Below are 144,179 nucleotides of genomic sequence, written 5' to 3'. Positions count from 1 at the left end.
ACAATATACTTATTATAGTCTGAGGTCTGGCTGCAACCCCCTTCCCTCAGTTTTTACCGTCTCAGTAAAACTTGTGTCAAAGATTGTGGGCATTTCTTCGGAACGCGTCGGTAGTATAATTCATAATGGCTTGGGTATCCGCAAGTTCTTGACACAATGGGTTCCCAAAAATCTGTCAGGAGAATAAAATAGTGACAGCATTAAGAGAAGTCTTCTTCCAGTTTGAATGTAATGCTGATCACTTCGCTCACGAATAGTAACCATGAACGAAATATGGTTGTACCACTATGATCCTGAAACGAAACAACAGTCAATGGAGTAGTAGCACTCATTTCTCCCTCGCCCCACGAAGTTCAAGACACAGAAGTTGGTTGAAAAACTGTTTGCAACATTCTTCTGGGATAAGTATGGAGTCGTACTCATAGACTACCTCCGCAACGGTCAGATATTTAATTCAGAATCTCTACATTACTCACAAAACTAAAAGAAAAATTCAAAGTTCAACACCGCAGGAAATGAAAAGAAAGGAAATGTGTTCCTTTAAGAGAATACACCTGTCCATCGAACCCCTGCGAACACAATTAGCATTGCATAATCTAGGATTTCAGTGTCTAGATCATCATCCTTATTCCCCAGATTTAGCACCGTTTAACTATTGCTTGTATTTATTTCCCAAACTTAGATCTGATTGAACTTTAGATCTGATAAGGGTAGTATTACGAACAGTGGTGCGAGGAAGTCTCCAGATTTTTTTAACTTCTGCAAAACTGGAGCACTGTACAAGGTAGTATATTGACTCTCGAGGGAAGTGTAGAAGAAGTAAAACTTCATCATTCCACGTACACTCCTGGGTTGGGCTACGAATTTTTCAGCAGCTCGACGTACATTTCTAGTCAATATGGTAGACGTCATGTCAGTACTTTGAAACAAAATAAGTAAGGGAGCACTAGTGCATACCAACTACTAATTAAAGATCAACACTCTGACAATACGTTTTATTGGGAGCTAAATAAATAATCGATTTAATTAAATATATTTATTATTATTATCATTTGCAGGAAGGGAAAAAAACATTTTTTTCCTTCAAAAAATTAAGCCCTGGTAGTCTCAAATTAAGCTGTTATAAGCCCATCCTCCGAATATTGAAAGCCGAGAATAATGTTTCAGGAAATAGAAGTATAGAACCTTTAAATAAAACAAAATATGAAACTGAAAACTTCAAAACTGGATAAATTCAAACAAGTTATGTAATTGGTTTTACCTTTCTTTTGTTTCTAATCGAAGTTGACCCAATGAGAAGAAAACAAGTCTACCAAATCTACTATTGTTCCCTAGGCACAGTAATTAAGATTCATAAGAAAGAACTGTAACTAAAATTAACCGGAAAAGGCGCTAAATTAGAAAACAGAAATATGTGTGCATACCCAGACGCTCAAAAAAAAAAAAAAAAAAAAAAGCTTGAGGACTAATCTGCCACATAGTAAATGTATAGATAGTACGATCTGACAATGAGATTGGTTATGATACTGATATAAAATACTATATATAGAATATTTAATGATTGTAGGAGTCTGGGGGGGCAGTCTGGATGGCAGTCAGGGGGGCAGGAGTAGCCACCAGGGGGGCGCTCGCCCCCCTTGCCCCCCCCTCTGGCGTCGTCACTGATTGAGCAACATTGTCAGTACTTCGCGACGATAAGCAAGCAACAGAAAAGTTTATTTTGAAAGTAATCTGCTTCTAACAACGCGGCTTCCTCTCTTCGCAAGAAGCAACCCTATCACTTCTCTCTCTCACAACCCCACAAGCTGGCAATTTGTGATTCTCAATTCATTTCGATCACGGCAAGCAATTCAGTGGAAGTACAAATGATTCATTAAAAGAATCGATTCATTTCTGGTAAGAATCATAATTCATCATGTAAGAATCATGTTAAGATCTTCACAGATACGGGTGACTATTCATATCTCTGATTACATACATGGAAATATTTGAAAACATTAGAATTTTATTGAGGTTAAAATGTAAAGTAGTGCATTTTTGAGGCTAAAAGTGATTTCGAGGTCAACAGATTTATTTGGTTAAACCTAAAAAAATATTATTGAGATTATAATCTCATATACTTGAAGTATGATACGGTAACTAAAGCCTAGAGTATTGTTATAGTTTAACACCAGTTTAACCTCAAATATAAGATTATTTAGTTAAAACATCAATAGTTGTTGGAAATGTTAAAACTTCACATACTTTGGGTGAGAGATGGCACATAAAGGCTAGAATAATGTTGTTTGGCATCAGTTTAATCTCAAATAACTTTTAAAATTTGTGGCTAATAGCAAAATAAATAAATAAAATAAAAATAAAAAATAAAAGATTGGTGAGATTAAAACTTCATATACTTGGAGTATGAGACGGTATACAATACTGAATGCTTCAATATAAGCGTAAATTCGTATGTAAATGCAAGTTTCCTGAGATCATCTTTAAAGTCTTTACTGGAGTATTAATTCATATAATACCATATGTTCAGTTATTACATACAGTACGTACAGTATCTTGATAAAATAGATAAGTGATAATCAAGAGTAGTATGTTGAAAGTAACTATGAAATCGTATTACATCTAATTGAGCAACAATGTCAGTACTTCGCGACGATAAGCAAGCAACAGAAAAGTTTATTTTGAAAGTAATCTGCTTCTAACAACGCGGCTTCCTCTCTTCGCAAGAAGCAACCCTACCAATTCTCTCTCTCACAACCCCACAAGCTGGCAATTTGTGATTCTCAATTCATTTCGATCACGGCAAGCAATTCAGTGGAAAGTACAAATGATTCATTAAAAGAATCGATTCATTTCTGGTAAGAATCATAATTCATTTGATTCATGCCATGATTCGTTCATAACGATCGAATCGTTCATGATCGACACAACGCTAGTATTTGAGAACAAGATCCTGAGACGAATATTCGGAACCAAGAGGAACGGGAGTGGGGAATGGAGGAAACTTCATAACGAGAAACTACATAATTTATTCGGTTTAATAAACATTGTTAGGGTCATCAAATCTCGGAGGCTCAGGTGGGCAGGCCATGTAGCGAGAATAGAAGAAAATAGAAATGCTTTCAAAGTTCTAATTTAAATTCCAATCGAAAAACGACCATTAGGTAGACCTAGGCGCAGATGAGAGGACAATATTACGATGGATCTCGATGGAATAGGAATATAAAGTAGAAACTGGATCCAGTTGGCTAAGGATAGAAGTCAATGGAGAGCTTTCGTGAACGCGGCATTGAATCTCCGTGTTCCATATAGAGGTCTGCACTGGCCGGAATTTTTGAGCCCGGGCCCTGCCCGTAAACTTACAGTGTCAGGCCCGACCCGAGTCCGAAATATGTTTTAGCATTTAGGCCCGAGCCGGCCCCGAGCTCGTGTGATAATGAAATGAGCCCCTAAATAAGCCCGAATTAAAGAAACTTAATGATTAACACAAAATTCTAATTTAATTACAGCAATTAGAGGTTTAATTTTGCAGTTGTGCTTTAAAAGTTCTCCAGAAAGAACGGTGCAGTATACATCGTTGTACAGTATATTTATAAAGTTAGGCCCGAGAAATATGGTACTATATTTAAAAATTTACGGCCCGAGCTCGACTTGGCCCGAAGTGATATATGGTTCGTAAGCCGATCCCGGTCCATGGTCCGGTCGGGCTTAGGCCCACGGGCTCGGCCTGAACCCGTACACACCTCTATTTCCATAGGCCATGGAGTTAGTAAGAGTATTAAAAACTTTTGCTAAGCTCATTCCTAAATGCTATTATATGTAATCATGTAATGTATTATATGTTTTGTGTTAATCATTAAGTTACTTTAATTTGGGCTTATTTAAGGGCTCATTTCATTATCACACGAGCTCGGGCCGGGCTCGGGCCTAAATGCTAAAACATATTTCGAACTCGGGTCGGGCCTGACACTGTAAGTTTACGGGCCAAGCCCGAGCTAAAAATTCCGGCCAGTGCAGAACTCTATATGGATCACGGAGATTCAATGCCGCGTTCACGAAAGCTCTCCACTGACTTCTATCCTTAGCCAACTGGATCCAGTTTCTATTTTATATTCCTATTCCAGCGAGATCCATAGTAACATTGTCCTCCTATCTGCGCCTAGCTCTTCCTAATGGTCGTTTTTCGATTGGAATTTAAGTTAGAACTTTGAAAGCATTTCTATTTTCTTCTATTCTCGCTACATGGCCTGCCCACCTGTGCCTCCGAGATTTGATGACCCTAACAATGTTTATTAAACCGAATAAATTATGCAGTTCCTCGTTATGAAGTTTCCGCCATTCCCCATTCCCGTTCCTCTTGGGTCCGAATATTCGTCTCAGGATCTTGTTCTGAAATACTAGTGTTGTGTCGATCATGAACGATTCGACCATTATGAACGCATCGTGGCATGAATCAAATGAATTATGATTCTTACCAGAAATGAATCGATTCTTTTAATGAATCATTTGTACTTTCCACTGAATTGCTTGCCGTGATCGAAATGAATTGAGAATCACAAATTGCCAGCTTGTGGGGTTGTGAGAGAGAGAATTGGTAGGGTTGCTTCTTGCGAAGAGAGGAAGCCGCGTTGTTAGAAGCAGATTACTTTCAAAATAAACTTTTCTGTTGCTTGCTTATCGTCGCGAAGTACTGACATTGTTGCTCAATTAGATGTAATACGATTTCATAGTTACTTTCAACATACTACTCTTGATTATCACTTATCTATTTTATCAAGATACTGTACGTACTGTATGTAATAACTGAACATATGGTATTATATGAATTAATACTCCAGTAAAGACTTTAAAGATGATCTCAGGAAACTTGCATTTACATACGGATTTACGCTTATATTGAAGCATTCAGTATTGTATACCGCCTCATACTCCAAGTATATGAAGTTTGAATCCCACCAATTTTTTATTTTTATTTTATTTATTTATTTATTTATTTATTTTTTGCTATTAGCCACAAATTTTAAAAGTTATTTGAGATTAAATTGATGCCAAACAACATTATTCTAGCCTTTATGTGCCATCTCTCACCCAAAGTATGTGAAGTTTTAACATTTCCAACAACTATTGATGTTTTAACTAAATAATCTTATATTTGAGGTTAAACTGGTGTTAAACTATAACAATACTCTAGGCTTTAATTACCGTATCATACTTCAAGTATATGAGATTATAATCTCAATAATATTTTTTTAGGTTTAACCAAATAAATCTGTTGACCTCGAAATCACTTTTAGCCTCAAAAATGCACTACTTTACATTTTAACCTCAATAAAATTCTAATGTTTTCAAATATTTCCATGTAATCAGAGGTATGAATAGTCACCCGTATCTGTGAGGATCTTAACATGACACCATCAACAAGCTATGCTGAGATAATTGTTGTAGCTGTGTTGTTGTATATATATATATATATATATATATATATATATATATATATATATATATATATATATATACGAGACACGTAGCAAGGATTTAGTGAAGGGAGGGGTCCGTGACATGAAGTATGTGATCATCACACGAGGGGCTCGATCATTCTATACAATTTTACTTTAACATATATTGGTTGTTTAGCCAGGATTTCGGGGGTGGTAAGAAGGGGAGAGACGTGAAATTCTGAAGGCCCAGGAGCTCGATCAATCTAAACTACTTTACTATCAACATATATTGGTTTGTTAAGACAATAAAATGGGGATATGTTGGTAAGTATTTTAATAACAAAGTATGAAGAAATCTCCAGTAAAATAATTTTAAAAAAGTATTGAAAATGATTTTCCAGTATTTACGTCCTTCCTCTGTTCATTCAAATATAAGAATTTTAATTTCATTATGGCCTCAACTATTATAAAAAATACATATATGAAACTTTTCATTCACTATTATGAAAGGTACAAAAACAATAATGTCTTGTAAAATATTTTGCAATATCTGCGTTCCTTTTTCTGTTGAATCAAACGTTAACAGAACTTTCTTTCCACATAAATTTTTGTTTTTATTATTCCGTCAACTACTGTCTGTTCCAAATGTCATGTTAAAGAAACAGCAGAAAATTGTTTTTTGAAATAACATGTTTGATACTGCAAGGATGTGATGACGAAAAATTATGATAAAAAATGTCCATACTGTTACACAATGGCACTATGCTTTCGGAAGCTTGAAATCTCCCTGACTAGTAGCAGAAATTCTGAGAATCCCGTAAATTTTCTAGAAAATTCCAATTCCCTGACTTTTCCAGGATATCTTGCTCACCTAGCCACCATGTATTGCGAGTAATACAAATCAGGAGCGTCATTTCAGACTTCGCTGGGGGGGGGGGGAATATATATATATAATATATACCACTTATTACTGCATTTACACTTCGTAAGAATTTCAGTACTTAATTTCTTGCTATTACTGAAGCTTCCGTTTCATCTCTTAAAAACTTTTCCAGCTTGTCCAGGTGGTTCACGACCAGGGCTGGCGCGAGGGAAGGGGTCGAGCCTTGCCATCGCCCTGGGCGGCAAAATTTGAAAAAGAAAAAATATAATGTTTCGTAATACGTCCATATGGAGAAATACAATTGTGTTCACCTGAGAATGTAATTGAACTTACTTCACTCACATTCAGGAAAATAATCAGGAAATTCGGAGCATTCTCCTTCACTTTCAATTCAAACTACTGGCCACAGGTATCTCGTTCAATTTTTCCCTTACAGTGTCATAGATATGATTTTCAGCTAGGGTGGATAAGACTATCAAGGTTTCTTTTATATTTTTTCTATTAAGCAATGTTCTAACGCTCCACTCCAAGTATACAAAAGGTATATTCCCACTTGAGACAGGCCGTTCTAGCCTACAGTATCTTGACACAGCTGCGAGTTGTTAACAATTTTACTGAGCAAATGACAATAATCGTTCGTTTTGTACAAATTACATAAAGTAATGGGGAATGGCTTGTAAACACCTTCTTGGTTTCGTACCGGTAACAGACATCACTATAGTCTAGGACTCACAGAAGTAATAATTAAACAGCTAAAGGCAATGAACATTCCTATCGAAGATATGAGGGGCCAAGGATACGACAATGGTTCTAACATGAAAGGCAAACATTCAGGTGCTCAAAAGAGAATTTAAGAAATAAATTTCCTTGCCTTCTACTCCTTGCGATTGACTTTCACTAAGTCTTATCTCAACGATGCAGCCACAGCATCTCAGTACGTTGTTTCATTTTTTGTTAGTTAAAAAGTTTGACTTCTTTTCTGCGTCAGTTCAACGTTGGACCTTACTAAAGGAGCATATTAGCAGTCTCACTTTAAAACCATTAAGCACCACAAGGTGGGAGAGGCGAAATAATGCTCTGACTCCACTTACATGTTAGATATCAAATACGGGAGGTTTATGATGCCCTGCTTCAAATAAGTAACAATAGAACAGATAGAATGGTCGCCCACGATGCTCTGTGTATAGCAAACCAGCCGCGTGGCTACTTTCCTTTCCTCACTCGTTATCTGCTATGACTTTTTACTCCACAGAAACATAATAAGCAAGAATCTCCAAAGCATTGATTCTCATGTGTTGGATGCAGTCGGGTTTCTTGAAAATATATCTGAGTACTTTGAGAGGAGAATAAATGATGCAAAGTTTCAATTTTATTTGGTTGATGCGATGGAGTTGGCATCAGCATTAGATATGGATGATCCACGGATTGGTAATACAGCGCAAGCTCGAAGTCGAAAGAAGAGACAATTTCAATACGAGGCAGACGTTGAAGCTGTTGAAGATCCACAAACAAGATTCAAGATCGATTTTTATTACAAAGTTCTAGATGTGATTGTGTTAGCTTTAAGAGAAAGGTTTGAGCAACTTAAACATCACAGCAGCGAGTATTTCGATTTTCTCTACGATATAAGTAATCTTAAAATATGCTACCTGAACTTTTGTTTAAAAAGTGGATTAAACTTGCCAGCATTTTAACACACGAAGAATCTAAAGATATTAGCCCGTTATTTGAAAGACGAACTGAAAGAAGTGTTATCCGCTATAATTAAGCCTAAATGTTCACCAAAAGAGACTTTAAAATTAATTAAGGAACATGACTTTGCTCCCAATGTTAGTGTTGCACTTAGGATTTTGTTAACAATGGCAAGTAGAGAAAGAAGTTTTTCGAAACTTAAGCTTAAAACTATCTATGTTCTTCCATTTCTGAAACACGCTTGAGTAGTCTAGCAATGATATCAATAGAAGATGAATTTGCTGAAACACTGGAGTACGTGGTATGATAAAGGAATTTGCTCATAACAAAGCAAGAAAAGTTTCTTTCAATTAAGGTGAGTTAAATTTGTGTCTGTCTATTGTGTTCTAGTACATTATAAGGCTTAGGCTAATCACTTTGTTTTGCTATAATATCTGATTCACTATATTATCTTGATACTCCATACTCTATTCGAAACACCTTTTGATATGAAATAAGCTTAAAAATTAAAATTCTTAGTCGTGACTAAAGGATTTTTCTTGTGTTTTATTTTTTGTATGCGCTGCTGTACATCACAAGCAGTGGCGTATTTAGGAAGGGGGGTTTCCGGGCTTAAGGCTCCCCGAAATCTTACTTACTATAGTAAGTATATGAAATATCATGCAGAATTTTCACATTTTCAGGCAACCCCCCTAAAGTTAGCAAAGCAGTAGGGTGGTGGCACTTGGTGCAGTTTTTACCTACTGCGCATGCGCAAACTGCTCCGGTTCATGTTCCGACACCTGCTCCGGTTCCTGATCCGACCTCTGTTCCGAATCATGTTCCAGTTCCTGTTCCTGTTTCCCTGGAGCAGTTTACGTGCAACGAGTAGCCTTTTAGGACTATGAACACCACTAGACCACGCATGCGCAAAACATTACACACTACAGCAAGACCATGACACCGCTGGTAGTATTTTCTCAACCATTATATAACATCAGGGGTGTAGTCGTTATGTTTTATGAGGACTTTTTTTTCGGTTCCCCCGAAGCAGTTTACGTGCAACGAGTAGCCCTTTACGACTATGAACACCACTAGACCACGCATGCTCAAAATATTACACACTACAGCAAGACTATGAACGACCATGACACCCCGGTAGTATTTTTTAAACCATTACATAACATCAGGGATGTGGTCGTTCTCTTTTACGAGCACTTTTTTATGTAAAAAAAGACTATGGCAGTATAGTAGAACAGAAATTTAAAAAATAACAACAGCCTTTAACAATATAGCATAAGTCTGACTAGTCACCCCCCCCCCCCCCACACACACACACTTGATTGCTCATGCGCAGTAAAATTAAATCTCCAATTTAATCGACATTACACGCATGCGCAGAAAAATTACAGTTCCAACTACCACTTCTGGTTCCGATTAAACACACCACCACCAGCAGCAGACCACAGACTACAAAGGTTACAACATAGGACTATGAACACATATTCCAACTCCTATTGAACATTGTAGAGCAATAGTTCGCACCCCGTTTGGGTGGGTTTGCACGCACATAGTATTCACACTCTTCCAGTTGCAGTGCCAGTTCCGATTCCGGAGCAGACTACGAAACAAGTACCCTTTTACGACTGTGACCTATTATAGCAATTGTGCAAGCTGTACCGCTTCCTGTTCCAGTACCAATACCGGTTTCTGTAGGCTGTTACGATCCCTTTTTGAACCGTTATAAAAGAGTGTGACCTATTTTTCATCCCCTAAATAACATAGTCCACACACTTGTTTACGCATGCGCAGAGAAATTACAGATCCATATCTCCACTTCCGGTTCCGATTGAACACAGCAACAGCAGCACCAGACCACAGACTACATAGGACTATGAGCACAGATTCCAACTGCTATTGAACATAGTAGAGCAGTGGTTCGCTCCCGCTTGCGTGTGGTTTCCTTTCAAGCTCTCTCTCTCACACACAAACACCTGATTTACGGAGCATTTTGTGGCGCATGAGCAAACTGTTCCGGTTCCTGTTCCGGCTCAAGCTCCAATACCAGAACTGGTTCCCCCGGAGCAGACTACGCAACGAGTAAATTGTTAGGACCCCTTTTCTTGAAAGACGCCTATTTTTCATTCACACACACAGACATGGTTTACGGAGCATTTTGTGGCGCATGAGCAAACTGTTCCAACTCAAGTTGGAGTACAAGTTCCGGTTCCGAATACACAACACAGGAGAAGCTGCACCCGACTACGAACATAGCAGACTTTTTTTAAGATAAAGCAAGAAAGGCTCTGACACAACAGCAACAGCCTACGCAACACATATTCTAGAAAGGTTATGACCACATGCACAAATGAAGAAGCGACGCCTGAACAACATATAAAGTAGCCTAAATTCGTTTTACTCTTTCACTCTTCTACGACAAAAACAGTGAAGCCGAGATTAAAACAACACAACACAACACAACACACACACACAAACACACACACACACAAACACACACACACACACACAAACTCATGGTTCACGGACCACTTGGTAGCGCATGCCCAATAAAATTACAGTTTCAATATAGGCCTAGTAGAAACAACAGGCATGCGCAAAAGTATTACAGTTCCAATTCGATAACACACAGGAGAAGCACGATTGGCAACGGTGTTCTTGCAGCCTGTTCTGACTATGGCGTATAGTGTAGTTTATGGGGGATACGGCCTTTTATAACAATTATAACCGATATGGATAAAACTTTGTATATAGAGCTTTCCGAAGTAAACCAATTTGCATAAAATTCAGTAAAGAGAGGTTTTCGAACATGCTGATTACTTATAGCATATTTACTTTTACGTAGGTCTTGTAGTTTATGTGGGGGTATGCCCTTTCTATGACCATTTTAACCGATTTGGATGTTCTCGGTATACAGGGATTTTCGTACATGCTGATTACAAATATCATATTTGCTTTTACTTAATGCTTACAGTTTATGGGTGATACATACTTTTATGACAAATTGATTTTTTTAGCCTTTTACGACAACTTTTATTATTCTCTAAATAACATAGGCCTGCAATGGCTACACATATTGGTATGAATAGAAGTCTATGGCAACATAGTAGAGCAGAGATTAAAAATAACAGATGCGGTGGCTCAGTGGTTCGCTCTCACCTCGCATGTCGCCTTATTTAGCTAATTCGACATATTCGTGGGGAGTAAAACTTAAAAATTGCATTTCGGCTCATAAACACACACACACACACACACACACACACACATATATTTAATATATATATATATATATATATATATATATATATATATATATATATATATATATATATATATATATATATATATATATATATATATATATATATATAGGGTTCACGGGCGCTTGGTAGCGTATGCTCAATTAAATTTCAATTCCAATTTAGTATAAGCAAAGAAAGAGTCCAGTTCCGATACCAATTACCCCCAACAGGAGAACGAGTATGAGATTGGCGGCGGGGGTTTTGTGACTTTTATAAAAGACTATGACCTAAATTTTCCACACCAATACCAACACTTACCTGTACTGATGTGGAAAAAAGACTATGGCAACATAGTAGAGCCGAGATTTAAAAATAACAGATGCGGTGGCTCGGTGGTTCGCTCTCACCTCGGGTGTAGTGGATAAACCGTCTATTTAGCTTATTCGACATAATCGTGGGGCTTAAAATTTTTCTCTTTAGCCACAAACAAACACACACACACACACACACATTGTTTACCTAGCACTTGGAGACGTATGTGCAGCTCCAATTTTGATTACAACTATGGTGAGTCTTGTCAAATAAAGGTTTTAGGACTGTGTATTGTGTTTTTTCTTCCTTTGCACACTTTTTTCACGCAGGTGTCCATGTTTTAGATGCCTAGGATCATTCAGGTGTGTTTGGTCCATGTGGACTAGGATGATTCTATCTTCTTTTTTTTTTTGGACACTAGTATATATATATCAGGGTTGCAAATAACCACCGGGCGAGTGGTTCATCGGTGCGGGAGGGAGAGTTTTCAAGCACTAAAGACTATAAAAATCACGATTGGAATGTGAGATGTGGGCTAGTGGCTTTTCTCTTGGGCTAGTAAAATTTTGTTGCTTATTTGCACCTCTGAATATATATATGAAAATCGTATTTCTACTACTTGGACCTTCAGTGTTTTTTTCCTTACTTAATATGCAAAGACTACATTCTATAGTTATTTGGAACTAAATGAAGTGTTTTAATACTTAGCACTTATGGTAATACTTAGCATGGACAGCTGCGACCTAGCCAGACTGTCGCCTTGCAATATTGTTTAGTCAGTGTTTATCTAGAAGTTCTCATGACCAAGTTATCTTATTTTTCTACATTGTGGCCAGTGAACTGTGAATTACCACAGATTCTTTCGACATTTAATATGCTAAGTGGCTTAACCTGATTAGCCTACATTTTAAAATGAATTGACCAGTCGGTCAACCCAGCTCGCACCTGGAGCACCTCAACTCTTGGAATTTTCTCCGCTTATTGATATAGCTAACACGTTCGTTTAATTCGCTATAGAATTAAGTAAAGGGGCATACGTCTTATAGTTGACCAAGAAATGAACAACAGCTACCCCCCCCCATTTAATGAAGTCCCGGGTCTGCTGACCCAGTGCGTATAATTAGTAAACGGGTCCTACCAATTTCCTAATTATACAGTGCGACTGCCTGCATTTATTCTGCTGGATACTACTGTCAACTTTATGCGCATTCTTCTCGCAGCAGCCAGGAGCTTACGTCGCGGGATTACTCTTAGTGTTACCCCACAGTGCTAATACCCCATGTGCACTAGTTAGTAGTGTGAAAAAAGTATTTGTGGTGAACCCCAAATATAATATATATATATATATATATATATATATATACGTGATACAGTTTCCAATGGCTGTAACGTCGTAAAATTTGAAGTTAATTTTATGTTTGTGGAAATAGTTAAGTGTCTACTCACCCATATCAATGTTCAGTGTTGTGATTGTTTTTCGTCTATATATTTCCTTTTTCATAGTGGATTTAATAAATAAGCATAGCATTATTCTATTTAAGGTTTTTGTTGTGTGTATGAATGATATTTTTGTGTGTCGTGGTCTGAGCAATCATCTGGATGTCCGTGATGATTTCGAGACGAGACATCCGAACCTCTCGGTGCTTGATGCTCATCTCATTGTTGAGACCTGAGGGCGATCTGGGGAAAGTCCTGTAATGCCCTTTTGGAAATGTTCTTTGATGTCTTAACCAGGTAAGTTCAGGTCTCCTGAAAGTACTCGTTGATGGTACAGCAGGGGTAAAATCCGGAAAGCGGTTACACATTTAAGGAGCCAACCTAAGGTGACAATCTGGAATACATTGTGTATGTACAATGCGAGCTGTTTTTTCTTAAATATTTAATTGATTTTTAGATTTTGACTATTATTTGCATTTTAGCATTGTGCCTTGACCGGTGATACCTCAATTCAAGCTACGTATTGTAGCTGTAAAGGTAGTAGCCGCACCACAGATATGTGCGTGGAATCGCTTTCTATTGTCTGGTTTCTTGGCTAACCTCTGCTATGCTATGCTTGGCTATGCTATTGTCTGGTTTCATTTTCCAGAAATTCGCGAACTGCCGCATTTTTGTATCGTTTTCTCCCCACTGGTGTTATTGCTTCTCCTGACCCTGATACAGGAAAGCAGATTGATTAACATTATTCCCGGAATAGTTATAATATCATTCGTTTCAGTCTTAATGTTGTCCATTCAGTTTTGAGTACAGTCTCATAAAGGAAAACATATTTTTATACATCATAATGAAGTCATTTAAAACTTTTAGTCAACAGTTTTCACATGATGAAACATTCTCTTTCACTAGTCTCACACTGTTCCTGAAGTTTCGTTGAAACAAATCGCGTGTCACAAGCAAGCTCTTGAAAGATTCTATACTAGACACATTTTTTGTTTTGTTTCGTGTAGCTTTGTTTCTATCGCGATACCCAGTTTTTTTTTTTTTTTTAATCTTTCACCCATCACCTATGCCGACATGTTACCGCTATCCTCTATGGATGCTTCTTACATATGCTAAATGTGACTACATACTAATCTTATTCCTATATTGATTTCATTCCTAAAACCTCTCACTTTCTTTAAATCACCAATTACCCCCTTATATTTGCTGCCCTTTTTGACCAACCTCCTAAGACTTTAGGGCCAAAATAACTGTACCTCCAGACAGGGCTTGTCGAGTACTTTCGATTACACCTATTGGTCAATGTTTACCTTCTGGGACCCTTGGCAATGGTACTGAGAATAAACGACTGTTGGAGTTCATAAATTGTGACGTCATAAAATGCGCACCCAGATTTCTGGTCTATAGCAAAAGATTTTGAGATAGATATTAGTTTATTTAAGATCATTATATTGAAATTAGTTGATTTTTGTTATATTCTTATTCTTAAAAATCTAAAAGCTCTAAAAATCTAAAGGATCCTTCGACCCTGTATTCTCTTTGAATATAGTTATGGTTCTCATGGCAGAATCTGAAACAAAAATAGATAATATTAGAAAAGGAGCAACGTCGCCTGCGTTACGAATTTGGTCTCACTTCCCGGATGTATGCGGATAGATACAGAAGTCGAAGCTGAATAAACGTGCAATATAAATGTCGGGTGTTCTAAAAGTGCGCTCACGGACAACAGAGCATAATGCTTAAAGTCAAAATAAAGCGAAAATACTGTATAATGTTATATCCTCCAGATCGTCCCTGAACCACTAAAGGAAATCAAAAATTTCACTATGTGGCAACGTCGTATTTTATCTTCGAACCACTAGTATGGTTCTGTGAATCCATTAAGAGGTTACATTAATTCTTCCGCGAATAGGTGGTGTCGCGAATTAGCGTCAACGCCTAGCGACTTTAACTGCCATCAGGAAAGAATCGTTGGAACTATTCGATGAATTGATGGTTCTTTTATCTGCGACGTTGCCACATTGGCACATATTGCAATTCATGTCTGCAAATGAGGAGCGGAAAGGTGTATATATATATATATATATATATATATATATATATATATATATATATATATATATATATATTGCTTTATTTTAACTTGCACGTAAAGATGTTCCACGTCTAAGATTTATAAATATCTTTTTTTTCTCTTTAACAACACTCTCACGACGTACTCCAACATGTGGTACATATAAATCATGAAATTATTCCTTCAAAGCAACTGAATCTCATCTTTCTAATATTAAGGGGCACGTGAGCTGCTCTATTTTGGCATAAATTTTGTACTGCTTTACCCCTTAGAACTTCCCTGATTTCCCGCTGGAACATTCATGAAAAATCCAAATAGTCAATAGTCTTTGATGTAATTAAGAAACCAATGGCGTAGATTTGTATAAAGGACAAAGGAACAAACATTTATGAACAGGGTGTTTCAACAGACTTGGCATACATTTTCAGGACCTTAATGAAAAAAAAAGTTTATGTGTGATTTTGGTCGGAAACGCCTAATACGGAGCTGGAATAATTTTAAAGTAGCTTGTTAACTGATACTTGACGTATGATGTTTACCGTAAATTTGTTCATACCCGTAATTTGAGGTTTACGACGAAAGTTGAAGATAAACTTTCTTCTTGTATAGAGGTCCTCAATATATATGTGAAGTTTGTCGGTTTATCCATAGAACACTTCTCTATATAAGAATATACTCAAGTGATACAAGTAACATCTTTATATTAAACCTTCTTTGATTAATGAAGTTTCTATCATTCTTATTGTTACTGTCAAATTTATGATCTTAGTTCGAAATAAATTATCCTTTAAAGTAACATTTCTTCTCTTTTCAGATTTCTATGGATTTTGATATCATTGGGAGCGATCATTGCCAGTGTAACTTTTGTGATGATTTTCTGGTATAAATATCAAGATGATCCTACAGTTACGGTAGTTGAGACAGTAGACTACTATAGTTGGAAAATTACGTATCCGGCTATGTATTATTGTCCCAAATCTATATCTGATACCATATTTAATAATTTCGTAGCTAGGTAAGTAATTAAGACGCTTCCGATCGTTAAGTAACTTCATATGAAAGGTTAATAAAATATCGTATTTTTTTTTTTAACTTGTCTCTTACGCAGACGAAAATATTAATGTAGCAATAAAAATAAATTTCAAACTTGCTGGAGTTCAATTGAGACACACAAAATATGGACAAAACGTAAATAAAACATCAATAAACACGTTTAATTACTGAATAGTAAATATCATGAGGAGTTAATCTCATATGCACTTACTAGTTACTAATTTGTTATGCACAAGTCGCCCATATTTAATGAATTTTAATGAGGTCACCCAAAAGGTAAGCAAAATCATTTTTTTTTAAGAGAATCTTTAAATTTTGGGGCATCTCTATAATTGCCTAGACAGGTGGTCCTTTGAAGTATGATGACTAACAGTGGTGTATTTAGAATTTTGTTTCGGGGGCCTATGCACAGCACGGGGAAGCAGAGAACAGTTGTTCACCTGAGTTTGAGAATTAAATGTATTTAATCGATTGTTTATTAATGTACTAAGAAAATATGTGAATCTCTTATGTCGGTTAAAAATCTTACCCACATCCCCCCCCCCCAGGCAAATCTGAAGTGACGCTCCTGCAAACACACGTTCAATATTTGTAATCTTATTTCAACTTAACTGATTTCATTTTAGAAAAAAAAATGAAAAAAAAAAATATTCAGTTTTATCTGTGTACACTTTTACCTGAAAGAAGATGTTGAGATAAATTGAAGCTGAAATATACTGATTGCAATTTTTATTGCAAGTATTGCAGTCTGGTGAATCTTATGTGATATGAAACACAAAAATTTAGCAGTGAATCTAACTTTTGATTCCATTCATAGAATAAAAAAGGAAGCATCTTCTTGGTCTACCTAATTTCTAGGGTTACTTCTCCCTTCCCCTTCTTGATTTTCTTTAATTCAAACATTTAATTTTCTTTATAACTAAACGAGGTAAGTATTTCTTTGCTATAATAACTAAAGTCCCGTTATGTTGATATACGTGTAAGTTGGTGTGGAACACCACTTTCGCTTATCAGCTCCTCTTAGTTTTGGTGTTAATGACAATGGTCAACTTGAATCACAACTAACAACGGTTGAAAGTATGATGGGAGAAACGAAAGAAAGTAACAACTAAGAAAATGAAACAGAAGAGTAGAATCGCCGAAATAAAGAAAAAGAGATTAGAAATTGTAAGAAGATTATAATTGTTATACGTAAAAGGCGAAAAATCTAACAAATTTATTTCGGGAGGGCTTGAGCCCGATGGCCCTCCCTAACTACGCAACTGACAATGACAATCGTGATAGAATGAATAGAAAATTGTAACATTTAAAATAATGAATATGTATTGTGAAGTTTGTGAAGTTATGATCCCACCGTAAAATGGACGGCACGGTGGGATCATAACATATTTTGAAGTAAGAATGATATCCGGTTAACGTGATGACAAAACTCTAAGTGGTAATCAAATGTTGACAGGGAAATTAAAGTTTTATAGAGCTGTGTCTGCTGACATACAGGGTGGCCCAAAAGTAGGTATACACCCCAGGTAGGTTGATCAAGTACAACATTCTAGCTTATAGGTTTATTTTATCCTGCAGTTCCGAGCTTAATGTATCAAACGTATCAGTAAAAAGGCATTAAGAACAAATAATAAAGAAACTAAGTCTACCTGATCAATAACAATAAGAAATTAAATAATAAGCAATAAGTTGATCAGAACGGGAATGCATCCTACTTCTGGGCCACCCGGTATGGAAAAGGAATGTTAAACATTAAATTTAATATCTACACATATAATATGAAAGACAATGACCGATAATGTAATGAATACACGGAGGTGTTACGAAGAAACAGTTATGGCTTGATTAGTTGATCAAAACGGGAATGTATCCTACTTCTGGGCCACCCTGTATGGAAAAGGAATGTTAGACATTAAATTTAGCATGACTACACATGTAGCATGAAAGACAGCGACCAATAATGTAATGAATACACGGACGTGTTTTGAAGAAACAGTTATGACTTGTTATTAATGATATAAAATCACATCTGCTTAGGCAAAAGACGCATGCAAATTCGTACTTAAAATAAATAAATTAGTGAAACGCAACCCTTTAACAGAACAACATAACACATCCCATGGCACGCAAAAGTGGATAATAATAACAATAATAGTATTTGTTTTATGGATACCTTTGTTCCAATATTTTTGTATAAGTTTTAACGTATTTTTTACAGTGAAAGGGTATTTAGCGGCGCACATACTCTGGTATGCTTCGTGGGGACGCACATGCACCAATGCCCTTATCACATTCTTTTCTGTAAACTAAACGATAAAAATCCACTCAATTTCAACCACCACTTGAATTATGTTTATTATTATTATTATTATTATTATTATTATTATTATTATTATTATTATTATTATTATTATTATTATTATTACTTACTTACTTACTTACTTACTTACTTACTTACTTACTTACTTACTTACTTACTTACTTACTTACTTATTATTTGCAATTTCCTGTCGCTTATAAGTTTTCGTCCAAGAACGTTGCGAACTTAAGGTTCAGCCTAGTGGTAAATCCGGCCCCGAATGCTCACCTTATTTTCTGAGTTAGACCTATGTTACAACTAAAAACACTTTTAAATATTTTTCATAAGAGCTTGGAATATTCTTTTTAACTATGCAAATAATTTAGGTTAATTGAAGAAGTAGGAAACAGATAGCTGAAATACATCATTTTAAATTTGGGTAACGATAAACTAGTTATCTTTTCAGCCATTACGGCGAAGTAGACACTGCAACCAGGGAATTGTTGAGGAATTTCACTAACGATCTTATTGATTCTAATATTACAACCGTTGGAAAGTTGGTGAAGTATTCTTCAAAAGTAGATCTGAAATCTATGCCTCTTAGGAAGATATATGAGAAGGTATGTATATCTATTTTACACAATATATAAATTCTTAATACAGCAACACAGTCACATAAGTTGCAGTGGCGTAAGCATAAGATAGTCGATTGAGGTGGTTTAAAACTCTCACATTCATGGTGATTTCAGGTTTTTGTATATGTATCTCACAAGGGATGTATGCAAACCGTGACAGCTAGATATTTATGAAAATTGGTACACTGACTAACTGTGGGTTGCTAATCAGTATGGTGATAGTCACTCGGTGCGGAAATGCCTTGGTTACCTGTTACGTATAATATATATAGACCTACCAAGTACTGACTGCGTGAGGCTGTGCCGACTAATATCCCAAAAATGCCGAAAAAAGGCAGAAAATAAAAAATGTGTGCAGATAACCTGATAAATACGGGAGGGGGACACGTGACCAAGAACATGGCAGTACCGTCAGACTAGTGGTGTTGCCATTCCAACACAAACTTATAGTTTTTCAAATAGAACGTGAACCATTTTATGACATTAAAACAATTGGCATAAAACATAAAAGAAAATAAGCAAAAGGAGAGTTATCAGTGTTGCCAAATAAGGGAGATATGAGGCTTTAAAGTTGAGAAATTATGGGGTCCGTACAATGAAACGAACAAATGCTCAACAACAACAAGACTGCAGAGGAACGGAATGTAAAACAGGGAGTAAACCACAGCATGTGCAGCACCCAGTAACTAACGTTCTTGATATGTCATATCGAGTGTGCGGCTTATTGAGTGTGCACACTATCTATGCCTTTTCTGTTATACGGTTTGGTTTATTATGGTAAAATGTTGTGGGTCTGTATATTGCTGGTAACGTGAATCCAGTATGTTTTATCTTCATCATTGTATCACATGCTAATATCCTAACAGCACAGGACGTGCTAGACATGTACCATTTTGGTGTCCCAACTACTTTTTAGGTACCCGACACTTGACACATATGATATTTATGTACTAAGCATGTACTTCAGCTACCTACAGTTTTTGGTACTTGTTATACCTAATTGATATTTGCAACTATGTACCATAAATGTAGCATTAATATACCTGGCTCAGTTTCGCACTCCAACAGTTATTTGTTTTTATGCCGTCACTTGGGACATATATCTGTCATGTTCTAGGTACGTCCTTTAGGAACATACTGTTTCAGATGCTCTAACAGCACAGCATGTGCTAGGCATGCTACATTTAGGTGGTCTAAATTCATTTCCCACATTTGATGCTTTTGTTGTTTCTACTTTCTAAGCAATTGTGTACTAGAAGCAACAAACGCATCAACTTTATTAGATGGAAACTGTCGCCGATCATTTGAAGGTAAATATGGAAGAACCATGAAATAAAGTAAATAGACACTTGTCATTTTGTTATAAAATTACATCGCGAGTAGATTTTTATCTGATCCGAAACGGTTATCGTCGAATATACGCGGTTAAAGGAGTACTCTGATTAGTCAAATTCAAAAGCCCTCAACCATTTATCGGTCTACAAGCGACCTGTCCCATTGCCAAAACAGGCTGTCCTACAGACCAAATAAAAAATTATCGACCGGTAATCCTACTATCTGCCCCATCTAAGATATTTGAAATTATTATATACGAAAAAATTTATTCACATGTACGGTCAATAATATCTCCCTTTCAAGATGGTTTCATGCCAAAGAGATAAACTATAACCAACCTTACAGAACTCTCACATTTTATAGCTAATCAAATTGATAAAAAGGAACAAGTAGATGTAATTTATACAGATTTTTCCAAGGCGTTCGACGTAATTAATCATGATATACCTCTCAGCAAACTTGTGACATTCAATTTTTCACAAAATCTTCAACAACTTATAGCGTCCTATCTTTGACAACGGAAACATCGCGTTCGATACAAGAATATTTTAACTAAGGAATATGTCGTAGACTCTGGGATCGCACTTGCAACTTCTGTTATTTATACTATTTATTAGTGATTTACCATCTGTAATAACATCTTCCCACAAACTTTTGTTTTCTGACGATCTAAAAATCTATCGCAATGTCTCCACGGAATTAGACGCAATTTGTTTGCAAAATGACATTAATGCTCTTTCCCAATGGTGTGAATCAAACAAATTGCTACTAAATATTAGAAAATGTAAAGTAATATTACCATACCGTATGTAAAGTGTATTACCATACAATAAGGGAAAACTGTAATTAGGCATTGCTTGTTGCTCTTCCGAAATAAATTAATAAATAAATCGCGATGTCTGCCTGTCTGTATGTGATGTCCAATGTTAACTTTTGAATAGATTATATGATTTTGATGGAACTTACTTTAAAATGTTCCTTTTTGTTTCGTCATATACGTATTGTTTTTGGTCGCTTTACGAGAAGGGGAACTCCCTTGTATTCGAGTATTTGCTGCTTCTTTGAGCATATTCGTGATATTACGACTATTATTAATATTACTGTATTCTCACTATTAATATTACTACTACATCTATTACTTCTACCCAGGGTTTGAAAAAACAGGTGTTTCTAAAAAAAAACAACCCACCTGTACCCATATGTTTTTTCGGGTTTAAAGTTTTTTTTTTAGTATTTCAACGTCTTTGGGGTAAAAGTGTCATATTTGTAACAATTTTCTATTCACTGCTGTTTTGAAAAAATAGGCGCCATTTTGAAATTTTACATTGAATCACCAAGAAAATCTACATAGCATTTAGAATGTCTCGTGCTTCTACCTTCAGAATTTCAACTTAAAAGACCTAAAATTGCACCCTGTGGGGAACAGGCAAACAAACGAACAAGTGTAGATCGAATCATCGCAGGAAGCTCACCTCAGTGACATCTGCCAAATATATTAATTTAAAACAAAGATATATTTCATGTTTTAAAAAATAAATATTTTAAAATGTCTCATATGAAATAAATCTCTTCCAGCATATAACAGATGGTTTTATTCTTGAATTTCACTTCGGATACATTGTGCGTTCAATTACGACAATTTCCAGAGCACTTTTGGATTGATGTGGAATAAGATTTAAAATAGGCTTAAGGTGGGAAAAGCTGACTGTCGATTACAAAATCATTTCAAACTAAATTAGAAAATATGTTTCACCTTTCAGTTTTTCAATGTTTTATAAATTTTTCATCTTCAATGACAGTAGTGTGGACTGGAAGCCTAGCAATATTTCATACTAATTTCTACTATCTAGGTCACTATGTTCTCAAATTTTATTATCGCATTTTGTTTTACAGTATCTTCTAATTTTTTTAAAATGCATATTTCTGTTCAAATAGGCTATAAGCATAATCATACATTAATTTGCTCACACAAACTAAATACAACTTTCTTACAAGGCTGTCTATAATCTTTATAATAAATTAACTGAAAATGTTACAGTTTCGGAAGTATATCACTTCCTCCTTCAGACTACTACTCCAACTGAAACCATAAATAATATTACATCATTTGTTATCTCTACGAAGCAGGAATCACTTTTCATTAAAATTCAATATATATGTCCATTGTTGTGTCATTTTAAATTCTTAACAGACATAATACATTAACAAATCTTTATATTTCTTTTAACATATATTACCTAAAATATATACTAATTAACTACCTGAATATCGAAAAAGCACATAAATAAATTTAACCCTATATTATAATACAATATAACCCTATGTTGTCCTTATATTCTATCTTTCTTCTTTCTTCTCTTTTCAAAGTGTCCTCCTACTCTTTATTAATATTCAAACCACTATTCCAGTTCATAGCTTTATCGTAAACTTCTTTTATCCTCTTCGCTTTTTTCCACTTTCTAACCAGTTGTGTCCCTTCATATTCCAATATATTCGCTCCTTCCCACTTTACTTCGTGGCCTGTTTCATCGACGTGCTTGTAAATGGCATTAGTGTCTCTCTTCAATCTTACGTCATCTTTATGTTGTTTTAAACGTTCTTGCATTCTCTTCTTCGTTTCCCCTACATACACCTTATCACAAATCCCACACGGGTACTTTATATATCGCTCCTTTTTTACATAATTCCGCTGACGTTCTCATCTTCTTTTTCTTTATATCTATTATCTTCATTCCTCCTTTCCTGTACGTCTTAATACCTTCTCTCTTAAGAATTCTTATCTTCTCTTATATCAACCCTGCTCTTTCAATACCAAGCCAACTTTTCTTCTTGTCCTCTTTTTTCTCTTCTTCTTCTTTCTCACTTTTCTTCCTTCTCTTCCTGCTCTTTTTCTTGTCCTTTTCACTGTAACCATTCTCTTTCAGCTGCTCCCATAGTCTTTCTATATCTTTCTCCTTTTGATCTTCCTTCATATGTATTTATCATTCTGATCCTCTCTTCCATATTCCTAATTAAATTCAGTTTTGTTCCTTCATCAACATCACTTCTTTTATGGCAGTAAACTCCTGCTGCATATTCTTTTTGGAACCACGATGTTATAAAATTTCCTTCCTTTGTTCTCATTACTTTGATATCTAAGAAATTTATTACTCCTTCTTTTTCTATTTCCTCCTCTAATATGATACCTTTTCTTTCATCATTAATTCTCCAATAAATTCTCTAATAAAGGTAGGAAGGAAAGTGAGAAAGAAGAAGGGAAAGAAGAGGACAAGAAGAAAGGTTGGCATGGTATTGAAAGTACAGGGTTAATATCAGAGAAGATAAGAAGAATTCTTAAGAGAGAAGGTATTAAGACGTACAGGAAAGGAGGAATGAAGATAATAGATATCATAAAGAAAAAGAAGATAAGAACGTCAGCGGAATTATGTAAAAAGGGAGCGATATATGATGTACCCGTGTGGGGTGTGTGATAAGGTGTATGTAGGGGAAAACCAAGAAGAGAATGCAAGAATGTTTAAAACAACATAAAGATGATGTAAGATTGAAGAGAGACACTAATGCCATTTACAAGCACGTTGATGAAACAGGCCACGAAGTAAAGTGGGAAGGAGCGAATATATTGGAATATGAAGGGACACAACTGGTTAGAAAGTGGAAAGAAGCGAAGAGGATAAAAGAAGTTTACGATAAAGCTATGAACTGGAATAGTGGTTTGAATATTAATAAAGAGTAGGAGGACACTTTGAAAAGAGAAGAAAGAAGAAAGGTAGAATATAAGGACAATATAGGGTTATATTGTATTATAATATAGGGTTAAATTTATTTATGTGTTTTTTCAATATTCAGGTAGTTAATTAGTATTCAATATTCAGGTAAAACAATCAATATTTAGGTAGTTAATTAGTATTTATTTTAGTTAATATATGTTAAAAGAACATTTTCAAACACATTTTTCTGACCAGAAGAAAATGAATTATTTAATAATTATACGATTTTTGTTACAGTTTCAAGGACCTAACGTCCTCTTCATCAGACATTGAGAAAAGACAGATGACAGCAAATCTTATATCTTCCTCAGCCGTTAGTTAGCATTTTCATTTTCATTTTAGCATAAATGAAAATGCTAACTAACGGCTGAGGAAGATATAAGATTTGCTGTCATCTGTCTTTTCTCAATGTCTGATGAAGAGGACGTTAGGTCCTTGAAACTGTAACAAAAATCGTATAATTATTAAATAATTCATTTTGTTCTGGTCAGAAAAATGTGTTTGAAAATGTTATTGTGATTATCCAGAACCATGGAGTATATTTATTATGTTAAAAGAAATATAAAGATTTGTTAACAATGTATTATGTCTGTTAAGAATTTAAAATGTCACAACAATGGACATATATATCGAATTTTAATGAAAAGTGATTCCTGCTTCGTACAGATAACAAATGATGTAATATTATTTATGATTTCAGTTGGAATAGTAGTCTGAAGAAGGAAGTAATATACCTCCGAAACTGTAACATTTCTAGTTAATTTGTAATAAAGATTATAGACAGCCTTGTAAGAAAGTTGTATTTAGTTTGTGTTTAAGATGGACACAAGGCCTTTTCATCATAATATTAATTTGTTCTATAATTATCTGAAGTTAAGGTAAGTTTTTGTATTCATTCAGTGCATTCAGAACTTTATAAGGTCTTTAAAAAGACTTATGTTGAATGTTGTTGTACACAACGTGAAAGCATCTAATTCGCCCATGCCAAGTCCAAAAGCTGGTAAAAATAACTTTCAATGTCATCATCTTAGTTGTACTAATAATATACTAATAACAAGCTCCAAAATTTACTTGGATTTTAAGGTGGATTTTTCAGGTGTATCTACTAGAAAAACCCCAGTCGTTTTTTCGGGCTGGGCACACTTGGGCAAATCTTGCTACTATCACTATAATCTTTTACTGTCATATTTGCATATGACATATAATACGTTTCAGTAGCATTTCATCCTTTCTTTTTCTTCTTTGTAGGCTCATGGTATTATGTAGATTATCTGAAGTAGAAATATTTCACACAAAATTATTGATATGTTTTAGAATAGTTAAAACATATTCAACGCAATTAAATTTTAACTGCTATCAAAAAAGATAAATACTTCGATATCAGGAAACTAAATTTCATTACATTACTTAAGATCTCTTTTCATCAAATATTTGTTGCATGAGTGAAAACAAGCTAGACCTGCTTTTCCGCCAACGTTCGCATTTTCTTTCTTTCTTTCTTTCTTTTTTTTACCATCATCTTGTCCTCCATTTGCTGCTCTGCTGCCATTTTGAAATGTCTATGATCACGTACTGCAGTAATACGTAATGATTAGACATCGGGACTTGACACCGCCTTTCTATGGCCACAATTTTGGTTTTGACGCCATCTTGAAATGCCTATGACCACGTACAGCAATAATTGGACCTATTCTCCCCTCCGGTAAGAAGATTCTCAGAAGAACACCCATTTTTGCCATTTCCGAACATTTCTTTTGGCACCCGCTGGAATCAACCCCTCCCCCCCTCTTCAAAGAATCACTCGATTCGGTCCACCAGTTTTTGAATATTAGCGTGAATATACTTCGTTACTTTTCCATTGCCTCCATTTTCTTTTGGTCACCATATTGAAATGAGATGGTGCGACTGACAACTTTTAAACTGTATTTCTTACAGAAAAAAATGTTCCGAGGGGCACCTTATTATTCGGAGGGGCACATACTATTTTCACACGTTACTAATCTATTATTCTATTATAGACGTATTGATTTTGTCTCCTCCGGGCGGACACTCTCAGCGTTCTGGGGAGCAATGCCTCGTAAAAAAACATGTCTGGGAGGAACACTGCTTTTACCGTGCCGGTTCTGTTTTCTGTGGCACTAACAATGTTAGAGTGTGTACAAAAGAGCATCGCTCTATCTGATGCCCTTTGCATGGCACTGACACACTCATAAACCGTGCGAGCCGTTACATTAGCCCGTCCCTTCTTATAGGGCGGGCTGAAAAGAACAGAAAAAATGGGTCAGAATAGATGGCTCGACGGCTATTAGGTTTGAATCTAAACCACTCAATTTTTTGGAAAGTCATGTTAACATGTAGCATCTAATCCCTCTCCTGTGGGATGACATTGATAAATTCTAAACCTTTCAAATTACTGGTAAAATATCAAGCATTAATAAACACTTTTTTCCTTCATACCTGACATATTATTAATTTCCCAATTGTCACGAGCACTTAAGATTTTATGCCGACCTTCCTAGCAAAGGGAGTTAACTTGCTTCGATAATACCCGACATTTCGATAATACTCGAAAGTTCGATAATAACTTACCCGAAACTTCAATAATACCCGAAACTTCGATAAGACTCGAAATTTCGATAATACCCGAAATTTCGGTAATTTCAAATACTCGAACGGTTTCGAGTAACCGATTACAATTTGATAAATTTTCACTCCCGAAATTCGCTAGGTCCTCAGCTTTATCGATCACCCCTAGCTCGGCCACGAGGACGGACAGCAGCTGGCGTTCGATTTGTGTTACATATATGCTACGTAGCGAGAAACGGATAACTTCAACCAATCAGAGCCATGTAATTAGCTCGTACGGCTAAGGTCGAGCGAGATTAAAATGTATGCGTGATCAGTAGTATGCCAGTTTGTGGTTTCCGTAAAAGGGTACTGTATCCCAGGAGTGTTCGATCAAACTGTAGTTTACTTAACTTGTTTGAAACCGTGGTATAACTGTATAAAGAAAAATGAATATAGCATATTCGAATAAGGTTATTATGGACTGGGGCGTGTAGGAACACAAGTTTGTAATTTAATAATTATTTCCTGAATACAAACCTCCAAGAATCACGTACTCTCTCCATCGATCTATGGAGATACATTGTTTTTATTTATTTATTGTTATTTATAGAACTCAGCAAGTTCGAACTAGAAGGAATTCCAGTCTGAGATACAAGTGATGTTGCCCAAAAATGAGAAGTAGCTTTTTTAAATCCAAGATAAGATAAGGAACATGACAATTTGCGTCTCCTTCTCAAAATGTAAAATTTCACGAGCCTCGTGGGTAACAGAAATTCACTCAAATCTTTGATCTCAAACATTGTTTTAGTGGATAAGCTGTTGTACCGACACAAGCGTCACATCATCTGGAAACCGTATACACCTAATCATCCTACCTTCTACTGAAATGCCATTTCCATTATCTAGGTTCTTTTTGACTAACTCTTATCATTATCATAGGTATTCTGCCTTTATTAGCAGGTCACTTGCCGCAGCTGACAAGCTTCCATACTCTACGGTCCTCCGCTAATCTCTTCGTCTTCACTTATGATCTTTCTGTTTTTATATCATCCATTAATTATAGTCTCCTTCGCACACTACCTCTCTTTCCCTCCAGTATACCCTTTAGGATGTCCCTCATGATACAATTTTTTCTTAGGCAATGTCCCAACCAGTTTCTCTTCCTCTTCTTATGTAGCGTCGTCGAGCCCATGCGAACCACCGGTAGGACTTTTTGATTACCGTTTTGGTCTTAAAAATATTACCTCTATCCTTGCGTAAAATGTAAAACCTCGTCGAATACTCGCTTCCTCAATCTCACAAAATATTACGGAGTTTCTAAGACAATGCCAATGCAATAAACATAATAAATAAGATTTAAATAATTTCTCTCTGAATCACATCGATAGCAGTGATCTGAACAAGGAGCGGTGTGATTTATGATTATAAGGTTAGAGGCTATGGCCTCAGTAAGAGAGCGGTCGTTCAAATTGAGAGTAGCGCAATGATTCATTAACCCAACAGAGGTCATATTACAAGATTACAAAAGGATACATAGAAATTAATTGCCCGCCGTGTTGTCAAATTATACACAAGTATAGCTGGTTAAATACCTAATACAGATTTATAAATAAAGTGGGCCACACTGGTGGCGATAGGAAACACATCCAGGATTCGTACATCAAGGAGAGGAGTTCAACCACATACCAATATCAGTAATTACATTAAGAGAGGCGGACGAAACAATAAGGTATGAGTGCGCCTCGTTAGAAATGAGAGGGTTCAAGTAAATGGGCAATTACAGCTGGAGAGTAGTTGAACGACCAAACAGTTAGAACCAACGATCATTGTAAATTAATTAGTTAATTTACTAGAGCTTAAAGAATATTCATTTACGTATTAAGTATTAAGCCAGTTGAGGAAGCGACTCCTCTTGATCAAATGAAATATTACATTACAAACACCATATTGAAAATTGCAAGGATAGGAATATGGCAATGTTGAGCTAAACACGAGAATGACGAACACATGATTTACACTAATAGGCACTTTCCTACCCAAGCCCTCTTGCACTATTCACTGGCGACACACAACACAACTGCGAATCGAATTATATAAATTTATCACGGGGGACGAAATTAACTCACTCACTACAGTAATTTTTTGAAGTCAGAAAACTGGGAGTGGTTGTTAATAGCCCGAGCGGATTGGCTGAAAGCTGTTAGTTCTTACTTGTAGGTGGATGCAGAGGAAAGGACAGCAACATGCGTCTTATTCGAGACAGAGTCTTGACGTATCTTGTCTAGGTGATGTCCCTCGAAGGGGGAACAGAAGTCCCCGGGAGCAAGCAGGACTGCGATATTAGACTACTTGTAGAATCACCCTCGCAACGATCCACCGTAAGGTGGCTTACTTCTTAGTGTATGGTCCGCATGGAGGCGTACCTACTGAATTTATTGAAAGGTTTGAGATTTTCTACCGGTCTATTGTAGTAACAAGAATATTAACAGTATTACAGATGCGTTGCAAGTTTTGTTTATTGTTAAAGAGTTCAGTTTCTTTACAGACCGTAATGACAACAGTTCTAAGGATCACAATTAAATCACAAATTAAGATCAAAGTCACAGGTTCCCACAGATCAATGATTTTAAACGTAGGTGTGGCATTCAGAAAAGTAAAGTCGACATCAGAGAAATAATTCCTCGTTCAATGAAACTAGGTGCGGAAGCAAGTAGTTTAGTCTACGAAATAGTTCAGATTATTTAGGGCGATAGTGAATAAGTGTACAACAGCCCTCTGGGTGTCCCAAAACAAAATGTTCACTTACTGTCCAAACGCAATTAGAAGTCCAGTTTCCAGATAAGGGCAATGTAGTGGTCATCACGCCTTATTGAATTAACACAGCACTTTCTAGTCTTTTTCGTACTTCACTATACAGAACACTAAGTCCAGGAATAGCGATCACAATTAAGTGGACTTGCCAAGAAATAGGCATAGTCTAATGTATCGCTTAAGTAACTAAGCAACTTAACTCTGCAAGTAGTGCAGAGGACTGCCTTCCGCGAAGGAGAGGTACTGGAGCACGGGTTATGTGCTCATCGTGTAGTTCGGAGGTAATGAACATCGAGAGATCTAATTCCTGAGGTTTTATGTGTATCAAGTTTGGGTGTGTCATTATTGCATCAGATTGTGCCATAGTTGGAAACATTTCTTTAGACGTTGATTGGCTGCTAATGGTAATGGTTTGGACCACTTGGTGAGCTCTGATTGGCTAGAGGTGATTTCATACTACTTATGATAGGCGCGCGACGATTCTGATGATTATGATAGTTCCAAAATGCACACACCTTCACAAGAGTAACACTGAGTAAAAAGAAAAAGAATACAGACATGGGTTCCAACTAAAACCCGTAAAGATTACACAACATTATACAAAAAGGGGGTGGCACATAGTCACCACCAATGTTCGGTTCAAAGGTCAGTTTAGCAGCTGCGAAAGTATGAAGTCAGTGCTAAATATAGAATCTGAGTTAATATCAGGAGTAATACTCTAAGAGGGTTTGTTAATATTAATGTCAGACAGATGATTCACCTTAAAACAGAGAAGTTCTTTCAAAAAGGGGAAAGAGAGAGAAAAATCTCATCATATCATAGTTGGTCGTAAGGGTTGAGAAGGATGTATGCAACGGAAGTGAGGCAGACATCTCTAAATATCTATCGTCTTTACAAGTGGTTTAAGAAATAAAGTTATTCCACCGAATTCGTAAATGAAGAAGTTTAAGAATAGGTCTTGGCGATACTCGTATAAGAACTGATTTAAACAAATTCGCGTGATGTATGTAGGGGAGAACTTGTCGTGGATGTACAAGGTGTTTTCAAAAACACCGTAAAAAGTTTGGTCAAAATTTTAGCCACGACACTTAACAATATCTAAAAGTGTTCTTTTCTTCCCCACTATTTCTAACACCCACTCATTCGTTTTCCGCTCGACCCGACTAATTTTTTTCCATCCTTCTCCACACCCCCATTTCGAATGCTTCCAGTCAATTTTCATCGCTTTTACGTAATGTTCACGTTTCCGCCCCCTACAGTACAACACTCCACACGAAGCATTTTATAAATCTTTTTCTCAACTCTCTTTTTAAGGTCCCACAAAACAGACTTTTCTTCCTCTTAAAGGCTTCTTTCACCACTCCTATCCTTGCTTTTATTTCACGTTCGCACTTCATGTCATTACTAAGAATACTACCCAGATATCGAAAACTATTTACTTGTTCTATTTGCTCCCCTCCCACTTTTATATTTGACACAGACCTCTTCATTTCAATCACCATGGTTTTTGTCTTTCTAACATTTATTTTCATCCCATATTCTTCAAAGCCCATCCTCATTTTTTCTAACATTTTATTGATTTCCTTTTCAGATTCTGCAACAAGCGCCATTTCGTCTGCAAATCTTTTGCAGCTAATCATTCTAACTCCTACCGAAATACCTTCATCATCATGTAAACTCTTTTTCACAATCTCTTCTAGGTAGACATTAAATAGTGTTGTGAGAGGCAGCATCCTTGTCAAACTCCCCTTCCAGTGCACTCTCTTCCGTCAGTTCTTCCCCTATCCTAACACTTGCTTGTTGGTTCATGTATAAGTTCCTTATAAGTCTTCGAACTTTCCATTCCAACTCTATATTCTTTAGAACTCCCAACAACAATTCCCAATTCACGCGTTCAAAAGCGTTTTCTAGATCGAAAAATACAACATACATCTCTTTCCCTTTTTCTATAAATCTTTCACCGATCGCCCTTAATAATACAATAGCATCTCTTGTGCACTTACCTCTTCTGAACCCGAACTGCTCCTCCTCAACTTCTTCATTTGTTCTTCCATATAACCTTCTGTTCAGTATTCGGAGCAAAATTTTAGCTGTATGAGATATGAGACTAATAGTTTTATAATCCTCACATCTCTTTGGGTTCGATTTCTTAGCCATCCGTATCATGAACGTCTTCAGGAAGTCTTTTGGCCACTCCCTTGTCTCATGTTTTTTATTGCATAATCAGAACAATTCTTTCTTTCCCTTGTCTCCTATATTTTTAATGAATTCGATTGGTATATTATCTATCCCGGTTGCCTTTCCATTCCTAATCTCGGATACAGCCTTTACAAACTCATCCCGAAGAATACTAAATCCTTTATCATCTTCGCCTACTTCATTTTCTACTTCAACATTTAGGCTACACAGTCTCTTCTTACTCTCATAGAAGTCTTCCACGTATTCTTTCCATCTTTCTATGACCTCTTTTCTGTCGCTGACTACCTTCCCATTTTTATTTCCTACTGTCATCGTAATACACCCTTGTTTCCTCCGAAATTCCACTGATTTCACCTTCTTATAATTTTTCCTCATATTTCCCAACTCTTTCTAATCTTCTATGTTCTCGCATTTTCTTTTGTAAAACTCTTGTCTCGCTCTGTCTGTTTCTCTCCGTAACTCATTATTCAACTTTCTGTACATCTTTCTGCCCTCTTCCGTATCAACCTGTTTCCACGTCTTCCTTTTCCTCATTTTCTGCAACACCTGCTCTGTAACCCATGGTTTCTTAGCCGTTTTGTGTTCGCGGTAACCTACTGCTTCTTCTGCAGCCTGCTGTAAGCAAAGTTTAGTGTATAACTCTTGTAGATACATGTTAAATAATGTTGGCAATAGACAACATCTCTATCGAACTCCCCTTCCACTTGCACTCTCCAGTATCATTTCCTTCCTATTCTAACATTTTTTTGTTGGTTCAGATATAACTTCCGTATAAGTCTTCGATCTTTCTATTCCAATCCCCAATTCACGCGATCAAAAGCCTCCAGCAGCCGACCAAAACGAAGGCGGTACTCTTCGGACAGTCGGGAATATCGCAGCAGTGACACGAGCTGCCACCAGATCTCCACAACATTCCACCTCTAAACAGGCCGGTAGCCAGCCCAAAAATTTAGGGGGAGCCTGTAGATGTTAAGGGGGGGCCGATCCAATTATATTATACTTGATCACCATATTATAGTTAATTTGGAAGCCTACCGTGAAAATTTTAGGGGCTGGTAAAAATTTAATAGGGGCGCGGCCCCCTACATCCCGTTGGATACGGGCCTACCTCTAAACATGTTCTACCCAGGTCCGTAGTTAGGAGGAGCTAAGGGCTGAGACACCGAGAGACCAACTTCAGTCCGTGAAAATTTCAACTCTTTATTTGTATGTATATACATATATAGTATACTGAAGTTAGCCCCTGAAAACATGGACTTAGTGATCTTAGCCATTTGCCTACTGCTCTGCTACTACTTGGTGGTGTCCGTTTTAATATTGAGTCAGTGTGATAGAAATTGCGTACTCCTAACATTTTTAGGTTCTCGAGCTAACCAAAACGAAGATGAAACTCCAGCTTGGCAACAATTACGGAATTTCTTGAAATATCTGCAACACCAGGGTTCTACATTCACTATTCCACTACTTGTTCATAACTAAGATCACAACGTTTGTGTTACTCAAGGACAGACGACTCGTAAATATACAGCGCAAGTTAAATAGGGTACAGAATTTTTGCGGAAATTCATAAATCTTTGTTCTTCTAGTGCGATGAACGGTAATTCTGTTAGTAGAAGATAATTGTAACAACTATATAGTTACATGAACTATAGTTAAATAGCTAAATATAGTTTAACATAGCTGAACATAGAAATATAGCTGAACACAGTTAAATAGCTATAACTACTTCATGTATATTATTTACAGATTATTATTCCAGTCCAGAATCTTACATTCATTTTACATCAAAATTTCAACCCTGTGCGTAAAATAGTATATTTAGATAACGATCATGTTACTCGCATCACCACTGAACATGGGATTTGTTATGGAGTCCATGCTCACATCAGCGATAATGTTGGAAATGATAGGTAGGTACTTCAAATAGTTTGAAATAGTTTCAAATTAAGAAGATTAAAATCGTAGAGCTTAAACACTCTCATTACTATTAATGTAAAGAAATTAAACGTGGCTTTGTGGTAATAATAATAATAATAATAATAATAATAATAATAATAATAATAATAATAATAATAATAATAATAATGATAATAATAATGATAATAATAATAATAATAATAATAATAATAATAATAATAATAATAATCTAAAATGTGCTTTTATTCTTATAACCTGAATTTAATGGGATTTATGATGATCAGGGACGTTGGAATAGGATGTGAACTTAATGGTTACATTAGATGTAATATTTAAAACAAGGCACAACACAGTTCCTTCTAGAGATGTTTTTTTTTATCTGCTTAAATTAGTAACACTCTAGAATCTTAAACAAATTTATTTTAGTTTTTGAGACTGACACAGCAAAGAACAATCATAATTTAACTAAAATTATAGGTTCAGGATTTTTGCTAGTTTGATGTGTCTTTTCATCGCCGAAGTTATAAGAGACGTGAAGATGAATAATGTGTAATATTAAAAAAAAAAAAAAGATTATACAGAAGGTTGTTCGCTGTATATCCGACCGTTTTCGATTCGGTGCTGCCACCTGGTGTATAATGCCGGAACTGTGGGTTTGCTAGCAGGAGCAGTGTTATGTCTGACCTTGTAGGTGCGTGAGTGATATCAAATGTTGAAGAAAATCAACCAGTATTGGGAGAGATATGTAATGGCTTTTTTCCATGCTAAGATTTCGTACGTACACCTTATAAAACACTGTCGGGAGAATGGGATAACTCTCGGGGTGACGATTGCAAAAGCCATTGTGGCCTGTTACACACAATAGGCAACCTTGCAAAACATTCCCCCACGAAAACCGTCAGGAGAAGGGCTGTAAGCAAAGTGACAGCGTAGTGATAAGGGTGATCCGTTGATTGGGGTGCAAAGAAAATCTTCCGACTTAATGTGATATGGCCGATATATTCCACCTTGCACCGTCAACTGTTAACAAAACAATTCACAAGTGCCTCAGGTTGAAATGTGTGCAAAAGGCCCGTGTACACCACCTACTGCCGCATCACATTGTCGAACGTAAGAGAAACTGCAGGAAACTGAATGATTAGTACCTGGAGGGTTCCAAATGGAAGAACGTTTTGACAATGGATGAGTCTTATGTCCATCTCACTGCTGGTAGTCGCATTCTGCCGATGTGAGAATCACGGCAAGGGGCGCAGCAACTATGTCCGTCAGCACAGGGAAAGTATGTTTCGTGGTTTTATGGTTGTTACCGGATTCGGATATGAAACTAAGTTGATGATACACAAGGTAGACAAAAACGTGAAGATGAATTCAAGATACTTCCTAGAATCCATTCTAACACTTATCTATCGGAGAGACATCCTACAATTTTATGGAAGGGACGCGAACAATGTGATGATCCATGTGGACAATTTTTCGAATCATTCCACCTGAACATCACTACGTTATTATCAGGAAATGGCAGATAAATTAGGAATTCGTGTCATTCCGTTTGAAGACATTACTGTGAAAAACTCAGATGCCAGTCCAATGGATTTTGGTGCAATTAGGTCCAATTAGGAATTCGTGCCATTCCGTTTGAAGACATTACCGTGAAAATTACAGATGCCAGTCGAATGGATTTTGACGCATTTGGACGTCTTCAATATCGCTCCCCGATCACCCTGGATAGTCTATGGAAAGCTTCCAGGGAGGAGTGGGACTGAATTCACATGCCTGTCCTGTTCTGCGCCGGAGCTTGCTGGAATGGAAACTGCGATACTCCACAATGCTAGGAGTCCAATAGAACACGGTCGGTGGTGGGAGCACGATATTTCTTAAGGTGAGTATACGTCAAAATTCGATATACAGCGAACAACCGGGATATACAGCGATATATATGCTAAGGAACGTAGATGAAATCAAGTAAATGATATCAGTGAATCAAGTGAGAAGGTGTAAAGAAGGGCCCGAGAAAACTCACGAGAGCACGTTGTTGTTCACCACAAACTTACTTGGCCGGGCATCGAACTAGGGAGCCCATGCACTAGACGTAAATGCTCCAGCACTGAGCCACCGTGCCCCTTCTCTTTGAATGACTGGAACACTAGTAGTTATTATGATACGGAAAAGTTTCAAAATTCAAATGTGATGTGAACAAATGTAGAAACTAGTCATCTATCGAAAGTGTTCAAATTATTGGCAGTTGTGATTCAGACACAGCTAATAACGCTGACAGATGGAATTCAAAACGTTCGTAATCGTTGGAACTTCGGCACATTTGTTTTTAATGGCTACTTGCAACTCGTTGATTGGAGGTGGTCTTTCTGCTGCTATAAACATTGTGCTTGACATGTGCCCACAGAAAAGAATCCATACGGGTCAAATCTTGAGAGCGTGAAGGGTACTCGATACTGTTTTTTGGTCCAATCTATCTGTTTGGTAGGTTTTCGTCAAGGTAGGCTGTTATATCGCTACGGTAAACAATTTGTACCTTACTAATTGGTGGAAAATGTTGAAATTTTCCACGATGAAAAATATTTTGAAACCAGGGGAAATTCTTAGTTATACTCTGGAATACCACATTGGAATACCAACATAAGGTTATTTTTCACATATTATTATGTCAGGTTATACATTAAAGAAACTAAAACAGTATTTAAATAATTTTAAAACAGATTTTGTGTGAAAAATGAATGAAGCATTTTGTGAAAAATGTGTTTTCAGGTTACCCAAGAAAGCGGGTAATTCTTCAAACTGTGTTCCAGTGATACATTTAAAACCCTTCTTGAAAAAAAAAATTACGTATGTTCTATTTCTGTAGATATGACATGAGATGTTATATAAAGTTGCTAGGTATAAGAACTTAAAAACTAGGTATAACAACTTACAGAAATAACGTTCTCTTTGTAATTTCAATTAATTATTTCAGAATCGAAGCGAAGAGAAAGATGAAAGAACGAGAACTGATGATATACAATCCGAAATTTATGCTTATCAACATTATTAGTCTCATTATCACCCCAAATGATCTACAATACTTGGTAAGGATATACCTTCATCTACTCCTTGTTATCATGTAAAACTCGAATAAAGTACGAGCGCTGTTGGAAAAAATTCTGCGAATTACTACTAACCCTAGCACTAGTGTTCCCCTTTGGAAGAATAAACCTTTCCACATTTAAATTACATTTGATTTTTTTTTTTTTTGTTTAAGCATATTCGTTTATTTTTCACTACAGTTTAAGAAGTAGTTTTTTGTAAGAATTGAAATTTCTCGTGAACTCTATCGGGTAATGATTTCTGTTTACGATTTCAAATGTGAATTAACACCGAAAAAATGTTTCCAGCGTCTTTGTTTGGCTTTGGGGGTAGATTGCCATCCAATAGGACCGTGCACAATTAATTTCACGAATTCCAGAGTGGTCGCACGTTTCTTTATTATGAATTTTGTGAAGCTCATCCGTCCAAATCTGTTGCTGCCAGCGTAATGTTACTAAGAGAGATCACCAAGTAACATACCGTGAGATTTAGAAATCCTTGAACACTGACGTGAAATCAATACATACGATTTTGAATGGTTACCTCAATGTACTGATACGTTCAAACCGTTGAATCTCGCACAACCTGACCGAAACTCAAAAACAGGCTTGTGCCAATTTGTGTAAACAAATGCTCAAAAAAATCAACAGAGGCAAGTGAAATCTGGTGTACTGCATTGTTACAGGGGACGAAGCTTGGATTTATTCATATGAAATCAAAACTAAAGATCAACCCATTATTTAAGTGTCTCACAGTGAGCAGGTAAAAACAAAACAACAATTTGTTTGCCAGAGATTATCAATAAATTGCGTGAAACAAATCCAAATCGTTACATCATTGTTTTCCATAACAACGTCAGTCTCCATTAACAACACTGGGTTGTTGATTTTCTGTCCAGCTAAAACGTGAATTAATGACTCATTGTCTGTGCTTATCTGTTTTGAAACCTGATGACTTACTTTTGTTCTCACACATGAAATATAAGATGCATGGTGAGCGATTTGTGTCGTCTGAAGCAGCTGTTGAGGCATTCGGAACAGCGGCTTTTAAAGTGCTTCTTCAAGCTACTGTAAAAAACAAGTAATAAACGAATACGTTTAAACAAACAATCAAACATAATTTAAACGTAAGAAGATCATTGATATGCAGACCTTTTCCAGCAGCCCTCGTATTGTACATAACTTCCTGTGTAAAGGAGAATATTTTGTATCTGCTTGACCGAATTGTTAATATAGAAAAAAATATGAACTAAAAATGGTCTTGTAAAGCAGAGGTTCTCAACCTCGGGGCGTGAAGACCGAGCAAGAGGGCACAAGGTGATCGCAAAAAATAAACTATGAAATCTAATAAATTAAAAGAGAAAGCATGTGATCGAATCAGTTAAACGGCTCAACTGTTTAAATATTTTTGTTAGAATCGTTACAAACTATCTCGAGCTGAGGATTAATCACGTTACCTTGATTAAATTACATATCCTAAAGGGGAAACAGGGGATCAGTATTTCTGTCAAATATAGAGTATCTCAGGAGCTCCTCAAGTTAAGAGGATGAGATTCAATAAATAAATTTATCATTAAAACTAGGAAGACACGAACCCTAGCAATTTCAAAACTTCATGTTTTAAGGATAGTAGGAAACAATTTCTGTATTTGTTCTCGCCACTATGGAACCGCAAACAGCAGTCAAGGTCGATACCAATTTGTCGAGAACAAATATAGAAATTGCCAAGGGATTGTTTTCTCGAGAATAAATATAGAAATTGTCTCCTTATTTCCGTGAAACGTAAACTTTTTAAATTGCGTTTTAAGAATAGAAAAAAACAATTTCTATCAAAATTGATATCGACCTTGAGAGTTGTTTGTGATGGCATCGTGGCGAGAACAAATACAGAAATTGTCTCCTCTTCTATCCTTGAAACGTGAACTTTTGAAATTACGTTTTAAGGATAGAAGAAGATGATTTCTATATTTGTTCTCGCCAAGATACCATCACAAAGAACAGTCAAGGTCCTTGAAAAGCGATTTCAAAAGTTCCCGTTTTAAGGAAAGAAGGAGACAATTTTTATACTTGTTCTCGACACATTGAAATCAACCTTGACTGTTGTTTGTGATCGCATCGTATGAAAACGACCAACCGTTTGAAACAAATTTTGGAACATTTTGAAATGAATTCGGAAATATGGCGTTATCTCAGCCTTATTTTATCAGAATAATAAACGTTATACTATATGAAAGACTAATGTTTATATATATTAGTGGTTGAAATTTGGTTGGACGTTTAACCTCCACAGCCAGGATGGACATTCAGTTATTTGTGAATTAATTTTGATTATTCTATACAGTTAACATTTAACCACTTACTTCAAAGTCGTTTCAGATGTTTAGCCATCTTGTGGTATAAAGTGTAACTACGAATCATTCACTTCGTTATTTTGTCGTGAAGTAGTGTGTTGTGGTTGACATTTGATAGATAGTGAAAAATAAATAAAACACAAACGAAAGTAAGCAAGCGTTAAAATAAGTAATAACATCAGCATCATGGTTGATTTTCTTATTTCACTTTAAATAATTTCTCAATATTAATTATTCAATTTTTCAATTATCCCACATTTCTCCGAAATACAAGCATGTGCATCTAAATGAAAGTAGGCACTATAAAGATTTAATAAATATCTTGGAAATAATCAAATGCTATTGTGTTAATATATCTTGCTAAGTTAAAATACACGTGCTAGCTGGGGAATCGAGTACTCATAAATTACGTGTGATGATACATTATTGTCACTACAGAATGCTGGTACACCCAGCATCAAAAAATTGCGACAGCTAATGCTGTGCAGCTAGGTCACCCAATATACACCTTCTTATCCCATAATTGTCTCTGGTAAAGAGACCCCTTCTCACTCCTTTCCTCTCTCCTACACGAAAATCAGCAAACAACATAAGCGCAATTCTAATATCAAAATATACATGTGTTAGTATCGATAAAATGAAAAAAAGAAGCGAGACAAAACGAGATTCACAAGTTGATGTAGGGAGAAACTTAAACACACACTCAATGAAAAATTGAAAGCAATGGATGTCTGTTAGGCAGAGATACAGAAGTAAGACAGAGAGAGAAAGAGAGAGAGTAAGAAAGCGAAAAGAAAGGGAAGAAAAATAAAAGGAAGCACAGATAAAAAAAAAAAGCAATTTAAACGTAGTAAGAAAAGAACATAAAATTATTAAGTTCCGTTCTAGAAATCCAACAGTAACATAGAAATAACATCTGGTATTTATATTTTTCAAGACTATTCAAATATGTAAAGGATATTGGAAAAATTCATTAAGTCACTTTCAAAATCAATTAAATACTGATTTAGATCAAATTAAATACTGAATTTCCAGTGAAACCGTAGAATTCCGAGACCATCTAAATAATGTCTAGAGCAGCGTTTCCCAACCGGTGTGCCGCGGCACACTGGTGTGCCGCGAATGGGCCGCTGGTGTGCCGCGAGGAGATCGAAACAAAATTATTAATTCTATAGCAATCAAATTGCAAGACATTGGAAACAATGTATATTTGTATTTCACATTACTATGAACCTCGACTATAAATTTACAATTTTAAGTTACATGCTGTGTTACTTTTCTGTACATTTTTAATGTTGAAAAAAGTATTTATCATTGTTATGACCATTATCGCTTTTTTATTGTTGCAGACTATTTGGTAACTTGAAATTTTAAAATATCATTCAATCCTTTTGCAAAGCAAACATGCATACAAATTACCTACATTTGTGTTTTAAAAGTAAAAGAGATTTGTTTGTTCGTTCCTTATTTAGTGATCTTCGTTGTTAGTGAAGGGTTGGATACAGTTTTCGAAAAAGAAAGTGTATTTATAAAAACATGAGTTCTTTTTATTTCATTGCAATTGTTTTCTATTTTTAAATTAGAATAAAAAATAAGCACAATTATTTAGCACGGGGGGACACCAATGATCGAGCTTTCTTCTCTGTGAAAAGGATATCAGGAATCACAGAAAAAAATTACCATTGTATTTTATCATTACAAATAATAATAATAATAATAATAATAATAATAATAATAATAATAATAATAATATCTATATGAGTGTGCCGCGAGAATTCAAGTTACACCTGCAGTGTGCCGCAAGTTGAGAAAGGTTGGGAAACGCTGGTCTAGAGTTTAATATGCACGCTTTGTTTCTGCATGGTTCGGTTGCAAATCCGATAGTGTTCATTAAACGCACTGATTCAAAAATACATTATAATAAACTTAGTAAGTAGCATATGTTATACCTTCCCTTCCAGACTAATAATGGAAGCTAAACAATAAACAAATAAGAACGAAAAGAAAGAAAGAAAAATGAATGAGTATTTTACTTCTAAATTTCTATAAGAAAGAGCCTATATTAAAAGTGCAAATTGTATCATAATGAAAAGTTACAAATATTCAAAAGGAAAATTGGATGTTCTTTATAGATGTAGCAAATATTGCATATTTTGCATTTCATACGTAGATAAAACAAATTGAATTATAGGACGAAAACAACTTTTGTGAGAAACTAATATAAATAAAATCTTGTCTTGAAATAACCAAAAATGTGTCATTTTCTAGTCATTTCTGAATATTTATCTGTTCCGAACATTCACTCTCGATTTCACCTGTTGCGGATGTAACGTTGAAATTCGCAAGATAGTTGATGTAGGTTAGCTTGTGGACTACTACTGGGTAGAGGATTCGAACACGTAGATACCCGCTGATTGGATTGAGACTCGATAACTCACAGGAGAAAAGATATTTTACTTATTTCCTTTATATTAAGTGTATGTATGTGTGTGTGCGTGTGAGAGAGAGGAGGGGACGACAGAGCGAGAGAGAGAGAGGAATATAAATATGAAAACTGCTTATCATTACACTGCATGATGAAGAACGTACACACCGTTTAGTCGGATTCTCACCAGTGATGCCTTGTAACTTCCCCAACCGCAGATGCAGCCAAAATTTTATGGGAAAATGATACTAACTGATGGGGATTCGAATCGCGATTTTTCGTTCGGAAGTCTGGCCCGATACAATATTCCATCGGTTACTCTACCCGAAACTTGTTTAACAAATGTTATAGTGCTTCTTTCTAAGAACAATAACATGAAAAGTGGATACTACAGATCAATTAAGTGTTTCGAATTGTCCTAGTAGCCCTCATAGTTATTATTCTCTTTCCCAATCAACATTCGTATATCGTATCTATCGGGATACAGGTGTTTGCTTCCACATTCTTTTAGATTGCTCGTTTAGTATGAGAAGTCACTCTGCAATTCTTTACGATCACTTTGTGATAGGGATGGGCACGAGCGAGTTTGAGCGAGTTTGAGCGAGTTTTCATTGAAACTCGACTCGACTCGAAACAGACATCTTTGGGCTCGACTCGAGAACTCGGCTCGAAAAATTTCCTCCAGCTCGACTCGAAAAGACTTGAATTTGACTCGAGCTTTGAGTCGAGTCGAGCCAAAACGAGCTAAATCGAGCCAAATGCTGTTGTGGTTTCAAGTACTTTCTTCAAGTATCCTACATAGATAAAATAATAAATATTAATGATAGTACTACTACTATAACATTATTATTATTATTATTATTATTATTATTATTATTATTATTATTATTATTATTATTATTATTATTATTATTATTATAACAATACCATGTATATACATGAAAGATAGGTGGTTTGCATCAGAATACTAAAAACTAGTTGACTGCTGACCTCGGTAGTTGTGAAGTCTAGGAGGCAAGGACATCGTTCACGGGCTTCTGGGTTTGAGTTCCGGAGGAGCAAGTATCCGGGCTCGAACCAAAAATCGTTAAAAGTTATTGGGCGCCGGCCGGTCAAAAACTGCTTGGTCCGGGTTTAGGGTTCTCAACGGCTCTAGCGGCTCGGCTCACAGCTCATTCCCTATCGAGCAGAGCCAACAGCTCACCCACTCAAACCGACACGAGTCGAAGCAAACCGTGCTGATGGGTCACCCCAAGCGAGCCACCTCGAGACGATGGCTCAGCTGAGCCTAGTCGGTGCCTCATCTCAACCAAGCCGGCTCGAGCTCTTCGCTCAGTTGAACTGAGCTGAGCCGGTTAACATCCCTACCCAGGTTGGGCTTCTGCTTCGGCTCAAAACTTTAATTGTGCAGGTCTCAGCCTTCGTGGTGAGAATTACAGTATATAATTATGTTAGTGCTCTCGACACTTTAGACTATCTCGTTATAAAAAATCCATTGTCGCCTTGTTAATCGAGACGAGGCGAGATGCGAGCAGTGTCTCACCTCGTAAGTAACACTAAAAATATTCCATATTACTGCTTACATTTCTTGTAGCTTTCGCTTTGCAGTCTAATCAGGCGATGAATTCAAAACGAGCTAAAGAGCGAGAAATTTTTTAAACTCGACTCGACTCGAAACTCGCCTCAAAACAGTGACTCGGCTCGGAACTCGACTTGAGAAAATTATCTTTTGACTAGACTCGAAACTCGACTCGAATTCGCTTTGAGTTTCGATTCGAGTCGAGTTTTAGCTCGACTCGTGCCCATCCCTACATTGCGAAACAACTAACCTTTGTCTTGCACAGGATTTGAACCTATGTTTTGTAACTATACTACTCGTAAGTCCAGTGCGTTACCCCAACACTACATTGCAACCTAAACCTATAAGCCAAATGTTACTAAATTCAGTTCTGATCTTTGGAACGATCATGCTTCTTCCTCTAAGGTTATTTGCACCTCTAAGATAAAGTGCACACCGAAATTCATTTATACGACGACCTGGAGCCAAATTAGTGACCATTAATAAAAGAAATTACATACAACCCAGGAAATATACAGAAATAATAACATACTATGCAGTAATTTTGCCGTGCAAGTTCAAAAGTACGCTTATAATAATAATAATAATAATAATAATAATAATAATAATAATAATAATAATAATAATAATAATAAATATTCATCTTCACTGTATAGTTGTCACTTCAACGAATATAATATCAATATGTTTTCTATACTTGCATATCACGCACAGATACATTACTCGAACACAATTTAGTCAACATTCTTTGAGGATTATACAGTTGTCTCATTTACTCCTCCATTTCCAGCAAAGCCACGCAGGTGGTGTTAATCCACTATAAAGTTCATATTACATGAAAAGGGATCGTTCTTACATATACATAAAAGTCAGGAGCAGTATTTCACATGTTATTGTCGAATAAGCTTGTGTGCAGCGTTCCATAAAATATTTATTTGCATCTTGGTGCGCGTGAGCATGGGTTCAAGTCCGTTGGGTACTATAGGACACAATGGTTCTTAGCACACTTTAGGCAAAATCACTCCAATGGTAATGTTAAACAGTAGCGTTGTGTTAACTGGAATTGCTGTGGTATTTACTTTTGTACACCTAATTGCTGTAGCAAGTGGAACTCTGACTAATCTTTCAACTTGACCTCATGACATTTTTCCAATCAAATTCGAAACCGTAAACTTGACAATTTCATTAACTGTATCACAATTGACAACATTGTCACGTAGCACTTCGGCAACAACACTTGTAAAATGATTATGCTGTGGAAAGGGTTGTATGTATCCATCCAATCTAGCAGTTGCGTAGCACACTTTTGCGTCCCCCTCCCCACAAAGTATAGAGAAGGGGCCCTAGTTGTAAAGCCGACAGAAGTAAAGTTGAAGTTCTACTTCTTTAAATCTTTATTCATCGCAAGACTTTGAGGACCCCTATACGTCGGGGCCCCCCGCACTGCGGGGGTTGCGGGGGCAGCTGCTACGCCACTGCAATCTAGTATATATCTTTAGTATTCCCTTGCTTACGTGACTCGTCTAACTCAAATATATCCTTCACTATAAGTGAAAGAAACACGACAGGATTTTACTAGACTATTCACAACCTTAGCTGTTGATGGAGCTGCCAGTATCCACTTTGGAACTATAATTTTACTAACACCAGTTCGTTGTGTGAAGCCTCCAACACATTTAATTGCTAGCATGCTCGATCATCGTGCCTTCCCCCACCCCAAAAAACCTTAATTGTGCGTATCTGAGGGATCTTTGGTTCCATGTATGGATCTGTGTCTTGTACGTTTCGTCACTCTTATAGTTACCCATTATTACTTGCAGTTGAATCAATTTATTTATCTCAGAATTTTTAACAAATATTGCTGAATAACTGTTCAAAACATTAATTCACGCCGGAACGATAAATTATGTTCTTTGCCAATTGTATATGGCGTTTACATTCGAAATAAGTGTAATTATTGTGGCATTTATTTGGATATATTTTTAAAATACAGAAAAGAACAAAAACAATACTCAAAGACAAAATGTGTTATTACCTGACCAGGATATTAGTGCGGTTTTTCGTGGAGGGCGCTAGTGTTGTGTTTACATCAGTTTCTAGGTAAGCGCGGTGGGACAGGGGAACGGAGAGCGTCACTCTGCAGTGTATCCAACGATTTTCAAAAGTTGCAGTTTACATGTTATAAGTAGCCTAATCCGTTTCTCTTAATAAAGAACTCCATAAATTGTATAGTTGTTATTGAATGCAGTAATTGTTATTCCTGCAGTAATGCAGATGTATTGTGGACAGTGGCGTATTTACGATTTTGTTTTGGGAGGGGCTTTGCTAACTTTCCGGGGGGGGGTTGCCTGGAAATGTGAAAATTCTGCAAGATATTTCATTTACTTTACTATACTAAGTAAGATTTCGGGGGGCTTAAGCCCGGAAGCCACCCCCCTAAATATGCCACTGATTGTGGATAATGGCATATGCATGGAAATTAACAATTTAAGAACAAGAGAGCACACAAGTGAATTTCTACCGTGTATTAAGCAGATTATATATATAAATAAATGATTACGTTTTATTTGATTTCATTATAAAACAGTAGAAACCTGTAAAACTCAGTAATAAGATGTTAATGACTAAAGATTAATTATGGGTTGGTAGCTTAGATACTTGCGCAATATCTTGTAACTGTAAGTTTAAATCAAGTTAAAGCTCGCGATGCTTGTACAGTAAACCCTCGTTAACACGAATTCCAAGGGACTGAAAAATCAGGAGTTCGTGTTAAAAGAATTCGTGTTAACCGGGGACCCAAATTTTATTATTCGAATACATTTTCTCCATACATACGCATTACAGTATACAGACTATACATACCACTACAGTATATTATGTATGTCATAGAAAACACTAGAGATGGTATCGAGACGAGACTGAGTAGTCTCGGTCTTGATACAATCCACAGAATTGTATCGAGACGAGGCTGAGAGTTTCGGTCTCGTCTTGATTTAGAAAAGCACGACTCGGTCTCAAATTCGAGTTAAGATCGAGATCAGTTTCGGTCTCGGTACCATCCTCTGAGAAGTGAAAACACTACAGTAAGCTTATTATCCTATCTTCGAAGAATGAAAAAAAAAAAAGCTTCCACGCAGAAAATCCAGGTTAAGTTATAAAATTGGTAACTCCGCTAGCAGATTGGGTACCGCTAGTAACGGAAAGATATTTATGACTGCTGTCACCAGTTTGAAGTTACAGGGGAGAGAAGATGTTTTGTCTCGAGCTGTCGCCAGCAGCTCGTCTGCCAAGCTCCTGGATGTTCAGCGCTTCACGGAGGACAGAATCAACACCTCATAAGAGAGGAAAAATATTTGTTTCTGTTTTTTCTCATATTTACAAGACAATTTTCGTCTGTATAAATACTGTATGACAAACTGATCTGGAGTGAAATCTGAAAAGAGAAAAATGATCTTAAAAAAAAAAACAAAGGATTGAAAGTTCGTGTTAAATGAAAACCTTTACTGACTCAAGGGACTAAAAATTAGTTCGTAATTCGTGCTAACCGAAATTCGTGTTAACCGATAAAACTTCCTATAAGATAACGTACAACGTTGCCGGGACCGAAATTTTGTTCGTCCTAACCGAGTGTTCGCCTTAAGCGAGTTCGTGTTAACGAGGTTATACTGTATTTGTTTTAATGTTGGTCTATCGATTGACAACTAAATTATTTTCTTAAGTTGTAGCCAAGAAAGAATTCCTATACGTTTCCACTCGAGAACTGTGAAGTTATCTTCGTTGATCTATTGGCTAGCGCATGTGTCTTTGTTGTACGTGGTTCTGTGAGAGCCCAACAATTAATTTTACAATTTTTCACTTTCATTAATCATCTGTCTCCTCTAGCATAAAGAGCATAATCATGGGACGTTAAACTAAAGAAATTTCATTTCATTTTTTCGATGAATGTGAACCCTTTGGGGGAAAAGGAAGTGAAGAAGAAATTTTCCTTAATTTTTTAAAGGGCTACGGGATTGGATAGCTTGTCTTTCGGGATTGCCTTGTAAAACCTGATTACAATGCATCTTTCTTTTAGGATTATTATCGTAATCCAGCCTTTTGGTATATGTGAAATAAAAGTATCGATAAAACATCAGCGTATGGGTAATGTAAGCATAAATATCATTGGTTCAACACACAATAAATTCACAACTTTTATTTATGAGTATAGAAATTTCCTTTGAACTTCCTCTGAATTTCTTTCAGACCCTAGGTCTCTTGAGACAACGAATTAATTCTACTATCTGTTTTCATACACAATATAATTTTGAAACTTTGGAGCCTAGTGTCTTTGTGTCTGTAATACATAATCTTTTGTCGATTGACTTCAGAAGACTGAGCTTAGCCCGTGAGCCTAAGTTGCATATAGTTCAAACGTATCAGATGTACGGTCTTGTTTAACAAATCCTGTGTGCACATATGAAATTCAAAGACAAAGGCAATCAATCATCTTTAAACAGCTGTGTTTTTATTTCAAGTGTAAGTACGAAAATGTGCTACGTATAGTTCCAAAAGGGGATCCTTAAAAAAATTAAAAAAAAAAAAAAAAACTGAACTTACGTACCTAACATTGGCACTCATCATCTTCATGATTTGATGTAAGAAGCGGCCGCATGATTTCCGGCCAATTGTTTCATCGCCGGTATCTTTGAGCAATGATATAGCAGTGGAAGACAAACTTCGTTCTTTTAACTTGATATCTTGAAAAACTTACGCAAGTGGTTTTGTTACTTAAATACATATCTATTCACTCTAATCAATTTCAAAAGTACCATTAACTTTATAATAACATAGTGAATGTAAGAGTTACCATGAAAATGTATTTTGTATTTCTTTTTTAATATGAAATTCATTTTTTTCTGAATTTCACTGGAGCTATAAGAAATCAATTGTCAGGCTCCCCACTTTAAATTTTAATCGCTCCCCTACCGCCCCCAAATGTAACATTGGGTTTATCTCTTTTAAATAAATTTTTCAAAATATGGTAGAAATACTGGATTTTTAAATTACCAAACCATGCTAAATAATGACAGGTTAGATATCAGAGAAAGTTATCTTTATCTACCATCTTAATTAGGGGCGTAATTAGGGGCGGATTCAAATCTCCTTCGGAGGCGGTTAGATTATCAGTTTCTCGTCGCCAGTCTTTTGCAGCACATCCGAAAATGATCTCAATGTAAATTTCTTACTGAAGGTACTGTCAATCAATCGATCACATGGTCCAAATTGATAGCAATTTCGAAAACGCCTTATCTCAAAACTACACAATAAAACTTGCTTTATACAATGAAAGCGCAGTTGCCAAAGATAACTTTGATTCACAAAGATGAACTTCGAGGTTTTGTTAACAGATGAAGTAGGAATTCCTTACACTCTAATGCTACGAAGTTCTCAGTGTTCCTTTGTACAGCGGTGGACACTTCTAAATGGTACACCTTAGCCGTAAATCTCCATATGGCTGTACCATTTAGAAGTGTCCACCGCTGTACAAACCGAGGTTAGTTTATTCGCAAGTTATTGCCAAATTAATATGGAGAGTGTATGTACTTTTTTTTGCAGTCCTTAAAATGTTCTGAAAATAACTTTTGAAATTGTGTTTGTCTTAACTTGAACATATGCGTGAAGTGGTGTATTATGAACAGGGCAAAAACAACTGTGATAGATTAATTACAAGTAATCCGGCTAGAAACACTGTTGTTTGTATTTTAGTTCCAAAACTGGCCGCCCGCACTCGTTCGCTGGTCAGGATATACCGGTACTAAACATTATCAATAATAATTACTACGAAAGACTAACACGAAGAGCTGAGATCCTACCCACGGGACTTCCCGGTTATTTCTTATATTCAGAGAACTGCACACGTCCTGGTGGTGATTCTTGTTGACCGTGTATTCATGTGCATTCATGAGTCCGATTTTTCACTTTATTGATTCTACAAAGCTATCGAACGAAGTGGTATGATGTATGTTTAATTAGTCTGTAATACAAGAACAGTTTCTCGAGAACTTGTTTCCATTATCGTCCTGAGTGCCTTTTCCAAGTTTCATGTTGGTTGGTGCCAGCAGGACTCTCACCGGAACGACGTTTGACAAACAAACGGCCAATAGGGCGTTTTAATTCGCCAATTCTGGCCCAAATACACTCTTAATGTTCTTTTGCGGCTCACTGTGCATAATTTTTCAGCTTGAATTCGTGAAGAAAAGTCACTCGCAATTATTTCTTCTCCGTGATGGAATTTAATACAATCCTGTTCAACAACGGATTGCCTCCGAATGTCTGAGTATCTCACAATGTTTCCTGGACGTGTATAGTTTCTAACGTTACATACAGGACCTTACTCGATCCCCATATAATGTTTTTAGGTTTGTTCCCACCAGACGTAATAGTGGGCATTTGATTCGCACCATCCTAATTCATACCACTGCCAAAATTTCAATAGACGTACTTTTTACATTATAATAGAGCAAATAAAACCAAAGACAAGAACATTTCTCACTTTAACGTCCCACTTATCAATTTAGGTTAAGGGAGACAAATGTTTACGACAAGTGAATTATAGTGGAATAATTGGTGGAATGAGAATTTGGGAGGAAATGGGCGCACCCGAGAAACCCCACGGACACGATATTGTCCACCACAAACTTATTTGTCCGGGGATCGAACCAATGACCTCAAGTACCAAAGGCAAATGCTCTATCATGCCAACGGCAAGAGATAAACATTAAAGTGATAGCTTAATGTGATAGCTGAAAGCAGTAGAGCACAACAGCGATTTGTAAATGAATATCCCTGTGCTAGTGAATAACAATAACTAGGTATTTTATTAGGGAACACTGACTCTTAGATCTGTTACCGGAGGACCTGATGTAAACACTTCTTCATGCTATTAAGGTCAGGTACCAAGTTGATTGATGAGCTTCATAATGTAAGATATGTGCAATTGTGTGTTTCTGCAGATGGAATAATGACAGACTTCATTGATCCTATGGTGCACTCTACCTCAGAAAGTAACAACCATGTGCGCATGTTTCTTGTTTCCAATTCTACAGAATAAAGTTTTCTACAGAAATGGTACGGTTAGTCAATTCAAAATATGCCAATATCTCTTTTGATATAATGTTCTCCTAGCTGGTGTTTCTTTCTTAACCTCAATTAGGTTTTATACGATCTTCTAATGCACAAGTATATCCCACTCACCTATTCATGGAGTTTTGTTATAAGTAATTGTTTCGTACAATATTTTTAATGAAAAAATTAATGAAATTGATGGACTATTATGAAAGATGGCGGATGAATCTACAACGATAATGTATATCTTATGTACTTTTAAGTATCATTTTTATTTACGGGCAAAATGAGCTATTTAAAAAGGCACAAGCTATCAAGAAGAAGAAGAAGAAGAAATCATATAAAGAAATAATTGAAATATATTGTATTATATTGAGATGTTGTTTGTTATCGTTGCTATGACGATTTGTTTATCTGTTTTAATGCCGTTGCTATAGTAACTAGAAAGATATAGATGTAATGAGGAATCATCTTGTGTAATATGAATGTACAATATTTTAAGATGTCGAACAAATTATACGTTGAAGGATAATAATATATATATGAAGTGCATTAATGTGTTGAATTATTCCAGATAATCTTGTGTATTGCATAAACATTTAGAATCAGGGCATATGTAACAGTTCACGACAGAATTAGAGTTACAAATCTTGGTTCCTTTAAGATTCTGGGTAGTCTGCTCCAGTGTTTGTTCCATGTAATTTCATCTTAATCCTGCTTGGCGTGGAATGATACCTTAAAGCATTTCAGGTCCGATTTGAATAAGATATACTTCCTAGACATTAAGATGACAATATATTGTGGTATTTTTTCTCTGTGCATGGTTGTTATGCGAGGCCGTGGAAAGCTTATCAGGTTTCTGTATAACAGTTGGATAGTCTATATTATAATACAGCAGCAATGGGTGAATTCTAGATTACATCCCAACACGATGGCCAAGCAGTCATATGGGGGTTGTGGTTCTTTTTGATTATATAAAGTTGTATAATTTTATAATCTTTTTGATTTAATAGTTGTACAATTCAACTCTATTTGTTATAGTAAAGGTTACTACTATCTTCTACATTATACTATACATGAATTAGTACTACAAATTACTATATCTGTAGTAGTAAAAGCAGCAATTAGATATTTCTCAGTTTGTTATTTTGGTAAAATCCTTGCAGAAAGAAAATAGGTATTTTTATTTGTATATTTTTCCATGAGATACCTGTATTTTCTTGTAACATAAAGGCATTTATGTGCCTGGTAACGCAAATTTCGAACTACAAACTACAAATATTCAAACCTAGTATTTAAATATCTCAATGCCGTGAATCTTTCTCCGTGCATCAAGTTACGTAAGTTAGGTAGTGTTCGAAAGTAAGAATGAGTTAAGGATGGTTCATATTAGTGATTTCCAACTACGTGCTATATGACGTCACAGTTTTGTGCTTTTGTTCTCAGTAAACTGCACAGAGAGAAGATGAAATGGGTAGGAAACCTGACGTTTATAAAGACAATGATAATGTGGAAACAAAAACAAAGATGTAGTAATCAATGAATTTCAAAGCAGATTACTCTTGGATCTATGATCAAAGTGTTTTTCAATGTGAATTCTCTCATTGCAAAAGCATTTAACTACGCCATAATCGAATAGTTGAAAATGACTGTTCTATATTTTTAAAGGATAACTTAAAGGATAAAATTACTCTAAAAGGAAAAATCTTTGAGTATGAGTGTAAGATCCATTAGTCAAACCCCTCTCATCATTTTAACCACAAGACTTCCTCTACTAAAAGCATTGAACGAAGCATGTATTCGAGCTGTCAGTTTCTAGTTAAACATAACCTGACTTCCAATTCTTCACTCTATATTTTATAAACAATTAAGTTTATTTTCTTTTCCACAGTGTCTTTTCGTGGATACGTATACCATTCCTACATTGAATAATTGGGGACTCATTACCTTCAACTGGACCGCAATGTTTGTGTACTATGTATCAAGCGTTTCAGCAGATGAGAGTCTTAGGGCTTTACGGAGGAATCAACGCAACTGTTTATTTCGAGATGAATCCCACAAGCATCAAATAACGGATGAATACAGCTATGAATCCTGTGCATCTCATTGCCGCATGACTATTGTGATAGAATTATGTGGTTGTAATCCATATTTTTATCCTTATCAAGGTTAGTAATTCTACAATAAACATAATTTTTATTGTAGAAGTATTTCATGTTGGTTTGTGGTTGTGATTGTGTGTATTAAAAAATCCCTATTCGAAACCGAAAAAAAAAAAACGAAAATTGAACGACTATGCTACTATACATAAACTTACCTAACTGGTTGTGCAATATTAAATTTACAGATTTTTAGTGAATGTGCTTCTTTCAATGAAGAATAACGATAGAAACTTGATAAGAATGTTAACGGTGCATTCCTATCAACCGCATATATTTTAATCACACTCGACCCTAGGCATACTAGATAAACACACGGTTCTGATTGGTTGAAATTATACGTATAGTATACATACAGCACAAATCGAACACAAAGTGCTGTCGGTTCTCGTGGCCGAGCATGCTAGCGTACGGGCTAGCAATGAAAATCAATTTTGGCGTGGGTTCAAACCCGGCCCAAGGAAAGTTTTTTTTTAAAATGTAATAACACATTATGATTAAAATAAGATAAAATAATACTCATTTACCCTTCTAGTAATATATAATGCATAAAAAGTGATTTACGTACGTTACGAAACACACCCGAGCGAGCATAAGCGAGTGAAGGGAGTTAGAGGCCCCGTAGGGCTCGTCTTGCTCCACCTTGACCCCCATAATAATGCTATGTGACATTACGTGACACTCGAGTGGTGCAAGGTCGATGTAAATCTACATGCAGCAAAGTTGTATCAAAGTTTTGTAGGTGAAATAATCGTAAGTAAAATTTACCTTCCAGAGACTTCTCTTCAGAATTTATTTTCATGACAGTTACAGTTTATGTACTCCTAACTTTTTAAAATACAAACAAAGGACCCTGTGTAAGTTCTCGTCGAAAATAAAAGTTCTATTTGCCTCGCTTTTTTGCTGTATTCGTATAGATATAAAGGCAACTCTTTAGGAAAAAAATATTTCGACGACACTGATAACGATTTCAAGAAGGTAGGGCCAAAATACGGCAAATGTTTATAATGGAGTATATGGGAAACTACATGTTATATTCGGATTTTTGTAGGTACCGTCCAGAACTCTGAGATCAATGATTTGCACATATGATGTGCATCAGAGTACGGGACAAATAATAGGTAGAAACGAAAGTGGTGTTATGTTTCCTTTGGCTGATACAGGGTGTTGAAATTGGGCACCATCCGGTAGTTTAATAGACTGTATGGGAGAGTATTTGGTGGCTGGAAATTGTATTACGTACCATCAGCGCCTCCGAAATGCACATCAAGATGATGTGGTGTTCCTCCCGAAGGCAGGGCTGTGACCCGAAGGTCCCTGGGCAAGGTGAACCCACGATGGTTTGCCATTGCCTGCCATGAGATGATGACGTCCGAAGGATGGAGCCGCAGTTGAAGAAGGGATCTGGACTACCTCTGTCCCCACCGGGAATCGAACCTGAGATCCCTTGATTACAAGGGGAAGAGCTTATCCATTCATCCACCGGGGACACATTCTTACAAATAAGATCATTGTCATATTATGATATTTAATATTAGGAAATACTCAGAAAACAAAAAGTTTGGGTCTGTTTCACACACGCACACACACACCGACACACACATACACAGACACACAAATAAGGCATCGGAAACATAAAGGTCACAAAGTGTGAAATTCTATGGGAATGGACAATATTGTCCTTAGTTGTGAATGACAACATCACGATTAGTGGTCAAAATGTGCCGCAGATCACCTTATAACCAAAGTTAAGTCATGCCTGAATCTTCATTACCGTGTATGTCCTTAGTGTCGAGAAAAATACCACTTAGATGCGAAGCTGGAAAATGAACAGTTTCATAACGAGCAACACCAAGATACCAAAGAACGGAAGCCACATGCGAGCAACATCCAAAAACACGAGCTCCACTGGGGCATTTGCAGTACCATCCAAGAATAGCGTCGGCTCCTGGTTTTTCTGGATCGTATTCACTGAAAAGTGTGTACTGCAAACTCTGTACATGTCGAGATTGAATTTTAAACCTCAGGATGTGTGGAGTGATATGCAAATGGAAAAGTGAAAAACTACCATCAGATTTCATGTGCTCTGCTGCATATGCGTGAGCATTTTGGATTTGATAAATTCCAAGCGTGATTTTGAATAAGTCTTCTTCTGTCAATCGAGGAAAGTCAGTAATTGACGATCCGTCACACGGTTTCCAAATCTGTGCTGAGCATTTGTCAATATCACCGGATGTCTGTAGTTTCTTTTGTAGTTCATTTGTTAAACGAGAACGTGATAAGATTTCAATACTTTCTTCAGACTTTTCTGGTGCATCGTTGGTCAATGGAAGCGCAAACTGATTCTCTAAGGCACCTGCAATGCGTAAATACTCGCGTAAGTTTGGAAGAGCTGCAATTGGAACCCTATCCCTGAACATCTTGTACTTCATTTTGAGATGGCTATTTTTCGCTTCTACACACCACCTGCCCTTTTATGACAATACGGGATTGGTTTGCAGCCAGGCAGTCATGCTGCTTCTTTCCCTTTTCTAAAAGACATGGCATTTTCGCAATGATCCCTGCTCCTCCAACACCGTCATGGAATCTCGGAATCCCCTGTCAACCAAAACGCAGTCCCCTGGTTGTAAGAGCTGGTTTAAACCATTTGCTGTGTCGGCGAACATAGAGTTATAATACTAGCATCATTATTTACACCAACATATGGACCAACAATGCCAACAATGTACCCGCTGGGTGTAACGATCATCATGGGTTTCACTAAAGGACGTCCTTTTTGCACATTATACAGACGCCTTTGCAGAGTGTAGTTCGTCGATTTTTCGGTGTAAATGTATGTTCCGTCAAAGACTAAAACCAGCTTGTCATCCTCTACCCCATAAAGTTTGCGGGCCCAAGCTGGAACATTGCTCAGAAGAAACGAACGAGAACAATGCTTTGAACCCAATACGGACGGTACAAACTGCCTTATCAAAGCCTGTCTAACTGATTTCAATGCATTTGACACACTTCCGTGGCATGGATATCCAAATATTGCTCCCAGAAAGTCATTAGAAAGGTCATGCCTGAGTTTCATTAACAACATGCCCAGTCTGGTTTCAACGCTTGTAACACTGCTGTTATGTAAGGTGTCACAGAAGCTGCACAGCACAGTCAACTGTCCATTGTTCAATCCCGTGAACACTACTAATTGTTCTTCAGGAATTTCTGCGAGGTTTACCTTCATGTGCACAGGCACAGTTGACGTATCTTCAACGTTGAGATCCGATCCCTGACTACCCATTTCTGGTTGTTTCTGCACGCTTCTCACATAAGAACTTGCCTTTATGTAGCATGTTGTACATAGTACTGTTGACGGACCGAAGCACTGGAACGACTTACCTTTGCTCCCACGCATGTAACTAATCGCTTGTAAGAACTCACTTCCACACACCGGCCGCTTTCTTTGCCCTCTAAACCATAGTTCGCACACGGAACATTGCCGATGTTTATCAGTGTTTCCACCGGAAGCCATTTGTCACACACGTCACCAAATTGTTTTAAAATGAATAATATGGCTTTTGCATTACGTTTCCACACTGGCGAAACCTACCAGAAAATAACACCAAATAGTACACAACAACAAAGTTCGCATAAATGTCGCGAGAAACAGAACAACAAAAGTCACTGGACGAAAGCATGCAGGAATTGCAACTTCTTGCAGGCACAATGAAGTAGGCACAACAAACGAATCGATCACCACCTACTTGCAGTCACTAAAGACGAGTAAGCTACCACAGAAATCAACACCTCCACACTGACGAGTCTACTGTACTTCCCTCGATAGAGGCAGCCTCGCAACAGACAGATAGCGAATATGAAGCAAATGTTTGCATATACACAACCTCAAACGTCCGGATCGGTCAAACAGAACATAATGCCAATGACGTTTTCAACTATTATTTGCCCTTTACTCTCCTGTACATCATAATATGACAATGGTCTTATTTGTCAGAATATGTCCCCGGTGGATGAATGGATAAGCTGTTCCCCTTGTAATCAAGGGATCTCAGGTTCGATTCCCGGTGGGAACAGAGGAAGTTCGGATCCCTTGTTCAACTGTCGGTTCCATCCTTCGGACGTCATCATCTCATGGCAGGCAATGGCAAACCATCGTGGGTTCACCTTGCCCAGGGACCTTCGGGTCACAGCCCTGCCTTCGGGAGGAACACCACATCATCTTGATGTGCATTTCGGAGGCGCTGATGGTACGTAATACAATTTCCAGCCACCAAATACTCTCCCATACAGTCTATTAAACTACCAGATGGTGCCCAATTTCAACACTCTGTATCAGCCAAAGGAAATATAACACCACTTTCGTTTCTACCTATTATTTGTCCCGTACTCTGATGCACATTATATGTGCAAATCATTGATCTCAGAGTTGTGGACGGTACCTACAAAAATCCGAATATAACATGTAGTTTCCCATATACTCCATTATAAACATTTGCCGTATTTTGGCCCTACCTTCTTGAAATCGTTATCAGTGTCGTCGAAATATTTTTTTCCTAAAGAGTTGCCTTTATATCTATACGAATACAGCAAAAAAGCGAGGCAAATAGAACTTTTATTTTCGACGAGAACTTACACAGGGTCCTTTGAGATTAAAATAAACACATCTCGCTGGATATGAGATCACAATCTCTAATTTTTCTGTACATTTTTGTTTTTGAGTGGATTTACTTTACACGAAATAATACGAGGCTCACTTTTCTACAAGTTTTCACTGTACAAAAAAAAAAAAAAAAAAGATTTACTCTTTTCCGTAATTAGCCTTACAGTAATATCACAAGATGCTTCTCTACATTTTTTTTGTCATTTGTAGCCAGAAAATAATCTGTTAACAATCAATAGGTATTACTGGACAATATTTGTAGGGGGGAGAAAACTTAGTATTTATACGTTCTGGTAAGCTGAAATTCAGCCCTTGAATTATTTTCCTTTAGCTTCAATTGCTTTGTAGTGGGAGTTTATGACAATAGCATCTGTCAATTTCTTTTCCACAGAGCACCTGAATTTACCAATAACTGAGTGGAGCTCATGTTGAAATTCATCACCTAGAACTATGCATTCTTTTTTCTTATTTCTGAATTGATGTTGACACGATATTACAATGTCTTTATCACTACCAGATTTCTCTTAACGTCTTGGAAACTTGTAAGCGTCTTTGCTTTGCTGATCGGTTTCTAACATTGTTAGTTCTTCATAAGCTAAGCAGTCTTCCATCGTCCCATGCAAAACCCCATTCTGTTGCATAGACATATAAATGCATTTAAAATACAAACTAAAACTGGATTTACTCCATGCTATAAGCATACATCTGAAATAAAAATTAACTGAATATGCTAAATATGCTCTTAAGCACTAATATATGATGTAACCTTTGAAATATGCATTTATATGCACTATAAAACTTCAAATTTGAGTTCTAGTATTGTTGTTAGAATCCCATATCAAATTTAAGAGAGATTCATATAAGCAAACAAAATATGCATTTGCATAAAAACCGATGTCTATTGATCACATTGCCCAACCCGGCAACACGTTTCTATTATTGACAGCGACAATGAATATTATAGCTTCTTGCAGAGAAAACGAAATAAATCTTACGTGCTTTATATACAAGAGTACGTGTATCATTATGAGCTAACAAAATTTAATATAACTCATTTATCTTTCATTACATGAAAAAAATACTAAATGGGTTTGAAGACATCAAAAATTCAGGAACATTCTGAATACTGATGAGTAGTATCTATTAAACACTGTTATCATCTCTCTGACATTCGGCAATCATCATTAGATTCGATCTCTTACATTGACATAATACTCTTTCCTAACCAATTAATATATGAACGAAGAAAAATGTTACGTAACATTATAATCTTGTAAAAGAAACACTAAGTAGAAAATTAGATTGCACCGAACTGCGTTCACAGTTTTTAAATAAACGCACTGTGTGCAAAAATACACCTAAAAAACTTCTGTATAATGACTATTATTATACATACAAAAGCACGAACAAATAGACACGTAAATTCGCAACAGACAACACAAGACGTGGGCTTCGTCAGATTTAACATTTTTCTCGTCGTGGGTCATTAAAAAGCGTCCCCCAGCAATAGCAATAACTATATGTGTATAAAATCTGAGACAGTGAAAAGAATGTTAATAATACACACCGAAGCTTTCTTGCACCCACTGGAAAACGTGAAGTATATTAATATTTATTTGCATATATTGTTATTGTAGACTGTTCCCATAATGCCCACCGACTTCGATTTTACAAAATTTGAGAAATAAATTTCACTTTTTATTTAGTGGTCAACTTGAAGGCATTTTGTTATACTACCATTAAGAAACCCATATACATCATATTACGAATCAATCATTATGGAACAATCTCATGTGTGACACGCAGCAGTGGTACCAATCTTTGAAAGTTTCATTTACAACTTTTTTCTTTTTTCTTTTCTAACTGATTTTGTGAGTAATGGTGCATTCAGTATAAAGGTACAACAAGATATTCTCTTTCTCTCTCTCTCTCCCTGTGTGTGTGTGTGTGTGTGTGTGTGTGTTTGTGTGTGTGTGTGTGTGTGTTTGTTTCTAGTTTCCGGCGTAAGCGTGTGGATACTACCAGGTATACTTTCGTGTGTACAAATGCTAGTGTGTGTGTGTGTGGCGCGGGTATATGAACTATTAATTGGGATCGCGTAGTGGAACTTATCAATATTAGTACGTACATACAAACGGCTGTTACTTCACACGATAACTTTGGACGAATGCGAATTTTTAAATTCTGCTTTTTTGCAATAAATAAGTAGAGTGATTCCTCTCGAGGGAGTTCCCCTAAATGGTAGCCCCTACCATGTCCAATTAAATCACAAATTGCCGCAATCGTTTGCACATTGTTTGTACAGAAATGTACAGGCCAAATTTTCGTTTGTACACTATTAGGGGCGCCGCCAGAACGAAAATAATTGGGGCTGTTTAACTGGTAGCCCCCCCCCACCAACATGTTCTATTCAATCACTAATTATCGCAATCGTTTGTACTTCGTTTGTACAGAAATGTGCAGGCGAAATTTTCGTTTGTACACAATTAGGGGCGCCGCCAGAACAGAAAAAAATGGGGGCTGTCTAAGTGGTAGCCCCCCACCATGTCCAATTGAATCACAAATTGCCGCAATTGTTTGTACTTCGTTTGTACAGAAATGTGCAGGCGAAATGTATGTTCGCACGCAATTAGGGGCGCCGCCAGAACGAAAAAAATTGGGGGATGTCTAAGTGGTAGCCCCCGACCATATCCTATTCAATCACAAATTGTCGCAATCGTTTGTACTTCGTTTGTACAGAAATGTGCACCCGAAATTTTCGTTTGTACATAATTAAGGGCGCCGCCAGAACAGAAAAAAATGGGGGCTGTCTAAGTTGTATCCCCCCCACCATGTCCAATTCAATCACAAGTTGTCGTATTCGTTTGTGCATCGTTTGTAGAGAAATGTGCAGGCGAAATGTTTGTTTGAACAAACTTAGGGGCGCCGCCAGAACGAAAACAAAGTGGGGAGCTGTCTGAGTGGTAGCTCCCCCAACGACGTCCAATTGAATCACAAATTGTCGCAATTGTTTGTACTTCATTTGTACAGAAATGTGCAGGCGAAATGTATGTTCGCACGCAATTAGGGGCGCCGCCAGAACGAAAAAAATTGGGGGCTGTCTAAGTGGTAGCCCCCGACCATGTCCTATTCAATCACAAATTGTCGCAATCGTTTGTACTTCGTTTGTACAGAAATGTGCACGCGAAATTTTCGTTTGTACATAATTAAGGGCGCCGCCAGAACAGAAAAAAATGGGGGCTGTCTAAGTGGTAGCCCCCCCACCATGTCCAATTCAATCACAAGTTGTCGCATTCGTTTGTGCATCGTTTGTACAGAAATGTGCAGGCGAAATGTTTGTTTGAACAAACTTAGGGGCGTCGCCAGAACGAAAACAAATTGGGGGGCTGTCTAAGTGGTAGCCCCCCCATCATGTCCAATTGAATCACAAATTGTCACAATCGTTTGTACTTCGTTTGTACAGAAATGTGCAGGCAAAATGTATGTTCGTACACAATTAGGGGCGCCGCTAGAACGAAAACAAAGTGGGGGACTGTCTAACTGGTAGCCCCACACCAACATGTTCTATTCTATCACAAATTATCGCAATCGTTTCTACTTCGTGTGTACAGAAATGTGCAGGCAAAAGTTTCGTTTGTACACAATTAGGGGCGCCGCCAGAACAGAAAAAAGGGTGCTGTCTAAGTGGTAGCCCCCCACCATGTCCAATTCAATCACAAATTATCGCAATCGTTTGTACTTCGTTTGTACAGAAACGGGCAGGCGAAATGTTTGTTTGTTCACAATTAGGGGCGCCGCCAGAACGAAAACAAAGTGGTGGCTGTCTAAGTGGTAGCCCCCGACCATGTCCAATTCAATCAGAAATAGTCGCATTCGTCGGTACGTCGTTTGTACATGAATGTGCAGGCGAAATGTTTGTTTGTACACAATTAGGGACGCCGCCAGAACGAAAACAAAGTAGGGTGCTTTCTAAGTAATACCTCCCCACCATGTCCAATTGAATCACAAATTGTCGGAATCGTTTGTACTTCGTTTGTACAGAAACGAGCAGGCGAAATGTTTGTTTGTACACAATTAGGGGCGCCGCACAGTGGGAGATTTCATCAATCTAAGGGAACTTTATTCAATTTTGCGACCATGCAATATAGCAAAGAATACCTGCAATGTAGATAGCTAAATATGCCGTTTATATGAAATTGACATGAATTCGGGCGATGGTCGCGTGCAACGGTTGCAAATATAGCTTGAAAAGAGGCAACGAAGTGTACGCGCGTAGAGCCTACGACAGGTACGTTTTATACTAGCAGTTCATTTGACTTGTGTCCTGCTGTGCTTACACAAAGTGATCAGTGCTGTGCTGTAATAGATTGAGGGTGTCCGAAGGGAAGATCGAGCACATGAACTTTGCCTTGCATTATAGGGTTCCTGGGGGATAGCGTGGAAGAAAAGTGTATGTGAACGTGTGGAAAAAATGTTATGTGGGAATTAGAAACGAAGTTTTAAGTAGGTGTTCTGTGGTGTTCAGCCTACGGATTAAGTTCACCTGAAAGCTTGTTGAGGTTAGAAGTAAAAACAACCGAGAAACCTTGCGCAAATTTGCGCAAAAACGTGAAGACGTGGTGTAAAATGTCTCCCGTGTTTACATGGCGACCTATATTAGATATATGGGAACAACATGCGTCAACAAAGCGGTTGGAAAGTTTAACAAATTGCATAATCGAAGAAACCTTGGTAGTGGAACTTACCACTAGTTCGCCAGGAAGAATAAGAAAATGTATTAATGATATACGTACTGGTTAAACGGGACAAAGCCAATAGGCACCAGGAGAGGTTGATATAGGACAATGCAACGTCGTTGGAAAATGAAGTGGACTTCAACATAGTGCCTGTTCTGCCAACGGATACTTCTGTCGAAAATAAACGCGGTAGACCGAAAATGTACCTCAAAAGTGCAGAGTAGGAAAGTTAAACATAGAATCAATTTGTTGTTCTTGCCCACACGGGGTAAGAAAATCAAGAAATCTCCAAGCGCTGCACTTCCAGTTCCGGCGAAATTACCAGAAGATGAAGCTTTGGCGTTATTAATTGATGCGAATCTTTCGAAAAACCAGTAAAATTTCGTGCGTGATGAGGCAAAATAAGCAGACTGTAAAATGTATCCATCCTATGATAAGGTTATAGATAATAAGCAACATTGTTATCCAGATGAAATAAAAATCATAGAAACATCCGCTGACATCCGGTACAATCCCTTCTTGATAATACCATAGGAAGACTCAGTTAAACACAAGAAGATGTGTTTCGAAATTTATCCGATGTTCGCAACATTAACATTGTTATTAAGGGGAACTGTGATGGTGTGCAATAAAGTATGTATCGCCAAACTTTTTAGATGAGCATTCAACTGACGAGAGTTTGTTTGGTATATCTATTGTCCCTGTTTAACTGTATAGTGTCACTAACAATCGTAACTGTATCATTTGGCAAAATCCCGCTCCATTCTCTACTAGATACTGTCATCCCACAAGTTTTGCGTTTGCAAAAGAAACATTTGAGGTTTTACAAAACGAAGTCCAGAAAGTAGAAGACCAAATCGAGAAACTCACTGTAGGAGACAAGGAGTTTATCCTTCGCCCTAAGATTATTTTTTGTGTGATTGATGGAAAACTGTGTAATTCTGTATCCTCATGTGCGTCTACCCAAACGTGTTATTTATGTGAAGCGAAACTGAAAGAAATGAATAATCTTAGTATTCCTTCTCATAAAACTGCAGATCTGAATTTTTTTACTTTTAGACTCTCTCCGGCTTATTCTTGGATACATCTTATGGAATGCATTCTCCATATTACCTACCCCCTAGACATTAAAGGATGGCATGTACGAAACAAAGAAAATCGGATAAAAATGGAATAAAAAAAAAAGAAATGTGTCCAAGCAAAATTTCGTAGTGAGCTCGGACTATTGGTAGATATCCCGAAACAACAAGCAGGAAATACCAATGATGGCAATACAGCCCGATAGTTTTTTCGGAATGCTGAAAAATCGTCCGAAATAACTGGGGTAAATGTCGACTTAATTAAGCGATTTCCCATTATTTTCGAATGCTGAAATTGTGGTTTTCCGACTGATACATACATATTTAGTGAGTGCGCCCTTTGCATTTTGGAACTGTATTTATAAAACTATTCTTGTTATCATATGTCCGTAAGCGCACTCAAAGTCCAATTTCACGGGAGAGTATTCTACCTATAGGCTAGCTTCCCGAAGAAGCACAGGAGGCTCGAAACAAGGACAATAAGAAATATAGGGAACTCTTTATAAGAAAATTATCTAGAGTGAATACCAACACGGATTTAATTCATAGATTGCTCATCACCTGATCCATATATTGCTAGTAAACGTGCTCCTGCCAAAACCAAACGTTCAGACATAATGTCCCAGGTTCTACGATTGTTAAAAGAGCCTTATGTGAATGATTCCTCTGATCAGTGACTAATACTAATGAACTTATTTTTGCCGTCAGGTTTGGGTACACACTGACTCTTGTTTATTGTCCTGACTACCTAGTGTAATGCAATGTCGTGTTTACCTTTCTCAAGCATGTGTTACTTCTTTGGTAAATAATACACAAACAACATTCTTTATCAAAGAAATCGCATATTTCAATCGAATAAAACGTCAAAACCTGCACCATTCAAATGTGCATCATACATTGAATAAAGTTCCCCTAGATCGATGAAATCTCCCACTGTGCGCCGCCAGAACGAAAACTAAGTGGTAGCCCCCGACCATCTCCAATTCAATCACAAATTGTCGCAATCGTTTGTACGTCGTTTTTACAGAAATGTTCAGGCAAAATTTTCGTTTGTACACAATTAGGGGCGCCGCCAGAACGAAAACAAACTGGGGGCTCTCTAAGTGGTAGCTTCCCACCAACATGTCCAATTGAATCACAAATTTTCGTAATCGTTTGTACATCGTTTGTACAGAAATATGCATGCGTAATTTTCGTTTGTACACAATTAATGGCGCCGCCAGAACGAAAACAAAGTGGGGCTGTCTAAATGGTAGCCCCCACCATATCCAATTCAATCACAAATTATATCAATCGCTTGTACATCATTTGCACAGAAATGTGCAGGCGAAATTTTCGTTTGTACTCTATTAGGGGCGCCGCCAGAACGAAAACAATGTGAGGGATTGTATAAATGGTAGAAGCATTAAAAAAATGTGTCACATTTATGGAGTATTTTTCTAACAGGACTTTGTTCACACTATTGTGTGGTTTGGTTTGTTCACACTATCGTGTGATTCACTATATTGATCTTATCCTAACGATGATGGAATTAAATGTTTTTTTTGTTTTTTATATTTATATTTATACTTACAATCATTATTGCTGAGTTAGTTTTTCACTCCTCAGCTCTTATTATTAAACTTATTCATTATTTCTTACGTGAACTGAATCCTTATGAGAAAAATGTATTTTTTTCTTTCTATCTTGCGCAGAAACCGTTATTCTCATCTCGTACAGGAAATTGATAAGTGGAAGATATAACAAATTCACAAAGTAGACTGTTAAAGGGAAAATTATAACACAGTATTTTGTTTTATTTGATCATCTTCATTAAACTCATTTTGCAGAAACTATAGAATGCATGGTGAAGTATTTTGGTGCATTCAGCATTCTGATTTACGAGTAGAGTTGCTAACTGGCCGGTATTTGCTGTAATTTTGATTAAGGCCGGTGACCGGTACAAACTTCTTATTAGACCCCTTCTGACCGGTATTTTGGAATCTGCAATCCAGAATATAACATTGAACATCGAAATTTTTCAACAGTGCCTTTACAAACACAAATTTCCGTTGTATTATACAATATCGATATTTTTTTAACGTATGGCAGTTTTTTTTATTTATTTAACATAACAAATTTCATAACACTTATATTTTATTGTAAAAGAATTTTATTCATTTATTGAGAGTAGAAAATGACTTTTTAAAGCCATTTCCTTTGTTTGAAGTGAAGTTTATAGAATAAATTTCATTTTATGAATCAACTATTGTTACATAAAGATTAATATCCAGTATTATTCATCTGTTTCGATAATTTTAAACAAGTGGCAATTGCTGGTAAATACAATAACGATCAATACAGTCTTCAGTTTCTCATTTGTACAGAGAATTTTGAGGGTGTGCCGGTAATTTTGTTTCCTGAGTTGGCAACCTATTTACGAGGTTTTGTTTCAACTCTAGGGATGCACGCGAGACGCGAGAAGTCTCGTCTCGTCTCGCGTCTCGTCTCGTATTTGCGAGACGAGACACGAGACGAGACTCAAAATTTTATGCGAGACGCGAGACGAGACTAAACCGTGCGAGACGAGACGCGAGACGAGACACGCTTAAGTCTCGCACGAGAAGTCTCGCGAGACTTCTCGCAGTCTCGCAACATTTATGAATTACATTTAATTGTATATTTAGTGATTTTACATTTATTGAGTTTTCTAAGTTGAGCGTTAATGTCTCCAGTAACAAAAAAGTGATTGGGGCAATAGACATTTTATGAGATTTATTATTATTCAAGGTTGATTTTCAGAATTAAAGCCTTCTTTAGTTTCTAAACATCATTAAAAAAAGAAAAGCTTTGTAAATTGGAAATTTATTACAGCATCGATTTAGGACTTTATTTTGCGACACAAACACATACACGCGGGCGCGCACGAATACATGGACTTCTGTTTTTGGTCTGAAAAGCGAATAAGACTTCCTATTGTTGCGAAATGTGATATTTCTGTTGTTTCTGTCTTTTTCACATTACTGCTTGCGATTAATGTTGGGGAATGGCGGGGAAATCCCCTCTCGTTAAAGTTTATCCCCGGTCCGGTTCGCAGAAATAACATAATATTTTTACATGGAGTAAGTATTTTTTCTATATATTTATCAAAAACATCCCCCTCTAGTTCGGAAGTTTAATTCAAACACTGGTTTGGTAGGATGGTCCTATAGTTTTGGAGGGAGATGGTAGGAATGGCCCTATATCTGTCAGTAATTTTATTTTCTAGATATGGCAACAATATATAAGTTGAAAGCGAAAGTTTATAAAATGCGATAATGCAACATTGCTATAAGCGCGAACGAACCAAAAGAATTGGGTCGCATTGTGTTGTGAGGAGTTCTTTTGTTATCTACAAGCGCTTTTGGTGGTCTAAAAACATCTTTATAATGGAAAATCACCCTTCAAGGAAACGACCAAAACGTGTAAATGTTGATAGTGGCGACGATATTTTAGAAGAGCCAAATGGGGACCCAGTTGAAAGTGAAACGGATTCAGGTACTGTTTCTGCAAGTTCGAGTCTTGATCCATCCGAAACAGCAGGGGTAAAAGTAAGTTCCAGGTTTACTTTGAAATTGCGACGAATGCTGATTTGGCTATTTGTAAATTATGTAAGCCTAAGAAGATAGAATTGAAAAAGAAGCGGTGAAGAAACACTTGCAAAATATTCACAAGAAAGAGTACGCGATTTTCTACTCCGACAGCGACAAAGATCAGAAGAGTAGCTGCAGGAAGGAGGATATAACAATATATTTCCCTCAGAAGAAGGAAACTAACATGTAAGGTAAGTGCATAGCATACTTGACAGTGTCTAAAGTGTTGAAAATTAATTATCACTATTCCCCGCGGCGAGCCATTGATATAATTGTTATTAGTATATAATATAATTATGTTGTATATCAGTTATTTAGGTTAATATATTAGTATATGTTATCCACAAGTCCGTTCGAACAAGTAATGTTATTCCTTGGTGGCTGGTGTAAAGGGAGATAGGCGACAATAGATGGCAGCACTGTTCTCCTACACAGTAACGTATTTGTATATTTTCTCTGCTGTTTCCACAAATTTAATGCTAGAGAGTTTAAACGTTCTGAAAAGAAAGTTAAACCTATTCTAAGGGAACAATCCATGTCAATTTTGGATATTGTGACGTTAGAGCATTCCTCGGACTAGAAGCAGGCAAAGACAAGGTTGAAATCCGGTTTAAAAAGACGAAGAAATTTACATATAGATTCACACAATACTTTCCCAGAGCTTGCTCTGAAGCGCCACTGAGAGAACAGTGACGAGTTTTGCAAATAACCTTCCTTTTCCTGATCCTGAGCTTTTTCTCTGTCTCTTTTGCGCGAACCGTCTGTCAGACTGATCAAGCCAAGGGCAGCCGGTTCTACAGATCGAGGCAGGGGACCTGCTCTCCCTGGACAACTATCCGAACGGGTTGTCCCACCTACTCATCAACACATATCATCATCCATCTTCTCGAGTGAAGTTCAGACCTCGTGGCAATAGCTCGTTATTTGCGATGGCAGACCCAGGCTCAGGCAGTGGATCATCTTCAGAAAGTCGACATGGAGGCTTACCACCAGTCTTCGTTAGCCTACCTGCTATCTCCACGAAGGTGGAGAAGCGAAAGGACTATGCCGAGAGACAAAGACGAGCTTCTGAACGCTCAACCGCCTCCACTACATCAGCCTGTTCTAGATCTCGATCTCGATCTCCACGGAGCCAACCCAGCTACTCTGATAGGGTCAAAAACTCGCCTCCTGCTAAGAAGCACCATATCGATGTTTCAGAATCATCTGACATGGAAGCCGACGTTTCACCGACCGCACGCCGATCCTCAACATCTGTTCATCCTGTTTCTTCTTCACCTCACTGCTTTTTGCTTCAAAACTTTGACGCTAAATTCACCAATGAAAAATTCATCATCCTTCAACTCCGAAAATACCTGCCAAGCATTCCACTCACTGAAGTTGTAAAAACCCGCAATGGATTTATCTTCAAATCATCCGATGCTAACTTCTTATCTACAGTCCGTAATAAAGCCTCGTTCGAGATTTTCGGAAAAAATGCTACGCTTGTCTCCTTGAACGCTACTCGTCGTAAGATACCACCTCCTCCAAAACGTTCTCCGATGTTATCTGTAGTCACCAGGGGAGTCGATCCATCATATTCTGATGATGAAATACACGAGGAATTGCGCAACGAGGGGCACACCATTGATAAAATTATTCGCATTCGTAATAACACTGGGCCTACTTACATGGTGCGAATCCTAACCATATCTCAAGAGACGATCGACCATCTGCTTACTCATGGTGCCTTCATTTACAAGCGCAAACATCGCGTTGAACCCTCTCGCTCGTCTGCGCCATTGCCATTGCGATGCGAAAAATGTCAAACATACAACAATCATGCAACAGCGCACTGCACAAACCCCACTGTATGTGGGTATTGCTCTGGCCCCCATTTAACTCGTGTTTGCCCCAATATGAACCTTCCACCTCAATGTTCTGCGTGCGCGGAGCGCCACCCTACATATAGTTATAAATGTAAACGCAAACCATCACCAGACCAAACACACCCAGAGTTAGTAGTCCCATTACGTACTCAGTCTACCTCCACCTCCACCAACACAGAAACTTCAGTAAATGATCCAGTCACCGTTGGTAAACTGTTAGAATTTCTCACATTAACCCTGCAGAATATTCATCCTTTCCATCGTCCACACATCCTTCAGCAACTCACTCTTGCCGCTAAAGCCACTTTTCATGTAGCTCTGTATGCCACTTACTCAAACAATTATGTTCACTTCCATACTACACCACTCGAAACATCTGTTTAATATCTTGGTCGTCATGGATATCAGCTTTCTGTTTCTCAATATTCGTTCAATCACCAAGAATAAAACTCTTTTTCAAGCACTCCTACAAGAAGAACACATCACTGCTTTTCTTCTGAATGAAACTTTTTTGACTCAGACCATGCAATGCAGATTTCCTAACTACACGTTGCTTCGCCATGATAACATGACACCAGCGTTAAGAGCGAACGGTGGAGTTGCTATGGGCTTTCGCCATAATCTACCATTCAGACAGCATAGCTGCCCTGCACTAGCCTTACCAGAGCATATCGTAGCTACTTTGTATTTTAAATCCATCGCTCTTACTTTCGCTACCATCTACGTCAGACCCGGCACTCCAATTCCGCTAGATTTTTTCACTCACATCTCTAATAACTTCAAACATTTTATCATCCTCGCAGACGTAAATTTTCATAGTCGCTCTGCTCATGAACGCACCCAATTTCAAGATCATATAGCATCTCAGACTTCAGGAATTCTTCTCAACCTTCCTTCGCCCACACGTCCAGTTTCCAATACCACACCCGATATTGCAATTACATCCAATACAATAGTTACACGTTGTACCGTGGCAGTCTTAGACTTACTAGGTAGTGATCACGCTCCCATTAAAATCACATATCATACTGGTCTCGTCCCTTCACAAGCAGCATCATCACCTCATCTCACACCACGCTATGATAAAGCAGATTGGGCCAATTATCGCACTTACATCTCTTCTACCATCGACCATTATCGTTCACCAACCACTCCTGACGAGCTTTCGACGCAGGTCATCACTATAACCTATGCTATTCAGCAAGCTTCAGCTCTATACATTCCACAAACCGAATCAGTACCTTATCGACCTAAACTACCACCTCACTATCTCGCTATGATCCGTCGTTCTCGTCAGTGTTATCGGGAGTACCTGCACACTCGAAACCCTGATACTTTACGTCTTCACCATCAACTCCAGAGAACTGTTCGCAACTATATTACCGCTTATAAGCAACGCCAATGGATCAAAACATGTAATCATCTTTCTGATACATCGCATCCCACGCTCTACTGGAAACGCTTTAATGCACTCTGTGGAAAAATCACTAAGACTCCTTACCCCCTTCTACTGGATAATACAGCCATTCATTCCGACCAGGATAAAGCGAACGCTTTCGCCAATTATCTTCAAGATATATTTACACCGTCTCCACCTGATCATATGTTCCACCCTCACCCTGCTGAGGCAGTAAATACTCAATCTAAATCTCTTCAACCTGCTGTGACTCATAGACTTCCTGAACATGTTCTCACTGCTCCGATTACAGTCGAAGAAATTACTTCTGTTGTCCGACGAAAACGCAACACAGCTCCAGGATTCGATCGTATCACCTATCGCCATATTAAAGAAAGCCCCATCACACTACTCCTACTTCTATCACTGATATACACCTTCATACTTCGCACTGGCTTTTTTCCGATAGATTGGAAGGTATCAAAAACTCTTATGTTTCCAAAACCGAATAAACCACCATCCGACACTTCATCCTACAGACCGATTCAGTTAACCTCCACTTTCAGCAAGATTTTCGAACGCATTCTTGTCAAACGCTTACATCCATACCTAACAGATCGAAACATTATTCCCTCTCATCAGGCTGGTTTTCGACCTTCCTATTCAATAAATGACCAATTACTCCGCCTTTCTACACTTATTACCAATCATTATAACTCCGTTCAACCGTCATGTATGGTTCTCTTTGATCTTGAAAAAGCCTTTGATAAAGTTTGGCATTTGGCACTTATCTATAAACTCATTAAACTCAAACTTCCTATCACAATCATCCGCCTCATCTATCATTTTCTCGTCTGCCGATTGTCATATGTCGCTATCAATGATGCACTCTCTCATCCTATTTTTCTACTGTGCGGTGTGCCACAAGGATCTGCCTTATCACCTTTATTGTATGTTCTCTTTGTCGCAGATTTTCCCGAATTACCTCCTAATGTTCACCTGTTACAATATGCGGACGACACAGCTTTTCTGGCCCTCTGCCGAACTATCCAACAAATCAATGTCTGTCTTCAGGAAGCTATTAATCGCTTTATAGCCTGGTGTCGCAAATGGAATTTAACAATAAATGCTGCCAAAACCCAAACTATAGTTTTTATTCCGCCACGCAAACGCACCAAAGTTCATCGAAATCCTTCTTTACTTTCCCTTACAGTTAACCAGGTTCCCCTCCGGCCTTCAAAAACAGTAACCTATCTTGGGATAGTTTTTGACCACCGTCTGACTTGGACCCCACATCTCAAATCAGTGACCACCAAAGTACGAAACAGACTAAATTTATTGAAACGTCTCACCGGCACTACCTGGGGCCTATCTCCAAGTCTAGTTCTTAATACTTACAAAGTTTTTCTCCGACCAGTCATCACATATGGTTTTCCCGCTTGGATCTCCGCTCCACTATCCTATTATAAGCAACTTGATATTTTCGAACGGCATGCGTTCCGTCTTGCCTATCGCATATTTCTACCTAGTCCTACTCGTGACCTGTATTCACTCATCACATTTCCTATTCTCAAATTTCACCTAGAGACACTCCGTCACAGATTTATCACCACACGTTACACTGGACATCATCCTCTTCTTTTTGCCACTATGCACCATCTCGCACTCCATCCCTCCCGACCCCGATATTATTACACACCGTTACATTTACTGTATACTCTTTATTGCTACTCGCTTCCCCCTGATCACCTGGACCTCACACTTCTGGAGGATTATCGTCTGCATGCTCATCTACCTCATGTTTTTCCTTCATATAGTGCACAGTAAACCCTCTTGTAACTAACAGGGCTCCTCCTGTCTTCATTAGCCTAGCGTCGCCCCTAGGCAGAAGATAACTGCATTCGTCTTCCTAACATTTCCCTTGTGTTGTCCTGTGCTTGCACCTCATCTCATCTTTCACGCTCATCCTTTTATCACGATTTAACATAATAACATAATATCATTGAAGCTTATGTACGTCCTTTTCTCTGCCACCATATTCATTTGTCACCCAGGATCTATGCCTGCATTTCCATACAGATATCTTGATATTTTTCCATTTTCTATTATTATCTATATGTATCTGTGTTCCTATCATTCATTTTATATATATATATATTTTGTTTTATCATTTTGTATTATGTAATTTCTATGTGTTTATTAAGTTATATATTTGTGTAGTTTTCCTCTTCACATCCTAATGATTATGATCGCAAAGATCATAATGGCTTATACAATGCTTTAAGAAAGTTAATAAAGTAAATAAATAAATAATTTACCTTCACTTAGACCAGCCACCCTTAAGCCAATCCTACTTTTCCGTCACATCTTCTCCTGAAAGAGGGTGTAGCCCTCTCAGAGGTAGCTAGCCTCGTGCTAGCATTAAAAAAAAAACATATAGATTACAACATTGCGCTTCGACAAAGCCGACTGGCCAGGATATCGAAATTACCTTAGTAGCATTTTTGCAAACTGAACTCTATCAAAACGGAGGAAGATCTTCATAATTCTTTGGGTAGAATAACTACAGCACTCCATGACGCTACCAGCCGTTTTATACCGACTAGTACATCCCATAGTTATCACCCAACGCTCCCCCCCATTATTTACCACTTATCAGACGTTCACGAGCACTCTACAGAGATTACAAACGTACAGGAAATCTAGAATCATTGCATTTACATCGTCAATTTCAACGCACAGTTCACAATTATGTCAAAGCATATAAACTCCGTCAATGGATAAAAGCTTGTAATAATTTGGGAGACGATGCACACCCATCCAGATACTGGAACCGTTTCAACATGCTTACTGGTCGCAAAACCCACACTACCTATCCTCTCCTAGAAAATGAAAATCCTCTTCGCACAGATAAAGAAAAATAAAGACGCCTTCGCAACCTATCTACAATCTATTTTCACGCCGTCTGAAGCAGGAATTCCTCGCAGGCATCCCACACATACCTTTAACATAAATTCACCAGAACTTCAATCCAGCACGTCTCATGTTTTACCCGACCATCCTCTTGCTACGCCTATCACTGTAACAGATATCAACTCCGTCACGGCTCGCGAACGCAATACTGCCACTTGTCTGGACTCAATCACTTACCGTCATGTCAAAGAAGCGCCTCTCGCCTTTCTACACCTTTTAGCAACTATATTTACGTTTATTCTCCGCACAGGTTATCTTCCCCCTCAGTGGAAGACTTCCAAAACACTCATGTTTGCTAAGCAACACAAACCACTAAATTGCGTATCATCTTACAGGCCCATACGATTAACTCCGACTTTCAGTAAAATATTGGAACGCATCCTTGTCAAAAGACTTCACACTCACTTAACAGCGAAAAATTTGCTACCTTTACATCAACCTGGTTTCCGACCAGGATATAGTATTAACGATCAGTTACTTCGCCTCACCAACATGATCACTAATCATTACAATTCTTCCAAGCCTGCCTGTTTAGTTTTATTCGATCTCGAAAAGGCATTTGATAAAGTATGGCACCTGGGACTTTTATTCAAGCTTCTGTCTTTCCGTCTTCCTATCACGTACATCCGCTTCATCTTCACCGCCTGGCTTACATCTACATCAATGACAGTGTCTCTTATCCTGTTTTTCTTCATAACGGCGTTCCGCAAGGCTCTGCCTTGTCCCCACTGCTGTATCTGCTTTATGTCGCTGACATGCCGTCCTTACCGCAAAACATTCATACTTTTCAGTACGCCGATGACACGGCTTTCCCGGCCTTAACGAAAACTATCTCTCAAATAAACAATGCGATGAATGAAGCTATCAGTCGCTTTAGCGATTAGTGTCGGACGTCGCGCTTAACAATAAACGCTACCAAAACTCAGGCCATAGTCTTTATTCCACCAAAACGTCGATCACGAGTTCATCGAAACCCAGCTTGTCTTGCCCTTACCGTCAATGATACTGCCATACAGCATTCAAAGACAGTGAAATACTTGGGTATAACATTTGATCATCATCTTACATGGCGTCCACACCTCGCTACCGTTGTAAGCAAAGCCAAAAATAGATTAAATTTACTTAAATCTCATAGGTACAACGTGGGGTCTCCATTCATCTACGCTCATCAGCACCTACAAGGTCTTCCTCCGTCCCGTTCTTACATATGGTTTTACCTAATCGGTATCAGCAAGCGCAAAATATTACGAAAAGCTGTTAATAATGGAACGACATGCTCTCCGCCTAGCCTACCGCATTAAATTACCAAGTCCAGCCCGTAAACTGTACGACCGCATCACATTTCCTCACCTTTATCATATTGAAGCTCTTCGTATTAAATATATAACTCAACGGTATGACAGCGGACATGCTTTATTTTTTGAAACCGTTTACAGCGACGCTCCCTACACTCACAGCCATCACCACACGTCTATAACTCTCTCACTGCTTTTCGCATTATATAAATATACCGTACCTCCAAATCATCCGGACTATAACATCATCAGTATCCTCTGCACATCACACGTACCGGCCCATATCTCACCTTCATATCATGCACAGTAAACCCGCTTGTTACTCACAGGATCTCACGTACAACAAAAATAAATAAATAAAAAAATAAAACTTATGGATGTTTAATAAAATTAATAAATGTCTCTTTGCCCAACAGAAATTCATTTTTTTCGCCATAATAATGTTAAATCTCTTTCCCAAATAGAGGGTGTAGCCCTCCCAATGGGTGCTAGCTACACCATAACTAGCTAACTTTAAAAAATACATATTGATATAGTAAAAGGATCCGGGTTTGGTTCAATGAGTTCAGAAAAACATATACGGAAACGTTATATTCTTTATATCCTAATTACATTGGCGACTTCTTTTTTCGGGGCAAAAATGTGCCTGCATGGCATACTGGAAAATATTGCTGGAGAACTCTAAGCTGGAAAACAATCTTGGATCCAGCAAACAACTTATGCTGGTTTTGTTGTAAATTATGCTATGCGAAAATTAATGGTCCAGCAATCAAATTGCAGCACAACTTTTCTTTTAATTTGGACCGGAGTGGACATAAGTTCGGATACCATGTTGAACTCTAGGTTCCGTCTCCTTAGGATGTTATGAACATTCATCCCATGGAAAGCAATGGCAAACCACCAAGGATTCAGCTTGCCAAGGGACTTTTAGGTCAAATACCTGCCTTCGGACAGAATATCACATCATCATTCATTAACAGCCATAGAATAACACATTGCAAAATTTTGACCAGAATATATGCGAGACTGCGAGACCATGCGAGAAAGTCTCGCGCGAGACGCGAGACGAGACTCAAAATTTTATGCGAGACGCGAGACGAGACTTCACATTTGCGAGACGAGACGAGACGCGAGACGAGACCAACATTTGAGGCTGCGAGACGAGACGAGACTTTTCCATTTCTCGTCTCGTCTCGTCTCGCGTGCATCCCTATTCAACTCTGCTACGTAGTGGCTCCGTACTGACACTCCGCATGCAAATAAGTATGTAAGGCTACCATACGCCCCGGTTTCTTAAAATGTGTCCCGGTGTGCAGAATTTTCCTTCTTGTCCTGTTTTTTTCTTTATTATTATTATTAATTACATATCAAAATTTCTGAAAAGATAATAAAATTGACTTATTCCTTTTGCTTTCAATTCCGACAATACTATGGGAACAATTTCATTCTAATCTTTATTATTATTGCAATCGCTGCTTCCCCGGATATAACATGCAATGTTTAAATCCTCCTAAGCAGTGACGACGCCAGAGGGGGGCAAGGGGGGCGAGCGCCCTCCTAGTAGCTACTTCTGCCCCCCTGACTGCCATCTGGACTGCCCCCCCAGACTCCTACAATCTTTAAAAATTCTACATGTAGTATTTTATATCAGTATCATAACCAATCTCATTGTTAAATTGTAGTCTACTTTCCATGCATTTACTATGTGGCAGATTAGTTCTCAAGCTTTCTTTTTTGAGCTTCTGGGTATGCACGCATATTTCTGTTTTCTAATTTAGCGCCTTTTGAGGTAAATTTTAGTTATACTTCTTTGTTATGATTTTTAATTATTGTGCCTAGCGAACAATACTAGATTTGGTTGATTTGTTTTCTTCTTATTGGATCAACTTCGATTGGAAACAAAAGAAAGGTGAAACCAGTTACGTAACTTGTTTGTATTTATCCAGGTTTGAAGTTTTCAGTTTCATATTTTGTTTTATTTAAAAGTACTATACTTCTTTTTCTGTAACATTATTCTCGGCTTTCAATATTCAGAGGATGTGCTTATAATAGCTTAGTTTGCAACTACCACGACTTAATTTTTTGAATGGGATAAAAAGAGTTGTGTTTTCCCTTCCCGCAAATGATAATAATAAATTTATGGAATTAAATTGATTCCCAATAAAACGTATTGTCAGAGTGCTGATCTTTAGTTAGTATTAGTCCACCAGCGAACGAGTGCGGGCGGCCGATTTTGGAACTAAAATACAAACAACAGTGTTTCTAACGGGATCACTTGTAATTAATCTATCACAGTTGTTTTTGCCCTGTTCATAATAAACCACTTCACGCATATGTTCAAGTTAAGACAAACACATTTCAAAAGTTATGGAAGTTATTTTCAGAACATTTTAAAGGACTGCAAAAATAGAAAAGAAAAAAAGAAAAAAAAAGTACATACACCCTCCATATTAATATGACAATAACTTGCGAATAAACTAACCTCAGTGTTGTACAAAGGAACACTGAGAACTTCGTAGCATTAGAGTGTAAGGAATTCCTAATTCATCTGTTAACGAAACTCGAAGTTCATCTTTGTGAATCAAAGTTATACTTTGGCAACTGCGCTTTCATTGTTTAAAGCAAGTTCTATTGTGTAGTTTTGAGATAACGCGTCTTCGAAATTGCTACCAATTTGGACCATGTGATCGATCGATTGACAGTGCCTTCAGTAACCAATTTGCATTGAGACCATTTTCGGATGTGGTGCAAAAGACTGGTGAGAGAGAAACTGATAATCTAACCGCCTCCGAAGGAGATTTGGATCCGCCCCTAATTAAGAAGGTAGATAAGGATAACTTTCTCTGATATCTAACCTGTCATTATTTAGCATGGTTTGGTAATTTAAAAATCCAGTATTTCTACCATATTTTGAAAAAAATATTTAAAAGAAATAAACCCAATGTTACATTGAGGCGGTAGGGGAGCGATTAAAATTTAAAGTGGGGAGCCTGACAATTGATTTCTTATAGCTCGTGAAATTCAGAAAAAATGAATTTCATATTAAAAAAGAAATACAAAATACATTTTCAGGGTAACTCTTACATTCATTATGTTATTATAAAGTTAATGGTAGTTTTGAAATTGATTAGAGTGAATAGATATGTATTTAAGTAACAAAACCACTTGCGTAAGTTTTTCAAGATATCAAGTTAAAAGAACGAAGTTTGTCTTCCACTGCTATATCATTGCTCAAAGATACCGGCGATGAAACAATTGGCCGGAAATCTACGTAGCACATTTTAGTACTTACACTTGAAATAAAAATACAGCTGTTTAAAGACGACTGATTACCTTTGTCTTTGAATTTCAAATGTGCACACAGGATTTGTTAAACAAGACAGTACATCTGATATGTTTGAACTATATGCAACTTATGCTCACGGGCTAAACTCAGTCTTCTGAAGTCAATCGACAAGTGATTACGTATTACAGACACAAAGACAACACTAGGCTCCCAAGTTTCAAAATTATATTGTGTATGAAAACAGATAATAGAATTAATTCTTTGTCACAAGAGACCTAGGGTCTGAAAGAAATTCAGAGGGAGTTCAAAGGGAATTTCTATACTCATAAATAAAAGTTGTGAATTTATTGTATATTGAACCAATGATATTTATGCTTACATTACCCATACGCTGATGTTTTATCGATACTTTTATTTGACATTTACCAAAAGGCTGGATTACGATTATAATCCTAAAAGAAAGATACATTGTAATCAGGTTTTACAAGGCAATCCCGAAAGACAAGCTATACAATCCCGTAGCCCTTTAAAAAATTAAGGAAATTTTCTTCTTCACTTCCTTTTCCCCCAAAGGGTTCACATTAATCGAAACAATGAAATGAAATTTCTTTAGTTTAACGTCCCATGATTATGATTATGCTCTTTATGCTAGAGGAGACAGATGATTAATGAAAGTGAAACATTGTAAAATTAATTGTTGGGCTTTCACAGAACCACGTACAACAAAGACACATGCGCTAGCCAATAGACCAACGGAGAGAACTTCCACAGTTCTCGAGTGGAAACGTATCGGAATTCTTTCTTGGCTACAACTCAAGAAAATAATTTAGTTGTCAATCGATAGACCTACATTAAAACAAATACAAGCATCGCAAGCCTTAACTTGATTTAAACTTACAGTTACAAGATATTGCGCAAGTATCTAAGCTACCAACCCATAATTAATATTTTAGTCATTACATCTTATTACTGAGTTTTACAGGTTTTTACTGTTTTATAATGAAATCAAATAAAACGTAATCATTTTTTTATATAATCTGCTTAATACACGGTAGAAACTCACTTGTATGCTATCTTGTTCTTAAATTGTTAATTTCCATGCATATGCCATTATCCACAATACATCTGCATTACTGCAGGAATAACCATTACTGCATTCAATAACAACTATATAATTTACGGAGTTCTTTATTAAGCGAAACAGATTAGGCTACTTATAACATGTAAACTGGAACTTTTGAAAATCGTTGGATACACTGCAGAGTGACGCTCTCCGTTCCCCTGTCCCACCGCGCTTACCTAGAAACTGATGTAAACACTACACTAGCGCCCTCCACGAAAAACCGCACTAATATCCTGGTCAGGTTATAATAGGTATATACTAGTGCTCCCTTACTTATTTTGTTTCAAAGTACTGACATGACGTCTACCATATTGGCTAGGAACTGCTGAAAAATTCGTAGCCCAAACCAGAAGGAGTCACGTGGAATGGCGAAGTTTTACTTCTTCTACACTTCATCCAAGAGTCAATATACTACCTTGTGCAGTGCTCCAGTTTTTGCAGAAAAGTTAAAAAATCTGAAAATTTCCTCGCACCACTGTTCGTAGCACTACTCTTATCAGATCTAAAATGGCGTCCTTTCAAGTGTTATTTAAGTTTGGGAAATAAGTACACGTAATAGTTAGACGAAGCTAAATCTGCGGAATAAGAATGATTATCTAGACATTGAAATCCTAGATTATGCAATGTCAGTTGTGTTCGCAGGGGCTTGATGGACAGGTGTATTCTTCTGAAGGACCAGAATTCCTTTCTCTTCATTTTCCGCGACGTTGAACTTCGAATTTTTCTTTCAGATTTGTATGTAATGTAGAGATTCTGGATTTAATATCTGACCGTTATGAAGGTAGTCTATGAGTACGACTCCATGCTTATCCCAGAAGAATGTTGCAAACAGTTTCTCAACCTACTTCTGTGTCTTGAACTTCTTGGGGCTATGGAGAAATGAGTGCTACTACTCCATTGACTGTTGTTTCGTTTCAGGATCATAGTGGTACAACCATACTATTAGTGAACGAAATTGATCAGCATTACTGTCAAATTGGGGGAAGACTTCTCTTAATGCCGTCACTCTTTTATTCTCCTGACAGATTTTTTGGGAACCCATTATGCCAAGAAATTGCGCATACCCAAGCCATTCTGAATTATGCTACCGACGAGTTCCAAAGAAATGCCCAGAATCTCTGACCCAAGTTTTGCTGAAAAGGTAAAAACTGAGAAAGCGGGGTGCAGCCAGACCTCAGACTATAACAAGTATATCGTGAGTTTACTATACACTTTAAAAACTATATAAATAATAGCTTAAATTATTTTTGTCACTCAAAAACTGGGGTGGCTTAGGCCCTCCGGCCCTGGGCTATATCCACCACTAGCTGAATGCTACAATTTTCAAGAATAATGTCACAAATTGCTTCCGTGATTTCGGGAAAAGTCATTGCTCTTAATCATCCTGGATGTAAAGCATAATTTGTTGAGAAATCGCCACGTTTGTACTAAGCCACTCACTTCTTCACCACTGTATATAACGGAGGAGAGTCCCGTGGTGTTTCACTGATTTCCTAATTAATTTACTTCGGTGACTTCCCTTGGTGGAACAAAAATCTTATAACAGTTAGGATCTGGATGTTCGTGAAATTGTCTGTTTGAGCACTTACAATCACTTCAGAGGCTTGAGAAACAATAAGAATTTCATTATTAATATTAAAATTTGTATTGTACATACAGAGATATGTTTTTCTAAACTACAGTTTCATTTTTCCACCTAGTACCTACACTTCTTCTGGATTGGACTACGACATTTTCAGCAGATATATATGTAGAGACAGAGAGAGAAAGAGATAAGATATATATGTAGCATATAGTACTAGACGAATGTGTTACTTGTAGTATACGCGAAAGTAATTCAATTTCTGTTTAGGCTTCAAAAGTTACATTGAAAAATATTTAATGTGCAGACGTTACTTATTTGTTAGTTACAAATTTTACTTGAAATGTTTAATTTATAATCATATAGGTCTAATACGAAAACAGCAACGAAATACACAAAGTAATGTAAAATAAGTCAAACATAATAAATATGTCATTTTTGATATGGCAAATAGCCGCCCCCCACGAAAATATATCTGCCCCTCCTTTGCCCCCCTAAGAACTTAAAGCTGGCGTCGTCACTGCTCCTAAGTAGCACTCTTATCACTAAAAGTAAGAATGTATACCCCGAGGTGGCAACAAATTCTTGTGACGTTGCAGACCAGCCCCGAAAACACATTTTTTTTCTGCTTCAGAAAAACAATTATGCAAATTGCTTTCTTTTAGTTCGCATTTTAGGTTAACAAAAATAAATGAGCCTATTGAAATTTTGAAACAACTTCATAAATCTGGATATTTTTCTTTACAGACATGTAGAGCATGTAAAGGTGGTATGCGTAATAATATTGAAAATATAATTTTTGCCTAAATATTGTATGTTCACTGATTGCGTTTATATTGTATAACAGCTTTTAGCTTCTATAATAATTTTTAGCACTGTTGATTAAGTATGGACAGTGGCGTATTTACGATTTTGCTTCGGGAGGGGCTTTGCTAACTTCCGGGGGTGCTTTGCCTGAAAATATGAAAATTCTGCAAGATATTTCATATACTTTACTATAGTAAGTAAGATTTCGGTGGGGGGCTTGAGCCCGGAAGCCTTCCCCCTAAATACGCCACTGAGTATGGACTATATTAATACATTATTTTAAGTTGTATAACTAGTGCGATACTGTAGTAAAATTCGAAAGATAAAATTAATACAAAATGCAATATTTACTACTAATTTGTAAGATGTCCCGTTTTTTCTGTTTTCAAAAAGTATGGTAGCCTTAAAGTATGCTAAACCATACAAAATAAATTGTACTGTAAATAGTACCCCTCTGATAGTGCTCTCAAACGGGTCGGGTTGTCGGGTCGGGTCAGTCGGGTTAGCTCGTGTCGGGTCACTCGGATCGGGTCGTCACATTCTTCACTTATTTTCTATACGGAATACTATAAAGAGCTTTGTTGTGGAATTCAATTCGAAGTTGGTGAATGAATGATAAATGTGACTAATTGAAGGTGAAATAGTAATAAAATTTTAATTTTACCCTATATTAACTAATTGGTATTGTAATTGTAATTAATATTACTACTGCCTTTTTTCCTTTCTGCGTTTCTATGTCAAGTTAAATGTCACATTAAGTGAAATTGAAAGGAAATATCTAGTTAACGTCCCACGTTATGCACCAACGCTAAGAGAGACAGTGATGATGAGAAATAATTGAAGTGGTTGAATGAAGAAAGTGGGAGGAAATGGGAGAACACCGAGAAAACCCATGCACATGGGGTTTGTCCACCAGAAAACTTACTTGGTACGAGCTGGAATCAATACCCATGGACCTTCGGGTCAAACATCTGCCTTTGGGCAGGACACATTATTATTATTATTATTATTATTATTATTATTATTATTATTATTATTATTATTATTATTATTATTATTATTATTATTATTATTATTATTATTATTAATATTATTATTATTATAACTTTAAGAGTGCCCAAGAAAGTTCCGCCGCCTTTTCACCAACACCTTCGAACATTGGTATGTAACCTAAGACGTACCTGGAATATCAAAAATCGTCTCCATCAGCCTCGACGACCTTCTGAAAACGTTCTGGAAGGCCATGGATTCCATCGCAGTCGAACTTGGTGGGACGTGAAGTGAAGAAGGTATCAAGTGCATATTGAACCTCTACTAGCTGTTTGAATTGGCGTTCTCTAAGGTGATTGTCCAAGGAATGGAACAGGTGATAATCGGACGGTACAATGTCCGTGGAGTATGGCGGATCCAATAGTGTTTTCCATCCAAGGCGTAGAATGATGTACTGGGTCATTTTAGCCACGTGGGGATTAGCGTTGCCTTGTAACAAGAGGACCCCTTTGCGATTCAGAACTGCTGGATCCAGACAGTACACAGTGACAGTACACAGTTGCATTGATGATCTGACCAGCTGGTAGCAGTTCCCGATGGACGATGCCTCGAACAGTCCACAAAATGCACAGGAGAACCTTATTCTGGCGTAGTGCTGGCTTGGGCTGTTTTTGAACCGGTTCATGGGATGCTAACCAACAATGACGGCGCCGTGGAGCTTCGTACAGGACCCACTTCCCATCACATGTCAACACCCTGTCCAGAAATTGCTTCTTCCTCAGACAAGACACCAAAGAAACACAGGTGTCTGCTCGCGTTGCTTTCTGGCTCCAAGTCAAATCATGTAGGACCTATCAACCCAACTTGCAGTGCTTCCCAAGTTGATGGTGGTGGTGCCGAATGGTTTCTCCACTTACACTGAAAGGTAGTACCAGTTCCTCACATGTCTGTCTTCGCCTCAATTGCTGCCTGAAGATCTTTATTTTGAACATCTGTTTGTCTTCCGGCACGTGGTGCGTCTTCGAGTGTTTCGTCACCGTCCTTAAACCGTCATACCACTGCACTCTCCGCGTAGTCACGACACCCTCACCAAAGGCCTGTCATATCTTCCGCCCCGCGGAGCAGCAATTTGAACTCGTACAGCAAACAAGCCCTTATGACGCTCTGTGAAGGCCCCATGTTCACTCAGTCCTTACGCACGTTCACGGTGTATCTGAACAGCCACAACCAAGTAGTATGTTGGATATACTTACTAGTGTTGCTCACGAGACCTGGTTTGGGGCATTCTCGTTTCGAAAATGTGTCGTGAAGGTAGTTTCGCCTGGAAAAGTGCATATGTTTCTATTGAAAGAGCTCTGTCTCATCTCGTACCCTTTCATGAAAATTCTGTCTCGTCTCGTCTCGTCCAACAACTGACCTTCACCTTATATCCATTCGCATTCAACTCACGGTGTGAGGGCCAATTGAACACAGACCTCCACAAAGAGACAGAACTTTCTTGGTCACCTTCAGATTATTATTATTATTATTATTATTATTATTATTATTATTATTATTATTATTATTATTATTATTATTATTATTATTATTATTATTATTATTATTATTGCTGGAGTAGTGATTTGACTTTCTCCGCAATAAAATACTTGCTAATTTTATATAACGTTGCAAATATCTTCTAGATAAATTAATCAAGAAAAAATAAAAGGTAATTCCCTACAGAATGATATTTCAGTGCAATTAGTTCCTTATGATTCTATCAGACAGCAACGCTGTTTTTAAATAGAAAAATCGGAATGTTAACGTGATGAAATTGTTGTTTGTTACACAGCAAAAAATATTAAAAGAAGTTCTATATACATTCCTTACTAGAAAATAATGTTATCTTCAGAACTTTTATTCTTTTAGCCTTCAGAACTTGTCTTCAGAACTCAGTCAAATTTTATTTTGACTTTCGAACTTGATTGCCTAAATTTTAACCTTGGAAATTTGGATGTGGAGTAAAATAAAGAAGGTTAGCAGGGTAGAGAGGAAAACGAATTAGGAAATGCTGAAAAAATGCAAGAGACGAGAGCAATATTAGACGATATAAGGAAGCGAAAAATGGACGGATCACAAGTTTTGATCTTGCTAAGGGATTGCATTCTGAGGGATGTAGTAAAGGGGGTGATATCAGGAGAGCGAGAGTGTGTAAGAAGGTTGGAATTGATAGATTGTAATAAGGAGGGTGGTACTTTATGTTGGGTTGCGAGGCAGATATTAGCGGGAAATCGCAAAAATGGAAGCTTCTTACCTAGTTCACGGAAACTGGCCTGTTTATTAATGGGAGAACACTGAGGAGGAGGAGGAGGATAATTATACTACAAGTAAAAAAAGCCGAAACAATGGTTTATGCATAAGAATTGGTCAGCATTTTTTTTTTCTGGTGGCAGTTTTGTAAAGTTCTAGCTCTCTCAAACTGGTTAGATTGTAAGGTCAAGTCACTCGGGTCGGTTGTCGGGTTAAGTCACCTCGGGTTGGTTCACTCGGGTCACTTTGGGTCGGGCCAATCGGGTCAGCTCGGGTCGGGTTGTCGGGTCGGGTCAGTCAATTTGGGTCATGGGTGGGGTCGGGTCGGTCTTCAACACATATAATTTCCACGAAAATTACAATATACCACGGTTTATACCTCATTGGACTTCCAATAAAACGTTTTCAATGATGTGTACACCATGTCACCATTTTTGTATGAGGGAATGTCTAGAGGGATTTTGTGGGAATTTGATGGAGTGTAGATTCCTGTGTGTGTGTGTGTGTGTGTGTGTGTGTGTGTGTGTGTGTGTGTGTGTGTGTGTGTGTGTGTATGTATGTATGTATGTGTGTGATACCTTACAGGATACAAGATGTCGAGGAAGTGTGTAAATAAACCGGACAATTTCTGTTATGTATGTGGGGAGCTGATATTTAAATCACAACGTCGATGTTTTACTCCACTTGTGAGGAAGTGTTATCAGTTATATTTTGGTTGCTGTGTAGGAGACCAGGATAAGAACTGGGTTCCTCACTACATTTGTTGTACTTGCGTGAAACGTCTGACTGGGTGGGCAAATGGTGGACGAAACATGAACTTCGCAGTACCGATGATCTGGAGGGAAACAAAAGATCATTCTTCAGACTGCTACTTTTGTATGACACAGATAAAAGAAATAAGCAGTAAATCTAACCACACAGTACAGTACCCTAATTTGCATCAGCAATTAGGCCAGTTCCACACAGTGCAGAATTACCTGTACCGGTACCTCCTCCTCATCTTACGGTAAATGAGGATTACGTACTTGAGACAACTATTGAAGTTCCAAATGAAGATGATGATCCTACTTATGTAGGAAGCACATCTACATTGGATTCCCATCTGATAACTCCGGGTGAACTAAATGACCTCATACGGGATTTAAAACTCTCCAATACACAGACAAAACTTCTTGATTCTAAACTTAAGGCTGGAATCTGCTCCATCGTGACACTAAAGTGTGTATTTTTCGAAACCTTCATACAGAGTTTCAAAACTACTATTCTCAAGAAAATGATTTAGTGTATTGTAATAATGTCTGTGCTGTGATGGATACACTTGGACATGCACATAAGTACAGAGTGGAGATTGCTTATTGACTCTTTGAAAACTAGTTTTAAGGCTGTCCTTTTGCACAATAGCAACAAATTTCCTTCAGTGCCTTTGGCTTATGCAACTAATATGAAGGAAACCTATGAAAACATCGAAATAGTGTTAGAAAAAATTCAGTATGAGAAATACAAGTGGACCGTTTGCTGTGATTTACAAGTCATTTCTTTGTTAATGGGTTTGCAGCTTGGTTATACGAAATATTGTTGTTTCCTCTGCGAATAGGACAGCAGGAACAAAGCGGAACATTACATCAAGAAGGAATGGCCAACGCATGTATTAACTCCTGGACAGAAGAATGCTGTTTATTCCTCACTGGTGAGCCCTGATTAGATAATTCTACCTCCTCTTCACATAAAGTTGGGGCTCTTCAAAAACTTTGTTAGGACAATGGACAAAAGTAATGCAGGATCTTGTTACCTCAAGGAAAAAATTCCTCGGGTTAGTGACGCTAGGGATTTTTGTAGACCCCCAAATAAGATGTTTGATTCGTGACCAAAAATTTGAGGATCTCTTAACTCTGGTTGAGAAAGCAGCTTGGTGTCCATTTAAATGTTTAACAGAGAATTTTTTAGGAAACAAGAAAGCCCCAAATTACCGTGAAATTGTGAGTGATTTCCGGCAATTATTCAATGAAATGGGTGCAACATGTCCCTTAAAGTTCACTTTCTAGACTCCCACCTGCATTTCTTTCCTGAAAAGCTTGGTGCTGTTAGTGATGAGTATGGGGAACATTTTCATCAGGACATTTCCTCCATGAAGAAGAGGTACCAGTGACAGTGTAGTTCAAAAATGCTAGCTGATTACTGTTGGACACTTAAAAGAGATGTTCCAGAAACCAAACACAGAAGAAAGTCGACAACTAAAACATATTAGTTGAGGTAAGTAAGTGTCCATTTATTAAGAAGATACCACTCACTTCTTTTGTATTATTTATTAAGTAAATATAAAATGGTGACACAGTGTATACATCATTGAAAATATGTTTTATTTCAAATCCAATAAGATATAAACCGTGCTTATATTGTAATTTTCGTGGAAGTTATATGTGATTTTATCTGCACTAATGAATATTGTAAAATGAACAGTACACATAGCATATTTTTTATATAAATATGTTTATTTCTCTAGATAGAATAATGCTATTCTTATGAAACTTAGAGAGCTTACTAAGTATAAATCAGGCTAAGATACAATATAATTTGTGCGTTTATATACCTAAGGTACCCAAGCTACAAGTATGAAAATGGTTTAAAAAAAGGAAAAAGAACAGAAATTTGAGGGGAAATTTTCCGAAAACACCTCTGTCACGGGAAAACTGGCGGTGATGGAGAAAAACTGATTGCAGATTCGAATTCTACGTGAAAAGTTCTATTAGAATCAGGCATTTTCTTCCGTGTGCCAGAGAAAAATAATTTTTTTTCAACTAGTGCAATAGGAACCATTTTCAAACTCATCAACCGTTATTCAAACCGGTTAATGTTGATCGCAGATATTAAAAATACTCACATCCGTATATTATTTAATACAAACGAAAATTTTACCTGCACATTTCTGCACAAACGATGTATAAACGATCGCGACAATTTGTGGTTCAATCGAACATGGTGGGGCTAGCACTGAGACAACTCCCATTTTTTTTCGCTCTGTCCACGCATCTGATAGCTTAGGAAAAAAATTTCGCCTGCGCATTACTGCTCAAACGATGTGCAAACAATTGAGATGATTTTCTTTTGAATCGGACGTAGGGGGTGCTACCAATTAGGTAGCCTATACTTTGTTATCGTTTTGGCGCGCCCGCAATTGTGTACAAACGAAAATTTCGCCTGCAAATTTCTGTACAAAACCGTAACAAACAAGTGCGACAGTTTGTGGTTGAATTCGACATGGTGGGAGGCCTATCAATTAGAGAGCCCATAGTTTGTTATCGTTTTGGCGGGGCCACATTTATGTGCAAACGAAAATTTCAGCTGCACATTTATGTACAAAGGCGTACAAACAAGTGCGACAGTTTGTGGTTGAATTGAACATGGTGGGAGGGCTAACATTTAGACAGCCCCCCACTTTGTTTTCGTTCTGGCGGCGCCCCTAATTGTGTACAAACGAAAATCTCGCCTGCACATTTCTTTATAACTATATTCAAACGATTGCGACAATTTGTGATTCAATTGCACATGGTGGGAGGGCTACCATTTAGACAGCCCCCCCCCCTTTGTTTTCGTTCTGAGGTCGCCCCTAATTGTGTACAAACGAAAATTTTGCCTGCATATTTCTGTACAAACGATGTACAAACGATTGCGACAATTTGTGATTGAATTGAACATGGTGATTGGGCTATCACTTAGAAAGCCCCCCACTTTGTTTTCGCCCTGGCAGCGCCCCTAATTATGTACAAACGAAAATTTTGCATGCACATTTCTGTACAAACGATGTAGAAACGATTGCGACAATTTGTGATTGAATTGGACATGGTGGGGGGCTATCACTTAAACAGCCCCCCACTTTGTTTTCGTTCTGGCGGCGCCCTTAATTATGTACAAACAATAATTTAGCCTGCACATTTCTGTACAAACGATATAGAAACGATTGTGACAATTTGTGATTGAATTGGAAATGGGGGGGGGGGCTACCATTGAAAGAGCCCTCACATTGTTTTCGTTCTGGCGGCGCCCCTAATAGTGTACAAACGAAAATTTGGCCTGCACATTTCTGTACAAACAATGTACAAACGATTGCGATACTTTGTGATTCAATTGGACATCTTGGGGGGAGCTACCACTCAGACAGCTCCCCACTTTGTTTTCGTTCTGGCGGCGCCCCTAAGTTTGTTCAAACTAACATTTCGCCTGCACATTTCTGTACAAACGATGCACAAACAATTGCGACAATTTGTGATTCAATTGGACATGGTGGGGGGCTACCACTTAGACAGCCCCCATTTTTTCTGTTCTGGCGGCGCCCCTAATTGTGTACAAACGAAAATTTCGCCTGCACATTTCTGTACAAACGAAGTACACACGATTGCGACAATTTGTGATTCAACTGGACATGGTGGGAGGGGCTACCACTTAGGCATCCCCGACTTTGTTTTCGTTCTGGCGGCGCCTCTAATTATGTACAAACGAAAATTTAGCCTTCACATTTCTGTAGAAACGATGTAGGAACGATTGCGACAATTTGTCATTGAATTGGACATGGTGGGGGGTATCACTTAGACAGCCCCACTTTGTTTTCGTTCTGGCGGCGCCCCTAATTGTGTAAAACAAAAATTTCGCCTGCACATTTCTGTACAAACGATGTACAAAACGATTGCGACAATTTGTGCTTGAATAGGACTTGTTGGTGGGGGGCTACCATTTAGACAGCCCCCACTTTGTTTTCGTTCTGACGGCGCCCCTAATTGTGTACAAACGAAAATTTCGCCTTCACATTTCTGTAGAAACGATGTACAAATGATTGCGACAATTTGTGCTTGAATAGGACATGTTGTTGGGGGGCTATCATTTAGACAGCCCCCACTTTGTTTTCGTTCTGACGGCGCCCCTAATTGTGTACAAACGAAAATTTCGCCTGCACATTTGTGTATAAACGATTGAGACCATTTCCGATTGAGTCTGATAAGGGGGGGGGGCTGTCTAAATGGACGTCTCGTTTTCACCTCTACTGTAATTAAATTCTTCCTCGAGAAAATCTGTAATCAACACTGTCAGTAGCTACGTCCTCGACTAATATACCTTAACAAGTACAGCTTTATTTTCGTATATTTTTCAACAGTTAACCAATTTAAAACTATTGCAAACAAGAATATGTAGTCAACTTCTTAAATACTTCGCTCGCCGAAACACGTTAAGCGCGTGCAACAAGCAAAAACAACATGTTTGGCGTCACACAAATGGGATAGGGGGAAAAAAGAGAAGGAAAAGCAGCACGGCAGTGCCTTATCGCAGTCAGAGCTGACAACATAGTTTCGGTCGTCACTAACGCGAATAGACCTACTAGCGGTGTACAAGAGTTATACAGTTACAATATACGTCGTGCCACAGTAGCGCTACAGGCGGAATGTGCACGAACTACAAATGAATATGTTCCCTTACAAGCATCAGTCACTGTTGCACCCTCTTTACATTCGACACATCCTTTTTTCTCCCACTTTTTGACCTTGACAAGCAGAAGTACCAGGCTTTCCGAGTTCACAACCATAAACTGTTTGTGTACAGAGTACGTTTTCAGTTCTTCGAATGACTGTGCGCGCGAAGAACAAGGGTGATGATCGGGCTACCGTATACGGAAGTCAGTAACACCCGGTTGCAATAATAAATGTAAAATACAAATATAGAGCCTTGACAATGCCGTGAGGATGAATATATATATATATATATATATATATATATATATATATATATATATATATATATATATATATATATATATATATATATATATATATTCCCAAAATTTGGAGTTTCTTCCTTTTTAAAATCATAATTAAAATGTTAATTACTGCTATCTAGCCCAACAAATTATTGTTACTTGGATATTTATGAGTGTAAAAGTTCTGTATGATGTCTATATGTGTGTGCTAATAAACGTCTGAGATTTCCAGAACTGGAGTATTGAAAAAGTTGCTCCCAGAAAATTTACCGCCCTGGTCCATGGCCCATATTCTTCAGTGCTGAGGGGTTTACAAGGTTTAAAAGTGAAATTGTAATTATACCATGAAGGATGGGTATTGTAATTACGTTTAACAAATGTTGCGTTCTGTTTTAATAAATAAATTTGTTAAAAATGTGCTTTGCTGTTGGACTGACGTAAGCTTGAAAGCACAGGATATAAAATAATGATAAGTAAAAGATAAATAAATCTAAAATAATAAACAAGTTATGGGATAATATGCAAATATTGGACTCTTGTTAAAATACTTTTTCAGGACTGATTTTTCTTTTCTAAAAGAAAAAGCTGTTTTTTTCATTACAGATGGCGTAAAAGATTGTGACCTGGAGCAATATGAGTGCGTTCAACAATTATTTTGTAAGTATTTATGTTAAAATAATGATTAACAAATAATAGTATTTATAAAAGACCAATATAATTATCGTACTAGTCCAGTTATAGTTGTACACTCATGTCCAAAATGATTCTCACATATCTACAACTATGTTCTTGTAAGAATATAATTTTATAATGATTTTACAGGGTACTTTTAATACAGATAATATGTGTATAATTGGAAAATGTATATTTGTGGTAAATTTCATAGGAAAAGAATTATAAATACGAAAATTAGAATGAGTAAAACAAAGTGTTGCTAAATGGAAAAGAAAGTTTTATTTTCGTTTTATTGTTCTTATTTACTGCTCTTTTAACATGAAATTTGCCACATACATGTCTTTGCCGGTTATACACATACTAACTTTATAAGAAATGCCGGGGGAATTCATTATCAAATTATGTTCCTACAACAACATATTTATAGACATGCGACAATAATTTTGGACATGAGTGTACCTCTTTGATCTAGGCCAAACTGTTACCGATATAATTTAGGCAGAAACATCTGTGAACATTAAATGTAAAAGACGTACCACGTTTCTGTTCTGTGCATTAAACTAGGTACTAATATCACTTCTAGTAAAATTCGAACTGGTACAGATCATATAAACTGGTTCAAATCAATTCAATATGGCATAACCTGTTCTGTAGGTGACATGGTTACAGATTTCTATAATTATTAGAATATTATAGTCTGTGTTGACTATTTGGTAGTCTTTAGAATGTTTTGTCCAAATATCATCATACCTCGTGCAACAAATATCGAACTGACAAGATTGAAGTTCTAAAAAAAAAAAAAAAAAATGATAATGCTAGTACTTAATATTATTATTAACAATAATAATAGGAAATCGTTTAGGTCGCCAGCGGTAACAGGGATTAACCTAGCCTACCGCAAATAATTGAAATTGGATTATTTCAGAAGTTCAAAATATTTACACAATCCGCTAATGTAAGTGAAATCTGATAAATCAATGAATGAATGTATTCGCTATCTATTCACTTCTCACTTTCATTTGTTATTTGAAAAAAATCAATAATTAACTTTTTCACTGCAAAAGTTGACTTTAGTCGATCTGAGAATTTTTGTCTTTCGCTACGGAAATCGGCTTTAGTTCACAAAGTCTGTCTTTTTTATATATACTTCGCTGTGATAGTCGATTTCATTCACTTATTGTATACGGAATGTGTGCTAGTGATAATGCGTTACATTGTGCTGCCAACTGGCTGTGATTTCTTGGAACTCTGTAGTTAAAGACGGATGAATATGAAAGTTTTGAGTCATTCTGTTGTGGTATGTTTGTGGGTTTGAAGCTAGCTAAATACAGCAGGAAACAATGCCAAACAATGTCACTGATTGTAATGTAATATGGTCAGGGCCGTATCGTGGGGGGGGGGGGTTAGCGAGGTGACGACCCCGCGCGTCGAAGTAAGGGGGGCGAAAAATTCGGGAGAAAAAAGGAAAAAAAGATGGGAAAAATTGCTTGGAATATATGTATGGGGGCGCCGTCGTATACTCTGGCCCCGGGCGCTGATTTTCCTCGGCACGGCCCTGAACATGGTACATGTTTACTTGTTGCTTGAGATACCACATAGCCATGTATAAATATGTATTTCAAATGTTACGTTTTAGGACTAATATTACACAATATTGTATAATTTTGCACTTTGTCAATTTCAAACACTGACATGTTATTTTGATATGTGTCATGTGTTATATTATTGGAAAATACAATAACTGAATTTGACATATTCAGCCCTATATACAATTTAAGTATTTTTAATAGATATTTTGGTGTGTTTAAATCATACTTCACGGAAATATGAAATATTTCATCTTTTAGCTGCTTAATTGACCATTTTGCAGGAACCACTCGAAAATTTAGTTCCGTAGCTAAAGGATTAAATTATTCAAGTCAGATATTTGATTCAAGTTCTTTAACTCGATTGCTGTGAAGATAAACATCATCATCATCATCATAGGTATTCTGCCTTCATTGGCAGGTCACTTGCCGCAGCTGAGAAGCTTCCATGCTCCACGGTCCTCCGCTAACCTCTTCGTCTTCGCGTATGATCTTTCTGTTTTAATATCATCCATTAATTGTAGTCTCCTTCGCCCCCTCCCTCTCTTTCCCGCCACCATACCCTCTAGGACGTCCCTCATGATACAATCTCTTCTTAGGCAATGTCCCAACCAGTTTCTCTTCCTCTTCCTAATTATATCTAAAAGTGTTCTTTTCTCACCTACCATTTCTAACACTCTCTCATTCGTTTTCCGCTCGACCCAACTAATTCTTTCTATTCTTCTCCACACCCACATTTCAAAGGCTTCCAGTCGATTTTCGTCACGAAGATAAACATAGCATGGAAATTTTCAATCATTTTATTTCAAATGAAATATATCTTTCTAATGAACCAAATTTTATTATAGGGGCGAAATAAAATAATAAAAGAAACATAGAAGAACCAATGAATTTGTATTGGTATAAAGTAATTGAAATTATTGCAAGAAAAGTAATTACAGATCTTACAAAAACAAATGGTATGATACAAATTTTCTATAACAATAGCAACCAGTTATAAAATAAGATATTTAATTCATATAATTACTTCGAGGCAATAAAGGCGTCAGGGTATAAATAACTATCTTGAACTCCTGTTTAATAGAATGTTTTGTTTAATGTAAGAGTTGCTTTAAGATTCTTTTTTTTTTTAATTTTGGATGCAAACTTTAAAGCGTGTATGAATATCCCTGGTGTCACTACTTTTCTTATTTACAATAATTTTACTCTATAACATTGTTTAATACGAGTTAATTCGCATTACATGCCTGCGCCATTTTGGATACGGTTCCAGTCCTAACCACGTTTTTTTAGTGGGAACCAATTATTGTTTAATACAATTTCATTATTTTGTAACAATTTTTAGTGCAATAGGCGACATGACTAATAAGCCTGCGACAACAAACCATTGGAATCACAAATATGGTTATAAGAGAAGACCATTTTGATAATATAAAGAACTAGAGATGCCCTGATGCGAGATCTTTGATGGTATCGAACTTGCGTATTTCGAATCGATCCGCCATATTGGAGGAGAATAGAGAGTTGTTTTTCACGTAAAGCTCTATAATAATTTATGTCTGTTTTATTATTGATTGTCTGTGCTCCTAGGAAAAATTGCACGACGAAAAAAATCAATGTTCTTTGGCATTTCATAATATGTCAAAGGTAAGTCATTTTCTTATTTTACCCTGTAACAATCAATAATATAATGTGGTTGTCTGCTTGTAATAACATTGGGTGAATGGGCATATGCATTGTATTTACACTGTAAAAAAGCTCGTAAAGAGTACTACGTAGAGAATTATTATTAAGTCTGCTTTTTTACTGAACTATATGTTTATGGGCTATTGAAAATTTTGCCAAAATTATGTAACATACAAGTGTTTTGTGACACCTTGGTAAAGCAACTGTTTGGTTGTATAAAGAGTAGGCTCATTTTGCCTACGTTAAAAGTTGCTAATGATGGCAATTGCTGCATAAAGTAATAATCACTCACTGTTAAAAGGAACAATAGGCCTATCTGTCATACAAGCTGCACGTTATTTATCGATATTGCAAATAGGTTCACGTTCAGTTTAGCAGACGGTTCTACCAAATTGAAAATTTATATTTCCTAGATAGTATATCATTACTTTTGTTTTGGTGGAATTTGTTAGTTAAAAAGCACAGACGACACGACTTATCTTTAAAAACAATAATTTCCGAACGTAATAACGTAAAGGGTTGTAGAATTTGGTATTTTTCATAATCTACGGTAACTTTTAGGCACTTGTTCCAAGTTTGCCTTCTACAGATTTTCTTAACTTCCACTTCGTTTACATCTGCACTACTGGAGGGACTAACTTTAGTTACATACCACAAGAGCAGAGCGCTGAAAAACATGACAAGTAAAATACAACATACGGCAGAGGTTTAGATAACTAGCCCACCATATGTATACCATTAATAAGTGTGATATTTTCTAAAAGGTACAATGACCAAAATATTAGTAATTGGCAAGTTTCGCAGGGTTATTGAGAAGTTTACGCACTTACCACATACAGCGTTGCCTATGGTTTCGTATTAGAAATTAGAGAGCTCCCAACGGAAAGGGAGGCACCTTTATTTGTACGTGTGGTCCTCACTATTATTTATACGCTGACTAAAACTTGCGGAATACGCCATCTTGGGAGAGGATACCTAGAATCAAACGCTTCAATCGAGAACACACTTGAATCAACACCGAGACATAGGGAAGGATATCTCTAGTTCTTTATGTTATCTCAATGGACAAGACAAGAAAATATGAATAATTCTCTGTTTCCATATTTCAATTATGTCATAAAAATGAAGGGCTCGGGGTAATATAATGATACTCATCACTCCTGGTGAAATTGAGTTCTTAGGTTGAATGTGTTGAGGTGAAACCACAGAAAAGTATTTAAGTAGTTTAACTTTGGAAATATATCGGCAGATGGCAGAGAAGGCTTTTTTGGTGTGTATCATTGCATTGAGTTGCAGGGGAATTTGGAACCTTCTATTCCAGTTTACTTGAAAGTTTGAAAATGTGATACACCATTATGTTCCCCCGAGACGCTGAAATACTGTATATAGAATACAGGTAAAGTCATTTATCTGAAAATAACTTATAAAAATGACAAATCAACCAAAACTATAGACTAGATATAAGATTGTGTTTTTATGTACACACGTCCGTTACTCCAAACTGTTATGCTTAGTTTTCGAGAAAATAATGAGAAACGAGTTTTCGTGGCGTTAACATGTATGTTATTCGCTGATAACTTGATGTTGTTGATAGTTTTTGTTCTGGCGGAAAGTGTTTATTAGAATAACATACTGAGACTTACAAGATTGTGTTGTTAAGTACGTTCATCCGTTACTCACAACTATCATGCTTAGTTTCCGAGAAAATAAAAACAAACGAGTTTTTATAATGTTAAAATGTATGTTAATCACTGATAACTTGATGTTGTTGATAGTTTTTATTCTGGCGGAAAGTGTTTATTAGAATAACATACTGAGACTTATAAGATGTGTTGTTAAGTACGTTAGACAGTTACTCCGAACTATCATGCTTAGTTTTCGAGAAAGTAAAGAGAAATTTTTATGGCGTTAAAATGAATGTTATTCGCTGATAACTTGGTGTTGTTGATAGTTTTTATTCAGGTGGAAAGGTTTTATTAGCATCACAAAGTGAGAAGTATGGACGCGTACCCCGAGAAAACCCACTGACACGATGTTGTCCACCACAAACTTACTTCGCTGGGGATCGAAAAAGGGACTCTACGCACCAGAGATAAGCGCTCTACCACTGAGCCACTGTTAACCCTTTTCTTAGATTGATTCTATTTTGAAAATGAAATGAAATCTTTGAGTTTTACGTCCCACGGTTATGCCGGTAAGGCTAAAGGAGACGGTGATGATGAGTAATGAATGAAATGGTGGAATGAAGAAAGTGGGAGGAAACGGGAGAACCCCGAGAAAACCCACGCACACGGTGTTCGTCCACCACAAAGTTCACTTGGCGGGGCTGGGATCGAACCCGGGACCCCAAGCACCAGAGGTGAACGCTCTACCACTGAGCCACCGCGGCCCGACTGATTCTCTTTTATAGAAGAAACAATCACGGACAAGCACTGAAGCTTTATAGGCAGGGAAGAAACATCGGTAAAGTGTAAAGGATCAACAAACAACGCGTAAATATACTCGTAGTAAACCTTGATCTTTGATTCCTAATATAATTTCAGGAACGTTGAAATAGTAATGAAAATCAAGGAGTCCTGAGAGCATTTGTACTGTCGAGATAATAATAGCAATTGAATTCCCCTAAAATCAAAAAATCCATTTTCGCGAATATTACAACCCACCCAACACAAGTACATACTGATCATGTGTAAAGAATGTTCCTCGAGGTACATTGGAATGTACATGATAGGTACGTGAATAGAGCAATCATGTGAAATACACATGTAAGGAATAAGGTTACTTCCGCCCAAAAGTACGTGCATGACACATACCGAGGAATGTATCTATTATGTGTATATCACGTACCGTGTATGTACTTGACACATTTACTTGGCATTGGCATGTGCCAGGAATGTACTAGGCATGTCAGTAATGTTCCTTAGGGCAGTGCTATGCAACTGGGGGTGCGTGTACTTAAATACTAAACCCTTAACGCTTCATTTTTACGTTCGAATTTAGAAGCTTGTACTTTTAAAAAAAGCCAAGCAACTAACTCTGAAAATATATGCCCTCCTCCGGCATCTATGTGGCAATTTAACTATCTATTAAAATACTACAGTAACATTTACGAGCGACCGAGCTCTAACCTATAATCTTAGCATTCAAACCTTTGATTTACGGTTATTTGTGATTTCACGTTTATAACAAAGACAAATATTTTTAAAAGAGTGTAGTTTAAATAAATTACTGAAATAAATATTTTTCACAAAGTTTATCCTTTTAAATTATTGTTCAAAGGCCTTTGCCTTTAGTAAGCCTTCTCCGAAATACATGCAAATGAATTGTGCTGCTATCTTTGGAGCTCTTTTAAAATACACATATATGTTTCTCGACAATGAGATCTCAGAAACTACAGGCTCTAGAAAGATGACGTTTTCACTGATCGATTGCAAATTTCATGTAGATTGTCCAGTTCTAATTGAATATTTAAAAAACATTTCTATTGGGCACTATTTCTTTAGTACATTTTTACGGGTACATTGGAAGTGTTGAACTTTCAAACAAATAAAAGAAAACATCACATCCTAATCATTACACATTCCAACACCACACTGTTGTATATAGCGGTTGTATATGTCTCCGGCATTTGTTTCATAGCCAAATAATAATGGAAAAGGAAGGATAACCATTTCCTGAAGGATGTCTATATTATCAGGCTGAATTTCTTTAAGGAGTTAGTTTATACTTAAACTTACGTCTTCCCGAAAATTTTATTTAACGTCTAGTTTTAACGTACAGGTTTTGAACTAATTCTCTGCTGTGTAACGTCACAATATAAACATCAATGCTAATTTTATGAGGACAATTCTGCCAGTGGGGTTTAGAATGTTACAACCTAGAGAACGCATCAAACGTCAGAAAATTGCAAAATGACACACACAATATATTACAATGTGGCTAAACTCAGAAAGTGGCTATAGAAGTGAAAAGCATATGGCTAAAAAGCCACTATTGGCTCTTTGGAAATTATGTGACTAACGACGTTCTCAAAATGGCCAGATCTCGTCACAAAGTGGCTAAATGGGCAACCCTAGTCGCAATACGAAGCAACTTACGCACAACCATGCCATGGTACATGGGGTATGTGCCATTCACATTCCTCACATTCCAGTGAAGCATGTAAAAGTACCTTTCAAGTGTCAGAAATTCCTCGAAAGGCACGTACCTAGCGACACGTGCTATGCATATGAAATGTACATTTTTCAAGTACCAGGTACGTAAACGGTACATATGGAACTTAAATGGCACGTTCCTAGAATGTACCTGGTTGGGTGGGAAAGAACAGAAAAAATGAAATGAAATCTTTAAGTTTTACGTCTCACCCTTATGTCGGCTAGGCTAAACGAGACTGTGATGATGAGAAATGAATGAAATAGTGGAATAAAGAAAGTGGAAGGAAACTGGAGAACTCCCAGAAAATCCACGCACACGGTGTTTGTCCACGACAAATTTAACTTCGCGTGAGCTGGGATCGTACCACAGGTGAACACTCTACCACTGAGCCACCGCGGCTCCAGCCAGAATAGGAATTAGACAGAGGTAAGATAAGATCAAGAATGCACTACAAACTGTAGGATACTTGTTAGGCAGAGGAATTTATAATTTTCTACTAATAGTTTCAAGCTTGCTTTTCTCAGTCTTTCAAATACACTACGCAAAATGGCCACCATTTGCTCCTGGTTGTTACAATATAGGAAAAAGTCATCCATGTAGAACGATACCTTCTCTCGAGCTACATTTGATAATGCTATAGATATAATTCTGGTGTAGATTGCAGGTGCTGATAGATATCGCTATGCTAAGACTACATGACGGTAATTTCCTAAGCGCGGCATATTAAATACTGTTAGGGATGGTACCGAGACCGAGACGAACTTTTAAACACCGAGACGAGACCGAGACCGAGACAGCCTCTCCCGAAACAAAACCCACTACTGATGCAACTAGAATTCTCTCTCTCTCTCTCTCTCTCTCTATATATATATATATATATATATATATATATATATATATATATATATATATATCAGGGGTGGACTGGCTATGTAAAAAGGGCGCGGTCATATACTCAGGGAGGGCGCCGTCCATCTGAGGCTTTCGCTTGTATGGAATACCCCCTCCTAATAAAAGGAATACTAAGCTTCCCCCGGAAAATTAGTACGCAAAAAACAACAAAAGATTAAGTAGCTATTGCAGTTAATCACGATACAATTATACAAATTCAATATTTTCATAAACAAGCAAAGAGACTTTGAGTACTAAATACGAGGCGTGTTTTTTAAGTAAGGTCCGTTTTGTTGTAGACACTAGTAGTTCGCGCGCATACCGCAACTAACGTGTGCGTCGTGTACCGGCATGCCTCGGGAACAACTGTGCTCAGTTTCAACTCTGTAGCTGACCTGTGCGGTTGTGTTGTGTGCTTTTACAATGTTTAAGACTATTAAGTCGCCCGCCGCGTGTGAGGTTCGCTCAGTGATACGGTTTTTGTCAGCAAGTAACCTGTCTGCTGCAGAAATTCATCGACAGATTTGCGAAGTGTACGGTGATACTTTTATGAGTGCAAGCAAAGTGCGTAAGTGGGTACGAGAATTCAAAAATGGCCGTGACAACGTCCATGATGAGGACCGCTCCGGTCGCCCTTCTTCGATTACAGACGATTTGGTGGCTTCAGTTAAAGCGAGGGTTCGTGAGAACAGGCGCTTCACAATAACAGGTTTCTCAAACGAATTTCCTGAAGTGTCGAGATCAGTGCTTTACAAAATTGTTTCTGAACACCTAAAGTTCAGGAAACTGTGCTCCCGTTGAGTCCCGAAACTCCTAAAGAGAACCACAAAAACCAAAGATTTGAGTGTGCCATGAAGTTCTTGACTCGTTATCATGAAGAAGGTGACGGCTTCTTGAGTCAGATCGTAACTGGAGACGAAACATTGGTTTCGCATATCACGCCCGAATCGAAGCAACAGAGCATGGAATGGAGACACACAAACTCGCCTGTAAAGGTGAAGGGCAAACAGACTCTGTCCCAGCGCAAAATCATTGCGTCGGTGTTTTGGGATAGGCATGGTGTTTTGTTGGTCGACTTCATGCAACGAGGAACCACTAGCAATGCAGAAGCATACTGCCAAACCCTGTGAAAGCTACGCAGAGCGATTCAAAACAAACGACGCGGTATGCTGACAAAGGGCATTGTTCTTCTCCATGACAATGCAAGACCTCACACTGCAGGTCAGACCCGCGATTTGTTGGACAGTTTTGGCTGGGAAGTTTGACCACCCACCCTACAGTCCTGATCTTGCGCCGAGCGATTACCATCTGTTCCTCCACCTTAAACAACACCTCAGTGGCAACCGTTACAATGATGACGACGATGTGAAAACGGCAGTGAACTCTTGATTATCGGAGCAGGCGGCAAGTTTTTATGAAGAGGGTATTTTGAAATTTTTTGAGAGGTATGATAAGTGTTTGAACAAACTTGGCAACTATGTCGAAAAATAGAGTAAAGTATGTACTTTGTGGAAATACATTTACTTTTTTGAAATAACCTTTCGTTTTGTACTTATGTTCAAACGGCCTTACTTAGAAAACACGCCTCGTATATTAGGCCTATATAAATCTGCATACTTTAACTGAGACTACAAAAATCACACCAGCTGTTTAAATTCTTCGGCTACATTTGTTAACAGCCTAATTATAACTGAAGATTTGAGTTAAGTTTGGGGCTTATGCTATTTTTCATACTTCTGTCCTTTTAAAGCTATGTTCATCATAACATTAACTTATTTTTCATCTATTTTTAAAACTGTTAATAAAAAGTATACACTGAAACATTTACTACAAATTAACAAAAGTAAATTTAGAATTATATACCTACCTAGCGAAATAAGAAATTCAAAAACAAAATCGGAAAATGAAAAGAAAGTCACTGCTTTATGCTTGAAGGAGCCTTAAGGCATTTTGTCAATAATAAGATTGTTTTCTATTTTTGTCAGAATGTCTCTTTCTGAGTTCATCAAGAACAATGATTCCAGATTTTCATCTGTAAGTCTTGAACGGAGTCTTGTTTTTATGTAACGCCACTAGCGCCTCTAACGGCGGGAGTGGGAGGGAGAGACATGTAAAAATGATCCAAAATGACCGAGATTAGAGTCAAATCAATATATTTCGAAGTCGCTGAGATCATTAATGGTACCACCAAAGACTAAAACAGAAAGGGCAAGACCGTAGGCCGAGTAAAGACGGGATCTGGGGGCGGAGCAGTGGCGGTGGGAGGGTTGATATATAAAAATCATCCAAAATGACCGATATTAGAGTCAAATCTATAAATTTCAGGGTCCCAAAGCCAAAAACAGAAAGAGCGAGGCCGCAGGCCGAGCAAATACTGGGATTTGGGGCGGAGCGTGGGGTTGGTAAGGGTGATATGTAAAAATCGTCCAATATGACCGATATTAGAGTCAAATCTATATATTTAGGGGTAAATCTAATATCATTAATAGCATTCCCACGCCGAAAACAGAAAGAGCGAGGCCGCAGGCCGAGCAAATACCGGGGTCTGGGGTGGAGCCTTAGCTGACCAAAGGCTAGCGAATTTACAAAATAATTATGTAGCTTTTTTTTTTTTTTTTTTTAATGTGTTCAGAGAGGAAACTGTGCGCCTTCCCGAGGCTAAGACGGGTCTTAGCCCCTCCCGAGGAGGGCGCGAAGGCACTGATGTGAGGAGGGCGCAGCGGCCATCGGGCCGGTAGTTGATTATGGCCAGTCCACCCCTGATATATATATATATATATATAGATATAGATATGGTCGCGTTGCCACCTAGGTCCGCCCTGCACGGGTTCCCGGGGGCCCAACTTTAATTTTAAATGGAAGCAAGGGGTGAGTGGTACCTCGTTCTATAGATCTTGAAAAACTAAAAAGCGTTGTGACAAAAGATCTTTCATATCGGGCACTGTATTCAAAATGGCCGCCAAGACATGTTGCCTCTATCAGATACAGTAAAACGTGCAGTACCAGACCACTAATATGAAAACGGTTGAACATAAATGAATCGAACAAAAACTCAAATAGAAAATGCCATGTGGCACATCGATTGATATTGTCGCAGAGACTCCCAGGGCCACTCTTCATGGGGGCCCAGGGCGCAACTTCAATATTGTAAATTGAAACATGGGGTGGGTGATACCTCGTTCGACATATCTTTAAAAACTAAAGAGTGCTGTTGCAAAAGATTGTTAATATGGGTCACCGTTTTCAAAATGACCACCAAGACATGGTATCTGCATTAGGTAAAACGTCCAGTATCACTAATATGAAAACACCAGAACAAATATTCGAAAGGGAAATCACAGAGGGTATTTATCATTCTATAGCTCGGGAATGTTGCAACAGTCGAAAAGATGATTAGAGTGCAACAGTCGAAAAGATGATTAGAGTGAAAGTGCCATAATGGAAAGGAAGAAATCTAACTCCTAGAAAATTATCGCTCCAACCTCACTCCGTACGTCAGTGAAGCGGGAAGGATCGGTGATATTGCTAATAAGAGCCTTAGTTTTTGCAAATTGTATCTACGAAACAAAGTTATTTGAAATGTGTTTTTATAAGAGATTAATGTCTCTGTAATGGGATAAAGTATGTAAAATTCTTGTTAAATGGTACCTTCCATTTTGATTGCGCGCAATGATTTGATGCAAAAATGAATCAACTGAAATGCGAAACAAATTTGTCAAAGAATGCAATTTTAGAACAAGGTTTACAAACGTTGGGTTTATTCAACAGTCCTCTGCATGAAATTGGTTCGCTTCTTTTCCTTCTATGTCTTCTTGCATGTGATAGAATATGAGTTTCCCTGAGATGTCCACAGTTACATTCCGAATAATATTCAATTTCAGTTGTGATCCTTAGCAACGAAACGGTACATATTGATGCAGATACAGTGGCTCAATAAAGAAGTCGGACATATACATACTTACACATTCTAAGAGGAATAAACATTCCAAGAGTATTCTACTGAGAACAAAAAATATTTTTTAATTACTCTATATTATTTACTTATGAAAAATAGAAACATCAATGACAAAACTCAATTTCATGACTATAAAAAATATAAAAAGTGAATACATGGCGTAAATCCATGTCAAAAAAGAACTCGGACACTTAATTTGTAGCAAAATTTTAGAATGTTTTTAGATATTTTTAATATTTTGTAGTCAATCCTTTTATTTTCCACGATCGCTTTCAATCTTTCTGCAATGAATTTTACAAGTTTTTTGCAGAAGGAAGGATCACCTTTTGCCCATTCAGTCTGAAGTGCTGATTCCAAGTCTTCCTTTGTTCTAATAGTATGTTATTTTAACTGGTTTTCCAAATAAGCCCATAAGTGCTCACTAACATTAATATCAGGAGATTGCGGAGGTGTTTCCAGCACATGCGGACAATTATACAGGAGCCACAAAGGCACATTGAGTGCTTTGTGCTTAGGATCGTTATCCTGGTAGTACTGGAAGTTGTCTATTATTCCAAATGTTTCAGCACTTTGTACCAAATTTTGCTTCAGAATGTTTAAATACTTTGTTTGGTCCATAATACTATCGATTACACAAAGTTTACCTGGACCAGCAGAGGACATACAGCCCCAAACCATTACCGACACACCTCAATGTTTCACAGTGGATCGTAGATTATTCGTTCTGAGTTCTCCATTAGGTTTTAGCCAGATGTAACATTGATCATCTGAGCGGAACAAATTAAATTTGCTTTCGTCCGCGAATAACACAGTGCTCTTAAACGAAAAATCTTTATTTTTATAGGCTTTTGCAAAACTAATACTTTTTGGGCTATTGCACTTGCTCACGAGCTGTATTTTACGGGCTACTCTTCCAAGTAAATTGCTTCTCTTAAAACAAATCTTATCGTTTCGGGATGCAAACTTTTATTAAGATGTTCTTATACTTGTTTGGGCAGTTTAGGACACTTGTTTTGGAGATTTTATTAACCTATAGTACAATTCATCGCTCGTCTGACTTTGAAAGCACTATAGGTCTACCACTTTTTGGTTTATTTTGCAGTGATTTTGTTGATTTAAAACGTCTAATAATGTCATGAACTTTGAAGTGTGACCTATTTACTATTTCCACAGTATCACGAACTGGTTTTCCCTCTTTATAATATTTTAAAATAAGTTCTCTTATTGCTAAAGAAGTTTGCCCAAGTTGACTTCCCATTTTAAATTTTAAACACACAAATTTACCTACGTACAAACAGTGCGGCTTCAACTCGTTTCACTTGGATACCTGAAACTGTCAAGTAGACAAACTCTTGGAAATTCCCCTATTAAGCCCCAAAAGAAAGAGAGTGGTGCTACCTGTCCGAGTTCTTTTTTGACATGGATTTTAGCTGTATTTTCATTTTTTGTATTTTTTGTAGTCATGAAATTGAGTTTTGTCATTGATGTTTCTATTTTCCATAAGTAAATAATATAGAGTACTTAAAAAATATTTTTTGTTCTTTGAAGCGTACTCTTGGAATGTCTATTCTCTCTTGAATGTGTGAATATGTATATGTCCGACTTCTTTATTGAGCCACTGTATGTCCCAAAAATCTAGCACGCAATGCGTTCAATTATCAGGGGCGAAGCGGCGAGTAAAATGTTGTTAAACTTGAATTTCACCTTATTTTTATTCAACTTATTTCACTTTATTTTTACTCATTATAGTACCAGTCATTTGTACACACAAGTGTTTCAGACAAACCATATCTATTGCAAATAAAAGTGAGGTTCTCATTTGAGATTTTACCATTCATTCCCGCTTCACCTACTTACGGACAGAGATCGGAAAGATAATTTTCTATCATTTCCTCTTTTGCATCATGTCAATTATATTTTAATCTTTTTCTCCGTTGCATTATACTCGAGCCGTGGAATGATAAATACTCTCTGTGCTTTCCTATACGAGTTTTATTGTCTTCATTTATCTCCAACTATTTTCATATTAGGGATCTAGGGTACTGGACGTTTTATCTGATACAGGCACCATGTCTTGGCGGTCATTTTGAAAACGGTGACCCATATGAAAAATCTTTTGCCACAACGCTTTTTACTTTTTAAAGATCTATGGAACGAGGTATTACTCGCCCCATGTTTCCATTTAAAATTTTAAAGTTTGGCCCTGGTACCCCATGAAAGGCGGCCCCGTGAGGCGCCGCGACAACACCATTCAGTGTGCCCCATGGCATTTCCTATTTGAGATTTTGTTTGGTTCATTTATGTTCAACCGTCTTCGAGATATCTCCGTGGAAAGATTAAAATGGGCCATCCTGGCTATATAGCCACTGACCCAGTATATGATCAATGGAGGGGCTAAACCATGGTTTGCCGCTTTATCCAGTGCAAACGAAGTAGGATTCAAGCCCATTTTATCCAGTGCATACCTGAGGGTTAAAGGGGGCTATAGTCCCTATAGCCCTCCCCTAGGATCTGCGATATATATATATATATATTAAAAATGCTGAAATTTTGTACCAAGTTGGGAAATTTTTCTTGATACTCTGCAATATCACTAGATAAACAAGCAATGTTGCTAAAGCAAAATAAAGTTGTATTTTCTCAAATTGCGCTACGTAAAGTATTACATATTTCTAATTTAGTTATTTAACAAAACCACAATAGCCCATACATTATTTAGTGTAGCTTGGAAATCTCTAATAACTCAAATGGCATGGACGGTGCAATGCGCATCAACTGTACCTTAGCGTCAAATACTGTGATCATGGTATAATATATTTCGAATGAATGAAGGAACAAAGCTACAAGAAACGGAAAATTTAAATGTTTCTAAAGACTTTACTTCGAAAACGCGCTGACATATCACGTCTCATCATGCAGATGCTTTCAAAAGACTTAAATGCTTATAACGCCATTTACAACAATTGTTATTTCAAATCGTTTCAGAGATCAGTGTTGCCAGACCAGTCAATTGGAAAAGCAGGAAATTCGAAGATAAAAAGCAGGAGAAAGCAGTAGACACATAGGGTGGTGGCGTTTGAATGTAAATCCGGGGAAGGGGGAGCAGTAAAATTTGCCATTATTAAGGGCGCAGTAGTCAAAACAAGCAGTCCAGAATTCATTTCCGATGAACTACGTTGAGCAAATGAAAGGGAAAAGTCCCGATTTATATTAGTATTATTTGATACACACGTGTGTGAAGTAAAACGTAGTGAAAGAGCAAAGTGGAGTGGGAAAATGTCTTTTCATGCACATAGCGATAACGTAGCTATATGGTACAGTCACACATGATCGTGGCGTAAGACGATTTCTTGCTGACGATCGTGGAGAAATGATCTAAGCCACTCTTCCAACCCAAGTCTCAAGCTAAACAACACTTACTTGTTAATCTTACAGAAAGTCGTAAAAACTCTAACCATAATGCATATAGAAGATGACGTACAGTTGTATTCTTTGGATTCATATTATATACAGTAAAGCTCTATATCTATACGCTCTACAGAGCTTTGTGTATTATAACAGAGAAATTTCATCTTTTTATGTGAGGAAACATTCAAAATTCAATATTAATAATAATAGATTACTTCAATTTCTCGAATAAGAAAAAGCAGGAGATTGTTCACTTTTCATTTTCTTTCGCAGTAGATCAGTAGAACAGAGAGAAAGTAGGAGATCTGCAAAATCAGTAGATCTGGCAACACTGTCAGAGATACCAAACACATTGGTAGTGATTGTTATACTGCTTAAAATGACGTATTTGTATTAAATTTTTATAATGATCATTGCTTTCCTTTGCTTTTATAACATTACAACAATAGTTTTTGGTTGTCTTAATTACAACAAGTCGCAGTTACATTATTTTAAGCAGTGTGGCTCACTTAAATAAATTGCTAAATATTATTCTAAATATGAGCAAATAGATAAACTGCAAAATATTTTAAAATTACTCGTAATTTGTTTCATGGTACAAGAATGCTTTCAAGAGACGACGTTTTTCATAGTCTTTGGGCTACTTATAATGTTAATGTTTAAGTCTTCGTTCCAGCAATACATGTAAATGCAAATTATAACTGAAATTAAATGTAACTGATATATTTTCAGTAACACTAGTTACTCTCCCTAAGCCTTAGGCCTGGTGTACACTTTAGATTAAGAGCGTGCTTAATTAAAAGTTCTAATTACACTCTAATTACATTTCACTTGCTTTAGTTTGACCACCGACCACCTCAAACTCGATCTATACCAAATAGCTATATGCAATAATTCAAGAACTTACAGTTAGTAATACACAGTGTTCACTTTTGTTTTGTTTTGTTTTAGTTTATCGTCCCACAGTTATACTAGGGCGGCTAAAGGAGACGTGGAGCTAATGATTATAGTGGAATCCGAACCACTTCGGTCGTTCAACTTTACCCCTACCGGAAATCGAACTCCAGACCACGCGAACCGAAAACAAGAGTGCTAGCCGCTAGACCAAATGGGGGTCCTCACATTGTGTTGATTTAAATCATTCAGTCAGAGTTGCCAGATCTGAAGATTAAAAAGTAGCGTGTCTGTACTCCGAAAGTAGTGAATTCGAACTATTTTTACCCCAAATATATAGGAATGAATACTGATGGTGCTAATTAAATAATTTAATATGAGCTGGAAAGTGTGCTGGACTTATTGCAAGAAGAAATTATGATCGACGGACGAAAACAATTCTAGACTGAATACCACGAGACAAAACCAGCCTAGGAAACCTCCCCATACAAGAAAGTGTGACGAAATCAAGAGCCACTGAGGAGTAACCTGGAAAAGAATTGCCCAAGTTAGATAGTTGTGGAGAAGAATTGGAAAGACCTTCATTTAGCAATGGATTGATAATGGTTGATTATGATGATGGTGATGATTTTAGTATATCTGGACCTCGGAGGTAAACTAAACCAAGTCATAATTTCGTAATTTTACAGATACGAAAAACCGGACTAGGTAAGGTAGGGTAAAAATGGATCCAAAATTTAAAGAAAATCATAGAGCGAAAAAAAATATTTTTGACTATTCAATCCATCATGTTGCAGCAAAACTACGAAAATTAATACAAAAGAAAACTAGAAAGTTAAGAATGACTTGTTTTGGCGAATGAGAAAAAATAGATACAGATAACTCGAATTACCTGTATGTCCATGTTTCGCAAGTAATTTTTAATCAATATAAAATTTCAACGTAATGAAGCAAGGTTAGATTTCTCGAATAAAGATGGCATGCACCGTTGAGAGCTCAGGAATAAGATTAATCTGTTACGGCATTGGATATGTGCTTACGTAATGCATTACGACCTTATGAACTTGTATAAGAAAGAGAATGCACTTAAAATGAGACGCGAACTATGCGAAACATCGGACTTTGAATCTAATTTGTTTTGTGATCCAACTCGAGACCTCAGATAGCAAAGATGAGTGTAGTAGCTCCCACCACAAGGTTCAGGACGTTCGTGTTATAAAGTGTCAATTAAACACAGAGATGTGAAACGGTAATATAACATTTCATCAATTTCAAACAAATTACGTATATTGTAGTAATAATTTACCCTATTTGTTAAGATAATGAACGTTATATTTTGTTTTTAAAATGACAGTCAAACAGAATGTATTGAATAATAAATGAGAAATTGTAAAGTTTCAATTTCGGTACGATTAAATACATTCGTGCTGCTATGTGTTGCGTTATCCGTTAGGAGGTATTGAACAATTCTGATTCAAAGGAAGGAAATAAACTACTGTAGAGTACTGGAGTTAATTTAATAGAGTTTAATTGTATACGCAGTTCTGAGGCTATATGGGACAAAGTCTATTGCTGAAAGTGAAATATGGGTTCTATTTGGGTTTAGCGTGATATATCCACTGATCATTGAACCTGAAATACGCGCATGGAAAGCATTAGCACTAGCAAATTAGCTACGAAGAGGTACACGATACCATAATTCTAAGTCAAAATGAAAGGAAAAAATAAGCGGAAACGACAGACTGTACGAGAATAATAGTTTCACTATTTTAATTTCACACTATTTATTTCGAGACTTTCGAGACTTTCGAGACGAGACCGAGATTTGGTACTCGAGACCGAGACCGAGATCGAGACAAGCATCTGTTGACCGAGAAGAGACCGAGACCGAGACGGTGATCTTTTACTCGAGACGAGACCGAGACCGTTATTTATCAACCGAGACGAGACCGAGACTGTACAAAGTCTCGTCTCGTCTCGATACCATCCCTAAATACTGTAGAATCTTTAGGCTCTACAATAATTAGTACTCGAAAATAGGCTGAGTTTACGTAATAGTCTGAGTACCAAAAAATGTTCTCCCATTGTTAACAAAATATTGTGTATAAGAAGTAATGACATTGATTGCGAGATTTATATTTCTTGAGAACCCTGGCAGTCAATATACACCGAAGCAAGTTATCTGCCTTCTTTATAAATAGCATTAGGCTATTATATGGCCTAGATGCAGATTCTGTTATGTTTTGCTCTAAAGGTATGTTAATCTGGTCACGAAACAATGGTTTACATACTGCCGATATAGCATATTGTGGACGTTAAAAAGGAATTTAAGTTCTGTGTGATGTTCATAGTTTTCCATCCTTCCAATAGTACTAGAATCCCATGCAAATACGTTACTAAACTCATAACAGAGGTCTGCTAATATCAGGATCTACCTTTCCTCCTATCTAGGGATGCGCACGAGTCGAGTCGAGTCGAGATTTAAGCCTGTCTTGACTCGTCTTGAGAAAATGTTGTCTCGACTCGAAAATATGTTTCTGTCTCGACTGGTGTCTCGACTCGATAGTCTCTGTCTCGACTCGACTCGAATTCGAGTCGAGACGTCTCGAAATTCGGGTCGAGACAAAATGTAAGAGTTAAAATATACGCACATATCAGCCAGACCATTATGACTACCTACCTAATAATCAGTATGACGACCTTTGGAACGGATAACAACAGCGTCGTGTCTTGGCATGGACACAATGATCCTTGGTAGGTCGCCGGAGAGAGTTGACACCACATATGCACACAGGTCATCTAATTCCCGTAAATTCCGGGGAGGGGGCAATGCGCCGTGACGTCACGTTCAATCACATTTCAGATGTGTTCGATTGTGTTTAGATCCGGCAAATCGAGGGGCCAACAAATCACTTGGAACTCGTTCCTGTGTTCCTAGAACCACTCCATCATATTCCTGGCATTGTGACATGGTGCATTATCTTGTCGAAAAATCCTACTACCGTTGGGAAACATGATCGTCATGAAGGGGTGTCCGTAGTCTGCAAGCAGTGTGCGATACGCTTCGGCCGTCATGATGCCTTGGTCGAGCTCCACTAGACACATGGATGCTCAAGTGAATGTTCCCCAGATAATAATTAAGCCGCAGCCCACTGATCTCCGCCTTGCAGTAAAAGTGTCAAGGAGCTGTTCCGTACAGACGGATACGACGGATTCTCACCCTCCCATCGTCATGATGAAGAAGTATCGGGATTCATCAGATAATGCAACGCTCTGCCACTGTGCCAAAGTCCAGTGGCGATGGTCACGTGTTCATTTCGGTCGTAGTTGTCGATGTCGTGGTGTTAACATTCGCACATGAATGGGTCATCGACTGCGGAGGTCCATCGATAGGAGTGTTAGGTGCAATGTGTGTTCAGACTAGTGTTGTGAAAGTGGGGAAAAACGGAAATTTTGGGTTTAAAAGAACAATTTTTTTACGGTTCTCCCGACCTTGAAAAAAAAAAACGGAAAATTTGGGTAAAATTAAAATTTTCGAATATATTATTATATTATGCTTTCAAAATTAAAAGTGTTTTATATTTACTAGTTTAGAGTTAAGAAAATTGAGTACTTATGTTTCTTGTATTAGAATAGGGAAATTTTGTGCACAAGTCATCCAAACACTTCAAAGTTCGCACCGTGATAGAATGGGGTTATGGCTACAAAAGAAACTAAAACATAATCCTATTTAGCTTAATTAGTATAGACGCATTAAAATTATCTTGAGCAATCTTATGAAGTTCCCCCTTGATGGCAGGGAAGTGTTAAAATAACGGGGCCAGAATAATTTTAATTAATATATTAAAGCAAACATGTATTTTATAGAGATGTCTTTCTTGTTCTATGTAAAATTTCCGGACATTATGAATCCATTAGAAAAAATCATTTGTCCGGAAATATTATCAAAAACAGGAAAATATAATTTAAAAACTATTTCTTGCCCTGATGCTAATCATCTTACTTGCTGTAACATGTCTGCAGCATATACAGTAGGAAGTCGAAGATCCGAACTAAGTGGGACCACAGGTAGTTCGGATTTTCGAAAATAACCAAGAAAATGCCATTTAGGCTTACATATACTGTACGGTATGTTCTTGAATCGATACAGTGGTTATTCAGTACATACATTAAATACAATACCGAACGTAGGGCTACTTACATTTAATGTTTCTGAAGAACCTGCTCGTACACTAAATTACACTGATCTTGTAAGTCACACTTAAATCTTATAGGCCTAAGAGAAAATAAAAATATGTATGACAAACAATTACATATGAATGACCGGGTTCGAATTATCGACGTCCAACTGTATATATAATGTCTTTCGCTAACGGAAAAATACTTAAAGCAACAGGTTTTAATTCTACTTTTTAGTTTTCTGATTTCTGGTAAAATCCCTCTTTATTCTTTCTATATTTTTCGAAAAACTCAAAAAGTGAGAGGATTTTATTTACACATACACACATATACCGCACAAGTGAAAGAATTTGAGCAGCGAGAAATATATTAAAGGGTTGAGTATGTGACACTTCCGTTCGTTATTATTACAGACTAGCAGAATACCCGTTCTTCGCACGGGGAGAATACGTTTCATTTTGGACACAAAGGACACAAAACTGTCACCAATGAACTTATGGAGCCCCAAAGCTATGAATTCGACATTAATACTGGTAATTTTCAATTATCTTTACATGTCACCCCTTCCCCTTAGAGTACTAATGGAACTGCATTTCGATTTAAACAGCCGGAAGTGTCACTGTGCATCTCAGCGACCCCGAAAACTTTGGATTCGACAGTAATATCGGTCATTTTCAATACTTTTTATATATCTTCTCCCTCCTCCAAGTAGTGGGCCCGAATTTTGATTTAAAGGCCATCGGAAGTGTTAGTGTCCACTTCAGCGATTCCGAAAATTATAGATTCGACAGTAATGTCTGTCATTTTCCCTTCTCCCCTTCCCTCAAGTTTCACCTTCAAAGTAAAATAACAAAAACCATCCCGAACGTAATTTATGTTGAAATTTTTTTCAAGGTCGGTAAAATATCCAAAAATTTTGAACCCATTAATAAAAAATATTTTTTTTGGAAATATTAGCAAAAATTGGAAAATATAATTTAAAAACTTTTTCTTCGTCGATGCTAGTAATCTTACTTGCTCTAACATGTTTGCGGCATATATACAATGTATTGTGCTAACAGGAAAAATACTTAAAGCAACAGGTTTTAATTATAGATTTTAGTTTCCTAATTTCTCGTAAAATCTTCCCTCTTTATTATTTGTATGTTTTTCGAATAACTTAAAAAAGAGAAATGATCTTATTTACACGTATACACATATACCGCACAAGTGAGTAAATTTGAACAGCGACAAATATATTAAATGGTTGAGTATGTGAAAGTTCCGTTCGTTATTTCAGACTAGCCGAATATCTTGCACGGGGTGAATACGTTTCATTTTGGACATAAAGGGCACCAAAACTGTCACTAACGAAATTATAGAGCCCCAAAATTATGATTTCGACACTACTGTTGGTAATTTTCGGTTACCTTTACATGTTCCCGTCCCCCCTTAGGAATACTAATGGGGCTGAATTTGTGGATTTAAACGGCATCTTCTGTTCATCTCTGGGACCTGGAAAAGTATGGATTCGACGGCCATTTTCGATCATGTATCTCTTTCTCTCTCTCTCTCTCTCTCTCTCTCTATATATATATATATATATATATATATATATATATATATATATATATATATATATATATATATATATATATATATATATATGAATTTGGATTTAAACGGCCGGAAGTGTCATTGTTCATTTCAGCGACCCCGAAAATTATGGATTCGACACTAATATCTGTCATTTTCCCCTCTCCCATTCCCTAAAGTTGCACCTTCAAAGTGAAATGATAAAAATCATCCCGAACCTCATCTATGTTCAAAATTTTATCAAGGTCGATCTGATGATACAGGAGTTATTAAGTTAGAAACATAGTCACTTTCATTTTGATTGTAATAGATAATTTGTCGCACTAGAAAACATGTTTGTTTACATACAGGATTTTGTACATAAAGTTTATATAAGTGTCTATATTAAATATTAAATAACAGTAATTATATGTTTTAGTGCATGAGTATTAGTGAAGTTTGCTACTGCTCTTTCTCTTAAGAAGTGATTTGGTTAAAATTAACAAAACTTCACTAGATTAAAAAGCAAATTAAAAACTTAGTTTAGATCAAAAAGCAAATTAAAACTTAGTTTCATTCAATCATTCAAGAGACCTATTTGTTGCAACAGAAAAACTTCATATCAGTAGGCTTGTATGCAACTGTAAAAGTTCTGTAATTAATGCACATAGACGAATAAATGACATTATAGAAATAAGTAGAGATGCAAAAAAGCCGGCTTTTTTGAATCGATGGTTTTTTTTCACATAAAAAGCCGGCTTTTCTGGGAAAAAAACGAGAATTTTGGAAATTTTGGCTTTCTTCAACTTCATGATTTTTCTATCTAAATTGCTTTCTTATAGTATATTCTACAGTTAGATAAGAATTCCATGACCTGAATGTGATATTTCGCTCTGAAATTCACCATCAAGATGGATGGAGCACATGTTTTACGAATTAAAGCTAACATGAAGAATGTAGTATTTGAGGGTAATTTTAGAGGCTATTTAACTTTATTTTAACTTTTGAGTTATCGACATCTTTTTTCTTCTCTAGTTTGTCATCCGTGTTTCATTTCTAAGAGCTTTTAGTACTCTACTTCTAGCGCAAAAGTTAAACTTGCCCGTTTTTCTATTTATCCGTCAAAGCGTACGTTTTTCAATATATCCGTCAAACCGTACTTCCACATTTCTGTTATACTGTAGCTGTGAAGTGATTTAGCAATAATTTTCCGGACACAACCTTGAATACCAATTTATACAAATAATCAGTAGCGGATTTAGAAAAGTACTTTAGGAGGGTTTTTTCTGATTGTTTCGTTTCCTAAAAAGTCCTAATTTTATTTGGGAAGTGCTTGAAGTTTATGAGTACAGGCATAACTAATATTTCGTTTAGTTTATATGTTTAGCAATAATCTTCCGGATACATCTTTAAAAATCATTTTATACTGAGAATCAGTGGCGGATTTAGAAAAGTATTTTGGGAAGGGTTTCTTACTAATGTTTAGTTTTTTTTAAACATTCGTAATTTTTATTTGACGGGAGCTTAAAGTTTATGAGTAAAGGCATAAATAATAGATATTTCGTTTGTTGCAGACATTCCGTAACTTTTGGGGAACGGGTTTCAGTCCGAAAGACCGCCGCCCTAACCTTCGCAAAACCGTCACTGCTGGTAATTAGTAATAATAACGATTTAAGAACAATAAAAAAGGAAGTCGCCCAACTCACAGTACACGCACTATTTCTACATTCACAGATGGAATGAAGAAAAGCTTTGTCAGAATGGTCGAATGCTGGTTGAATCCCGGACTTCCCGATAGAAGCGCAAAAGCTAATCACTCAGTCATGTTTGTTGTGCAGTTGTATTTAGCTTAACTTAAATATATTCCGTAGTCTTTTTTTTTTGGGGGGGGGAGTTCCGTAATGATATGTTGAATCCTTCTTGTTAAAAATTCAGATAACTTGAGGATTGGGTAAACTGTGATGGTGGTTCTATAAAACTTAACTGTAGAATTTCAAGAATATACAGAACCAAAAGCTCTAGATGTGCAGCCTTTAAGTGTATCATATAAATCTAACAAGTAAACCTTACGTTTGGGTGAATCGAGTTGCTGACTGAGACACATATGAAAAAGTAGTACTAAATGTGATTAGTATTTCAGTGAAGTTTTAGGTGCGAAGCTCCAGGGGTTTAGGAGATACAGCTACCAGAACATCACATGGAAGTACAGAATAGTCTTCATACAGTTGGAGGTAAAAGCTCTGTAAGACCTCTTGTAACGACAAAAGGTGCATAACAAATATATGGGTACATATTAGGACTAGGGGGAAGTCATATAGTAAGGTTATACCTGACGGCGGCCATTTTGAAATCCGCCATTTTGAATTAAGGTTAAGTTTTTAAAATAGGAATAGGGTCATGTGATACATGATTTAAGACTCAAATTTAATCAGAAGAACAATGGTGACGTTAATTTTGATTTACGCGCAATTGGTAAAAAGTTACAGGGAAATTAAATATTGTTGCTGCATATGTATTAGTCCTTTACCCCACCTTGTAAATTTTGTTTTAATGATAATAATTAAATAAAAAGCAGATGGATAAATATTAGGTCTATGGTAAGAGTTGCCTTGATGGCGGCCATGTTCAAATCCGCCATTTTGAATCAGACAAAAGTTTTAAACAAAACGCATAACAGTGACACCTTATTAATAGCAAATTTTACCATAAATCCAACGGTATAACCATTTTTGCTTTATCATTAACCAGCATTTGTTATCGCATAAACAAATTGCTAATTTAAATAAAAATGACCAAAGTGGAACTGAGTCATAATTGAACTTGGGTCTTTGGTGTTTTCCAGAAAAGTCCTCAATTAGTACAATCAATATGTAGTTCAGAAAAGAGTGCATGACTTGCACAAATGCTCTGCTCACAGTGAGCACACCTGACACAGGCAATCGAGTTACACTTGACACATTTGTGGTTAACAATTCCGTCAAAGCAGTAGTCGTAAGAAGCGATCCATTTAACTTTGTGCTGGTTAATGATAAAGCAAAAATTGTTAAAAATGGTTATGGTAAAATTTGCTATTAATAAGGTCTCACTGTTATGCGTTTAAAACTTTTGTCTGATTCAAAATGGCGGATTTGAACATGGCCGCCATCAAGGCAACTCTTACCATAGACCTAATATTTATCCACCTGCTTTTTATTTAATTATTATCATTAAAACAAAATTTACAAGGTGGGGTAAAGAACTAATACATATGCTGCAACAATATTTAATTTCCCTGTAACTTTTTACCAATTGCGCGTAAATCAAAATTAACGTCACCATTGTTCTTCTGATTAAATTTGAGTCTTAAATCATGTATCACATGACCCTATTCCTATTTTAAAAACTTAACCTTAATTCAAAATGGCGGATTTCAAGATGGCCGCCGTCAGATATACCCTTACTATATGACTTCCCCCTAGTCCTAATATGTACCCATATATTTGTTATGCACCTTTTGTCGTTACAAGAGGTCTTACAGAGCTTTTACCTCCAACTGTATGAAGACTATTCTGTACTTCCATGTGATGTTCTGGTAGCTGTATCTCCTAAACCCCTGGAGCTTCGCACCTAAAACTTCACTGAAATACTAATCACATTTAGTACTACTTTTTCATGTGTGTCTCAGTCAGCAACTCGATTCACCCAAACGTAAGGTTTACTTGTAAGTATTTCTCTTATGTTTTATTTTAATTTTATTTTGTTTCAAAAAGAGGGTATGGAATATTTTGAAGTAAAAATACTACATACTATTTTGCTAGTTATTTGTGTATTCTTTAAAAAGAAGTGATTACTTTTAGGGTTGGCTGATTTACACCAACTTTTTTTTTTTAATAACTGGTTTAAACCACAAAAATAAAAAGAATGAAAAATGCGAATCGTGTGAACTTCATGGTAACGTTTCCAGATATCAAACCACCTGCAATAGTTTTATTTCCCTTTCACCTTTTAATCAAGGTGTTCCATGTTCAATTCTCGGCTGAACCACAATCCTTCTTTCATGCGTAACCCAAGTAGCGGTTCGGATGTCAGTTTAAGCAAAAGTCTTCTCCTTGATAACCTCGGTATTTCGTAAGGATGTTAAGCCTAAATATACGAAACAAACCAAATTGTATATTTCTACATGCCTAAATGCGTGTTGTTTTATAAAGAAGCCAATATTGTTTAAATATATTGATAGAAATTGGCAAAATTTATCGATTGCCTACGTAGCTTCCAACATTAGCTTGGATTGGACTTTCAATGATATCTACGTACCGGTACTAAATTTGTAATTTATTACCTCAGTTTTAGCGTACTGATTATGGTACGTTGACCTTTAAATTTTACATGCAAAGCAATAACAGGATTTTCCCGTTATTGTCTTACATTTCAAGTAATGACGGGATTTTCCCAATGGCTAGGGCGGGAGATTCTCAACTTAAGAAATTTACTGACCGCACTTCTTTAAGCTTATGGGAGTTCTTCCGGCATAACCCCGCTGTTGCATAATAACATCAAGGCGAAACAAATTTAGGCTATTTCTGTGAATATGTAATATAAATACATAAAGCAAAAAATCTAAGTCAAAAAAAGCCTGGTTTAAACATCCCCCAAAAAACGGGTTTTTGGCATTTTCAAAAACAACCACGGTTCTTGCCAACTCTGCTTACTTTTGTATATAGGAGGTTAAAAAATTCTTATTATATACATTGGTTAATCCTATGGAATTCATAATGTAAATATGTTGAAGAAAAATTGTTTGAAATATTTTTTCGAAATTCATAGTTTATTTTCGATGTTTTATATTATTATCAGCATCAACCACTAATTAAATGATTTTTTGTGTTATAGAGAAGCGATACAATGTCTGTTTTATCAATTTAAAGCATTATTTTGAAAAAAGCCCAAAATTTCCGAAGCAAAAAAGCAAAGCAGAAAAAACTGAGTTTTTTTTCCAAAAAAGCCGGTTTTTTTCCGAGCCCTTGCATCTCTAGAAATAAGTGCAGACTATTAATTTTCAGCTAGCTGAACCTGCGCTCTCTACAAAGCGCATCATTCACATATGAGCATGAATCTTCTTGTCATTCCTCATAGAGTTATATCTAGAGGTCTGCGCGGATACAAAATATCGCATCCGCATCCGCAACATCTCTATCCGCATCCGCAGCCGCATCTGCAACATCTCTATCCGCACCCGCAGATAATGAGATAACAAATATATACAACTTTCATATTCTATAATACATGTAGTTTTCTGAATCAAACGAAACAATATATTATATAAGTTTCTTCGTGATCAAATACCAACTATGATGAATAAAATGCAATATAAACCGTGCAAATAGAAATTAGAAATTAATGAACGATTTATGTACTTACCCAAGATCTTCAAATACAGGTACCGGACCAAAATAGTGCCACGTAGGTAATATCCTCTCAATCGACTAATTTTAGAGCACGTCATTAAGTTTTTAAACTTCATTATTACTCATTAAAAAAAAGGGCATTTGTTCTAAACACAAAGGCGAAATAGAAATAATCGTTATTAAGGAATAAAAATTAATCACAGGACTGCAAACACATCCACATATCCCGAACTGACACTAACACCAGTAATTGCACTAAATTTAAAAAATAATTGACGAAACTAACAACGCAATACAATGCATGCTTTCTCGACCAAGCTCCTTCGTGGCTAAGCTGTTGGCGTACGCACCTTTGGCGTGGGAGACCCGGGTTTAATTCCCGATGGGAGCTCATGTGGTTCGGATTCCACATCGATCAGTAGGTCCACGCCTCATATAGCCTCGCTGCTGAACGGGACGTTAAACTGAAAATCAACTCAAGCTTTCACGGCCACGCTTTTACTGAAACTAGAAGTGAAAATAACTTCGAATACAAATAGGAAGTCTATACCGTAAATTTCGGGAAGACGCAATAGAGGAAGTTTAGAATTTACTGCTTTTCTTTGCAGCCTCCACTCATTGTTGGACACATTTAGGGTAGGAGAAACAACGCATTGGTTGTTCTTTCTTTCTTTCTTTCTTTGCCAGAGGCCCAGAACATACATATATATACACATACACACAAGAAGAAAGAGAGAGAGAGAAACAATTGCTGTTATAAAACTCCAATCCCTCGGAATGTTCATTGAGGTCCGTGGCACCTCTCCGAGGAAAGAAATCTGTGGGGTCGCAAATGTGCATTCAGTATCTGCTGTATTTCAAAGGAAACAGTGAGTGAAGATTTTTTTTTAAGAGAGAGGGAGAGAGAAAGATGAGCGTATGATGTTATTTGTTTACTATTTCGGTGACCTACACGCTTCTCCAGTTTATCACAAAAGGCAAAGATAATTCTGTTGACCAGTTTTCAGTTTATGGAAGGGGATGCGGTGTTTTAAATTAGGGTTTTGGTTCCTGACCTCTTAGGCTAGAAAGACTTTATTTGAAGACATTGCTTCCTCTTCAAGGCGAATGGTCTGAAAATTTTCAGCTTTATCAGAGGGGCTTTGGCGGCAATTATTTTATTCTTTTTACAACAAATAGCGGTACTTGAGGAGTAGCGATGGGGTCTGTCGTTTCTTTCTGTTTAGGTCAGAGATGTCATTCGCCTACAAAACGGTTGCTAAAAATATTGAAAACAGCAATAAAAGGACAACTCTCTCGTGTCATTTTTTTGTCCTTTTGCTGTCACTCAGTCACAAGCTTCAAACACACTTGTATTTTGATTTTAGTATTTTTCAACTGGTTTTAAAACTTTTAATTCAAAACGAACCTTTCTAGTGCTCTTTCCACCATTATCAGAAAGTTCACAGCATTTTTTTAGGTAGAAAAACTGTAGGAAACATTATCCGCAACTTTATCCGCTATCCGCACAGAAATGAGAAATATATATATGCAAATACCCATTTTGATGCGGATATCCTCATCCGCGCAGACCTCTAGTCATATCTGTACATGTCCCTTTACAGATACAAGTGAAGGACGCCTTCATAAAAATCGGCAAGGGGTATCATAAACGGGATTTTTTTTCGATTTTTTTTTTATATTTCGCACCGTTTGCAAGATTTGAGCTCATTTATAGTTGGAATTTCTAATTCATATATGACCAGTGTTTCCTTTCTTTTTGCATGCATTGTGTAATAAGTAAATAAATTACACACAGAATTAATTATGTCAGAGATATACTGAGTTCATTGTGAAAAAAACTCCCCAAACAATGAAGATTCATCTTAGACTGGAGAAATGGTTATCCCTCGTTTTCTTATAATTTGGCCACGAAATAAACGTCTGAGGACTAGAGACAAACATATAAACTTTTCTGTGGGGACACAACATATATACGTAAATCTAGTATTTTAATATACAGGGTGTCCGAGAAGTCCTTCCCTGATTACAGAAATTGATAACTCAGTCTAGAAATAAGATAGAAATATGAAACTGGTGTTGAATTGTTTACAAACTATAAAAGTTTTGGTCACATCAGTACACTTCCACATGAGCACCCTTGGTAGCACGTAGCACATCTAGGCGATATTCAATTTCCATCCACACATTAGCCAACATCACTGGAGGGATCGATGCAACGACTGTGGTTATTCGTTGCTGCAGGGTTTCAAGATCTGGTACACTGTTCGGTAGACCTCATCCTTGACATAACCCCATAAAAAGAAGTCTAATGAGGTTATGTCAGGAGAACGTGGAGGCCAAGCTGTTGGTCCATCACGACCAATCCATCGCCCAGGAAATGTCCTATCGAGATAGGCACGGACGTCCAAACCCCAATGAGGTGGTGCACCGTCTTGGTACCATGACGTTTGTGTAAAATGTCATGGATAGAGCTTTTTGGCATCTGTAATTCACGTGAGGACCTGCGCACCGATTTCTTAGGACTTCTCAGAAAAGACTGCCGCACAGCCTCCACCGTGTCTGCTGAGGTTCTTGGTCGACCAGACCTCGGAAGGTCAGCAACCGACTCTGTGTTCTTGAACTTCTCATACCAGGCTTTAATGCTCTTGACATCAGGTGGAGTCCTCCCAAATGTTGTCTGGAACTGTCTCTGCACCGTGGTTGGTGATCGTGTCTCATGGAACCACAGGACACACTGTGCCTTCTCCTGATTGGTTGGCATGGCTTCTTGGGCTTCTTACTTACGTACTACAAACCTAAAACAAACAAAATTGAGACTTGGTAAAACAGAACAAACCTAACACAGACAAAAACTTTTATAGTTTGTAAACAATTCAACACCAGTTTCATATTTCTATCTTATTTCTAGCCTGAGTTATCAATTTCTGTAATCAGGGAAGGACTTCTCGGACACCCTGTATAGATAATGACTGGAATAGTTTTATTTTCGAGTGCTATTTTTTAATATTCGCAATATTGACATTTTTGAACTTATATTTTTCACGCGTTTGAAGGAAAAAGATATGATTACTAGTAAAATTAACCTAATACAAATATTTTTATTTTTTCAATTTTTCCAATTTTTCAAGAAAGAAATCGAAAAAAAAAACTGTTTTTTACCAATATGTTCAAAACTTCCGGAAATTTTACAACACTAGTTCAGATACACTTGTACTTTGCCCAGCATTAAACTCTGGTGTTGGTTCCGACGCAGTTCGCTGCCAGTCCTGTTTTCCCAGTCTGCCCAGCCTACGACGTCGGACAAATGTAATGAGGTGGGGGGTGCCCAACCCCTCGACGTTTGGACGTCGTTTTCCCTTAGTTTCGCCACTTGTTGAAGACACTCACCACAACACTCCTCGAACACCTGACAAGTCCTGCAGTTTCCGAAGTTCTCGTGCTGAGTGTTTCTGAATGAGTATTTTCTTCAAAATAATATTAAACGTTATAGAAAGATTTTCGAGACATTCGAGTCGAGTCGAGATTTTTAGGAGCTGTCTCGACTCGTGTCTCGACTCGTCTCGAGTTTTACAAAGTGTGTCTCGACTCGAATCTCGAGTCGAGTCGAGTCGAGATTCGAGACATGTCTCGACTCTTGCGCATCCCTACTCCTATCATTAATTTTTCTCGTCAAATTTAGTCTTTAGTTTTTTTTTCATTTTCTAAGTCTTCACTATTTGCTGTATAACATTTTTCTTCATAGTCTACTATTGTATACGCTTTCAAAACTAGAGAGATAGTAAAGCTCTTGGAATTAATATATTGTAGTCATGTTCTAGCTTTCTATTTGGTTCGAATAAGTATTCTACTCCTGACCATGAATGCACTAATTTTACTGGTACAAGTACTTTACTTCTCGCTGAAAATACAAATTTTTGCACTGCACAAGCTTTAAATATATTATTTACTTTCTCAGAAAACGGAAGTTGTATTTTGCCACTTTTTGTTATTTTCTTATGTGGTCTCCCAAATCTCTGCAGAGTCAAAAATTTTTCCATAATCTAATTTCTTTTCGTGCGGATGTAAGAAATCATTGCCTAGTGACAAATCGTGAAGAAATCCTTTTGTGACTCAAAAACTATGGTGGAAATTTTTCCCAGCAATAGAAAAACGAACGATTGCTATCTTATGTAACGTAATGGACACATAAACGGATAAAATGGGAATTTAATCGTAAGAGAAAAGATTGAACTAGATCTGGTTATAGAATGAGGACGATTACTCCTTCCTGGTAATGCGAGCGCCTCTAGCGGCAATTCTCCAAACTAGAAATCTCCGTATTCGATGCGGAAGGAACGTCAGTCATTGAGGACTGAAATCTCAATATGGTAGGTGGTTAAATTTTCTCTTCCAAGAATATGTTGATTTCAATCTCGTTTCGGCTTCTAAATTAGAAAGATGAGTTCCAAAGAATGAAAATCAGGTTTGACATATTAATATATATATATATATATATATATATATATATATTGGGGAGTAGTTTAAAATTCAATGTGCAGTTGTAATTATGAGAAGAGAAAATTTGTAACTTAACTTTGCTTTCGGATAGGTGCCATGATATATATTCTATTGTGCTCTATTCTATTCTATTGCTTATCGTCATTGATATTTAAAGTACTTATTAATTCTAAGTGTTGCATCTTGTGTTAATAATACTATGAAAGTGTTATTCGGCATCATTAACATTTTTTGTAATATGTGTGAAAATATGTGCTCCGGTGTCCTTAAGCCACGTAAGGTCGACCGTTAAAAACTTTTGCGAAGTGAAACTAGAAATTGAACTCAATCTGAAGGAAATTACTTATGAATATTCTGCATTTAGCTTGTTGTTGTTACATATATATTTTGTTACTGGGTATAATAAAAAGGGGACTAAAATTAAATTGAATTAATGTATAGCTATTTCCATGCTTTCCGTCATTCAGCCACCATCATAGTTTGTATGTACATTTTTTTCTTTTCGGAATATTTATATAGAATTCTGAGTTATCCCCTTTATCCTAGTCTCAATATTCGTAACTGCTGCATCGGGTGGAATTAAACTTTCATTTAGTATGGATAATTGGGATGCAGAATCTACAATAGCTTTTATTCCCGTATTTTCTATATTTACTGTTAAAAATATCACTTTGTTCTCACACAGAATGGAGGCTAATATCTGTTTTTTTTTGTTTTTTTTTCATTTTCCATATAACCTGTAAATTCGCCTTTACCATTTACAGTCTTTTCTAGTTTAAAGTTTGCTGAGTTCCCTGCACTGAATTATTCTCACAATTTTTACACGTAGAGCAACACTGGTCATATGATTCAAAAGGTACATTAATGCAATTTAAATTACTGTTATGCGTCTGCGGTCGTATTTACTGGTAATACATAGGATACTGTTGTTGTGGTGGTCCGTTCCTTTGATTCCAATCCTGCCTATTCTTGTAAGTATTTTGATAACGGCTTTTACCACATCATCTATTCTGATGAAAATTACCTTTATTCTATGAATAGCTCCCCCTATTCTGATTAAAATTTCCTCTGTTATTCGAATTTTTGCTATTATTCGAATTCCGACCATTTTGTCTATTTTGAGCGCTAAAATTCTTGTTTTCCACCTCGAAAATTATTTTGAGACGAACTACTTTCTTTCTCTGTATTGTTCACTGTTTGTACCTTACTAATTATTGTTAATTTTAACTGTTCTACTGTTTTCTTTCTAATTCTCGCCAATTGCGTACTAGATGATGGTTCTACCTTAACTTCTTTACTTTCTACTAAGTATTTTTAACTATTCTGAGACTTTTTATTTGATTCCTTAGCTACTACTATTTTATCATGATCTGTATCATCTGATGAATCTTCTATTACTACTAGTTTCTTAATTCTAGTTATTAATTCCTGCACCGAAAGTGACTGTTATCTCTTTTCTCGCTTCTGCCTTCTTTCTGTTTTACATTTATTTTTCTCTACTTTCAACAAATTTTCTATAAACTCATCAATAGTGTCGAATGTCTTTGTTCCTACTTTGTCTGTATAGTAAAGTAACAAGTCTGATGCTATTAGCCCTATCTTCTTCGTATCGCTCATGTTCTTGTCAAACTTTTCTGTAAGAGCTAACTTCTTTATTAGAGTAGTAAGTGCTGATCTGGAAGTAAAAGTTATCTAATTAGAAAATATCCCTTATAAGATCACGTAAACGGAATTTATAACGTATATTTGTTCCATTTGTCATCGGACCATACAATATTGATTCTTGTCGTTTATATCAGATTATATAGAAAGTATTGAGCCTTCGGGGATCAAAATTGAGAAAAGATTTGTTGGTACTCGAAACATTATGATCCACGTGCACCATTTTGTTCGATGCCCTGCAATTTTTAAGGTAACATCGTAATCCCGTTGTTATAGAAATTATTGACAAGTGGTTTTCAAAGTCCTCTTTCGAAAGTAACTTAAGTTTTCAGCTAGTTCTGTAGAGATCGGCACAAGCGATAATGTGACGATGTCAGTCTGGGCTAAATGGTAGATGATTGAAACCTCCCAGCCAAGCAATCTCAATCTTTAGCAGGTTTATGCGATCTGGCTTTGTCAGAGTGGTATACGTCACTCATTCTGTTGACTAGTTCTGTTCATTCTAGCACTCATTGTGTTGACGCCACTAACTTCTCATCCACGTGCCTAAATTTAACATCTATCTTTTCGAATTTTGTATTGACAGTAATTAATTTAGTTTCTGTTTCTTGTTTTAGATGGTCTATATTCTGTTGAGCTTCGCACCTCACCCGATTGGTCTCCACAGACATTTCCTCCTTCAATTTACTTATTGAAGAAACAAAGTCTGAGCACATATCATCAATTTTATGGCTTAATACCTGAAATCGAGCGTCGGTTTCTCGCTTCGAGGTATCTAAACTTTGCTCTACGTTACTGAGATTTTCCTTTATTTCTACATTACTACGATCCATTCATCTTTTGTAGCAGAAGAAGGCATCACGGCTAGATTACACGTTCCTCTTTTGTTCTACTATGGTTCTATCGCTATTTAAATTGTATGGTAAATCACCGGGGTGATCCCTATTCTTTTCATTATCTTCTAGATCAGATATGTCCGCCGGAGATATCTGGCCTCGATTTTTTGGTGTAGAACACCCGGGTTCGACATCGAAATCGGGATGCTCGGTTTCTTTTAGTGTCGAGACATCCATCACGTCACGAGACTGGTTTATTTTCTCGGCGCATTCATTACAATATTTAACTATTTCCCTGTTCCTGATTATTTTTACGTTAACGAATGTGTCATCGAAATCAGTACAGGTTAAATGGATCCATTTTGTCTCACAACAACTACATCTTACCAGTCTACGTGAGACGCGGGTTCTTCTATCCTTTTCACTTAATATTCATTGATTAAAAAGGGACTTCTCTATCACTCTGTGTCACGACTGTTTTACTATTCGTTGCGAAAGTTTTGAAATGGAACATAAATATACATACAACACTAAATACCATAAATTTGTAAAGCAAATACTATTCATAACTTAGGGAACTCTCACTTACTCCATCATTGACCGACTTCCAAGATTTAAGTTTTAAGATTTAAGATTTAACAAATTTAGTTTTCCAAAAATTTAGTAATTATTGCCTTTCCCCTTCTTACATAAAGCAGCAGAAAAAACAAAACAGCCAACGACTATATTCATATTCTCAATAATGAATTCCTTCTACCATTTGCATTCTTATGCCCAACTCAAAATGTGCTCGATCTCAATTTTTGATACTCAACAAATAATTCCAGATCCGTTACCATGGAAAACAACCGTTTCTATGGTAACTGTCCAACTCTCGGTCGCCAATTACTGAAGGGTAAACTTGTCGTTCCTGGGAAGGGTCGTCGCTATATTTTAAACTTTAATCTGATAATTTAGAAAAATTATTAAAAATATAAATTAAAATGAATTTCGGAATTTTGTTTTGGTTAATTTATTTCGGACTTCCGAAGAGAAAACATCAAGAGCATTTAATGACCGTGTCTATAACGATAACTGCCAGTCACAACCCCACTTCACTTTTATTAGAAATAGGAAAAGGAAGAGTGAGGAAGAAGAAGAAAGTAGGAGGAAAGAAGGAAAAGAAGGAGAAGAAAAGAAGAAGGAACTAGAGATGAACTACTGGATAATGATGGAAATGTGGTAAAGAAGCTTAAATAGTTATTAAAAAGGTGATTCATACACGAATTTTACTACTTGAGGATCAATTTTGAATTGATCCCGAAGAGACACATGTTTGCTCATACTACCCTGACCTGGATCCAGGCAACTTCACAAGTGGGAATTATCCTAACTCAGTCCGGGTGACGAGAAGTATTAATTTAATCGTTTGTCTGTTATTTCCAAATGTTGAATAACCTTTATCCAGTAATTGAATTTCCATAGCGGAAATCGAACACACAGTTGAGTAAGCCTAGATAAAAATCAAAGTAATTACACATTTTCCATAAATAGAAGTTTTCGGGATTTTTGAACAGACTGCCGTTATCCATTATCACCCTGTTGTTTAGGCTTTCCTCTCAGAGCCGATTTAGAGTAATTTAGAATTAGTTATCTTTCATTACTTCGGCCATGCACAATAATATAATATATTATTACACACATATTATAAACACTATCGTCGTAAATCAATATTAAAGGCTACCACATAAAAGTAAATTTGTCATTCATTCACACACACGCACACATACATACAGGACAATGTATTGATATAGGTGATTCAGTTTAAAAAGAAACTATAATCTAACTACAGTTGGTAAACATTTATTACATCTATTAAGAATTTAAAACATAAAGAAAATATTTATGACATGCAATGGAATACACATATAAATGTAACATTCCACATAGAATCTTGGATTACATCAATATGAATTTGATCTTAACAAAAGGATGAGAGAAAGACAAATAAAAAATTAATTTTTGATAATATGTACATGAAATGAAAAAAATTGAACAGATGATTAAACGAGTCTTTTCTCGCAGTTTCAACGACTTTTTATATCGCACGTTCGTGAGGCACCCTTATGGTGTCCATATACCTGAATTCACTTCATTTACATATACGTATACGAACTAATCTTTATAGGTTGTGAACAACACCTATTCAGTTCGTAGACTTCTTTATTTATACATTTTTTTATTCTCTGAAATTAAGGAAACGAAGTTTTGTCACTAATTTCACAGTGTCTACGTCACTCATTTTGTTATTCCATTTATTATCCCTTCTATTTATTATCCCATCCATTTAGTAGCACTTTGAATCACTACCACATTGTATCACGTTAGGTGCACACAATTATATTCACACAATATAGAAGAACGAGAATTTTCTAGGTTAAAAGAGGTTTTGCTTTTGTATCGATACCACAAATATTTAAGCGAAACCACAATTTAGGTTCGAGGATTGGTATATGATAAACGAAATTGGAATGTAATTACACAGATTGATTTCAGGTTTATGAACTTGAGGGTAGATTTAATGATAAATTAGGGTTACAACGACTTGCCTTAATTTCATGCTACATGCAGTTAGTATAATAACATATTGTGTTAATATTTACATATGTTAATTAACCATATTACAAAAATTAAAGAAAATATCTAACACGCGGCGGGATACTTTGAATTCACATTTTATATTCGTCGAATTTATCGAAACTGGCAAGCAATGACCGCTCGGGGTAGGTACCAAGAACCTTTATACATATTTAACTACTCAATTCAATATTATACATTTTACTTCAATATCACATTTATATTCAACACGTATTTATATCTCAACATCTATGTACTTAATTATCATTTAATCTTTCAAATCAATGAGCCCGATTTATAAAATTCTAAGGTTGCAACACTTCACATAAGAAAAATCCGACTATATAACAACTGATTAACCGCGCATAATGATAAACATTTCTATTCTCAAACAACTTTAAAAGAATGGGCACTTAAAATACAAGGCAGGCATGTAAACACAGAAATTATACATATAAATGACTCTAAAAACATTAGTAATACTTATGGGTCCAAACATCTACACAACATTCCCTGTATGGTAATCAACGGAAACAAAAGTAGAAATAAAGAATAGTACAACGGAGAATTTCGAATGGATAATGATAAAAGAGACGAAGCAAAAATTGAATCGTATACTGAATTATCGCTCGCTTATCGCGATAAATCGGACAGTCAAATTGTGATGTCAACGGTCCCTTGATATTTGACATCAACAAATACCTCCATGAATCGTGTCTCGCAACATCTCAGTTGAAAAATTCAAGTTCAAATGATATACGTAAAATGGTTGATATTTGTCAAGTTCAAAAATCTGGGGGAGCTTGAAAAAATTTTAAAAATTCTTGAAGAAGAGAATAGAGAGATAGCTAGAGAAGAAATACAGCGGCGCACCAAAGGAAAATACACTAAATACTGCACTAAATACACTAAATACTAAGATAAGTGGTCGAATTTACCACATATAAGTATAAATGACAATTCATAGTCAAATATACTTTTATATGCCGAAACAAGTGGCATATATATATATATATATATATATATATTTAAAACATCAAGTGCAACACAAATCTGCACCCAGAATAAGATTTTCATAAAGAGAAGGGCTTTATGGAAATCTTATTACGCTCTGTAGCCAGTCAATACCATTGGGGATTCCGGCCCTACCAGAAGGCTAGTGTGGTCTCTAATTTAGAATTTCTAAAAAAAAATTATCAGACCTCTCGGAAGCTAAGAAAGTTCCGAGTAAAGTATGGAGACTAGAATAAAGTCAATAAATAGAAAAATTCTAACAAAGGTTTGCCAAAATTAGAAAAATAAAATAAATTTTGTACTCCTATCCACTCCTGTTGTTCACTCCTATCCAATTCGTCGCCTCTCCGAACTTGGCCAATGAACTTGGCTTAATCAGGTGAACTAGAAAGTCTCAAAGTACTATTGCAAATGTAAGACTGAACGCATATATTTGGTCTAGGAATTAATTCGTGCGGTTTTACAAAAGATGGCGTAACTAGCTTATTGTCCCATAGTTTCGTTGATCCAAACATGCGTTGAAAACTACTGTCATTGAGCATCTTGTTTAGTATATGTCAGTTGCTTGAAGCGGAAACAACAACATTTTTTCTTCAACTGAAAATGGCGCATTTTGTGCCTGATAAAGTGTTTTTACGGGGAGTTATTCTTCATTGCTTTAACATGAAGAAAAGTGCTACCGCAAGTCATCATATGTTAGTGGAAGTGTTTGGTGACCATGCTCTAGCTGAGCGAACGTGTCAGAAGTGGTTTGCACGGTTTAAAGGTGGTGATTTCAGCTTGGAAGACCAAAAGCAATTTGGACAGCCAAAATAATTTGAAGATGAAAAATTGAGAGCATTGCTTGATCAGGATTCGTGTCAAACGCAGGACGAACTTGCAGAAGCATTTGGATTTGAGCAAAGAACAGTTTCCAAACGTCTCAAAGTCATAGGAATGATTCAAAAGATGTCTTATTGGGTTTCACATGAATTGAAAAGAAAGACGTTGAAAGAAGAAAAACCGTTTGCGAATTGCTGCTTCAAAGACAGAAAAGGAAGGGATTTTTGCATCGAATTGTAACTGGTGATGAGAAGTGGATTCATTACGAGAATCCTAAACGAAAAAAGGCCTGGGTCAAGCAACGTGAACCAGGTCCTTCACAACCGAAACGAGATATGCATTGTGCAAAGGTTATGCTGTATATATGGTGGGATTTGAAACGTGTGGTGTACTATGAACTTCTGAAACTTGGTGAAACTATTAATGGACACCGCTATCGACAACAATTAATGCGTTTGAAGCAAGCTCTGGCCTGAAAACGACCAGAATGGAATAACAGGCATAATAAACTTATTTATCAAGATGATAACGCTCGACCACATGTCGCAAAACCGGTCAAAACCTATTTGGAAAATGTCGGATGGAAAGTGTTACTCCACCCGCGATATTCACCAGACACTGCTCCGTCTGACTACTACTTGATCGATTGCATGAATAACGATTTGATTGGACAGCGGTTCACTTCTTCAGAAAATATCGAAAAATGGATCTTTGATTAGATTGCGTCAAAAGATGAGGAATTCTTTCGACACGGAATCCGTAAATTGCCTGAAAGATGGGAGAAAATAGTGGCTAGCGATGGACAATATTTTTGTTAACGTATTCATTTACTTTGTTTTTGAAATAAAGCTTCAATTTTTATTAAAAACCGCACGAATTAATTCCTAGACCAAATATGTAAATTGTACTATGTGGGGAAACGGTTATTTTGTTATGTAGTTACATGAAAATTGTTCGAAATCACTTACTACATGAACACTACTCATGTCACCCGATCGGAATAAACAGTTAGTATGTACAGTTACTAGTGAATGCCAAGCGATGAAGTGAAAACATGATTCATTATTTTCACACAACACACTTCCTGACACGAAATCCTAGAGTAATAGTCAGTGCTTGAAACATTCATCAATATATATATATATATATATATATATATATATATATATATATATATATATATATATATATATATATATATATATATATATATATATATATATATATATATATATGCAATCACTACCTTGTGCCAAAAATTACAACTGGGCTGATATATTCACAGGTGTCCTTTTATTTAATCACACTTCTTATAATATGTATTATCACTATCCTTATTGATTTATAATTATTCTCATTCTATAACAATTTCCTTTATAAACACCCTATTACGTTATTATGCCCAAAACTGTTCAAACCATTCTCATTCTATATATATTAAAATCAACAAGCCACTGCATGAACTATCGTACATTGATCAATACACGAGAAACCGCATAAAACAGGCAAGCTTTGGCTTAAGAATAAACGGAAAGTTATTTTTATCAATTATTTAAATACTAAACTATATAACGTATTGTGCTTTTCAGAGCAGTTAGTTGGTAATGTAATTGTTCTACGTATCTATTCATATGGAGCAGAACTACCATATATGCATCAATAATCATAAAATAAGGGTAATTTTTGACTTGACTAGATTCTTAACTTTCGGAGGAACAAAATACTAGCGGTGAGTAGTTCTTCACCTAACGCTAGATGGCATGGCAGTATGAAAACGAATTTTGCACTATTAAACACGCTTTGTACTGTATGAAAATTTGAATATACGTGGTATACCATGAGATAAAGGTACGGAATTATTGTAATCTTGCATTATGAATGAATGTACTTATTACGACGGACCAAAAGAGATGAATAATCAATGAGCAACAATACACTGTTCTTAAATAGATTAATTTTACATGCACACACTCATCACGGCTACTAATCTCATACTAAATTACACATATCAGCTAAGAAAGTTAACACATGCTAACACATATCATTAGACATATTAATTCATATTATTACACAAATTAACTATATGTAAATCAAACAAATCACTAACATTGCCACATTCTAAATCGGCTCGGGAACTAAGAAAAGGGGAAAAGGGGCCAGAGCCAGGTGGCCCTTCTATCAACTAACTCATGGATCTTCAATTACAGAATTTTATTAATGCCCCGGGAGACACATATTGAAACTATTAAGAAAAAGAAAAGGTAGGTCCCTTTTCTTAGGAAAAAATAACCTTTACGAAAAATCACTTAACCCATTTCAATTGGAATACTTTTGTCAATTCAAGAATAAATTAGAGTACCTGTACTAGTTTATACTGACATAATGAAATTTAACGTAACCACAAACGAAATAATATACACACCCATGTTAGAAAAAAACCTAATCATATATTCTACATATACAGAACTATCTATATCTGGACAAGCTATCGTACCCTAAATGAATTTGGAAAGGTAAGCGGGATATCCTAAATGTTTTAAATTATTGAATGTTAATCTGGGGAGCTCACAACACCAAGAAAACCAATACACTATTGTTTCACTCCTGTCCACAGCTACTTGTTGGTTTAAACATGGCTTCCTTCACTTGAGATCGCATATCTCACCGATTTTCTGGCTGTTTAAAATAAGATTTCAATGAATTGAGACTCTCAAATGCTTCCTAACTATTTATTTCTTAATTGAAACTAATTTTGCCTTTTAATACGGCTTTTCTGTCCAAAAATCCTATTTTTTTTAGAGTGGAACCGACGTGGTCTTACTCCAAGCTCGTCCGAAGCAGAACAACTGAAGACGCGCCATATTACTAAGGTGTCAGAAATAGTTCCCAATCAGAGCGAAGAAAGTTTGGCGGAGGAAAATGCAAAGCGAATGAAAAATAGTAGAAACTGGATTAAACCGGATTTTGGGAGGATATGGGTATCTCAGAAGGACGAAGGAGGTTTAAATTATTCTGACAAATATCAGATTGGTGAACAATCTCAGAAAACTTTGTCCAAATACTGACCTATGTTTTTGTATCGCATTAAGATGTATAATTTCAATAGTCATTCATTTGAAATGCCCATGTACAGAGTGTGTAATGAAATAATAGGGTCAATCCACGTAAAGTGATCGAGAAAAAAAATTGTTGATCGACCTTTTCCAAAAAAATATATAATTTTTCATGAATGTTTATCCTATATTAGGGTACTTCAAAATTACAATTAATTATTTTTACAACATCCCATGGCGACACAGGGGCAGCCGCCATTTTGCGTTTTTTCGATTTTAGGTGTTCACTTTGTTTTCAATATTTCAGATGTATTTGTCCTGACAAATTGAAAATTGCTGGACGTCTCCAACTCGTGCAGAGCTAAAACTTTGATCTCTTAACGTTTCTGCCTAAAACCAATTGAAGGGGGTGAAATCATTGCCCACAGTAGCAACATTTTTGGACATTGAAATCGTGTTTGGGAAGAGGAAACAACTGATTTAGAGGTCTGAGTTTGTCCGGGGTCATAACTTAATATACAAAAATGTACAGGTTGTAGCTGCTCCCAAAGGTCTTAAAAAGAATCGTAAAGTTGGAGAATTATACCAATTTAGCTTATTTCACTGTCCAATATCTCAAATGGGCCTAGATTTAAAAAATCTGAAATTTTGGGAATAGTTAGTCCTTTAGTATACCATAACACAGAACAAAGTTTGTTTTGTGTTTTTGAGCAGAAGGGCGTCAGTATTAAGTAATGACGTTATATTCTAGTAGGTGTTTTATTCATAAAATCCATTTCGAATTTGTTGTTGTGAAATAAAATAAAGTAGGATGAATGGTTAATCCAGTCAAGGCTCTCAAGCTCATTTCTTTCCTCTAGTTGTAACACTGTCTTATCACACCCACAACAGCACTGGTGAAGTATGCTGCTATCAGCAGAAAGAGAGGAAAGTCAAAATGCACCCTTGATAAAAAAAAAAAAGTTCGCAAGTATTCCTTGCTCTTGCTGCTTGCTGTATCAATGATACTCGATCATGTTTATTCTTGTTTTAACTTTCAACTCATGCAGGAGACTGGTGTTCTTTCCTTTGATCTACATTCTCAAGTCAGTGAACACTTACTCGCTGTAAACACTGACAAATTTCCAGTTGACTTTACGAACAAAACACCTTCTAGAGTATGATGTCATTACTTAGTACTTTGACCCCCTTCTGTTCAAAAACACAAAACAAGCTTTGTTGTGTGTTATGGTATACTAAAGGACTAACTATTCCCAAAATTTCAGACTTTTCTATTCAAGCCCATTGGATATATTGGACAGTAAAATACACTAAATTGATATAATTCCCCAACTTTACGAATTTTCAGGCGTTTGGGAACAGTTACAGGTCTGTGAATTTTTGTGTATTAACTTATGACCCCGGACAACATGCACACACAAATTCATACGTCTACTTTAGTTTTTTTTTTTCTCTTCCCTAACATGTTTTCAGTGTCCAAAAATGTTGCTAGTGCAGACCCTGATTTCAACCCCTTCAAATGATTTTAGGCAAAAATGTTACGAGACCAAAGTTTTACCTCTGCACGAGTTGGAGACGACCATTAATTTTCAATTTGTTGGGACAAATACATGCTGAGATATTCAAAACAACGTAAACGCCTAAAATCGAAAAAACGCAAAATGACGGCATCCCCTGTGTCGCCATGAGATGTTAAAAATAATTAACTGTAGTTTTCAAGTACCCTGATATAATATAAACATTCATGAAAAAATTAGATTTTTTTGAGATTTTCGAGCGGCACATGCTTGATCTCTGAGAACGGTTTGACTCAATATATAAATAAAGAAATTATTCCCCAAAATATAAATTTTCCTAGAATACTTTCCTAAGCTCACACATTAATTTTGATTTAAGTAAAGAACAGACGGATTTAATACATAGACCGAAAATTATGTGTTAAAATTTTCAATGCACGTTATGTTCGGAAAGTATTGTTCCCCTCCAAAAAGTTTTTACCTAGGTATATTACCTTGACTGTAATGGCACATTACAGTTATTTTTGCATGTACTGCATATGTAGCAAAATCAGTGTTAACTAGCAGTGGTAACATGTGTTCATTTACGAGCACACTAATTGTAAATATGAAAACCGAGAGGAATTTTGTCTGCGTATATACTTTCAAATATTGAATACACTGGACCAGAGAGGGTGTCCTCGTCAAAGATGTTATGAAATAAAGGATCTGCCCATCTGCATCTTTATCCTATTAGCTCAATGAAGCCGAAAAACAACAGAGCATCGCCTTAAAAAAGTATTGATTGGCTACTCTCGTTTCCGTCATGAATGCTGGCTCTAAACACTTAGTGGACGGAGGGGACAGTGGGGTATGGCGAAACTGTGACTTACTGCTTCATTTTGTTGTATAGGCAGCTCCCCTATTTTATAACATCCTTGTTCCACATGCTCGTGACATTACAATTGCTACTTTTACATACCAATAGAGTCTACTCACAAGGGCGCCCATATTGTGGTTTCCAAAGGGGCGGGGGACAAGTATAAGCAACATTTCAAATATAGTTTCAAATTTTGCTGTAAATAATGTAAACATTCTATTGGGTTTTCGATATTTCCAAGTACAATTTCCTCTTAGGGGGGCGAGCGCCCCACCTTAACTCCCTGATGGGCGCCCTTGTCTACTCATAATATGCCTACTTTGATATTAAAATAATTATTTATCAAAATACACTTTAAATACTCTGCAGAACTTTTATGTCCAGATTTTACTGAATTTACTACCGAACTATTTGAGAGAGAATCATTCTATAAAATTCTGAATTTCTTAACATATTTATCTTTTTTTTCTCTCTCTCTAATTACAGTGGACAAGGAACGAGAAAGTAAAAGTGCCAATATTTTTCGCAAAATGGAAAGTGACTGTAATTGCTTACCTTTGTGTGAGTCAAAAACTTTTGCAGTTAGATATTTTGCTTTACAGAATGGCCCTCTGGGGTAAGTGATGTAATAATTTTATTTTATTACCACTTAAAACATAAATGTGAATAAAAACTTTTTAAAAAAATGAACCGACATCAATAATAATAATAATAATAATAATAATATGCTTGAAAGCAGAAAATAATTTATTACTATTACCTTTAAAAAATTTAGCCGAACAAATAATTGCCAAATAGAAAATTATTTCAATGGTAATTTTATACATAGCATAATTTTATATTTTCGATGATCTCTTTATAATATATGCATGAAGAAATGAGTAATAATTAATTATCAAATTATTGGAAGTATTTTTTTTATATATACAGGGTGTGGCCAAAGGTCTGAATCAGGCTAAATATTTGAGAAACTGTAAATGCGGTTGATTCAAAGTTAAATGGGGTCAATGTTGGTGGGAGGGATAAACGTTATGACGTGATTACGGTTGTCATGAGCCATCTTAATGGCCACCATATTGGAATCAACATGTTTATTTTAAATGGGAACATGGTCGTACGTCATATTAAACAACATCCTCGTTTGAAGAGAAATCCAACGGTAAAGTTATTTTTTTCCAAAATCTACAACGGTTTTCAAGTTGTGAATTGATTTAGGATAGGTTATATTATCTTTTAGACGTAAATTTTGTTATGTATGGAGCATTGTATGGACGGAAACTGACTGTCTATTTGTTTTTCTTGTAGGTAGAACCAGGTATAAACTCGAGAGGAAATAATCGAAATTATCCTTTTGACTGGAGGACGCAGTTCAGCAATAATAACAGTCGTCTTCAACGAGCGGCATCTTAATCGCGAGCCGGTGACAAACAGTGTTGTATGAAAACTGATCCTCAAGTTGAGGACAACGGTAAATGTTGATGGTTTCCTTCGTTCAGAACGACCACGAATTGCAAATGTTCCAAATATATCAGCAGCTGTGTTGGATGTATGCATTAGTGAGGTATCCTATGAAGAGTGTGCGACGTTTTCAAGTGAACATAATGTTAGTGTCAAAAGTGTTCAAAGGATTTTAAAAAAGAAAAACTTGCTGGCACCTTTACAAATTACAGTTGAAACCTAAAACTTTCAGAAGATGATCCTGATGGACGAATGGAGTTTTGTGAGTAGGCATCGGCCCTGATAGCTCGTGACGCAGTGTTTACTTGTAACATTGTTTTTAGTAATAAGGCAAATTTCTACGTAACAGGTGAGCTTAACATCCAAAATGTTCGCTACTACGCTAATACAAATCCTAATTTTATAAATATATCAAAGATGCAAGGTGCAGGCAAGATAATGGTGTTGTGTGGAACATGAGACAAGAAACTTATTGAACTGGTTTTGATTGATGGGAATTTGGATGCTACAGAATATGGAGATATACTTAAAAACACTGTAATGACACTTTTGTTGAACGAGGAAGGGGCATTTCCTCAATATTGGAAACAAGATGGGGCACCAAGGATTATGGTCGTAATGTAGTCGGATGGCTGAATGAACAGTTTCCCATTTGCTGGATAGGTCGGCGTGGACCAGTTGAGTGGCCACAAAGGTGCCCTGACCTAACTCCGTTGAATTTTTATCTTTGGGATCACCTTAAAGCCATTGTCTACCACCGTAAAATTAATGACATTAGTCGCCTGAAAAGAAGAATCATTACGGCCTGTGAACAAATATCACTGACTTTACTTCGAAGAGTTCACGAGCACTGGGTCACAAGATTAAGATGTGCATACAACAGAAAGATGGACATATTGAACGTGTCATGTGATTGTCGTATGTGTTTTAGCACTCTTTTTCTGGTCATTAAAGAATACGTAATGTGAGATGTTACAAAGCTTGTTTTCCACTTTATCATTCAATTCGAAACATGGTACAGCACATTTCACAGCATTTTACACATAACCTACCCATTCACAACTTCGAAACCGTTGCAGATTTTGGAAAAGTAACTTTACCGTTAGATTGCTCTTCGAACAAGGATGATGTTTAATATGTCACACGACTATGTTGCCACTTAACATAAACAAGTTGATTTCAATATGGCTTCCACCTAGATGGCGGACAGCAACATTTATCACGTCATAATGTTTGCCCCCCCTCTCATCAACATTGATCCCAATTGACTTCGGATCGACTGCATTTACAGCTCTCCAAATATTTAGCCCTGTCTAGACTTTTAGGCCACACCTTCTAGGTAACAGCTTTTCTTGTGAATAGCTCGTTGCATTAATTAAAACACAACGAAATATCATTAGTTTAAAACTTATTTAGTCTTTTGCTCTTGCGATAACGCTAGTGTCCCAACTCCCAACGTACTAAATATATCAATCTCAGAGGATCCAACCTAATACCATTTAACAGCTTGTAGTTGAGTCTAGTAGATATACAAAGTGTTAGAATTCTTAATCAGGCGTAAAGTATTGCGGCGTGAAGATAAATGGACTTTTCACAAAACTGCGAACATTTCCGGTAAATTTGCAAATTGTCTAAAACAGCCATCTACAACTCTTTGCTCTTCTGACGTAATATATTCCTTCCATTCAGAGATAAATTCACCCGGACTCATTTCATTACAAAGTACTAAAAGAATTGAGTATGATGATAAGATTTGGATTTTATTTTTTAAATTATATTATAAGTGAACAGCTCGGATAATTTGCATTAACATGTTTCTTATGGGAAATACACAAGCTAAATACATCATTAATCATGTTATAACAGTTGGATAGAACACTATGGATTTTGCGAAACAGCCCCAGTTTATTTTGTGCAGTTCAACATATAGGGCCTTATGCACAGTCGTTCTGACGCGAGATTAATGTCATACTAAAGAGTTCGACTAACATATGTTTCCTGCAGTAGTCAGGCCTTTAGTATGACGCTAATCATAAGTGAAAACAACTCTGCATAAGACCCATAATTTTTTGATATCTGCTTTCCTAAAGTTGAAACCATATACTTTAGTTTCTCTGTTTTCTTTCTTTTGAAAGTTTGATGGGGGAGAGACACTTATTGCTGGATGGTGCATAAAGTTATATAAAGTTATATAATTTTTTATAATTTGTTGATGATAAGAAAAGAAAATCAGAACCTGTTATTTCAGGAATATTGAAATCCCCTATACAAAAAATGTTGATACCTATTGTACAAATAGTCTCAATAAATTGATAGAATTGTTTATGTATTACTACACTTGATTCCGGTAGACCTAATAGTATCTCCACGCACCATGATTATCTATCACCGCATTGATTCGTTCAAGCATGGAATCAATTAGTGAAGATGACCAAGGAAGAAAGGAACGGAAAGGGAAGGAAGCGGCCTGGGACCTGTATGTTATGTATACCGGCATTTACTCGGTCTGAATGAGAAAAACCAAGAAAAACCTTACTCAGAATGGCTGGACTGAGAAAGCTGTTACACTTTTCGACCAGTGTCCCCACCAAGTGTATCAATATAGTAGATGAAACACCTTGTTTCGCAACACTTCCAATCAACAGTTTTATTGTAGTGTTTTGGAACTTTGACAATTTGAAATATTGCAAAATATTTCAGCACCATAATATCCAACTACAAAATATCTCTTATTCCTGTGGCCTAAGGATTTTCCTTTTTCTCACTACCTCTTTCGAGACTAAGTATGATTTTTCCTTAACCTTCTAATCTCACTTATAAAGAATTTGTGGTCGAAACTTCTCCCTTGATAAATGGAAGTAATGAAACCTATTGACTTGAAACAACCCTGGTGAAAATTTCAAGAGCAGCGATTACGCAATAGATGATTAGGATATTTAACCTGTACACAACCTATACGATAATAGAGATGCTGCAACTATGATCTTACAATTGAAATGTATGACGCGTAGACGAAGCGCCATAAGGTTTAAAACTTATACACATGCTACGCGTATTTACTCTTGTGTGTGTTATGGTGTGCAGAAAGTAGTATTGCTGACTAAACAAGACAAGACGACCTCGTCCAATAGAAATAGGTAAACCTTTTTTGAAAACGAAATTGAATTTTCAAACTTCAGGAGACGAGAGAGACCGAAAATTTCATTTCGTGAACAACACCAGCAAAAATCACGAAGTTGACGTCGTGACCGTGGGAATTCCCTTGTAACTATGTAGTTAGAGGCTAATCTTCGGCGCGGGATAACCGGGATCGATTACTGGTGGAAGCTTATGTGGTTCGGATTACACGTTAAGATATAAGTCCACGTCTTAAATTGCCTCGGTGCTGAACAGAAGACTAGACTTCAAATCAATCCACTACCTAACCAATCGACATCAGTAATCGGGAGCGTTCTTCGCTGTCATAATTAGAGTATGGTGGCTCAATGATAGAGCGCTCAGCTCTGGTTTCAAGGTCATAGGTTCGATTCCAGTCTTTGTTATAGAAGTTTGTGTTGAACAGCATCGTGTTTGTTGCCTTCTAAGAGTTTTTCTTCATTTCTTGCACTTATCATTTGTTTCCTTTAGCCTTTAACCCTTAATCGTAGGATGTTAAAATTCCCGTTTCATTTCATACTATTAGAACAATAATGCAATCTTCAATTTCCAAAATCACTTTTAATTATTCACACCTTAATTACTTGTGAGTAGATCAGGTAATCTGGCACGTGTAAACTACTATGCATAAATTATTTGTTTTCCTTGAAAACAAATTCAAGTATTATCTTTCTTCTCTGTCTGAAAGCACAAAGTATAGTATCAAAAAGAAGCTTGCTTTCCAGTAGACACTGGATTTGCTTGGGAGAGTTGTCTGTTTATAGAACTCACGTGAAAGCAGTAAGTCTCTCGGAAAAGTTAACTCACGTGAACAGGGTTGAGAATATTTTCCACTCTTGCCCGGCTGACTTATTTCTTTCACAGGTACTATATAGGTTTTGATTCAAGCAACGCGACTAAGTATAATTTAGCTTTTGTCCCCTGGTTTTCCTTCTTGGAGGGGGACATTTTCATCTTTTGAACTTTTCTCTGTATTTGTATTACAAATGCTAGAATTGAGCCAAATTTCAAGCGTCCATATCTACAGGAAGTAGACTATAGGTCATGTGAGGTAATTTTGGCTTTGTCCGCTGATTTTTCTCCTTGGACGGGGAAATTTATAATTTTCGGATTTTTTCCTTTACTTTATATGATAAATCCCACATTGATGTCAAATTTCAGGTTTCAATGTCTTCAGGAAGTAACTATAGGTTTTAAATCAAGTAACGTAACTGTATGTAATGTCATCTTTCTCTTCCGTCTACTTTTTCTTAGTGGTACATCTTAGATGCGTTCCATTCCTTATTCGAGCCAAACTCGCGTTAAATGGACTTAACAGTGTACGTCTATTACTGTTACATATAATTTACAAATATGTATAACCTGATCTCATACTACAAGATTTTTAGTTTGGCATTGGTGTGATCCTATAGTGCCATCCCAAATTTTGTTTTGGCAAATTTCAAAATTTATGAGGTAGTCCTATACACCTCTGGCAAGTTTGTTGGGTGTTCCAAGGTAGACTACTCCTACCAAAATTTAGGGAGGACAGTTCTAAATGACGTCATGCTAGTGATAATGCAATCATATTACATGTCTCACATCATTGGATCTCATATCCGATCATACTCAAATGTGACCAACACCTAAGAATAGTACCCAAAGGTACTGAAAACTTCCTCTGATCGTTGAACGATAATAAATACACTTGTAGGGAAACGTATTCTGTCATCACGGCTTGTGGAAAAAAAAAACTCATAGGTAAGCATATTATTCATTCATTGTCGAACCGCAGAAATCAAACATGTCCAACGTTTACAAATTTCCTTCTCTGTGTTGCTAACTGTGACATCAAAGTTAACGAAACTTCGCTAAATTTAAAAGGCTGCAGTTAATTCATGAAGCATTGGTCGAGAATGGTATTTGGTGTGTTTATTATTCATGTAAAGTTGAACCATCTGACAAAACTTCAGAATTTTAAAAGATGGTGTTTTTGAGAAAATGGCGCCCAAAAATGGCGATTTTTGAAAATATTACAATTTCTCGAATTTTTTGCGACAAAACGGTTGCACACAGAAGAGATACAAAATTTTTTTCGGAAAGTGGGTAGCTACGTCTTACCAACCGTGAAAACAGAATTTTAAAATTCAAACTGAAAGTGCTCGAAAAAAATTCGCTAACTTCGACTTTTCAGATAAATTGACGTTCATTTGTTAATTTATGTACAAAAAGATACGCATGCGCAAACCAAACTATAATAAAATATAGTTTATTTATATCCCCATGTACATACCACAACAAGAATTATAACTCTACCTGTCTTCATAGCCGAATGGTGAGGCTCCGAATTTGACCATTTTCCATGTCTTCTACAATTCATAAATTGTACTCCCCGTCTTTGATGGCCCATTACTTGGTGGGAAAAATTTTTTCGACAAAACAAAAAATATGGGTCTCTTAACAACATGTCTAGTTGCTATAAAAAAGTTTCAACAACATCTGAGATGGTGATGGTACAATTTTATATTTTTTTGCCTGAGTTGAAATGGAAGGCACCATACATTACTATAGTAAGTAAGATTTCGGGTGGTCTTAAGCTCGGAAGCCCCCCTAAATAGGCCACTGGATAATACATGTTTCAGACATAGAAAATAAACTTTATCGAGTACCTTTATCAATTCTCTCTACGAAAACCGCTTTAAGAGGTTGAAATATTGTTGTATTTTTCTTGTATTGTGTATGTTTATTTGCTACCAAAAGATACAATTGAATTTTTTTGTAATACGACACATCAGAAAAAAAAAAACAAGTTCTGAGAAAAATGAGGAAAACTATACTACACAGTATAGTTTCCTCAAAAACGTCTACTTATTTATAATATACCAAGTGTAGGCAACAGCTTGACAATTTCAGATATCTCACAAAATGTGTATCTACGCATAGCAAATATGATATTGTCGTTAACTTCGTGTCTGACAAAATTTGACATGTGTCGTTCTACAAAAAGATTCAATAGAGTACGAACTGAATATGAAGATCCAAATATGTCCTTTCTTCAAAGTGAAAATGTGCTTTTCATGGGATGCGATTATGCTTCTTTCAGTGTACCAGCAATGTATCTAAGAATGGCGGTTATTCCTGAGCAAAGCTATGTGAAGAAGGTTTTGTTTGGATGGAATGATCTTCTGGGTAAGTACATCTTCTAGAATAGTTTAGTTTCTTTCTTCTTGAAAACATCAACTCATTTTCAAAAAAGCTACAAAATTACTGTATTGTGCAAAGATTGGTTAGATGACAGTATCAGAGAATCTACAAAAACATACCATAAAAAAGAATATCTAAAGATATTCACATATCGCTGGCGTGTTGTAATGTTTCAATGTACTCTTCCATTAGAATTTTTAAATGTCAAAATTTCCTTTACCGAGTCACAACAAATTATATATATCGATCGATTAATATAATAATATCGGTTCTAGAATCATCACCTTTGATAATTAGATCCATCGATATTTTCAACTCTGAAAATATTAGTTTTGGGGTTAAAACATTCGATATATCTATTGGTAAAAATTCAAATATTGAAATATAGGGTTAGGAGACAATGTTCAATATATCGAACGATCGATATATTTGATTTTTAATATTGCCTATATTTATACTCGTTTCACACTTAAGTAGTGTCGAAATTTCAATTTATACGTTATTTTAGCATTTTTATATTTCGATATTTCGATCAAACTTCAGTATGTTGCTTATATCGATTTTTGATATAAAAATCCGGATTCACACAGCCCTATCTACAGGCATTTACATATGCCTTGCGTCACAGGGCTAGACTCCCTTTGGCAAAACTTAAAAATCCTTCAATCGTTACACTAAAAAAAAATCGATGTTTGAAAATACTTTGTACATCTTTTGTAACTTTTAAGTCATTGTTTCACATCCAAAATGTCCTGAAGTGTATCAAAATGTTCATGTGCAGTATGTAAGTATACAGTGCGTTCCACGAATAACACTGAGGTCCACCTCCTGAAGAAACCAAGGCAGATAGAAACATAAAACCTTTTGGAACCTTCAAGGGACATAAAAGGCAACATTATGCTGAGAAGGAGAATCCCCCACAAGGGAGGCTAAAGGGGTTACTGGGGGTAACTCAAAAATTTTAAATAGCAACCCCCATCGTGTGGTACCTCGTTTGAAAGGTAATCACGAGTAAAGACCACTTGTGAAAATTGTAAGTCGCTAGCATGTCCGTAGCCAACATGGCGGCCATCCGTAAAGGACGGTCGAAGTGCGTTCAACGAATAACACTAAAGCTCGTCTCCAGAAGAAACGAAGGCAAATAGAAACATGAAACCTTTTGGAACCTTCAAGGGACATAAAAGGCAACATTATGCTGAGAAGGAGAATCCCTCACAAGGGAGGCTAAAGGTGGTTACTGGGGGTAACTCAAAAATTTAAAATAGCAACCCTCATCGTGTGATACTTCGTTTGAAAGGTAATCACGAGTAAAGACCACTTGTGAAAATTGTAAGTTGCTAGCATGTCCGT

General features: G+C 36.8%; 1 protein-coding gene across 1 annotated transcript; it reads left to right on the top strand.

The window, feature by feature from the left end:
- Positions 1-52,016: 52,016 nt before the first annotated feature.
- On the top strand, positions 52,017-124,022 carry LOC145681066 (sodium channel protein Nach-like). The gene is made up of 3 exons (XM_081752458.1): positions 52,017-52,360; positions 90,390-90,443; positions 124,003-124,022. The coding sequence occupies exons 1-3, from the start codon at positions 52,156-52,158 to the stop codon at positions 124,020-124,022; spliced, it is 279 nt and encodes a 92-aa protein (XP_081608584.1). The 5' UTR covers positions 52,017-52,155.
- The last annotated feature ends 20,157 nt before the right edge of the window (positions 124,023-144,179 follow it).

The sequence above is a fragment of the Thermobia domestica genome, chromosome 1, assembly GCF_964235325.1.
Source record: "Thermobia domestica chromosome 1, izTheDome1.hap1.1, whole genome shotgun sequence".
Classification (NCBI taxonomy): Eukaryota; Metazoa; Arthropoda; class Insecta; order Zygentoma; family Lepismatidae; genus Thermobia; species Thermobia domestica.
This window is presented reverse-complemented; position numbering and strand designations above follow the sequence as displayed.

What these genes read in the sequence shown, in the direction of transcription:
- LOC145681066 (XM_081752458.1), top strand. Translation starts at nt 52,156, where the DNA reads ATGTTTGTGTACTATGTATCAAGCGTTTCAGCAGATGAGAGTCTTAGG. An exon ending in ATATTTTTATCCTTATCAAG is followed by an intron (nt 52,361 to 90,389) that starts GTTAGTAATTCT and finishes TTTTCATTACAG; the next exon opens with ATGGCGTAAAAGATTGTGAC. An exon ending in GTGCGTTCAACAATTATTTT is followed by an intron (nt 90,444 to 124,002) that starts GTAAGTATTTAT and finishes TTGATTCCTTAG; the next exon opens with CTACTACTATTTTATCATGA.